Here is a 125,339-nt window from a genome sequence, read left to right as displayed (position 1 = left end):
TGCTTTTTTACCTTATGACTTCCCTACTTCAAATTTCTACTAGGAGTTACAGTATAAAAGCTGAAACTGTTTGTTGTTCAGCAGAACGACTGTGTGTCCTTCTCCGTGCTGGCATGTAATGACTAAAGAGAAAGATTAATCAACTTCTAGTAAAACATTTCTACTACAATTTGGCACCACGAACAGGATGGATGCTCGCTGATTGACACCTAGGTCACCTAGGTTAAGGTTAACCACCGGTGGGGGTCTGCAGAAAAACTCAGCTCCAACAAACGGAGGACAGGATCCCGCCTGATGTCAGGCACGGGTGTCAGACAACAGGGCTCCATCTACTTTTATAAGTGTACGGGGTTATGAATCTTCTTCTAGTGCCATCATGGTACCCAAATACCTGCAAAACTAATGCCATCATAAAAATAGTAAATTATTCCTGCTAAACATCAACATTTTAACATTATAAATGTGAGCATGTTAGCATGCCAATTACCTTAAAACACAGCTGTGTAAAGTAAACTACAGCCTGAGTATGGCTGTAGCATTCAGTATTTTCAGTATTGATGCTTTATGTTTCATTTAAAGCTTCATTTTGACCCTACTTTTACCTTTGAAAGTACAAATTGTAAGTGTAGAATTAGCTACTTGGGAAAAAAAGGGTCATTTAATGTACTTAATAGGACAGTGCATCCTAGTCATAAGCTTTTCTCGTCTAAAAGGTAAAACCCTGCCGTGTTTCTCATGAGACTCCTTGTTCAGTTGAATCATAGCTTTGTTCAACTCAGGTAGTTCCACTGGCATTAAGCATCTATTTTTATAGCCCAGACTTAGCTGAGTAGGCAAACACAATTAATTATAAGTCAGTACTGCAATGCCTTGTCTGATTTACTGCCACAACTTTACCAATTAAAGCACACTAGTCCACAGGGGAGGAAAAGATGTGCTCCTGCTCAGGCTGCCTTGGAGCTTGATGAGGAGGTGCTGCTTGTCATGGCTTGCCTACTTTATCAAGCTGTACACAGCAAGATGTGACCATCTTCAATCAATTAGACTTTATTTGTATAGCACCTACCATACAGATTGGTGCAATTCAAAGTGTTTTACGCACGACTGACAAGTTGTTAATTAAACTAATGCACACAAACAAAGATAAAAATGTAATAAAACCAATAAAATGGATTAACATTAAATAAGAACTAGATACAACAGATGAACAAAGCAGTTAATTAGACTATTATTGAGTCCTAAAATGTTTAATTACATTTTTTAAATAAACGTTTTAAAACTCAAAATTGGACTAAAGAACATGTTAGGATAGAGTTTTTTGATGACTTTGGATTTACCCCATTGTATCAGTAACTTTCAAACCTTTATACTTTATTCCTCAATGGAAACTGGACCAGTGAGATGGTGTAAAAGCCATGAAGATTTTGCCCGACATGGATTTACAGTAGATTTCAATGTAGTACTGTGATCTAATGCAAGTATCATTCCAATACTCTACAATTGCCTAGAAATATGAGCACACAATGAAACAGTCTTATCCAATCCAGTGTACAGGTCAGTGCTCTAGTCTACAATATGCTTTCACCACACCAAAGACCATATTATTTTTGTATTTTTGAATTCAGCCTCTTGTGATTTTTTTTTTGCTTTTTTGGTCTATTTGCTTATTTTTAAAATTAAACGTCATCAACTCATACAACTTAATCGCAGATGTGAAACCTTAAAAATGCTGCCCACAACTCAGCCCACATTTTATATCACCACAAAGGACTCTATTTTTGAAAATGTTCCCAGAGCTAGAAGACCAAAGACTTTTAAAATAATCTGATACTAACAGACTGCTTACATACTAGCTTTTACACCAAGATGATGTTAGAAATACTATAAGAGAGTGATCAAGTTACAGGTTTATGTCAGTGTTGTATCACCTATTTTTTTCAAAAAACATTGAGACAGTATGTGGATATTTTCTTAAGGCAAAATGTTTCATGGTAACAGTACACTGTAGGTATTCTTTAATACACTTTAATTTCATTTCTACACTCTGTTACATACCTCCCTGCAATCTGTTATGTTTTATGTGTGTCTTGGCAGATACATGGTCATACTATAAACTCAGGTTCTGTAGGGCATACAGTGTGGTGATGGTAGAGAATGTGTAAATTAGATCTACTGTATTTACATGAAAATAAAGGAGGAAACATGACACCAGACAGTGTGGTCAGTCAGGATATCTGACATTTTCAGAGAATGACAGCATGGTGACTGGCTTTATCATCCAGGAAGGGATCAGTTCAGGGAGGGACTTTTGTTTAGTTTTTTTGGATGTTTGCACCCTCTGCAGGAAATGTGGAATATTTGGAGAGCCAGTAGCTCTGAGAGTACATCAGATGCTCTGCTTGTAATTTGGCAATTATGACTGAGGCAAAACAAGATGTGGGCTGGAGGATGATTACTTCCAGGATTTACTAAGTAGATCTAATCTCTATGCATGAGGTGCTTGTCAATTGTGTGTATTATATCTGTTTAAATGCCAAATAATTCCTGGCTTATAATAAACATGTTTATAATCATCATTCATTGTGCATTTCCGGCTTTTCTCAATTTTATGTCAGGTTAAGTGAATATCTTTGGGCTGGTGGTCAAACTACTGAAAAAAATGTATCAACAGTGGTTGCACACCTAAATGCATGTATTAGTCAATAAAATTACATGGTCATGAGTTATAAAAAAAAAAGCACATTGTTAATATCACATTATTTGGTAAGGAAAAGGTGTTACGGGATGAGTCTTAAATGTAAGATATCTATTGTAACCCATGATGGATGCTTCTTTTATTATGGCAGTTATTTTTGAAAGAGTGTCTCTTTGTCAAGTATGTGTCATTTTAGAATTACTGGTATTTTCAGGCTCCATTTTCAGACAAATCTCACCATCGGACATTCAAAGATAATTTCAAATGCTATTATGTCAAACTGTCACTGAAATACAGAGGTGGGACTTTTATTCAAGTAGTTTACTTGTGTTTTTCCATTTGATGCTACTTCATATTTCAACTCTGTTTCAGAGGTATTGTCCCTTTACCCCACTAAGTTTATTTGACAGCTGGTGTGTTTTGTTGTTGTTTTCTTTCGCAGGTTAACATTTTACACATAAAATATACAATAAACTTATAAATTTGGTGCATAACTTTATACACGACCCAACTGCATTTTTAAACTAGTAATATAAAATATGACAATAGCTTGGGCCAACCTGCCTCCAAAATCAGGATTTTTCTCTTTGGTACATTAGGTACAATTTGGTATTGTTATTTTTGCTTAAACTCAACTGAGGTTATTTTAAAATGAGTTTTAGAGACAACATAAGCAGTGTTGGGGACTAACTAGACCTTTAAGATTTTAAATAGAGTAACTAGTAATCTTTAACCTATTACATTTCCAAGTAACCTTCCCAACCCTGAATATAAGTTAAGTGGTAATTATCTCATTTAAACTCTGTAATCCTTCTTGTGACCACATGGGGTCAGTGTTTACACTAAAATGGTAAAACGGTAAACGTAGACTGTCATGTATCACTGCCAACTGTCTGTCGAGGCCTTGATATTTAACACATAACATATTAAAAACAGAAGCTAACTAAATACAAACTCATAAATTAGCTAGTTGAGATTTAAACTGTTGTTTTTCATTGTGCTCTGACCTGGTCACTAGTTGATCTTAACGCTAAATGGATGAGATCAACCTGGGCCCGCCTCCAACTCCTACGTGTACCCCTCAGTCGCGCACAGACCTCTGGGAAACGGAGTCCATGCACTAAATAATTCAAGCTCCCATTCCCCTTCTCTTCCACCGCTAACAAGATGCCGGCCGTACATCACAAACTGCTCCTGGAGGACGCCTTACAGGACAGTCCTCAGGTAGGCCTGTGCGGGTTTTTATCACATTTAAAGACACAATTGCCACATAAAAAGGCGTTAGGAGCTGTGAAGTTGGCGTCGAAGCCCAGACAGTATCCTGTTCCCGTTGTAGGCTGTTTCCACTGGTGGATGACAGCTCTCAATTGTCACATTGTTGTGGGAATTAAATGCTGTGTCTGGAGTGGCTACACCCTCTTGCTGTAAACGATGTTCAAGTGGAAATTACTGGTCCTAATTATCGGCGTTAGTGCGTATATGTTGTAGTTTAATTGCTATCGCTAGTCACAGGGATTTCCTCTCTTTCTCTCTCTGCTAGAAGTAATATTCTGGTGTAACCTAACATTCACAGTCATTTTGAGGATATTACGATCATATAGCTCAAACAGAGTCACTCTGCTGTCTGTGACTTGTTTATTTCCATCATGTCGCATGAAGTTAGACCCCTTTTCTGGAGCCATACTGGGCCTGATCCACAGGATGTAGGAGGGGTTTCCATTATCGGACTCCAGTGGAATTAGTCAATAGGCTGCAACAGGGCATCAGTGGTAGCTGTCAGTGGTTAATATACCATATTATTTGATGCTTACGTGTCTTAAAAACAGTATGGAAGTTGTTTACCCAGCCCTAGGCCTCATGCATGATGGTGATGTGAAATGCAAGACAGTGAGGAGTCTTTGTTATTATGCACATCTAATATAGTCTCTATAGTCGGTTGCATCACCCTTTCTCTAAACAGGGCTGACCTCTTTGATGGTTATGTGTAAGTGCAACCCATGCTGGAGGCTCTTTTTTCTATTTACATTTTTGGCTTTCCAAAAAAGCAGTTTTGTTTATTCAAGAAATAGGTCTGGTCTTACAGTAAAATGTTAACACAGCTTTATTCTAGGGAGGGCCGAGCATTTTATATCATCGTTTATTTTTCGTCTTAATCCCTCTGTGGCAAAAGTCAACTGGAGTGAATTGACAACAGACTTTATTAGATGGGTGTGTTCCTACAGTATTAGCTAGGTCTGTATCTGCCCTGCCTTGCTGCACCTGTTTAAGGGAGAAAAAAACTACACCCAAACAGGATTTCCATCCTGCAGTAAAATCATTATGTCTTTAGTTCCACTTTATAACAGCATGTCAATATGTCTCTGAATCCTGAAGCTACTCTAATTTCTTCCACTCACTCTCTCCACTTGCAGCAATGTTCCTATAGGTCTCAGGTTACAGGTGCCAACCAAATCTGATTCAGTTATGTTTCTTTTTAGCATAGGTACTATACTTGTGTAGTATATTGTTGTCCGTAAAACTGATAACAGGAACATTAAACACAATAATCACAACATGCCCATTGCCCAGCTCCACCTAAATTGTCCTAGTGACCCAATAAACACACCCACTTGCTTATCACTTATGATTACATTAAATGACAAAACTCTTTTGAAGAGCAGTATTTATGATTAGGGTTGCTAATGATTAACTATTAAATTTCATTAGTGATTTATCTGATAATTTTTCTTTGATTTGCTTGCTTTGTCTGATAAATGGTCCTACATCTCAAAGATATTCAGTTTACTAACATATAACAAATCCTCATATTGGTGAAAGTGGAACCAGAGAATGTTTGGCATTTTTGCTTGATAAATGATTGAAATGATTGATCAATTTAGAGCTGCAACTAACAGTTGTTTTCATCAATGTCAGAAAATGGTGAAACATGTCAACACAGGTTCTCAGTTCCCATGTGACATCCTCAAATGTCTTATTGTGTCCAGGCATACAATAATGAAGCAGACTAGTTTCTAAAAAAAATACTCAGAACAATTAACCATTTATCAAAAATGTTGCTGATTAATGTAATAGTTGACAGCAGCTTTAAATCGATTATTAATGTAGTTGCTGAATAATTTTATGTTGATTAATTGATAGACTAATTATTTCATCTCTATTAACAATGACCTAACTATTGTCTTTTTAATTGTATTCATAATAAGTATGTAAATGTTTTGTCCTACAGACTCGTTCCTTGCTCAGTGTGTTTGAGGAAGATGTTGGTATGCTCACAGACTACACCAACCAGCTGCTACAATCGATGCAGCGTGTGTTTGGAGCTCAGGTACCAAACTCCACACACACACACACACACACACACACACACACACACACACACACACACACACACACACACACACACACACACACACACACACACACACTGTTCCCAAAGTTGTGTGAAGCTATGTGAAACAGCCATGTCCGTTCAAGCCGAGAACACAATGAGAAATATTTTATGCATCATTTCATCACTGAATCATAATTTTATTTGCCTGACAAAGTTGATTTTGAAGTGAACATTAGCATTATTGAACTACAGCAGAATATTCTTCGATGTGCACAGAACAAAAGATGGTGCTAGAGTCTTATATATTAGGATACAAGAATATTACACACTCCTACTTGCAGCCTCCCTTGTAGAAACAGCTGGAAATTCAGTCTTGACCTTTGGAAGCGTGTGTGTGTGTATGCAGCAAAGTAATCTAAGCTCAAAGGTCCAATTAGTGAGCTGAGAATCTTTGTTAACAAGTTTTGCAACTTAAAAGGTGCCTTAATACCATGCTCTGTTATTTACTTATTGTGTGGGTAATGGGTATGGATTTTCTGTGTGGAGGATGACAGCTCAATGAGTGTCATGTTCAAATGTTGCAGTCATAGTGTACAGTATTTTTCTGATGTTCTCCTGAAGACTTAAAACCTTTTGCAATGAAACTTTTTCATTTTTGAAAGACCACAGTCTTTATTCAAGACCGTGGTCTTTCAATTTGAGAGCATGATTTATTGATTTTTTTAAGATTGTATAATCCGTTTCCTCAAACCCTTGGCCTCAAACTCAAGTATTCCCTACGTGCACTTTCTCCTTGCAAACAGGCTGCTTCTGTGCGCTTGTGGAACTTCACTTGCTTTCTTTACACTTTTTGGATAAAAGGACAATTAATAGTGTTTTACAAACTAGCTAACTGAGTGTGAGGAAAATGGCTGAAGCTGGAGGAAATCTATGCAAGCAACAACACATCTGAGTGTAAGCATACAATTTGAACAGAAGCCGAACAAATCTGAATGCAAGCAGGGGCTATTTAAGTGCAAGGGCATGGTTTAAAGGGAAATAATTACAAAATCCGAATGTGTAATTAATAGATCATACTCTCCAATTGAAAGACCACGATCTTGAACAAAGACAGGGGGGAAAAAAACATTTTCTGAATCAATTATAATCCACTTGTACAGTAGAGTTGGCATTTATATGACCTATCACCTTGTGCTTTTTGGAGGAATGTTAATTTGAAACCTGATTCACCTGATAGTCCTTCACCTACTTTCATTCTTTCTGATTCACCTCATATTCCTTCACTCCCTTTTTCTTCTTTCTGATTCACCTCATATTCCTTCACTCCCTTTTAATTTAGTAATCCAGTTTATTACTTTCTAACTTTTTCCCCTCTATCTTTTCCCTTACAGAGTGAGATGGGATTGGCAACAGAGCAGCTCTCACAGCAGCTTCTGGATTATGAGAAGAAAGTAAGTATGGGTGTCATGATGATGATTTAATGCCTCATGTATATACATAGTTAATTTGGGTGAAATATCTCAGGTCACTTTGCTAAATAGCTTGTGAGGCACAGCTAATTATTAGCCTACTTATCAGATTTTATGTGTGCATGCGTTTACCACACGTTATAATTGCAAGTGTGTTCTGTGAAATCTCTGCATTAAAAGAACCTTGTAGTAGAAGTGCCTCCCTGCTGGTAACCTATCATGCAGTAGTGGCTTGTTTTATGTAGCTAACAAGAAGTTTAAACAAAAAAAAGAAGATCCTAATGTCACCAAAGCAAGTCTATTAAATCATGATGTAGAATCTGTGGCTCAGCTGCCTTCGTTGGAACATGTTGATTACAGAGTAGATGTTGGATTGGAACAAAACTGTGTACTGTAATGGATGCGCTTGCCCTGTGTATAGTTTGAATGACAAACAAAACAAAGCCTAAAGCCTAACATCTTTGCATGTGGTGTATTAGCATCTTTGGCATCATTTCACAAAGAGGTGTGCCAGAATTGCTGGCAGAACAGGGTATTTTTAAATTCATGGCTCCAGTCTATGCTACATTATGCAGTTTTGTGGTTTAAACTTGTCTCCATTCCCTTTTTTTCTGTCTAGAATTTTGCCCTTGGAAAAGGTGATGAAGAGGTTATCACCACGCTGCAGAACTTCGCCAAAACTGTAGGGGAGGTGAGGCTTGTGTTTGCAATTTTCTTGTTTTAGGTGTGTGTGCACTCAGAGCAGAAGAGAAGGATGATAAACTACTGTTCAGTCAGTAGTTTGTTTTTTTCATGTTACAAAGCATATTACACCTGCACTCCCCTAGTACAATGGCAAAAATGACCTTGAATGAAAGACCTGAGTATTATCCACCCTGTAAGACTGGAACCGATTGTATACTGAGGCTAAGAGGGGACCAGTGATGTGGATATGATGCCTATCACACCGGATGAATGGATGGTGGAAGGCAGCAATGGGAGGAAGAATGGATGGATGAAGGAGGGCTGTGTAGGCTCAGGTATATAGACAAAACAGATGGGCCTGTCACTTTCAGCCATGGGGGTTCACAGGCCTGCCCAGTCAGCACTCAACAGGATTCAGAACACACATTTGCACACACACATATGCTCAGAGGACACAGGTTGATTGTTTGTTTGACCTTACCTTATCGTGTACATAACTCATTTCACAGCCAGAATTAGGTCTGCTACCGCACCTAATCCTGTGAACTTTAGCACTTGCTAAATCGCTCATATTAAACTGGTGTCAGCTTGTAAGATGATGGAGTGTAGCTCTCTTAATAAGCGTTAAGAAGTGTTGCAGGCTTTGCTTGTATGTACAATATATGTACTGCACCTAAGGAGACCTATCTGCTCAACTCCTGAAATTTGTAGACAACATTACAGTCATTGCACTTGTCCGAGATGGAGAGGAGTCTGCATACAGACAGACAGGAGGTTGAACAGCTGGTGCAGTCACAACAACCTGGAACTGAACATGCTCAAAACTGTGGCGATAACAGTGGACTCCAGGAGGAGACCCCATCACTGCCCCCCTTCACCATACTCACAGCACTCTGTTGGCCGTGGAATCCTTCAGATTTCTGGGATCTACAATCTCCAAGGACCTGAAGTGGGAGTCCAGCATCGACAGAGTCATCCAAAAGGCCCAGCTGAGGATCTATGTCCTGCGCCAGCTCAGGAAATACAACCTTTACTCAGGAGCTGCTGATCCAGTTCAAGTCTGTTCTCTGCACTTCCATCATCTTCTGGTTTGGATCAGCCATACAACAGGACACGAACGGACTACAACAGAAGGTCAGGTCTGCAGAAAAGATTATCAGTACCGACCTGCTCACCATCCAGGATTTTTAAACCTCCAGAGTCAGGAAACAGACAGGGAAATCACAGCAGATCCTTCATAAACTGTTCCAACTTCCTCCCTCTGATACAGAACACGGCACACCAAAACCACCAGGCACAGGAAGTTTCTTCCCCCTCCCTGTCACACTTAACTCACTGTGGCACTGTGTAATAACTCTGGACCACTTTGAAACCCACTGTACACACAAATTACACAATTTTTATCTTGGTCTAAAATACAAAATGTGCAATACTTTGCTAATAACTGTGAATAAGCTGTATGCTGTACATTACCACCTACTACACAGTATGAATATAAATTGACTACCATTTAATATTTATCTCATCACTCTTTGCACTCTTTACTGCTTTGCACTATTTGTATCTTGTATCCTGTAAGATTGTTATTCTGTGTATTCTGTTTACATTGAGACCTACTAAACCAGAATTCCTTGTATGTGTAAACATACTTAATAAAGCTAAAACTCAATAAAGATGACTCTGATATGCAGTCTTGTTTCCAATATCAGATTTAACAGCAGGGTTTATTATTGAAATGTATTGTTCTACAATATGAGCTTTATATGATGTTGGGGAGCCATAGTCTGCAGTTCTATGCACATTTCCCTGAAAATGTTACTTTCCAGCTTGCTGCAGGGAAAATCTGGCAGCAAATGTCACTGTACATATTAAAATGACCTGAAATCCCTCAAGATGTTTGGCTAGGATACATCTTCTGTTTGTGTCCTTCTGCAGTGCTTGATATTTTTGTGTAATCTGTTTTGTGTCTCTATGTCGTCCAGCTGAACTCTCTCCACTCTGAGCTAGCCAACCAGATGGCTGACAGCATGGTCTTCCCCTTGATCCAGTTCCGAGAGAAAGACCTCACAGGTAGGGATATACACATACACACACATGAACAAACTCACTCACACTACAAAAACTCAATATCATAGATAATTTTTTTTATTGTAATATTGCAGATAATTATCAGTCTGTTTGCTATAATTGTGTTAAGTATATTGATTTAAATAGCATATTTTTCCAAAATATACAAAAAGGATTTTGTGTTCATCAGCCAAATCTAAAATATAGTGGATTCAATCTGTACAACATTTTAAAAATCAATATTGTATTTTCTAAGATGTGGATCTATTGTGGGTATTGTAACAATTTACCATATGTTGAATTTTGCAGAGATAAGCACACTGAAAGAAATATTTGGCATCGCCACTGATGGTAAGTACAAATCTTAACAAAGTTCAGAATTTGATCACACAAATTAGGGTTTGTAGTTACTCTCTGGTCCTCATGTCCACCCTCTAATTGCCTGCAGAGCACGAGGCAGCTATGGTCAAGTACAGCAGATTGCCCAAGAAGAAAGAGAACGAGAAGGTAAAGCAGAGTGACTGTAAAGTGCTTTCTCACTTCCACTGATGGGGCTTTTTTCCCCATCGATCACAGGATGTAAAAGGCCTTATTGTGCAGTAGTGCTCTGGCAATGGGAGTGTTTTATAGGAATTTGAAATACAAATAAGTGGTATTAAATATTCATCTACTGGTAGCTGAATGCTGTTGTAGTAAGATTGTTGTAACAATATGCACTATAATGGCTGCAAAGATAAGATTCCTCTGTTATTTGCTTCTGTTGAATGTGTCTGCTTGGACGTACAAGATAATGCGACTGTTTTTCTTATTTGTATGTTGGTGAGAGTAGAACAAATGTCTGCATATTTATGAGTGTGTGTGCAGAACTTGATAGCGAGTTTATGCCGGACATGTTTAACCCTCTCCTGTCTTGACAGCTGAAGTCAGACTTGGTGAAGGAGGTGGCGTACACCAGAAGGAAGCAGCACCAGGCCTCACTGCAGTACTACTGCGCCCTCAACGCCCTGCAGTATCGCAAGAGAGTAGCTATGCTCGAACCCATGCTAGGCTACACACAGGCACAGGTACTTACTGCAGCTACTGCTGACCTAAAAACTGGTCAAACATCATTATCATATTCAAATTCAGTAGAGAAGTGATTCCTACTTGAAAAGGAACTGATTTAGTTAACAAAGTACACTGTACACGGGTGGGTCAATGACGTATAAGGATTTTCAACAGGTCAATTTTAAAATAACTAAAATGGGAATATCTATTGCAGTAGTTCAAACATTAAGAATGTAAAGTACACATAAATTCATATTAAAATAGTAAATTAGGTGTTTTATGTGTTTTTTCATCTCAATGAATTAGAACTGATCTTAAAAAAAGTCATGTGGTGCGACCATGATCTATCTTAAAATAAATGAATTTCCTTAACATGCTTAAATATTTTTTTACAAGTTTTGAGTAATATAAAGTGTTTAGAAACAAATTATTTGCATGTCTTTTGAGTTTTTGTAAATAATAATCTCATATTTATGTTCTATAATGTCACAGTTGACTTCTTAAATGTATGCAAGACTTATTTTTCCTGTAAATTGCTTAAAAATGATTTTAAGAATTAAAAAATACAATTCAGTTAAGCATACTGGATCAGTGATTAATATTACTGCCACAGAAAAGTGATATTTCACTCTGAATTTAATACAGTTATTGGTATTATTGGTCGCACCACATGATGAATGGTTGCACCAAATGACATAAAGACCTCATATCATTAAAAATCTATTGAAAGAAATAAAAAAACAATGACTTTAATACAAAATAGAATTAAACCAGTGGTTTTATTACAATTTCACAGAATTTTAATAAACTCAAACATTTCATGAACATTGTTTAAAACATAAGTGCAGCACGCATTCATGGCTTTGTCATGAACAAACTTTTCATTTAACTTGACAATGGAATATGTCAATTTTGATTATTGAATCATTCTCTTCTCTTCTCCTAGCAGGGTACACTGCTCTTGCTGCAGAGTCAGAATTAACACACTGCCAATGGCAAGCAGTTTTTACCTTGCATGGGAGTGCGATCTGGTAAAATAGATTAGAACAGATAGAAATAAATAATGCATTACAAATAAATGCATAATTGCCAAAGTGACATTGCATTTTTCTCACGATATTAAAAAAAAATTAAACAGAAACTGTTGCTTCTGAAATCTTAGAAAAAATGACTCAAATTGCATACAAATATATTCCAAATAATACTAAAATAAAGGAATTAATTAAATAAATCATTGACTGAAAATAAAAGTTTCTAATCTAGGACATATCTTTCATTGAAAACACTCTGCAATGGTGGCACCACATGATATTTGGTCGCACCAAATGATATTTTCAAGTTCAGTCAAAATTTACAGGCACATAATTGACCACCAAAATAAAACAAGCTAGCTTGCCACAAAAGGTCACTATGAAATTTATAATCAAAATATATATTTGTAGAAATAACGTAATATTTATTGTTTTCTTGAGGTCATACCACATGATATCCAAATATGGCAACTACATACCAGCCATTGAAAAGCTTAATTTTTTCCATATTTTAGAAAGAGTTACAAACCTGCTTGTTGTATCCATGGGTCCTTGGCAAACTAGTGTATGATGCAGCATCCTGCCTTTGAATGATTTTCATCATAAAAGTCCCAGAGTGGTTGTTTCTTGATGGTCGCACCACATGATATTTCATAAAATCATCATCGTCAGACAAAGTTTGTTTTTATGTTATGATGGAAAAATAAATACAAATGGTTTGCAATGTTGTACAGTACTGTAAAACAGTCTGGAAATCATGCCAAACAGGGCAGAAAATACATTTGAATAGATTTGGAGTAATTTCAAATAAGTTTTCATAACAGCAGTCAAGGCCAGACGGTCGCACCACATGATATTTTGTCACTTTAAATAACAGAAAAATTACTAATAACTTGTGGTTTTTGAAAACTTAAAGTGAGTACATATAAAGGAAAGCTACTACATATGTATGGTATTTTTTTTATCCATTTAAACCTTTTTCAAACTGAATAAAATGCAGTCGGACTGAAAATGTAGGTGTCACGTCATTGACCCGGGTACAAAACAAATTATTCTTGTATCCAAAGGCCTGAGCCAGTAAACACAAGAAAGGACTATTTTCAGTTTCTAGAAATGTTTATTACTTAAAAATGCCAACTGTAACAATGAAATAAGATACTATATGATTGACCCACTATAATCTTGTCTCTTAGATCAGCTTCTTCAAGAAAGGCATTGAGCTGGTGTCAAAGAAGATGGATAACTTTCTCTCCTCTGTGTCCAACATGACACAAAGGTAAAGACTATCTTATAATTATTCATATTCCTTTGTTACATAGATTTCATGAACGATAGCTTTATGAAAAATACGATGATCCTTAATGTGAATAACCTCATTCATTTTTTACGATTTCATATTTTTGATCAGCCTTTCTATGATGTTACAGATTACTTTTTCATTTTAAGCATCCAATGGCTGAGAATCCTTTATTTTCATGCTCAATATGTTTCAGTTTCTGAAAGTCAGTTTTGATGGACCATGCCTGTATTAAGTGTTCTGTCTAGTATCCAGACCCAGCTGGACGCAGAGGCAGAGGTCATGCGTGTGTCCCAGAGGGAGTTTCTGTCAGTGGAGGACACTGTCTATATGCCCGATAAGGACAGTGAGCCCGTCAATCGCACGCTTATCCAGAAGGCCGGCTACCTCAACATTAGGAAGTAAGATTAATTACACTCATTATGGCCCTATGTTGAATACAAGGACACTTCCTTTGTGTTCCTAGCTTGTTGATATGGTAAGACATGTCATTGAAGAAAATAGATTTAACAATTGAGGGGCAAGCTTTGAATCTGTCCTCATTTTACATATGCGACATTTCAGTGTTTGGTTTGTTTGGGAATCTAATGTGGTGCAGTTGATGGAGTAATCAATATATGGCAACAACGGTAGATTCTCAATGTCTAAAAATGACCAAATTAAGCAATTGAGAAAAGCATTTTGCTCCTCTTGCTTAAGTTGCTCAAAATATGCATGAGCACAGTAAACAATGAGTCTGTCACAGAAGACAAGGTGGGTCAGGTGACACATTGATAGTGTGCGCTGTCAGCTTATTGCAGATTGGATGTATGAGAAGTGAAACTTCCTTAATGGTTTCGGGGGGTAGAACTGCAGCGTAGCCAGCAATGTGATTTAGTGAAATGTCAGAGCTGCCAAACTCCTGTCTCTCCCTCATATATACATCCAAAGTCTTTGACAAATGTCTATGACACCAGAGAAAAGGTTTCCACAGAACGCCATTCTGTTTAATGACACACTGCCAGCAGCCTCAAACACTTGTCAAAGCCAGAGAACATTTGCTATTTCGAATACTCTCTCAACATAAGGGTCTGAATCACCCACAGCAGCATGAGATATACACTTCAATATTAATCAAAGTAAATTCATTTGGGAATCCTAATCCTTTTTTAAACAGAAAGCTGAAGGCTCACAGATAAGCAGTTCAAATGAGTCATGCACATGTAGCTTTGTTTTCTAATGAAGTGACTCAGTTAAATAGCATTTTAATTCATGTAGAGTTTACTTTCTTTTTTACACAGAAACCATTATAGCCAAGACAAAACAGCTGTGCAAGGAGAGGACTGAAAAAAAAGATCTTCCCCCAAAGAGTACTAAAAAAATCATCATCACAGACCGAAAAGGGATTGATGGCTACTTAATCACATACTTGTGAAAGAGATTTGTGTGAAAAATTTTTTGATAATAAGTAGAAAATAGGGGATGTTGGTTTGGAAAGATAATGACTGATATGGCTGATTTATCTGTATTTATTTAAAAAAAAAAATTCAGTATTTATTTTTTTCGGTAAATGAAAATGAACAGATGTGGGAAATGTGAATCTCCAAGCAATATTACTAATTTAAGTTGCAAGACTAATTTAAGTTACAAAAAAAAGGATTCTGAAACACTTACAATGTGACTTTTGAACAAATTGACTGAGTATGATATTTCCTGTCAAGCACTATCATCACTGGTAAAGAAGTCTGTAACAAAATGTATATGATAAATAGAATGACAATGGCCCTGTTTTCTCTTTATGGTATGTTTGTGTATTTTTGTTACAATATTCTCTATTACTAAACTTGTTAGAGGACAAGAACTTCAAATAAACTTCTTGCATATCCTGAGTTCATTTGTAAGCCAGATGGTAGGCATGCAGTCCTGACACATCCAGCCTTAAATGTTCGACATTCTTATTCTTCACGTTGCCCTCCTCGCCTATTAAAATGTTCCATTATTCCACTGGTGGCAGGAAAAGCTATCACTCTGGTTATTAAAATCTCACTGCAACACTTACCTTACTTACACTGTCTGCCCCTTCTTGCCTGTGCTGCAGTAAAACAGGCCTAGTGACCACAGCCTGGGACCGACTGTACTTCTTCACCCAGGGAGGAAACCTCATGTGTCAGCCGCGGGGGGCGGTGGCGGGGGGCATGGTGCTGGACTTGGACAACAGCTCTGTCATGGCCGTGGAGTGTGAGGACAGACGCTACTGTTTTCAGATAACCTCACCCTCAGGAAAAACGTATGTCCACTTCACTACATATGAGACTAATACACAAACATAAGTGAGACTTTACTCTTAACTTTCTCTGTTTTCACTGATTAATTCCAGGTCAATGATTCTACAAGCTGAGAGCAAAAAGGAATATGAAGAAGTAAGTGTAAAAGCAGCCGTTGAAGCCGATGTGTTTAATCTTCTTTATTGCTTTACATCTTCATACTCAAAGATATCTGCTGGTACTAGTATCAGTCATAGAACAAAGGAGGAGCTGTCAAGACTCATTTGTGTGGTTTTCATATCTGGTTTTGTGCTTGGACACATCTGACTGGCCTGTCACAGCTGGTATCAGTCAATTGATGTCAGCCGGTTCGTGTCTGAGCGAGAGGTAGTCCTAATGTGGATCTCTGTATTTCTTTCTCAGTGGATTTGCACGGTGAACAACATCTCCAGACAGATCTACCTGACTGACAACCCAGAGGTAACACACACACACACGCAACAAAGACAACAACTAACCCAGACATCTACAGTACAAATTAAATTTTAAGAAACCCAAACTCTAAATTGGAAACATATAGATCTTGGTTTTTAAACCTTCACTCGTGTTGCTGTGATTTGATAAGGCAGCAAGACATCCTTTTGTTTTTACATCACTTTAATCAACATTTAATAAGGAGCACTTCTCTGTTTGAAACATGGAACTCCTGCTTTCTCTGAAGTGTTTTTCAGTGAACTGTCTCACAGCTGTTGTTGCGTTTACCTTTTTACAATCCTAGAATCCTTGCAGGAGGGTTGGCTCTAAGAAAATGTTTATTCTCCAGAGCTAAGCCTGATTCCTCGCCAGCTTTGTGTAACAAACAGACTATTGCTGTGTCTGAAATCATTCATTCTTTCACTTATTTATTTTCCCTACATAATAACCACTCAGCAGTGTACTGTAGAGCAAATAATTACAGATTTCATCACCTATCATTATTTTGTGTCACTGCCACTGATGAGTGTAGTGTCACGCAACTGTAAATAATGCATCAATCATTTGAGGAGTGTGGGATGGTTAACAGAAAGGTGCATACTTGTACATGCAGTTGAAAACTATTATTTTCAGGCCATTTGAGAATTATTGAGAATGCTGCACAGGATTCCGACACTCATAAAAAAGGTTATTGCAAAGATAGTGGAGTAAATGGTAAGAACTAGGGATGTCCCGATCCGATATTTGGATCGGATCAGCCGCCGATATTAGCAAAAAAATGCATATCAATATCGGATCGGCCTGCAAGGGAAAATCCCGATCCGGACTCCCGATCCAGTTTGTTTTCAAAACTCCGGTCCGTGTTTTCCAGCGCACCGATGTAGGTAATCCATTCCAGTTTTGATCACACATGGAACCGGTGAGAGCCATGAGATGAAGTTAAAACTTGATGTTTTAAATGTTTTAGGCATGTTTACAGAGTCTGTAGTTTTATCATGAGTCATACACTGATACAGAGATTTTGCATGTTTTTGTTGTCAGGCTGTGGCCATTCGACTCAACCAAACCGCCATCCAGGCAGTCACCCCTATCACCAGCTTTGAGAAGAGACAAGAAGGGTCGCCTAACCCTGACAGGTCAGACATGTTGTGTTCATGACAGTTTAAGATGTAAAGTTAATCATTTACAAAGCCTGAGCCATTGAGTATAAGTACTTATCAGCTCATCTTTAATGTGATGAGAACGAAAAAAATGATCAACGTACCACTTTTCTTATGATTCATCTACTAAACTATTCTCTAATCCTCTAAACTAACGAACTATTGACTAATTAACATTAGTCAAAATAAGATCATGTAATCTGTTGATTTATGAATGCAAAATATGTTGAAATAGCCAGCTATATTCCTGCTACTATTTCAGGTGGTAGTGTCATATTATACAAGTTTGTCCAGTTCAAACTCACATTTGGCTGCAGATCATTTAAAATACTACAAAGTTAGTTCAAGCAGAGTGTGTTCATCATCATCTGTCTTATTCATGTTTAGTCATTAAACTGTACTCGGTAACCTTTATAAACTCTGTTACTCTGCTGATTCCTAATGCCAACAGCTTCTTCTAATCTTTCTTATTGTTGTCTCACTAATTTACTTGGTTAATTCCTTGAAACTCATCTTCATGTTGTTCGTCTCATCCCTGTAGAGCAAAGCCAGGAGGTATACATGCTGCCGGCAGCGGTTCCCAGAAGACGGGGGCTGCTCCGGAACCAGAGGACCTGATAGCCCCCGGCACGCCAATTCAGTTTGACATCATGCTGCCAGCCTCCGAGTTTCAGGACCAGAACAGGGGCGGGGGGAGGTGAGAGGACAAGTGGGGCAGGAAGTTTGTGTGGGTGCATGTTTCTAAGAAACAAGGATCAGGTCTTGATGGTTGATGATGCTAATTTCCTGAGTTGGCCTCATGTTGATTAATTATATCATTTATTATATCATTTCCAGGAAGCGGAATGCTTCTTAATGACTCAATGCAAGGGTTTAATTGTTTTTTTTCCTGGTATGTGTGCTCCCTTCCTGACAGACGCACAAATCCATTTGGAGAAACGGACGATGACTGTTCCACAGAAAGTGACGGTAATCATTTTCCTCATCCAAATGCAATTCAATGGCTCTCTCACGCACTATTTGATTTAAGCTTAACGTTTTGAGTAAGTTTGTGTACTCTCCTGCATGACTCTCTTTGTGTGTTAATGCTGCTGACGTGTGTCTATGTGGGTGATGTTTGTGTACTTCTGCAGACTCCCTCCTGCAGCAGGTATTTGCTGTGCGCTTCCTGGGTTCCATGGCGGTGCGCTGTGGCAACAATCAGGAAGTGATCTATGAGGCCATGAGGCAGGTGCTGGCTGCTCGAGCCATCCACAACATCTTCAAGACTACAGAGTCCCACCTCATGGTCACCAGCAGTAGCCTCAGGTAAACTTTATAACATATTTATGAAGTGTTACATATATCACCTTAAACGACAGGATGACATTTAGAAGCGACTGAGTTAGCACCAGTGTATAAAGATGGTGATGCAATTTGACATTTTATGGGCAATGTAGACAGAACATACTCAAACAAAGGCTTCAGTTAATGTTTATTGGTATTTGGTGATGCATCCGGCTACAAGTTTACCAGCCGCACAATAGAGTACTATAAAGAGCAAGGACCTTAGAGCAAAAACCTTCTGAGGTGTCATCATAGCAACTGTGACAAAGAACTCTTTTGTATTCCACTTCGGTCATCCAGCGAAAACAAGTGATGCCTGTATAACCCGTGATTGATTTTCACATTTGTAAATATGTATACGCTTTTGTAAAAAGCTTGCTAACAAAAGCAGAATTTAAAAAATACAAAGTCAAGGCTGAATTAGCTCTGTGGTCTTTTATTATTCCTGTAAAAGTCTTTGTTATATCTTTATAGGTTGATTGACCCTCAGACTCAAGTTACAAGAATAAGTGTAAGTATCACATACTTATTTGTTTCCATCAAGAGGTTTAGTCATATTTTCTGTAATTCAACCTTTTTTTAATCTTTAACCCCCCTCACACCTCTCACTACTCTTCGTGTTTCAGTTCCAGCTTGGAGAGGTGTGTCAGTTTGCGGCCCACCAAGAGAACGGGAGGCTGATGGGATTCGTGGTTGAGGGCAGTGATTGGAGTGAAGGAGATGAAGAGGGAGAGCCTTCGTTCAGCGCCTTCGTCTTTGAGAGCAACACAGAGGGCGAAAAGGTCTATACACAGAACACTGACGCTTTGTCAGAAACGGGCAACATATTAACATAACTGATTAAAAGTGTATACTGAATGATCTTTAAATTTGATTCTTTGTGTATTTATTCACAGATATGCTACACCATAAGCTTGGCAAAGGATATTACAGAAGCCAAGAAGGTAACATCATCATAGAAACATATTGAAAACTGTTGTTTTTAAAGTAAAACCCTCAAGGCTTTATGATACAGCAGTTGATTTTTTCATAAAAAAGTATAACACAAATAATAAGGACCTGTTTTTTGTAGCGTTAATGTGACATCAGGGAATGTTTATTCATCACACTGAGGATTACTCCGCCCTGAAAGGTTTTATAATGTGAGAGCCTTCCAATTTTTTGACAGACTTTGTTACAAACGGGGTCATAGAGTTTAAAAAATAAGTACATTGACCACAGAGAGGGAGGGGGAGACAAATGGCAGATGTCACTGAGATGCGAATTGTAAGATCCAGTGTGGAGCTTGACTCATACTAGAGATTGAAAATATGAAATATCTGCGCCTCTGCTGCTTGACCAGGCTTTTTAAAATCTTTGACAAGTTCCATGTAAGTACAATACTAAATCCCCTTTAAGTTACTGACACTACTTCATTTTAGGCTTTAATCTTTGTGTAGATACAATGTGTATTAAGTACTAAATCTTTTTGACTTTTTAGGTTTTACAACACTGAATTACAATTTTTCAGTGGCTCATGTCACAGCGAAAACCAAAATCTCGATAATTCGGAGATATTAATGAAGATTAGTAGGGACACAACTGCTAGAGGGATTTGGTCAACATTTTCCCTGCCGATTAGCAAGTCCACATATTAGGGACAGACTGTACATTCAAAATTAATTCACACAGTTTATCAATTTACACAAGTTTTTTTTCCTTCCTTTTTTCCTTTAACAAGGACCCTGAGGCTCTGGCTCAGCTGATGAAAAACATGCCTCTAACCAACGATGGTAAATTCCTTCTGCTGGAGCCTGAGACCAGCGACACGAGTGACGGAGGCGGACAAGAAGACCTGGAGTCTGAGGCCTAGCCCCTGTCAGGAAGAAAAAAATAACAAAAACCCCACAACCAAGACCAGGGCCACGTTCCGACTTTTGCCCAGGAGAGGAGGCTTTCCCTGGATAAACGTCTCATCATGACCCCTAGCTGTAACTCTGGTACTGTAACACCCATATTAGAAAGTGTAGTTAACTTTCACCGACCCTGATTTATTGCAGCTTCAGTTTTGCTGCTGTAGTGAAAGAAAGCAGAGAACTCTGGCAGGGGGTTGCCTCGACCAAAAAGCACATCTCCTGGGCACTCCCATTAGATCTGCTTTTCCAAGTTCACATTGTAGCATGGGTCTTTAGATTTGGTACTGAGTTTTGTCTTTTTCTTACACATCAAAAGGGACACCATATAGGTACTGATCGTGTTTCATTGTCTTCTAATTTCCCTGGCACTTTGGCAGAAGTTGATGAATCATTTGCTTCAGATTAGGTTTATATTAGTTTTTTGGTTTACATAGTTTGAAGTTTATTCCTTTACCTTGTTTTACATGTTAACTTGTATGTAAGGCTCTTACTTTATGCAACTACTTTGGCGTTATTTCTTAATTATTCATGTATGTTGCACTTTCCGAGGTTAATATCTGTTTAATAACATTTGATGGCTACAGAATGCACTAATTGAGAAACTTAAATGATTTAACACTCTAAAGGCTATGAAGGACATACAAAAATAAGTAAATAATGATGTCAGCTTATTTTTTATCAGAAGGATGGTGAGTGTTGCATAGCTTATTATCGTTACTCTGTGTGAGCCAATGTGTCTTGAAGCAGTGGATACAGTTGGCATGAGTGATTAGGCGAAACATTTTTCTTCTCTCTGCAGTGCTGTTGCACAGATTTAGCATTCTGACTATCTTACACATTGCCACGATACTGAATTAATGTCATATTTAACATAATTCTTTGCTACTTTGTTTCTTATGATCTGTATGTCAGGTCCTCTATGAGCAGCCCAAATATTCTGTAGTGAAATTAAAAACTACTCTGCACTCAGTATCTTAAAAGCCTATGTAAATAAGGTCTGTTCCAGTGTCTATATGATGTTTAATCAGTCAGCTGCATTAAAAGCTTTCAGAGTCAATATGCTAGGACTGATGCGGTGCATGATTAAATAACGGTGTTCTCTCTCATTCCATTTGCAGAAGATTAAAACCTCAACACTGAGCACTGAGCTGTAACACTAAAAGAAAATCCACTGCAATGGTACAGTAACACATGAAGCCAGGCCACAGTGAGGTATTATGTACTCGTTGAAAAGCAATTTGTCCTTTGCTCATGCATATGAACGCTATCAAAACAGAAGAACGAAAGGAAAAGCGATTGATCCGTGAAATTCTATCCCTCCCATGATATCATTGTGCAGATTTTTTTAGTTTCAGCCCATTTGAGCTTTAACACTAATTTCAAAAGGACAGTGAAGACCCGTGACGGACTGTGTGAATGTGACGTGTTTTGTACTGTGTTATACTGATGAGGTCAAAGCCGCTAACTTGATGTTGAAAGTTACTTTGTGTGGACTATTGCGTCTGCTTGCTTGTTATACACTACATCAAAGACAAAGTGTGGATATTTCTACTGGTGAAATAATTAGTAATGATCATGTTGGATTATTCACATTGTGATGGAAGGAATTAGATCATAACCGTTTCTCTTTTTATTGCTTGATGTAAATGCATATTGGCAGGTCTTCTGACGCTATAAAGAAAATAATGTCAATAGACTTGTATCCTCCTTCCTCTGGTGCTGGTTGAGACGTGTCAATCACACCATCAATCAAACTAAATAAAGTATACAAACATGCTCTATACACTAACCTAAAAAAGTCATGTTTGATGACCTACACAAGCCGATACCTGTGTTGCTTTGATTGATGGCTCAGTTGCTAAAAAGAAGCAAATCCTTTCACGTGGCCTGCTGCAGCCTGTTATACTTCTTACAGCTGTGCTGCATAGTCTTGATATACTTTTTAAGTAATGCACCGTCACATAAAACCTAAGAACTCAAGATGTTGAAAATATGTTTCAGTAATAAAGAAAGGACTGTTTTCTCCCTCTGTCTTTTTGTAAATGGCTCAACTTGACAGAATCCACTACCCATAAGCTTTGCACTTAATCCTAATTTTGTCCTTATTTTCTAAAATCCAAATGTTAACATGCAATGTTTAATAAATATCAGTCATTTCTTTCTTACTCATGTAAATGTTGTGTTTTCTTTACAGCAAAAAAACCCCAACAACTTTGAGGTCAAGCATTTAATTTAAACATTTATTAAGCAAAGCATCTTCCTCTCATATTTACAGATATTTAACACTTCATTTTTATGCAGCCCATGGGCTAGCGCTTAAAATCTACATGGTTGGAGGCACACCTGAGCATGGGAGACATAACTTGAGGCATTGGCTTCATCTCAATCACAAACTTTGGCAGCATACAATTTTAGAGGCAGAGAACTAAGAACACAGATGTAGTTTATATCCTGCACATTGATGCAAGATGATTGACATCCCCTAAAATAAAGCACAGGTGGAGTTTAAATGTATTTTGGACATTGACATGTAGACTGGTTTATTATTATGCATGTCTGACCATCTGCCTCCTGCCTTGTAAACACATAAAGGTGATATACTATGGTTCATGGGATCCGAAATCGTGACACTTAGCTCACGTACACTACAACACAGCAGCTCAGGAGTCTTTGTAGTAGTTGTTGAAGTTGATGCGAAGGAGGAAATCCTCTAAATGAGGCTGGTAGCCTCTGTTCACCAGCTTGGTCACCACTGAGAGAAGAAAAGGGAGACATTTGTTAATTCTTTGTTTCCCCCAACTCTTAAACCTCACTAAAGTAAAGAAAACATCACTGCAGCAAATGAAAAACAATACTGACATATAGAAACAAGTTCAACATTCTTCATTTAATAATGTATCTACAATCTTCAAACAGTAAACACTGATGAAAATCCTCAGAAACTCAGAACCAGACTTTTTCATGTTTTAAAATCCATCCTTTTTGGTTTAACATTCTTGACCATTTTCTTTTCAGTAGTAGTCTCAGAAGTATTTGTTTTTCTTTTCAAACAGAGCACAACAACACATCAGATGCATCATATGACAGTGTAAGAGCTGGAAGAGACAGGGCACATGGAATAGAAACAGGGTCACACAATTATATGTCTGAGCAGTGCGATGACACTGAGACTGACAAAAACAAAATTCAAATGAATGATAAATAAGTAAGTTAGTAAACACGGCACGTAGAGAAAATACTTCAGTGGCAGTTGAGGGGGTTATTGAGTGTCACGTGTTCTCAGGGATTTGAGCTGATGTCTCATCATATATGCAGAGGTCTCAGGGTGCTTTAATGAAGACGATGTAATTTGCCCACCTAGCATAATATTTTTCTCCACCTGGATGGTAAGTCTAGCATTTTGGACTTTTTTCTGACGTCATTACCTCTTATTTATAACCAGATCCTTTGCTTATCAGTGAACTTCACATAAAGTTCAGCACAGAAATCCTTTCTTTTCTCTCTCTTAATTTATTTCTAAGAAAACTATCTGCCACAACCACTAAATTTGACTGGAGGAGTTAAAACCTTACAATTACAGATTTGATATGTTTAAACAGAAAGAAAAAAAAAACGGTCCCTACATTTTAAACCTTTGCAATATTTGGCAGTAGTTTCATAAAAATGAGTGAAAAATATACAAAGAACTTCAGTGAAAGTGTGGGATTATCTAGGCTCTTCATTGCCTTTTTCTTTTTAGTCCTACAATTTATTTTGTTATTACTGTTGCTTTGTTTTTCACTTAATGATTGAAAGTCAAGTGGATCCTCTTATCACACCTACTTTGGCTTTATAATTGTTAAACTTAGCGACAACTGAGTCATTTTTATCTGTGTGTGAAGCAGTAAAAAATCTGAGTATAATCACAATAACAAAGGATCTGAACTGCTTCACAGAATTTAAATGTAGATGAATGTGGCCAAACTGTGAATTCTCATTATATTGGACGTGAAACCCTATTTAAGTCCTCACCTTTGAAAAGGAAGTGAGAGTAATACTTGAAGGTGTTGTACGACTGCTGCATGGCAATGAAGCTGGGGTGCACTGCCTCCCCCTGATGGCTGTCCCAGGGCTGTGCGATCAGCTGGGCACGAAACTTCAGGATCAGGCTGAAGATGCTGTGGATGATGTTCATGACCGGAGCCGCTTTCTCTGTCAGCAAACCCCTGGGGAGGCAAGAGAGCAGGAGAGTGCAAAGTTAAAAAATAATGACAAGGAACCTTGAAATGACGAGCTGAGATTCTACACAGAAAAGTGTGATACTGACAACTTCTCCTAATGAGATTAAATCATTCATCGGGTTCAAAAGGTAGTCTCAGATTCAGCTGGAATTTTAATTAAGTTGTTACGAGGAGGTAGGATTCATTTTATATGAAATTATGGGTGCAGAATGGGCCACTTCAACTTGCTGTGACTGCGGAGTCTGAAGAAATGACTTTGCTCCCAAATATTTTTCCACATTTTGGTGGTGTTGCAGTCTGAAATCCTGATTGTTTAACTGAGATTTTGGCAATCTATATACACTGTATAAACTCTCAACACTTTGAAGGATCATCTTTGGCAACACTTGAGTTTCATCTGTTTGTGAGGGGTTTGAGAGTTTTAGTCCAACACAAACCTAAAAACTGTAACTGAGCCTGAATGAACCCAAAGGAAATGGGATTTGTTAACTTGACATTTTTTGTTCAGATGCTGTGGTTTCAGTTCAACCTAGACAAGAAAAAGTGGAGCATTAACCTCAAATCAGGGTCTTCTGCATGTGTCAGAACAGATTTCCTACTTGCAGATTTCTGTCTTCTAATATTCCAATAATTTTATTTTAAAAACTGATAATATGGATTATTATCCATTATGTTCATAGAGAACAATCACACAATTTTAATTTATTGCATTTTAATTCACCAACAAATTCAGTTAGGAAGGTGAATATTTAAATGCTGTAGTGTTTTTTTATATGTAGTTCCAGCCCTCACCTGAAGATGGCTCTGTTGAGGTAGTCTGCGTGTGTTCGGTGGATGGCGTCCAGGTCGCTGGCGGTAGCAAGCTTGGCTGTGAACTCACTCCAGGACACTTGCAGGATCTGATTGGCGATGTATCCCTGTATTACCTTGACAAAGTGTTGCATCTCGTGCCGGTAAAGCTGCAGCTGATGGAACTGCACCGAGCGACCTGCACCTTTCACCAGCGCTAAGAGGAACAAGCATGTGAACACTAATCAGTATGCAAACATCTGCCTCTGTCAAATCAGAGGATTTGCTTCTTTTCTGTATTATCAGACAGTAAAATCAATAACTTGGGCTTCATTTTTTATTATTGGTCTGACAAAAAAAAAAAAAAAAACTGGAGCTCAATTTTGAGGCCCTGGGAAATTCTGACAGGCTTTTTTAAATGTATTTTTAGACAAAACTCAATGCACATGAATCATTACTGAAAATGACAGGTAGTTGAACCTACAGTTATTCGGGCAGACCTAAGTTTTTAAATTTACTTTGAGTACAGTCGTGTTAGTCCTGCTTATGATCCAAAAAAAAGCATACTGACTCCTGTGTTAAGTAACCGTACACATTTCCATATTAATAATAGAATCACCACATTTTACATACCTCTAATACCTTAAAGAGACAGTGCATATTTTTCAAAACGTGGTTGTATGAGGTGCTTATCCATAGTCAGTGTATTATAGTGGATGGGGGTCGGCACACTTCCAATTTGGAGAAGCAGGCAGAGGTACTGGCACAGAAGCTAAGCAATGTACTGCTGTGGACAGGGCCAGCAGCAAAACATATTTTAGCAACCTAAATAAAAGCTTGCTTTAAAAAAATAAAAAAAAATCAATATCAGTTCATGGGTACTCTATATTTTGAATATTCTCACTGCTGTCAGACAGCCCTCTTCTTTAGCACTACATTTTCTGAACCATAGAACCTCCTACACCAACCGAACACTGTATTACTTTCTGACCCAAACAGTTGATCTGTGGCGTAATTCCAAAAAATCTGAACTATCCCTTTAATACTGTTTCTTTTCCCATCAGGATATCCATTTATGTAGTCTGCCCACATGCTTTCACAGATCAATACTATCTAACCCTCTGAAGCACAACACATCCCACTGGCACAAGATGTGCTTTGTATAAATAAAACATAAAGGAATCGCAACGTTCCCCTCTATGAATATTTTATAAACAGTGAGGGAAGGTGGAGTCAGAGTCTTTTCACCTGTTCTCTTGAGGTGGAACCAGACATCACGGAGGCTCCACACCATGTGTTTGAGCTGCAACAGGAACGAGAACAGACGGTTGTACTTGTTCATGCAGCTGTCTGTGATGATGATGTTCAACGGCCAGTCCACCTGGGAGATGACACAACACGGAAGGAGACACCAAAGCAAAGAAGAAAAAAAAGAAAGGAAAGAAAAGTAAAAGAAACACAAGTGTGTAAGGGTGTGAGAGTGAGTGTGAAAAGAGGGCGAAGGGAAGTGGAACAAGAGTTGGGGAAAAACAGGTAAAAGGAGAGTGACGGATGAGGCAATGGGAGGGGAAGGGAGTAAGGTGTGAGTGCAGAGGCGTTTATAAAGGAGGTGAGAGGATTGCGAAGGGAAGACAGAGTGGTGAGAGGTGGGGGGGTAGAAACGGAAGAGGAACAGGGAAAAGATAGATGGGGCAGAAGGAGAGGGGAGATTGAAGAAGGGTACAAGATGGAGATTCAGCAGGAAAGGAAAGAGTCACGAAGAACACAGGAGGGAACAAGAGGAGAGGACAATGTGTGCAGCATTAGTCACCATGCATGTCATCCGAAAGGCTCAACTCCAATCAATCTATGATGTTCAACCTTTTAAGTGTGTGATAAGCTCATTTTGAAAAGCCAGAGCAGTTTGTCAAAACATGACAGGTTGTCACATTCAAGCTGCCACTCACAGTTTGACAAGCACACCTGTGCAAGCACATACACTCTGTTACTCACTCCAATAAAACACACTGATTCACCTTGTAGCGTAGCTCCAGACAGTTGAGAGAATCGGGCGCGTGAGGGTGGAAAGTCTCTGGCAGGAAGCGCAGGGCGAAGGTGAAGTTGCCAGCCAAGGGGGTGTCCCCATGTAAACTGTACTGCAGGGCTTTACTGAGGATGGAGTTCAGGACCAGAGGGGTCAGCAGCTCACCGGGAGTCTGGCCACTGCCCAGCTGCGTGGATGAGACATGGGTTAAAAATGGATAACACAGCCTTCCTGTACCTCCACACCTGTAGTTGCCTTTTCAGTTTTTCATTCCAAATAAACACTACAGGTTGCTGATTACTTCCCTTTCCTGTTGAAGGTGTGCTAATAAGTGAAATCAGCAGGTGCAGAGTTTTGTTGGAGCAAAAACCTTCTGTCTCATGGGCCTCTCAGAGACAAAAATGCATGAATGTTTTGGCAGAAAAGCACCAAGGTGTTAGGTTTCCCATGTTATTTCACACTGGGAAGCTTGGCATGATAAACAGTCTAGGAACCTGAAAGTGACACATCAAAACAGCCACATGGAGAAATCAGATTTAAAATACTTTAAGTGTGTTGAATATGCTTAAATCTGCATTAGGTGGGTTTTTTTAATCATTTGGAGACAGCACATTAAGCTATAAAAACAACATATTATCATGTATAAAGCTGATATGGTGAATGTTATGATACAGCAATCTTTACACATCCAGCAGATACAGAGCAACATCAGCACTGATTTAGTTTCTGTTAGTGTCTACCTGACAAACTAAATCAAACATTCACTCTCCTTTTAGCTCTGTTTTTCTCTCCACCATCTCCCGAGGGAAATATCTGACCGACTATGTTCACCAGCTAGTCACTGACTTTGTCTGCGTGCCATTTGGTGCTGATAGCATACAGTATTTTTTCAGTGTTTTGACCGAAAAAACGCAGCACTAGTTGAGTATGAGCAATTAAAATGCAGGCCTTAAAACCAGTCAATAACTTAAAATGCACTTACATGCTTCACAGAGCTGAGAGGAACTGCAGAGTCAGAGTGATAGTCGAAAGCGGGTTTGTCAAAATGTCTAACACCTGTCGCATCAGATATATAACATATTGTTTATAGTAGATTTAAATACGCTCAGCTTTACTTGTACATGTCACAGCAGCAGTCCTTTTGTGAGAATCTATGAATGGTATAGCCAGAATACACACAGCCTCTGGAATACTAAATTACATTCTGCAGAAGAAAATGTGAACCCTCACAAAGGGCATGAGATTTGCGTGACTTTCTATTGAAATCTGCACTCCAAATGGTGCACATGCATTTTAAAACTACCTCTGTATACTCAGGACACTATCTACAATATTTATACACACATTCAGTGTATATGCATATAGCCAATGAGTTTATAAGGTTACGCGTACTTGATCTCAGATGGGCTGCACATGCTAAAAGCTCAACACCAAATAAATACACTGAATGCATCAGCAAAAAAAACATTGTTTAAAAAGTATTTAATTTAAGGGGAGACAAGGACGTTTGTTCCAAAATGTCCTCATTTAGCTTCCCTGAGAATGCTTAAACTGAAGAAAGAGCGTCACCTTTTCAAACAGTAGATCGCTGAGGGACTGTGCGAACTCGCCATCCTCCATCAGCAGGAAGTGGCGCAGCGCCTCAAAGTGTCTTTCCACCCTTAGCTCCACAAAGAAGTAGTCCACCACTGCCTTATTCACCAAGGATACACTGGGGATGGAAGGTGGAGGAGAGTGACCAAGATAAGGAGAGAAAAGTTTAGACGCAAGAATCAGGAATGAATATGATGCTGACTTGCAAGTTTCAAACAGGTTGCAGGGATGATAGACATTAGCTCTGGAGAAAGCTTGGGGAATATACTGGTGTTTTTTTCACTTTTTGGACGACTACCTCCATCCCATTACCTTAAATTATTCCTGAGCATAATATAACAGTGGGATTTAGGGAAGGTTCTCTTTAACTGAAAAGTCAGCAGCGAAGAGATAAAAATAGAGTTGAAACTCTTTGGCAAACTCCACTGCGCTATCTAAGCATGGGATACAAATGTGTTAATAAAAATTTGAGCTATGAATTCCAGCGCCACATATACTGCACCCCCTCTGTGTGCAGAAAGGGATGAGAAAGCCATTTCTTTACACACAAAGGCTAAACTGCATAGTGTGCAAAAATATTGTAGGTAAAGACTGACAAGTTTGTCTGGAGTTCTGATGGATGTTCAAACAAAAAAAAAGGTCCCACAAAGATGAAAGGTAATAAGAATTTAAATTATTCCACCAGAGTACAATATGAACTCAACTACAATTTAAGTGGCCTGAAGTAGAAGAAAATTTACTAGAGATCAGTGGAAAACCTCACACCTGCAATTTCTTCTAAATTTACTATTTGGCTTCATGTAGCAGATGACTTGCTTTTAAACAGTAGCAAGTAATATGCTTAAAAACGTGACAAAACAAACCTTCCCTCCCACAGCTTTCCTTTAGTCAGATACTCACTGTGTGATGAGCGGCGTAGTGACAGAGTTTTTTATCAGAACTGGCAGTGAAACCATCTCGCTGAGCTGGACAGCAGTGGTGTCTGTGGGTCTGCGCAGTGTGGGGTCCATAGGAAGGCCCCAGGGGCCACGAGTTACCTGCTTCAGAAGCTGACACTCTGGAGACGAAGCTGTGAGATGAAGATGACGGATGTGTCACTGAATAAATATCACACTTCTAGAAAATGTATAGTATAGATGGTGCAAAGAAACAATGGTAGGTGTGGTATATCAAGGTAATATTTTTGCCAGAATGGATAATGCAAAACAATGAGAAAGATTTATTTTAAGATTAATTATACATAGATGGGGATGAAGAATGTATGAAGAAAATGTTATGCTATATACAAATGAAGTATTATTAATCACAACCATAAATCAAGCTTTAAAATGAGTTTAGAGTTACAACAACACCTAAGATACAATCTGAACAAAAACAACAAAGGCCTCACAAAAGTAGTATTTACTCTAAAGTGATTTAATTAAGCAGCATCGTATTATAAGCTGTTACAGTTATTTTGTCCACCCTCTGTATTTATAGTAACGCTCCCTACATAGTCGGGGCTCCTGATTTTGAACAGTGGTGTGGTAGTTGTTCTCAGCTGAATAGATTCTGATTGATTTCATGGAGACCCTGGAAGAAGGTATGAATAATAGTAGCATGACTGAACTGCAAACACAAAGTGAGGAAGACAGGATATTATTTCAACGAGCCATGATGCATCCCCCCCAAACATAAACCAGACTTAATACCCTCATGAAATATCACTGCTTTTAATGCAACCTCCCAGCCTGCTGAGGAAGTACATTTTAACAGCCTCTGTACATGCATCATCCCAAACATGTGGTGTAGCATTTGCATTTCTTTACCATTGGATTTGGTGATTTGGTGTGTTTCAGGAGACATTTCCTTTCTAATGAAGTCATTTCAGAGTCATGAAGGATCAAGCAGGCTGCATATACTGTACAACCCTCACCCCTGACCACGTACTTATGCTCCTATTCGTCATTAACATTAAAATAAAACTGGAGTCTGCTGTCAGAGGATCAGGCCCATAAGCCAGTTTTATTACAGCTTGTTTCATTAATATGAATAAAGAGGTTAAGCTCTGCTTTTGGTTCCCTGCCAAAATCCAGAAAAAGCAGAAGAATTCTTATTTTTGTTTAATAATGACATACAGGGCGGGAACAACAGCATCAATTTTGAGAGATTACATTTTTCCACTTAATTCAATTTATGTTCAAATTATTTTTATTTATTTCATTTTTGATTCAAACACAATTTTGGTTTGGCTGTGCTGTGAAATGAGTCGTTGTCAATAATTAAAATACAGCTTCATATATATGTATTAGTCCTTTTAAATCAGAATTTAAATTTGGAGTTCCTCAAGGTTTTCTTTTGGGTCTCCTTTTTTTTCTTTTCTTTTCTTTTTTCACGTCTGTTATTATTGTTATGCTAGTGGAAACCCCTTATCTTTAAGTGTAGATGCCTGAGAGTTGTGTCCTTACTACACAAATCTATCTTAGTGTGTAAAAAATGCTTATATATATTTAACATTGCCAACATATATATGTGCTAAACAAAAAAAAAACCCAAAAAACACTACTTAGCACTCAACATGCTGTCAACTGACCCATAAGGTTGTAGCAGTCTTCATAGTGTTCCACCTGGTACTGGCAAGACAAAGCATATAGATACTCCTGCTCGGACTTTTCTCCAGGGGACAAACCAAAGCCAGCTGCCCAGGACCCTGTGGCCTCAACCAGCTGCTCACCAGGGCTCTCGGACTTGGGACCTGAAGAGAGATGTAGAACAATGACTTTTTAGGTGACACCTTCATTTGTTAGGCACTATTCTAACACTGATAGGTCAGATCAAAAAGCTACCATATCAATCTTTCAAAATCTGAAAAAAATCTCTTCAATTTGTTTAATGCAAAGGCACACAGTACAGTACTGCACAACAAAACAGTGGTAAGTGTACTGTACATGCAAATATCTAGTTAAGATTGTAATTTGGACTACATTTGCATCAAAGATGACGACATCTTACATGATTTTGAGCTTACTAAATGGTACTGCATAGTGCCTCACAACTGCTCTCTGTATTTGTGAGTCAATTAGTATTGTTCAATACCTTTACTTGCTTCACTGTCCTCTGTTTTATGTTGATCTCCTTTGCTTTTCCCCTTCACCACACATCCAACTCCAAGTGAAGAATCTGATGAGTGGCCGTAACCGCTGCCTGGCAGCGCAGTTTGTTGTGGCTCCATCCCCATCCCCAACACCACACATCCGCCCCCCAGTGTTGAATCAGAAGAGTGGCCGTAGATGCTGCCTGGTAGCGGTGATGGAAGTGGATCGGTTTTGGACACTACACATCCAACACCTAAACTTGAGTCCGAGGTATGGCCATGGGCACTGCCGGGAAGAGGAGGATGCTTTGTTTCCTGTCCTGAAACCACACATCCAACACCTAACTTAGAGTCTGAGGAATGACCGTAAGAGCTTCCAGGTAAAGAGGACAAAGCTGGTTCAGTTCCTGACACCACACACCCTGGTTGAAGGATGCAATCTGAGGTATGCCCATGCTTATTCCAACGAGGTCTTGCTTCAGGTACGTTGGACACAAACTCGCCCACTTTTATATTAGCATCAGAGGAGTGACCGTGGATACTTGGAGCAGGAAGTGGTACAACAACTTCTGAAACATTTTCCCCAACTTTGATGTGGGCATCTGATGTGTGACCATGAATGCTAGGGGAGGGTAGAAAGGCAACAATATCTGAAACATGTTCACCAATTTTAATGTGGGAATTAGACGAGTGACCGTGAACACTGGTGGAAGGTAGAGGAGCATCAACTTCCGAAACATATTCTCCAATCTTGATGTGTGAATCTGACGCGTGACCATGGATGTTAGAGGTTGGTAGTGGTGCAGATACCTCTGATATATACTGTCCAACATTAATGTGAGCATCAAAAGAATGTCCATGGACGCTGGATGAAGAAACGATCTCAACTTTATCTTGAGCATCCAAGTTGTGGTCTTGAGTGTTTACCATTAGTGTTTCAATCCCACCACCGTCAGAAAGATCTGTCATTACTTTGTGAGCACCATTACCCTTGTCGCCTTGCTCTGGTGTAGTAGAAGGAACAGTATCAACCACACCATGTTCTTTTGTATTATCATCCATATTTGCCTCTACTTTACTTTCCAAAATCCCTGTTTCAGTCTCCTGTTCTACAACAGGTACTTTTTCTTGCTTGTTGTCTGTCATCGAGCCACTCCTGTCTACTAGTTGAACTGAGGCTTGAGAGGGCTGTCCATTAACACTTGCTTTCAATGTATTTTGGGGTTCCTCTGGGGTGTACTGGCCTAGAGGAAAGCTGGATTTGGAGGCTTGACCAAAGAGGCTGGCTTTTGGGAAACTCTCCTGGATTTGAGACATATTCTCTCCAATGGGGATGTGAGAAAAAGACGGATGGTTTTGGATCAAGTCAGGCTGAACTGCAGGTCCCCAGCGTGGTCTGGGCTGAACTGAGGCTTGTCCAGTGATACCTTCAAGTGGACTAAAGGGGGCACTGAAGTCATATTCTACAAGCTGTGTTGACAGACAGGCCTCAGGTAGGTCAGAGCCAATCTCCTGTAGGGCTGCGTCCACCTGCTGACCGTCAGGATTCGGTGACTTGGCGAGGAAGTCATTGATGTCAATGTCTTCAGAAATGAATGCGGGGTCTACAGCAAGGGGGTTGAGGGTAGGGGAAGACGGGTCATGTTGTGGTGATGCAGCTTCACATTCTTGAGTCTCCGCTGGCTGCTGTTCAGACGACCCCTGAGTGAGAGTTTCCTGTTAAGAGAAGTTACTCATTTGAATATGTGTAGGCACACACTTTAGAAGAACATAATAAAATGGAAAAAAATAGGGATTTATGTTCAAGAACCAGTGTGCTGTCATACCAGTGTTGATTGTGGTGTAGCCTGTTGTGTTGGCAATATGTCAATGGGAGGTCTCTTCTGGCCAAAGGGATATTTCTCTAATATTGCCTGATAAGAAGTCACAACAGCTATGGTTAAAAAAACCTTACTTACAACCAACCAACCAAAATAATAAACATTCATATTTACCTTGTCCTCTGTGTGTATTCTTCTATCATTTATTACAAACCTGCATCTGCTGCATGTCATGTTTGAAGAACTGAGCACGAGCATCATCCAGTCTCATTCGCTGCACCCTCCACATGGCCCGTCTCTCTCTGCGAGCTGCTTCCTCTGACAGATGGCTGTACTGATCGATCAGCTCCTTCCTACAATTTGAGTGTAGTAACACATGGGTCAGTAATTTAGCGGTGGGTTTTTATCTAAAGAAACTTACAAGTAACAATGTGCAAGTAACAAAGAGTTAAGTGCCATGCATGTACAGACTGAACATATAGCCATTAAGAAGCCCCTGTGGTTTCTATAGGCACTGGCTGCCATCCAAACAGCTGACTACTCATTTGAGTCCAGCCAGCTACTTTATAATATTCATGACAGGCTACTTAAGGAAACACCGGTGCCAGCAACTTGATTGCACAGTAAATATTAAAAAGTAAACTGAAAGTGTTTTCCATATACACCACACAGACGTTTATAGGCTTAATGAATGAATTATCATCATTTACATTGCGCGTTTTACAGCAGAGCCTTCTCTCATATGCATTGAAAAAACACTAAAACATGCAATGGTGACAAAGTAACAGGCTATGTTAGGAAGATATAAGGAAAATATAGGCTATGCCTCAGCTTCACTCCGTAACTGTAATTTCACAGTTCAGAATGTCCAAGAACACTTTTTTATATTTTGCCACACCTACCATCAATTTTACAGAACTCTCTGCAGTAATATATAATTAAATATAATGAAGACGAAGGTGACCAGAAGTTGACTAGAGTGGATTCTGTACACTCACACACATTATTTGAGTCAAGTGACCATGTGGTTTGTTTGAGAGTTTGGCATAGGTTTATTTTATAAGTAATCTAATTTAAAACAAATACATTTACTAGATAAATCACAGGATTGCCCCTTAAAATAACCTTGTTTATTTTCATTGAATAAGACCAAAACAATACATTAACCATCATTGTGGCATCTCTTGATGAACTGTTCAGTGAAGGTGTCAACAAATAAAAATAATAAATATGGTCTTATGATTCTTAAGTACAGTAGATCAGTCAGGAATAGGCGTGGATTTAAAAATCGATAGCTATTTAAATTTGCGTGGGCTAGAACGCACAAGAAGCTTAATTCTGCTTTACAATAATTCACTACATGTTTACAATCAGGCAGGCAAATTCATTAAAATATGCAATAATTACTATCAGTTTATATGATGGAGTAGTGTCATTAGAATGTGTCAGAGGCTACCAAATTTGGGCTTTTACGGCCGAAATGGCTACTTTTTCCCATTGGCTGGCTACTCCATATCCTTCTGGAAAACCCTGCATCTCTTAATAATAAGATTGTCCCTTTGTCCACCAGGCCATTCAGCCACTGGGTAGCTTAACTCTAATTAGCTTCAAATTAATATTAGACAAAGATAAGGCTGGCAAAATATTCCAACATGCTGCTTATCTTCCTAAACGCATTGTATGACTGATACAATTTTTGAAGTCAAGTCTGATATTCGATGACATACTACAAATAGTATGGCTTATTTAAATACTGAATAATTTATATTTAAATGTGAGTGCAAATCATCCAGCAATCAATGTTCTTCATACTTGCGCTTTCAAGTGCATGTGCTTATGGAGGATTGATAAGCGTATTGGCCTGCCATATGCCTCTGTGTGTATATGTGCTTTCAGGCTTCTGAACAAATTTCTTAGCCAGTCTCCATCAATGTTTATCATGCATAACTGATTAATCAGTCGAGGGCTTTAAAATATGAAATCTTTGTTTTTCTCAATGAAAGCCTTATTTTCACGAATGACAGCACATTTTAAATAATTAGATATCTAAATCTTTGCAAAGGATAATACAGAAAGGGGGAATATTACAAGAAGCCAAGGTGAACTGGTTGGGTGCTTACTTCAGCTTTGCTGAACTTTGACCTGAACATATCATCAAGCTACAATAAGTTTTGGTCATCATATGGAGAACCCTTCACACCATGCTTGCATTAAATTTGTTCATGCTGCTATGCTACACATTTATCTCCACTGAACTGATGTCCCATAGTCAGTTAATATAAATAATGAATTATCAATAAAACATTAACATCTCTATTAGTGGCTATAACAGCAGCCAGACCTGGCTCTCTGCTCCAGTTGCTCTTCCAGGGCTTGTAGTCTCTTCTCTCTGTCCCTCAGCTCTCTGGCAAAGCTGAAGTCATCCTCCTGCTGCTCCTTCTTGGCTGCACTTCGCCACTGGAGCCACACACACACACACACACACACACACACACACACACACACACACACACACACACACACACACACACACACACACACACACACACACACACACACACACACACACACACACACACACACACACACACACACACACACACACACACACACACACACACACACACACACACACACACACACACACACACACACACACACACACACACACACACACACACACACACACACAGTATATCATTGCATAGCCTTCAAAAACTGGTCACACAGGCTATGAGTGAAGTATTTGCTTACATTATCTTCTTTCTATCATACATTTCTAAAATGATTACTATCAAAATATAAGAAACATTTTTTTATTCTCGTTTCCTCTAACACACCATCTTTTTATACTCTTTTATATTCATTTACTCATCATCTTACATTCTCACTCAAGTACAGTTTTAAATCTGTTACTTACACACAACTTTTTTTAACCACACACACACACACACACACACACACACACACACACACACTACCTCTTGCTCCTGCTCCAGGTGCTGTTTCAGCTCCTCAAAACGCTCCCTCTTCTTGGCCTCCTCAGCCAGACGTTGTGACACCTGGCGCCCTACAGGAGGCAAGGGAGATAACAGTGGGCTGCTTACCCCCCTACACCGAAAAGTACCTAACAGCTCTGTCTCTTTCACACAGGCACTCACACACAAAACACCATCACCATCTGCCTCGCACAAACACGCTTGAATATGAAAACACAGAGGCGCAGAGAAAGCATCGGGCCAGACACACCTCCTAGCCCCCAACCCCAAACTTTGTCACGGATCTTTTGAAGTAATAAATTATATGAGGAGTTTGCTAAACTGTGCGAGTGACGATTAGATTTCAGAGCCCGTAGTACTGGAAGTCGTTCAAAGCATTCCTCACTGTAATTGCCCCTGTGCATCTCTGCTGCTCTCCTGAGAGGAATCAATGGGGCTGAAGGAAACGCTTGTAGTCAAGAGTCAACAAGCGATTGTAGGTTATACATAAAGCTGAGCCATTTGTTAAAGGTATACTCAGTGGGATGGTGGATGTTCATGTATATCAAGCACATAAAATTATACTTGCAGTGTGTAAGTGTGTGTGTTTGAGTGCAACACTAACCGCGGATGCTCTCCAGGGTTTTGGCTGCTGACTCTCTGACCTGATTGATCAGCTCCTGGCGTGCCTGCTCTGTTCTCAGGGCCTAACAATAGACAGACAAGAAATCATCATTAACAAAGATCTATCCATCTGCCCTGTAGCTCACCTTTCCTCCCCCACCTGTACAGTTGCTATAGCCAGCAGTGCACACGATATGGGCCATACAAAGCAGAGTGTTACACTGAATCATGCAGCCTGCAAGCTTCAGACTTCACCTTCATCATTTTAATGACTTGCTGCTGAAATTCTCAGTACTTGAGGTGCAGCGTCACAATCATCGATCATGTTATGTAAAACATGATCTCTATATCTTAAGGGAAATACCTGTGAAATGACTCATCATACTGTAAAATTTCAGGTCTCCCTATAGTCCCTTGATTTCTAAAAATCCATTACGGTCAGCTAGCAGAAACATAACAGTGTCTTTATTAAGGTAATACACCATGTTGACTGCCACGTCTACACACATTAGCTGCATATTCAACACATTCTCATATTTTCATGTTCATTTGACCGATGCTCTTGTCAGAAATAAATTCATGAAAAAATAATGAAAGATACATCACAGAAATGTAAGATGCCATTACTTGGAACAGTATTAGTGTGTAAGTGTCTCCATACTTGCTCCTCCCTGCTGATGGCGCTGTGCTTAGCAATCCTCTCCATACGTCCACGGTACACTGCACAGTCCCTCTCAATCTCCTCCAACTCCTGCAGAGAGAAGGTGACAGCAATGCGAGGCATAGGCAGCTCCGACCAGCAGATGTAGTGCTGTGAAAACAGTTTATTACAAAATTATTACCAGAGCAGGGTTTCTGCAGAGTTAAATTTAAGACTTTTTAATACCGCATACAATGCAATTTAATTCCATAATCCCGATAATCCTAATTACTGTCTCTTTTGGGTGACATCAAGTGTTTTAACATAGACCCCGAAGTTCCTTTCATAGCAAAACATGCACAGTCACCCGTGGAGTGACCGGAGTCACCGCTTGCAGTGTCTAGTCTGCCAGAAATGTATTATTTATTTTATTTATTTGTTTATTTATAGGGGACATTGCACGTTAATCAACACTGACAGTTTAATAACATCATTGTAAATGTGCCGGGGTTACCTCAGCAGTTAATTTGCACCCGTAGTCCCAACTCAACTTCAAATTGACAAATGGATAAAACACTTCGTACACAGCAGAATTACAATCAAAAGAAGGGAAAAAAAGAAGGGAAAATGTATCACAAGTCTTTTTCCTAACAATCATAAACAGATAAATACTACAAACGAATACGAGTTCATCAATTAAAAAAAAACCCAACATATTTCAAAAGAACATATCTGAGTAGATTTTAACCATTATTTAGGTTTGATTTAAAATAGTTCCTGTTCATAGGTAGATTATTCCAGAGATTTGCTGCTCACACAGAAGAAAAATTATTAGCTGCAACTATATAGGACCATGAAGGTGTTGCCCATGAGTTTAACAAAGTGGCTGCTGATTCCACGTAGAATATTAAATATAAGTCCATTTACCAGATAAAGCTTTCCATACTCAATAAATTGTATTTCTGAATTATAAGAAAATTGGGTTAGTTGTAGGCTTCAACATGGTTCATTCAGTTTGGGACCATACACTTAAGAAGTGTAACTCATTTGTATAGCTACATCAAAAAATAAACCAGTATAGTAAAGCATTAGTGTATTTCACTTATTTTTTGGGCTGTCACACTAGCTATATCAAACTGACTTGAAAGCAGTTACTTATTAGTTATTATTAGCAGTCATCTCTTCAAATTTACATTTTTGCAACTCATAATTTCCCATGTGTTCACAGACACCTTGCAGTTTAAGAGACCACAAATGGAAATGAGTACAGACACACTGTAGTTACAGAATACCAATTAGTTAGGTGCATGAGCCCTGTGGTTTGGGTCAGTAAGGTCGAGTCATGAAAAACATGACAGGCGAACTACAGAGAAGTGAGAAAATTATAATTTCATTTTTAAAAACTTGCAACACTGAAGCTGAGCTTTCACCTGGCATGCAGAGTTAACTGCCATCATGCTGGTTCAGGGTCCATTCACAATCAAAAATTACTCTTATTCATAGCACTTTACACAGTTGCTGGGCGGGCACACTCACATGGTAAATCATGAGAATAATATGACATTATTCAGTGCAAAATACCAATGCCATCATTATACAGGCAATTCTGAGATATAAAATGTACTGCAAGATCTATAATATATCTTCATAAATATATTTGAAAATTGGAAAGTCTGAAGTGACAGAAAGCAGACATGCTCAGAGTTCAAATGTCTGCAATAAATGATGTATTGATAATGTTTTGCAGGAGACTGTGTCCCTATATGTCTGAATATTGATTATTTGTCCCATCCCTTGCGGGTAGTATGGATTTCCAAATGGATAGAATCATTGCTGTGAAGTAGTTGGCAGGTGGATAATTGTGGATTTTGCGGATGTCAGAGCTGATCTGTTCATCACTAAAGCGAATACACTTAATGGATCTTAACAGCAGGAAAAAGAAATCTAATATGGTAGGGTAATCTTAAGGATTAACATTTTATATGCTTAAACGTATTCACTGCAAACAACAGTCAAATGTTTCTTTGTACTGAATAAATTAAGAATACAATTTAGTTTATATGTAGCAATATTTTATTCAACATTCAGCTGCATAAATCCCCTATCTGCATCTATGGATTTGTTAAATGTGCAAAACAAACCTGTGGGTAGCAGATTTTGAGGAGGTTGATGGTCTTTCCGCAGACATACACGTCATTGGCGATGTGTCTCAGGAAGATGGGCACACAATCCTCCACATCTTTTGTGTGAAGAGTGTAGCCTTGAACCCAGAAGTGTTTGTCTGAAAAAAAAATCAAAGAGTCCCATTACATGCTGTCATACAATTTAGACCAAGCAGTTATACATGTCCATTATGCCTCTGATAACAGGACAACACTCTCATAACTACAGTACAGAAAGTAATAGTGGCAGAATAATACTCAGCCTGCACTGGGCATACATACTTTTCCTTATTAGTATGACTTACAGGGCATAGCAAAACTCTGGCTGCTTGAATTAACACTTGGAAATTGTTAGCGCTTAGCTCAGTGATCCTAAGCAAAAAGCAAAAGAGAACATGAATGCACTGAGCTTCCAGAGCTCTTTACAGAAAGCCTACGGCTTGCCAAGAAAGCAGAGCTACTGATTGCTTTCCTGGCCGACGGACTTCGAGGAGAACAATGACATTTGTGTGTCCTCCAGAAAGCCGGAGCGAGAAGTGCATAGGTTCAGCGCAGGAGTTGATGAGGTGTAGCCGATGAGCAAATGAACCTCTCAGCCAGACAAAGCCGAGGTGACGGTCTGACCTTGAATGGGGTGTTGCATGACATACAATATTTGGACAGGCTATAATGATTCATATAAAACCATATTTATGGAGTGCTGTCAAAATGAAGTGGTTATAGTGTATACTCGTTTGGGGGATAAGATGTCACCATGATGACTCTTTAGCAATTTAATCCTAAATAACTGATTTATAAGCAATTTCCTAATTCATGCACATCTTATTTTTTCATTTCTAAACAACAATCCAAACACAAAATCTAAAATGTAATTGATTTTATCTGTAAAAATTAAACTATTATCTTATTGTCATGTCATGCACCTGTGCACCTCTGATTCAGCCAGCTGTATTTTATTTTTCTTCACAGGACTCTGACCTCATTTTTATATTTCCTAACTGAATTTATATCAAACTGTAGTCATAAGTATTCATACAATCTTGTCTTGACAATAAAAAAAAACTATTATAGAGATGAAATAGGACATGGCATTGAAGAGCAGCATGAGCAAAGCAACATAAGCAACATACACAAAGTGAATCAGCGGTTCCTGCGGAGTCCCGTGTATTAATCTGCCGTGCTAGCCCCGTCTCCTCTGCCTTGACTCCACTCTTCTGCTCTCCTTTAGGAGCCAACTCATTAATTGGACTTAAACTAATATATTAAGCTAGTCTAGATTTGTCATGGGCAATTACAAGAAGGGAATTTGTAAGAAAAAACCCTGATACATCTAAAAAGAAAATGTTTTGTTTTAGCCAGCATGGTGTAGCAACTGCAAAGTATAAAGAAACATTATTCATTTGTGTTTGTCCCTGTGGCTCACTGAGCAGAGATGGCTCAGGTCCCCACAGCTGTGGTACAGTAGCTGATTCTGTTTCCTGCTGATTATCATCCAATAACTTCATGACATCCTTTATAGACACAAGGACAAATCCAACTAGGCAATAAAGGCTGTAATGAAATCTATTTTTTTCTGCTAGACAATTTGTCTGGCAGGGTTTTCATTTTCAGAACCTGCTGACTGAAACCAAAGTGTTTATGGAACAGCATGATATTTGTGTGCGTGTGTATCATCTCACCTCTGAAGCTGAGGTAATCTTCATTTACTTGTATCATGAATTCTCCATAAACATCCCGAAAAACACCGCTATACACCCAGTCAGACACAAACCTAAGTGAAGCGCAATAAAAACAGTCAGACACAATCCTGACATGACAGACCCTGGAGAAAAAAAATCAATAGAGAAAGCACTACATATCGGTGAACTAAAGTCATGTCCTTGGGTTATATCATCATGTATTGAAAACACGTCTGTATAAAGAGTGTAACTGACCGTGTATAGGGTTCACAGCTGCTCTTCAGCAGCGACAGCAGGACCGGATAGTTCTCGTTGCTGCAGTTATTCTGTGCTTCATTGTACAGGTAGGACAGCAATTTAACACCCTGAGGAGAGCCACATGGCACAGAGCTGACATCCCATCTGATAGGCTAAACACAGCCATGATTGATGACATATTGCAGTTTGCAGATAAAAGAGTACTCACCACAGGGAAGGTAGCCTGGCCGGCACCCAGAGGCCCATCTACACAGCAGAGTTCTGACAGGTACCTTAGATTAAAAGAAAGCAATGATTTTTGATCTGATGATATTTGCATTAAGGTCCTCTCTGATGAAACAAGACTGTTGTGTCAAAAAGGTAAGTGTGGGGTTTCAATAAGTAAAATTAATACTAGATGTCAGCCAACGCCCCCAGGAAATGAGTTCCACCTCACCTGAGCTGCCGGCCCACTTTGCGGAGGAGGAAGCCGATAGTCAGAAGGCTGAGGGTGTGTGGCGTGCTGAGAACACAAGCTCTGTAGTAATGCAGGTACTTCCTCAGACCACCTGTAAAAGCCTTAACGAGGCAAACAATATATTTAATCTCATTATGTATGTTGATATAAAGCCAATTAAATAGTCAATTTTTCTTGTTTATAGATTGCCAAATGCACTTTTTGAAATGATGTGCCTTCGATATTGTCAGCCACTGCCATTTAGCCATGTGTATTTCATCTTTTTTCTTACATTATATTTTAATTTTAGACTGTTTTTTATGTTTGAATTGATTATTTATGTCTTTTTGTCTTTGCAAACTCATTTGCTTCAAATTGGCCCTTGAGAAATTTAATTAAATTGAACTGACGGCAACAACATTGGTAAAAACACTAACTGTCCCACATAGAATACAAATGGCAAAGGGAGAGGCAAATTGTGCAGCCTAAATGGAATTAATGATGATTATAAAAACGTACCTGGAAGACCAGGCCCTTCTTGTCAGTATTCTGTAAAGAAAAGCGACTAAGCCTCAAGTAGTAGGTGCCATATTGGGCCAGCTCTCCCAAGAGACGAGACACACTCTCTGCAGAGGCTCCTGACACGCACACACCAGGTCTGACATCAAACTGAACACTCTGGGAAGGAGATTACATATTTACACATGGTGGGCAAAATACAACGGATAACAGTACAGCCTAATAACATCCAATTCCAATACAATAGCCCTGCAGCAAAGGCTGTCTTTGTAAAGCTTGTAATATAGAATTTTGTTGAGACTGTCATAGAGTCACCTCCATGGTGACTTATGAAAGTACGGTTTGTGGTGTTATTAGATTAGATTGCATTACATAGTCAGGTGTTTGTTATGTTGGCCTTCCTATGGCTGTTTTATGAGATACAGTGCTCCTGGACAGCACCCTTTGGGAGAGGCACAACAATAACATAAACAATATTTTTGCAATTTAGTGAAATACCACCACAAACCATATACTCAAAAAATACCTTCAAGAGAGTCTCACATTATAAGCTTCAGAGAAGTTGTATCTGATGCCGAACTAGAAAAGTACTAGTTTATATTAGACTGTACAGGTGTTCAAGGTAGTGTTAAACTCCTGTATCAGCTTACACGTCATGATAAAAGTCAGTTAGACCAAGAACATAAGGGGCTAAGAGAGTAAACAAGAGAATTAGGATTCAATTTACATTGTAAAAACTAACTCTAATCTTCTGCAGATATAAAAACTTATAGGAACCAATAAACCAACAGAAAAGCTCTCCTGTGGTTTTGTTTTTCAGCATTAGGAATAATTTAATTTATTTTCTAATGTTTGTATGTACAAGGTCAGGCAAATGATTTGAACGTTTCCTTGACACTGTCATTTTTTTGTAGGAATATACTTTCATCAGTCTACTGGATTGTTTATAATCACACAAATAATCCATTGATTCTTCTTTCTGTGTGCTTTTTAAATAATTGTATGCTGCAACAGTGCTTTAGTCTGACAGACCCCTAAAAAAACAAATTTAATTGCATAGCGCATCATTTACAGATGAAACGCACCTGGTTGAGAGGGAAGGTCGTGGATGCCACTCCGATCAACATGTTGAGGAGGTCAGATACTAGTTGTGACTGAGAGTCTAGGGGCAGTGGGAGGACAGGAGAGGGCGTACTCGTGCTGACCACCCTAATCTCCCCCTCCCATAGTTGATAAAGCTTGTCAAATGCCTCCCTGCCTCCTTCTGTTAGATAGAGAGACTCCCTTTTCCCTGGTGGGCTAATGGGAGAAGCAGAGTGGAATTTGGTGCTGTATTAACACAAAGATGGTGTAAACCTGAAAACATAAGTATAAGCAGGCTCCTCCAATATATTGTTACACTGTGGACAAGTTTTAAAACAAGAATGTCCAATTATATGTCAGTTCAAGGTAAAACATTCATTTCATGATTTCAAACTTTCTACAGAACAACCGACATGTGACCTACCAGCCAACAGATTCCCAGCAGCGCCGCTTTCCAGGCTCAAACGTCCGGAGGGCCTCCCATAAATCAAGCTCTGGACTGGGGCTGGGCTCTGACTGAGAGTCTGGGGTCAGATTGGACGATGACTGGAAGCCCTCATCCTCAGACTGATCTAAACAGTGAGGGACCTGCACAGAAACAACCAGCATGATGATGAAACAAGTCAAAATAAACAAAATGCTTGAAACTAGACTAAGCGATAGCCTCATACTCTGATAGCGAGCCCAGTTACATCAATATTACTAGGAACAGGAGGCAGGTCCAGTCTTATGTCTATGTCTGAGGTACGAGTGTGCTGCAGTGCTCCAAACAGTGTCAGCCTGGTCTCCTTCTCAAATCTTTCTTCCACATCCATTTTAGTCTTTAGAGTGAGCAGCCCTGTGCCCGGTGGGCCATCCATCAATCTCTGAGTTCCACACAAACTCTCCAAAGTCCCCCATTCCTCCCCGCACACTAGTCCCCATGCCCGCGCCTCTAGCCTCTGCAGCTCCTCGCTCTGGTAGCTCCAGGGCTGAGGCCGGCGCAGCACAGGCCTCTCTCGTCTCATGTAGTCCCTGCTGAAAGAGGTCGGGGGTGGAGGTGCAGAGCCAGCTAGATGCAACAGGAGCTCCAGGACTGAGTCTACCTCCTTCAGACCAGAAGATGCTCCCTCTGTCAACCTCTCCAGCTGCTCTTCCAGCCTCTCTGCTTCCTCTCGGCACCCTGCCACCCGCAAGTCAAAACATATCATCAGGACTTTGTTTCTGGGTGGTGTATTAGCCATGGCACTTGGCCCTGAGGCGGACGCTTTGGTGCCATCTTGAAATAGCTTGGACAGCAGGGCACCATAGGCACGCTTCTTTAGAGCTCTGCGGAAAGTCTCTCTGGAGACTCCTCCCAGGGCACGACGCTTCCATGACACCCCAGAGAGGCTACATTCACACAGGGCACCCAGAAGCTCAGTGATGCTGCTGCTGTTGCAGCTGGGCTTTATGTTGGGGCTTGAATACATGGTGACACTGTTGCCTCAGCCTGTATGAGGGACAAAACAAAATGGGTTGAAGCATGATGTCCTTCTTTATCACTTAAATAAACAACATATTTTAGGAACTGGGACGCACAGTGCAAGGCTAGTGTCATAGTAAATGTGCAGCTAGATGCCAGGCAATTACCAATAACGTTAGAGAAACCAGGCAAACTTACAGATTAACCAACATTTCTAAGACAGAGTTAACCTTTTGGAGCACATCATTAGTTCTTACACACTTACAAATAACTAACATAAGTCAGTAAGTAAATCTTGCAGCAGAGCCAGGTAATTACTAGCCAAGGCAACATTCAGCATTTAGCCAAAGTCGCGAACGTTTACTATATCATACATGCATGTCCGATTAGCCAACCAAATTACGTCCGCAACTGAAAAGATGTTTCTTGATATTAATTAACCTCACAATGTGGTGTGTTGTCAGTTCTCCTGCTGTCAGTTTCAGTGCAGCATCCACCTCCAGTGCATGCTAACGTTTGTTGTTAGCAAGCTACTCCCGGATCAACTCCAGCTTAGCTTATGTGCTCAGCAAACAGAACCCACCTGGCGGACTCGGCTCAAAATGGGTCTTTATTATTCTGTATTTTATTTTTCCTGCATCTTAATACTAGTTTATATGCTGTGATGGTTGTGCTAGCTAATAGCTAGCTAGACGCTTCATTCATCTTCCATCTTCCGCCAGGAGTCCACAACAAATTTGGAATCTGCCCCCTTGAACGTGATTGGACAATAGAATGACTCGCCTCCGATGATTCGCTAATATTGTTGCAGAGGCCACGCTGATTGGTCAATTATGTTAGTCAATCACAAAACAGTAAACCTTATGGTAGCCACCGCGCTTTGGTTTTGATGCATTCAGGTGATAAAGGGAAAAATGTATATCACAACTTCCTACAGTTTTCCCTTTTGCTGTAGTTCTGCATCAAATATATGAAACCGAAACAACATATTGTCCATGTAATTAAAGGTGAGGGATGAAAATATTATATTTTCAATTAAATGAATGATTTTTTTAAAAGTTAATTTGCAGTTTGCAAGTATTTATTTTACATGCAGGTAGCTCAGCTGTTTTGGAAACTTGAAAATAAAATGTATCACTCACAACGTTTTTGCGGTGGATCAGAAAACCAACCATCAAAACTAGACAGAATTTAAAGAACTTTCGATGCTTCTTTATTTTTACTTTATGTATCATTTTGGCTATATGGTATTTACCCCCATAGCCTGTGAACGCAGCAATACTTTCAAAAACACTGTGTCGTAAATGTGGGATTGACATGACTCTTCTGTTCATAATCCATCAAGCAGGAGCAAAAAGATGTGAACTCTATGCAGTCTATTGCGATTCGTTTAGCGTAATTACGCACTGGTTTAATAAATAATAAGTAATGGTATCCTTTGATACACGAGTCGGCATGCTGCTTTTTTCTATAGAATCGTTTGAGTTATGAGAGAGGTCCTTTGGATGCGTCCTCCTCAGCCACAAAATGGACATTTTTTAAAATCTAAATCTCAACCCATTATTTAATCTGGGGAATATGGTCACAGTGATAGTGCATACAAATACCCATTACAGTAACACATAAACATTTTTTTTCCTGCTGCATGTTCAAACTGAGCTTTGATAGACATTTTATAATATAGCTATTTACTCTCTTGAGACCTTCTGTTTGTCTGTTTGATGCATATACTGTTCATATTTCTTCCAGTGTAAATGAAAATAAAATATATAATATACGATTAAACAAATTAAAATATACAGAAGACTTCAAATGGAGACAATTTAAAATCACCACAAGTTAGCAGAAGTGCACAGATATGTCTTTGAAAATAACTTTGTGCAAATCACACACACAGTCACATCATACACAGACAGGATTTTCATCTTAATATTAGGTTTCTGTATTTGTGGCCTGTAACTCTGCACCACCCAGACAGCAGTTTTCTGAAGATTACTCAGCCTAGACTCCCCTTCTGGCCAATTAAACTGAACTATTTACAGAGAGGATATAGTTGATTTAACCATGGATTATATAGTGTGGGTTGCTCTGACATTAAGGACTTTAAATTCAAATATAGGTCTGCTCAAATGCAAACCTTTACTTACCTTACATGATAATATCATTTGCTCTCAGGTTATTCCTGAGCTTTAGACAGCCGTAGAATCAGTTGTCAGATTTTTTAAATTATTCATCAGAACAACTGTTTAAAATGACACCAAACAATGATTGTTTTTATTTGCACCAAGTTCTCCTCCTCCTTCTCTTCTTCTCCTAAGGCAGGGGAAATCAAATCCAAATCTCATTAGGAGGTTTGAAACATGTGGAGGTGAAACACAACCTGCTGGTAAACACAGCCATCTCCTGCTGAAGGAGACTGGCTGATATGTGTGAAGCATCCCAGGCAGAAGAACAGGAGCCAGCAACATGCAGATTTTAACCCAATTTCTTGTGAGAAATCCTGCAACAAGGCTGACTTCAATAATTATTCTTGGTGTGGAGTATTATTGATTTATAGACAGTGAAAGGAATAGTTATTTAAAATCTTATCAGAAGTGCTCAACACAGTCAGTCATGTTGACTCCCAAAATGATGTAAATTGCATCTTTTAATAGAAATAAAGTACAGTATTGCCTTCGATTTTCCACTAATGATCAGGGATAGTGTATAAGATGCAATGCTTGCAATAATGAAGTGTAATCACTCTTGCTTTGGCAGCAGCCCTTGAAGTTGCTCTATCTTTTGGTGCATCGATGATCTGTTAAGTTAGAAGATGGACTGCACAGGTCTCTTTTCTTTGATACCTCCACCCGTGTCAGTGTTTGTTAAGCAGTCAGATGAGGCAATTTGCCTTTCATCTTTCTTTTTTTCTCCCCCATTTCATTTTTAGCTGTCAGTACTTAATAAATGTTTTTGCAGCAATTTTTCAACCTTCACTGCAGATGACAGAGATGGTGTGCGGCTATTTACATTATCAACTTGTTTCATGAAGCCAGACGCTGCCTTCTCGTTTGTATTCTGAGCCTTGTGACAGGATCCTGATGTGGCATTTGGGGGGAATAGTGTCAGCCATCATAGGGTATGCTGCATATGAAGACTGATGCCATCACGGGATGTAATATGTGGTCATAATATGCAAGAATATATGTGGAAAAAACCTGTCAAGTTCAAGCACTGGGCCCTCTCATCCATAAAGTGATTGGTTGGTTAGAATAAGAGATCACTTTCATGAATCCACCCATTATTCCTGTCTGTGTGTAAGCTCTTCAGTGCAAGACCAAGGTAGGGGAAATGAGCTGTATAAATACTGGTACACTTCAAAAAGAAATTGGTGACCTGTGGCAAGTGTTACTCTATCACCCAAGGTTATTGCAACTCATACAATATGCATGTGAGGTGAGTGTTCAATTGGAGAAAATCAATATTCTAAAAGTGAAAGAAACACAGTAGATATGAAGGGTGTATATGTCTCTGAGTTTATTCATGGAGGAGTGTATGATGAAACCTGTGGGTAACTTCTCCGTCCACACACAGCCTTTGTAAAATTATGTTCATCCAGTACAACCAGATCAGGTACAAGATCGAGAATCTTCTGAGCTGCCTTGGATGGGGAGGAAAACATTGGCTTTCAATAATGGTCCTGTTCTGAAAATGCAGTGTCCTAGTTTCTTTTATCATTACAGCACATTCACAAGTTTCAAAATGGAAAAAGTCTCGACAACTGCACAAACAGTTTTTTTCTTTTTTTTCTCTTTTGTCCCAGGACTCAATGCATAGGATTATACAGTTAGAATACAGTATTTCAACATGTTTTACAAAGATTTATATGGTATAGGAAACAAGAAATAAAAATAACTGCACAGCAGTAAGAAAGGTAATTTGTCGAGTATAGATAGTCATTTATCGTACACACTGTCGAATAACTTTGAAACACAGGGCAAAAAATTAACACCATTGGAACAATTTTGCGCTATATTCAATCTACATAAGGATACCCTTTTGACTTCAGACTAATTTAGGAATGCCAGACATTTTTAATGGGAAACCCAAATCACATTGGCCACTGTTTTACATTTATTCATTTTGGCTTTTTGCCTTTAGCCACCAAAGTCCTACTAAGCACACGCCACAGACACCCAAAGGAAATGCACACATCAAAACTGCAACAGTAAAATAAATCATACTGAAATGTCTTCAGCCTATTGGCACGCAAATGGCTGCAGCAGGTCATCTAGCATTTTAGACAGCACACATAATATCACAAGTCCAAATACATTGCTGTGTCTATAGCACTATCATCATCATAATCACCTAGGTTACCAATAGAATAATTTAGAAACATATATGTATCATCCTATTCAATAAGGCACATTTTTGGTTAAAGAAAGGCTCTGAAAGAAGCTTCTTGCATCAACTCTGTCAGTGAGAAGAGTCAGCAGTAAACAACAACGGAGACAAGGATGGAGTCTGCAGTCTGCATGCAATTAAGATCAAAAGCCTCCCCTGCTGATTCCATTATACAGAGTGCCACTCTGCACTGCGCTGAGTGGGCAGTGCCAAGTGCTGTAGGTCGGGATGCCAGGGTGCCATGCTGAGACAGCAGGCAGATAGGCAGGCTTGAGGTCTGTGCAAACCTCTCTCTAGCCAAGGCAGGAATCGTTAACATTCTGGGGTCTCTGGAGCTTGTTATGCTCTGTCAACTTTACACATCCATGATCTGATACAGGGAGTACAATTAAATCATCTATCAACACCAAAACCTACAATTTAGAGATGAAATGTGGTGGTGTTTAATGGCCCAAGAAACATCAAACCCTCATTCCTACCCTGCCGACCCTTGGCTCTGACACTGACATATCAATATTCCAATTACTGTAACAATTATGTACACGATTGAACCCAAGCTTCCCAACATCATACAAAGGCTAAAACCACTGTAATTTGTTCAAAACAATTAAGTACCAACTGCATCTGTGGCAGATTATTAATATCAGCAATAGGCTATTTCATAGCTTTAGAGGCAGTATGCTCGATGATTATCTGAAATATTACAAAGGTAATACTAAAAAATGGCACTAAAAATCATAACACTAACAATGCAGTAATGAATTTGGAAACGTTTCTAACATATTGCTGAAATGCTACTGTATGTGAATACATTTTGTAAGCTAATGTGACTGTTGATTGTGGCTCATGGTATTCTGACATTATTGCAGGGCTAATATGAGTGACATAGCTCCATGACAGAATATAGTTGCTTCTTGCTGAGAGTTAAAAAAGAAAAACTTTTACAGCAAAGAAAAAATATCTGATAACAGTCTTAAACTGAAATGTCTTAAAAAACATCTTAAATGTCCTTCTGTGCTTTAATTCAAGTGGAATGTATCATGGCACTGTACAATAAAGGGAGACAGACTGTGCTATTATTGATTTCCACAAGCACAAATGGCAACCCAGCTTGAAGCAAATCTGAGTCAAAAGTAAAAGAAAATTGAACTCAAATATTCATGAAAGGACTGGTGAGCTGTCATTCATATGAGCCTGTACATTGATAGATTAACCAGTGTCCTTGTGAGGACCCTTTGGTCGCTGTCAAAAAGCTCAGTTAGAGCGCAGGCTCCAGTGTGTCACTGGGTATGGGGGATTAAAATGACAGAAAGCAGGCGTCCCTTCGCCCTCACGCCTGACATTAGGCATCCTGTGTGTGCACACACATTCCCACGCATTCAATCACACACTCACAAACTACACAAGCGAACACACACTCTAGTTTAGCAACACACACTCTTGTTCACATATTGTACTTCACACGGACATCTACGCACACACAGGCTAATAAAAACACTATCCGCACCACAAGGTGATCCATTTAAAAAGATAATTTTGTTTCCTTATAAAGCTTTCCGCATAAAGACTGCACGATAAAAAAAATATATAATACAATTCTTAAAACGTTTTCTACACAGAAACAAATTGAACATCTCATTGATTATCTCCTGTGCCAGTACTCCACAGAGGGGCTTAATTCTCAAAGAGAGGTCTCCTGCACAGCTTTGTGGGAGCAATATTCAGTGAAGTATAAGTGAGCATGCAGACCTTTAAGGTTTGGCAAGTGAGCTTTAAGGCGTACCTATGACAGTGTAACCCATCATTTTCTTCCCCCTTTTGCTCTCTATCTGCATCTCATTAGTCCCTGTACAGAAAATTGTCCCAGGGCCAAGTTGCACAATGCACACACCCAAATGAGTCCCCTCTCACCTTTTCCTATTTCCATATTTTATCCTCTAAAAAGAAGAAATAAGCCCCTGTAGTCACTGGCGGTATCCTATCATTCCCCCCACCAACCCTTCCCGCCATTCAGTGGGTTAGAGATCAGTCACTTTGTTTTCCAGGGCGGCTGCTATCTGTTGGAGCCGCATGGTCAGCTGTTTATTTTGTGCAGCTGGGTCCTCTTCTAGGGATGCGACAATCTGAAAGGGGCATGACAGGTGAGAGACAGAAATGGAGGGGGACGAGGAAGAGGTCAAAAATAATAGGGAAGAGAAGGAAAGAGGAAGAAGAGGGAAAAGGGGTAATGTCGGAAGAAGCAAAGAAAGGAGAAACAGGGAAGTGGACAGAGAGAACAAAGAGAAGAAAAAGGGTGGAGAGTGGGATAAGGAGGATGGTGTTATTTGACATCAACAGTCACGTCATATACACTGTTATTGTTTTTGAGCCCCACTTACGGAGACTGACAGCCCCATTTGTTTATCCAACTTGTTCATTAGGTTTTGTTTATCCCCTTTTCATGACCTCGAGTGGCAATGCACAATGGACGCTTAAAAATCAATTCCCAGAGCAATTTTCCAATTCACATCCCACAGAAATGCTTTCAATTAAAATTTCATACAATCACTTTTCTGGCATATCAAGAGTGAAGTGAAAAAAAGGAAAAGCAATAATATAGTGGGCAGTAGTGCATTGAGTGGAATAGCCTCATTTGGGTGTGATAGGAAAAAGAAGGTGCTCTTACCCCATCATAGTATTTGCTGGCATACTGGTAAAGCTGATGGAGAGACACTTGTGTGTTCAGTTTGTCTGTGTGAGACTGGAAGACACAAAGGACAATTTACAGATTACAGAGGAAATATAACTAAACCACAAAAAGAGTTGAATGAGCAAACTTCTTTTGTTACCAGGTTTGAAAAATAACTTTTAACTTTTTAATTAAATTGACATAAAAACAAACTAACCTTTGCAAAGAGACGTTCTATTATTATTTAACATCAGACATTAATGGCACAGAAAATGACAGCTGTGCTTCTTACCCGTGACACCTCTGCCAGGTGGGTGTTCATGTCCTGGTCACTGACGGATACCATCTGCCTGATGCCCTTGTAGTAACTACACACACACACACACACACACACACACACACACACACACACACACACACACACACACACACACACACACACACACACACACACACACACACACACACACACACACACACACACACACACAATTTAGAGGCATAAAAACAACTTCTCAAAAGTGAATTGTAAAGTTCTGACAGGACTTACTCATCCACCATCTTCTTATAGGTGGAGATCTCCTTTGCATAGAGTAGTTTGTTACTTGGAGAGTCCTAGAAACAAAAAGTGGACACAACAGTGAAAACAATAGCACTTTAGACAGATTAAATGCTGACATTCCTCTTCTCACTCCTCTTTACTTCTAATGTAAACCACTTTGTTCTCCTCATGTTCATCTATTTTCCCATCTTTCCTCTTGCTCTTTAACCTTATTCCCCTCCTCCTCCTCCTTCTCCTCTCTGTTTCCACTTACCCGGCTGAGTTTGTGCTCGCTCTTAGTGCAGGCATCCATGAAAGTCTGGGCGATGACAGAGAGCGAGGCATCCACCACTTCAGACACATGGACGTCGAAGATGAAGTGGGGATTCTTGAGGATGTTCACCCAGAAGCGCAGAGGCAGACTGCACGGGGGGAAAAGGGCAGGAAAGCAGTCTATCATCACGGTTGTTATCATTATTATTGCCTCAGAATGGGGGAAAATCTCATCAACCGCATTACATCGATGAATTTGTTTGAGTCAGTAAGGCATCTCATGTGTGAGAGCACTTGCCTGAGGTGCAATTGAGTCCAGTACAATATAATAACAGGGATGGAGAGAAGCCTTTCTTGTAGGTAGCAGTTTATTCAGAACAATACCCTCAACTGTCAGTTTATACTACTATTTCATATGATACTGACCTCTGAGAATTATTACTATTCAAAGAAAATGAAAAGACAAAATTCTTTTTTCCTTTTCAAAGACAAGAATAATAAAAAGGGATCTGCACTGAGGAACAGTCAAGGATGCTTGTTTTGCCTAACGAATAGTGATTAGAAGTTCTAAAAGCAACAAAACTTTGACCTTTCAAGTCTCGTGCAGCCTAATAACTTAAAACACTGACTACATAATGTAATGCTCAAGTATGCTTGCTGATTTCCCTCTTGAACATGAGAACACAAGCTCCATTCACTTCTTTCCAAACTCATGTCAGTTTGTGAATCTCCCAAAACGCCCCAAAATACAGTGGTTTCCAAAAAAAGTCTCCTCCCTGATCGGAGCACATACCCCGCCATCTGAGACATGAAATGCACACCGTGTAAAATTCATACTGGTTTGGTAATATCTCCGGGGAAGGCTGCAGTGAGAATACAATAGACGCATAAAAATAGCAGTGTTGCTATAATCACAGAATTAAATTAGCTTGGGACATAATTACCATGTTTGTTTGTTGTTATGCCTCATACACACATTCATATTTAATACATGGCCCTCAGTTGATTTGATAAACAGAACGGGTGGATGCAGAATGTGGTGTGGAGTGTAGTAAGTAATTAAATCGCTCATCTCCTGTCCTTGTGTGGGTGCTCTCTTGCCAGCCTTACGTCAATCACTGGCATCTACATGCAACACGTCGTCTTGTATGCTCGAGCCTTAGCCGACGTGACACTAATTTATGCACTTAAATGTCACATGGGAGCAGGAGGACTCCAAATGCAAACTAAGTGAGCTGAAATTGTGCATTTGTATTCAGGTCTTTCTTGGATAAACAAGTTTTATTTCTTGGAGAGTTACTGTATCTCAGGTGGTGCGATCTGCATGTTGGTCAGACTCAAGCTGTGTATTAGTGTATCTTCATGAGCGTGTTAGTGGGGATTTTCTCAATTACAGTTCACACAAACTTCAAGAGTGACTATCAGTGTAGGTTGGCATGCAGTACTTTTTTACCTATTAGTCTTCCAAATATGGATGGTCTCCTCATCCACATTGTTGTGTTTCAGCGCCTGCTCATCCAGGAAGTCAAAGAAATATTTGACAGCCGGTGGCACCACTGCCCCAGAGCACAGCACGCTGCGGAAGAAGTCATCCACAAACTGCTGCAGTGTTCCCTGAAAGGGGCCACAAATAATGTTAGACAGGGCAGAGACACAGAGCAGCACCGAAATCAATCAGGACAAAGCTATTTGCACGCAATGCAAAGGTAGATATTCTTCAAAAGAGTGCATTTTCTGATATTAAAGTAGGCTTTTCAACTGAAAACCTTCACCTGAAAAGCAAAAATGCTAGTTGCAAGAGTCAGAAAATTGGGTAACTACTTAAAGATCCCCTCAAGTTATGTTTAAGGACATAAAATAATCTCTTTTGGAAAATAACTAATGTGGTTTATCCACAAAAATAATGTTCATTTGCCTTTTTTTAAATCTTTAAAATTACATCTATTGCATCTCTCTCATTGAAAAATCAATGAATACTACAAATATTCCACTGGAAGCAACATCAAGCTTGTGTAAGTTGCATACTGGACAACCATTGGTCCAAACTAGTTGCAATGTCACAAATCACGCTTGTATGAGAATATGCCGTGAACTCAGATATCTGGTGAGTATGAAGAAATGTTCACCCTTCACCAGATGTAAAAAAAGCCTTATGGTATCAAACTCTGCATATAACATCATTAAGCACAGTGACACTTAAACATTCAGGTGAAGTAACAAGAGGCAAGACACATTTTAAAATGGAGGACGACTTCAATAAATATTGCAGTTGCATTAATGATTCTCTCTTTGTACCTTGACAGAAAGGAGTCGTGTCAGATAGATCTCTGTAATGGCTTTGGTCATCGACTTGTCCTTTATGCTGCCCCGTTTAGACTTGATCTCATCCAGTTCGTCTGCTGGCCTCACCAAGTGAAACACCTTGTCATCATCCAACAGAGCATTCCCTGGTGGAGAAAAACAAGACTTTAAACTTTCCTTGAACAGTTTTACTCCTAATTTATTCATCCACACTCTTACAGAACATATTCAGACAGTAAAAAGGGGAGGGTGTTTGTCAACTGAATTTGAATGCAGAGAGAATATTCAACTAGAAACAATCCTCTGTTCTGAACTGAACATAAAAGCCTGAAGATAAAAGTGCATATTATTTCAAAATAATCTCAGTGTGCTTTACATAAAACAACATTTATTAGCATGTTAAATGAGAGTGGAGGTGTTGACAAAAGCCCTGGGGAAAAGTAACAAAGACAAACATTATATTCTCAAGTATACGTCTGATATATGTTCATTGTGGTTCAACATGTGAGTTTAAAGAGACACTCACGCTCCTCATGGTTTTCCTGGTTCTGGTCATAGTTGTGCGGAGGGTGAGGCGCTCTGGACAAGACTAATGTGGCATTATCTCGCACCTGAAAAGCACAAAACATGCTTCTGTTGAACCAAAAACACACACAACAACAGCACACCCTTTCCTCACACACCTTGAATTTAATTGGTACTGTGACTGAGGTCAGCAGTCTCTTTTAGTGCACCAGAACTAATTCATAATCAATTCAATTGAGTGGACAGCAACAGTAGGTCTTTATTGGAGTATTTACCGGCCATTTTCTTAAGCGTCAACCCATTATTGACCCCACAAATACTGTGATTAGCACTACTCTGACACAGCCAATTAATCTATGGCAACAAGATGGACCGGTAAGAGCAACTGTGACACATCAGCAGGTAGGATGAAAGGAAGTGGAGCACATTAGAAAGAGGGGGATTTAAATGGGAGAAAAGCAGGACAAAAAGGGGATATTTGTGAGTGACCTTTATCATCCGAGGATCAATAAGGTACCAAGAAGATTGAGTAGCATTATGTTGCCATTGAGAGTTGACAAGATTGCAAGTGCCTGGTGGAGAGAAGTTAAAATTTTAGGCATGGCTGCTGAGCTGATGAAGACAAACCGTGATTGAAACCATTTAGATCCTTCTTTAGTACCTTCTTGAATATTGATTTGTGAAAACTAACAGGTTGTTCTTTGTATGAACATATTTTTGTTTGTTCCATAACTCACACAGGATGCATGTGCAATATGCATAAAAAGGTATATTCTAGGTATATTAGAAAATATAATATCTGACTAAAATCTTTTTCACAATATAGAAGCCACTTCCATTCATTCATTTTCATTCATTTTCCAAACCACTTATCCCACATAGGGTTGCAGGGGGGCTGGAGCCAATCCAAGCTGTCATTGGGTGAGAGGCAGGGTACGCCTGGACAGGTCGTCAGTCCATCACAGGGCTAACATATGGAGACCAAAACCATTCACACTCACATTCACACCTATGGGCAATTTAGATTCTCCAATTACGGTAGTCTAACCTGCATGTTTTTGGTCTGTGGGAAGAAGCCGGAGTACCCAGAGAGAACCCACACAGGCACGAGGAGAACATGCAAACTCCAAACAGAAGGTCACAGTTGTCTGATGCTGCAAATCCTTCCTAGTGTTTTAAATTACTTTTTCATCTATTCATTAATGTACTTTTAAGTTTTTGTCAAGCTCTTATGTCCAAGAGTTTTTCATTGAGAGATTGCGGGGTAAGACGGGTGAATAGACGATGTAGTAATATTTTTGTTGAAAATTATAATACAAGTTTGTATGGAAAAAAAGATATAATCAGCAAGCAGCACATTAAATGTTCTGGTTATTCAAGCCGGCACACAGAGAGCAGTCCATTCCTAAAAGGTGAGGAGTTTTGTTAAAAGGCCGTTTAATGGACTGCACATAAAGATGCTCAAAGATGTTTCAAAGGACCACTTCAAAAAATGTTCACTATTGTTTCTGTTGTACATGTTCTATTATACATAGACTTGTATTATCAATTATGTATGTATACTGTTATTGATTTATACATTAAATTATTATGTTCTGTATGGACTTACAATGCACATTATTAAACTGCACAACATTTTTGGACTTTTAATCACAGTTTCAGTTACACTAAAGATAGTTTCATTTTCCACTTTTTGGGGTTTAATTTCAGTTTTAAGGATCTGAGTGTGGGGTTGATGCCTTCCTACCATCTACAGTTAGTGCATTTTTAAAATGTATTTTTGCATATTTTATGTCTTTGGTGGGCAGTTAAGAGCTGACAGGAATCAAGGGAAGAGTTTGACATGGGTTGACATGAAACCTGATGGACTCAAAGCAGAGACATTGGGATTGCACAGTCAGCATGCTTTAGTTCACCCACGCTCTCCAAATATAGTGCCAGATTACTGGCATGTATTTTGCCAGATTTTGGCATGTTGTTGTCACCAACATGTATCTTCTCCTTGTGGTGAATAGTAAGGAAACAAACATTTAACAGTTTTGAGGTGATAAGCCTACAAGACAGTAAAAATCACATGTGCACTGGTGAAATTGAGTCTGAAAATGCACAACAGACATGGATTTCATACAGTACACACCATTAAGACACAAGATGTACAGCTCAGCCTGTGACTGAAATGGTGTGAAAATAGGCAACCCCATTCATATCCACACGCCCACACACTGCCTCTTCACATTCCCTGCTTTTTCAGACATGATTTTTTTTTCTTTGTTGTAATTATAAAGTATCAAGATATTTAGTTTTGTCAGTACTCACATTGTAGTGTGCCAGAGTGTTGATGCGTTTCCACCTCCCCTCTTTCTGGGAGGTCAAGTCCAGATCTGACAAAATCTGCCCTGTTGAGCCCGGGCGCCACTCTGTGGTGAAGGCAAGCACAGAAATTTAAATAATCTCTTATAGTACCGTGGTGAGAAGACGTGTACTGCAGTGTTAAGCAAATTATAACCGTACGCTTGTGGGGGTTTGTTTTTTTGTGGTTGTCCTTTTTCAATGCATATTTCATCACGTGTTATTGTTATTCATTATTAACCTGTAATAATGGGGTCTTAAGTAAATCCAATTATTCATTCACCTGTCTCCCTGGCTTTTTCTTTGGATTTAGTGACACACTTGAGCTTATTTGGGTGAGGAAGTGGCAGATCAAGATTTTCTGAATATGTTTAATCTAATTCTAAACCGCGATTTGCACCTAAGCATTTTCAATTTAGAAAAATCAGACACTACTGCAAACCTGAGCTCAACACCATCTGCTACATATGATTCATTTACAAGTAACACCAAATATAAGGGGGTTATCTTTCTGATTCACCATGAAAGAAGACGGATCTCTGCTTATCTAAAATGTATAAAGGAATGAGATCTACAGTATGCGTGGGAATAAAAAATGGCTTTGATGTTTGAGAATGTCTATAGAGCTTTAGCCTTTCAAGTGAGTCCCCAAGGTTTCTGACTATAGTTACAAGCAAAACTTTGTTTAGGGATGAAGGCTTTCTTCATGCTGCTGACAATGAATAACTTCTCGACCTTTTTTTACATTCTGCACACAAAGGCAAGAAGAAAATGATCTGTTAAATGAACTGAAAATTAAATAATCAATTAAATATTTAATAAATGCATTCTGGTTCAATTAAAAATGCATTTCAGTCAGGACTGAAATAACTTTTCCATTTTGACATCCTCACCATTCTCTGTAACATTTACATTATTCATCATTATTAGATGTTTTCTGCTTCATCTCATCCTCTACTGAGGTGGGCCTCATTTACTCACCCAGCGTGACACTGTCGACCTTGGGCCGCAGGGAGTACGGCAGGTTCCTATACACCTGCTCTATGATCTTCTCTTTCACCTGTGAGATGGTGTCACAGTTCAACACCTTGACGGGCGTCACATCTGGGCCCTCGCCATGCACCAGCACTTGCAGGGTCTGACAAACACAGACACACACAGAAACACATATTAAGGACACGTGGGGTAAGCTTGTGCAGTACAAATGACAAATATGCAGAAATATTCAAACATGGTCAGAGCACCCAGCCACCCACCCACAAACCCACACACCAAGTCCCCTCTGTCGGGATGTTGTCGTCATGGCAACCGGGCTCTGTAAGCACACATATACTCTGCGATGACACCTGACAGGACTCCTGTCACCTTGGCCAGCTAATGACCAGGGCACAGCAGGAGCAAACTCTGACCCACCTCACCTCCCACACTCAGTCACTCTGTCAGAAATAACGAACTGACCACTCAACAGATTCAAGCAGGAGGCAGGCAATCCAATTGCAATAGCAGCCTCATAAGCAGCTGTGCACTTGAAGAGAATGGGAAGAGCATGCTGTGAATTGAAGCGAATAGGACACACTCTGTCTGCCTGTGAAATCTAGCTTATCGCATTTTTTCTCCCACTATAATTCAATCACAGAAGGCGATCCATCATGGTGTGAGACATGTAATTCAGGCTAATTTGATAATTGTCCTCGACAACGACATTACTCATGGGTCTTTTTATTTGTGCTGACTTTAACAGAAAACAGCTGTGTTCACATTAACTTCCATTATTGAAACACGATACCAAGTGAAACGCAAGGGCCGATAATCATGTAGTGCCCAAATGGATACAGGGCAGGTGCAGGCTGGAAGGACAACAAGGGGCTGTGGAGGTGACTTGTACTCTATACTTGTACCGACTTGTAGTACTTTCACCTAAGCCATGCTTTTCACTGCTATATTGGAATGTGTTGCCTGTGTCGTTTTCGAGCTGAGAACATTGACACTGAAAATGGATGTCACACAAAAGCAGGCAGTCGCCTGGGGGTTTTTTGGTGGTTACCATGGCAACTGCACTGTGAGTGTGTGTGTGTGTTTGTGTGTTGTTAACCAGGCACAAAACACTGTGCAATCTCAGAGCAGTGTGTGCAGGTTTTCTGCCTGGAGTGTGTGTGTGTGCTTTCATGTCTATCCATCTCACCAGGACAGAGTACTCTACGTCGTCGCCTAACAGGCCTGTGTCGTTGAGGGTGTATTTGGCTTTCTTCACTCTGGCGTCCACGGGCCCTTTCTCGATCTGGTGCTTGATAGCTCGGAACAGTTTGTACAAGGGTTCGCCTGCAGAGTCCTGGTACACACACACACACACACACACACACACACACACACACACACACACACACACACACACACACACACACACACACACACACACACACACACACACACACACACACACACACACACACACACACACACACACACACACACACACACACACACACACACACACACACACACACACACACACACAAAGCCATTTAGAATTCGTCACAGATGTTGTCAAGAAGCTAATTGTTGTGATTAGCAGTTTAGAAGACAGATAAATGCACAGTATCAATACAGTACCAAGAACTAATGAAATAAATGAAAAAATCCATAAACTGAGCCTGTAGTTTTCTTTGAACACATTTTCTGTATTAGTGCAAAAATACATTAAGTATGAAAGACAAATTACTGCTTTAGTCAATTAGTGGATTTCAAGATAATATGAGACTGTGTTAGAGTTCTGAAAGTTATACTTAATAAGTCAATACCTTCAGAAACTGGTATAGGCAGATAGACATCCAGTTGCATAGCATCCTCTCCACAACCGTTTCTGACCTGGATAACACATTAGATGAGCAGCTTTTAACTTAACTTTCAAAACAACTTTTAATATGTTTGGTGAGGGAATACTGTATGTTAAGAAATAGAGAAAACATAATAATTTATGATAATGTTCAAGAAAAACAAGTACAAAATCTAAATGTGAATATGATCCTACTTACATAATGTAGAAACAATAGAAACAACAGTGAAAATAGTGCTAAAGATTCAATTCAATAAAAATATGAATAATATAAATAATGTATAGTGTGTGTAAAATGCTCTGTGTATGTGTAGGTCCTGCCTTAATATGAGTATGTGTATGTAGTTATTTGTATGTTTGTGTGTTTTTCTTAGGCTATTTTTGTTGAATCCCCTTAAAAATTGAAGCAGAACTTTCTTGAAGTTACAGAAAATTCATTTGCAATCACATTTCTTCAATATTAGGGAAGGTTGTAACAGCAAAATACACACACAACGTGGCATAAGCTATACACTCACCAAGCACTTGAACAACATCACTGGAACACTTGTGCAATCTAATGCAATCCAATGCAAACAGCTTTGCCATAAATTTAATTTTTATGAAGCTTATACATTTTCAGTGTTTGATGACCATTACCAGAGAGGTGATATTCTACTTGTACCGGGTGGTGGTGGCGTACTGCCAGTGGATTACATAAAAAAGTGTTCCTAATATTTGATCCACACCCCATTAACATTCATGAGGGGTGCAAAATATTAGGACAATACCTTTCTGACAATGTCAACAAAAACTGAAGATTCATAGCCTTCGTAAAAGTAGAATTTATGGCAGAGCTGTTGTACTGGATTGCATTAGATTGCACAGGTGTTCCTAATTAAGTGCTTAGTGAGTGCATGTTTTATTGAGATGAGCCCCTAATGAACAAAGCTCTATATACTTGTCTTGTCATTTTTTGGGTTGTTGAGTTGATTTGTGTATTGATACTCTGCGAGTGCTCAGCACAAATACTAAAAAAAAAAGAATTTGTTAGTAGTTGGATTGGATGTGGTGAAGCTGGTCTGCTGTACATTTAAGACAGTGTTTCTATAAAATGTCAACAAGGGAAATCTCTGCACAGCTTGTCAGTGTCAGGAAATTTTAATTCAAACTCGTGTCAGTGGTCACTTGACGGATCACCCGCCCTAATGTCAGATATCCACTGGTGGCGCCCATTGTTAGCTGTTAGCCTGCCTAATTAAATGTCTTGTATATAAGGGCGCCTGTGTTGGCAAAATGGCCTAATCAGCATAATGAGCCTCTCCATTGGGGGATAATTAAGATGTGTACTTGCATAACAGCCAGTCACAGCGTGCCTAGGCACAGCAGACAGTTCAGATCACATAACCCCCCCCCCCAGCAGTGATGAGTGACTGTACTGTCAGACATGTGGGTCCTGCTGAGGGAGGGGAGGCGGCTGTCGGTACGTGATATGACCTTGACATGATCATTACAGGGAGAAAAAGGGTAAAGAACAAAGAACACTAAAGTTAGAATTTTTTTTCTGAAGGCTATTTACTTCAATCAAATTAGTCAGCTGAATGTTTACAGACACCGGTACTACAAAGACATTATGAGATACCACCAAGGGAGAAAACACTGAGCAATTAATATTAGGCAGTATCAGAGAAAAACATCCAGAGGATTTGGCAAGTTCCTAAAATAACAAATTAATTGAACAATAAACAATTTTGAGCTCTAATTTCATTTCAGTCACACATATTTTTTAATACGTGTCATATTTTGTAATGATGCACAGATAATTTTTGTAAGATGACAGTTTAGTTCTGCTCTCGAAAAGGATAATTATTAAGATAAAAAATTGGTCTAAGTAGTGTAGGTGATTTAGAGCTCAATTGATGAGCATTGTTCTGATCAAGGTTGAAAGCAGGGGTTTATTTATACTGTAAAAAACATCCAACAGTAGCATAAATTACAAATTGTCCTACATTTGCTCAATGACAAGCCTAAAGCTTCCATTTCAGTATGGATGCGTAAAACGTGGCTTGCAGGTTTGACTGCAGCCAAGAAGATTATAGTTCAGCACTAAAAATCTCTACATGATTTACTACCAAAAAAGTGGTTATGAGGTCTACTGGATATTTTATATCTGGAGCTGCCTTCCTCAACCAAGGACTACACAAATATGGACAGATTCAATCAAAACTGTGAGAGAACTTTTACTTCAATGATTGGAACCCTAGGATTCCTGATTTGCACTTTTACACTTTGAATAGTATATTATACAGTCTCCCTGAGCAAGGTGGTGGGGAAAGGTGGGTTGGGGAAAGTGGAAGGAGGGAAGATAAAGGGGATAAGGAAATCGTATATTAACAAAGTAAAAATAAAAACAGTGTGATAAAAAAAGGGAAAAATCACCCTGACAGAGGACTAAACTGAACCAACTTGCAGGAAGCAAGTTGTACAAAGGAAGTTTGACGCATGTATTCAGAGCAACCGTAAACTTTTTTTCATCTTAGCTTTTGGCAATAATACGATGAGGTAGTAGAAAATGAAGAGGAACAGCAAAAGAAGATTCATCAAACACTTTGTGCTTGGACTCAGAGGGAAAAAAACAGAAGGAGAAGCAGAAGGAGGAGGACTGGAATAGATCAAGCAGCAGTCTGTTCTTCATAGTGGACTACAGTAGTCAGTGCAAAATTCAACAGAAAACATGGCAACAGAATGAAACAGTCCACTACATCTTGAACTGAATCCCAGTTCTCCTAAACTGGTTGATAATACTGCTGCCAGGGTTTAGATATGGAGTGATTCTGGTTATAGAGTTGAGAAAGAAAAGACATTTCACAGTCTCAGAGCAAAAATTGTTAGACAAGACTTATAATCTACAGCCACGCTAGCTCTCTGTGAGGTTGTACTGTACCATGGCACAACAGTGCTCTGAGCTGAATGCTAATGTCAGCATAATAATGCTCACAATGGCAATGTTAACATGCTGATGATTTGCAGGTGTCACTGTCTTAATTAACACTAAACAAAATGTACAAGGCTCTGGGAATGTCATTATTTCTCAGATATTTGATCAGGCACAGGTGTATAAAAAAAAAAAAGTAAGTATGGCTCTATTCCATTAATTGTTCCAGTAAACCATGACAGTGGGTGAGCATGCATAATGCCAGAGTCCCGGAGCTGGCTCACCTAAATACAATGCAGCCATGATTAATTAATGGTATGAATTCCACTTGTACTTTACCTGCTTTGACAAGTCAAACTGTCTAAGGGTCTATATATCCTGAAGGGGGCACAAATGCCTCTGCCTAATTTTAATGGTATTTCAACCAATGATTGTTTAATTCAAAACCACAAATGTCAACCTGCTGGCAGCACAAGTGGAAAAGTTGGAGGATGTGTATGTTGTGACAAAACATCTTGATTTATTTAACTGGATAAACTCCAAATTCAGTGAGCTTCATCCTATGGAGACCCTGTATAAAAATTCATGGCATCCATCAAATAGTTGTGATATTTCAGTCTGGATCGACTAACTGACTAGACTGCTGGAGTGGCTCTAAAATGCCTCCAAGTTGCCGAAATATCTTTGCAGGACTCAATTTATTGATGTTAAACCTGATACTTAAGACATTTTGGCATTGTCATTGCATCAGTATTTACAGAACAGCACCACTGGGTTGCTTCTCACTCACCTGCGCAGCATGAGTTTGGGGTTCTTGCTGTTGACGTATTCCTCCATCAGCTCCAGCAACAGTGTTCTCATGATATCAGTGTAGTATTCCAGTTTCCCGTGCAGAGCCACTGTCAGCAGGGAGGCAAAATACACCTTGGCCCTGGCATTGAAGTCATGACTGCGCTCCAGGGTACGGATAAACTGCAAATACATTACCACACACACAGAAAAGCTATATTAATCATCCTGATGATACCCACACACACACAAACACAGAGCCACACACAAGCTAATCAAACATAATATGCATTTAAATAATCAAAAGACTAATGCTGGTGAAAACAATAATTATCAAGGTAAATTTAGTTCTGCCCTGTAAAATATTGTGGCTTAGAAAAGATACCAATTAGCGGTAGAGGAATCACCCACACATATGTGGTTAACACCTCAGAGGCTGTTTCTGTGCCAGCAGAATTGGATTATTAGGAATCTTCACAAGTCATCCTCTGCTATATCTTCTGTTTCACACCTCAAATACTGTACTCCACTAACTAAAACGTTACTCAGTTCAAGGGATGAGAGACTGAATTTAAAATAGATTCTGATAACGGATTGTGGTAATGGCATATTTTGAAAGCTCACGGAGATGTAGGAGAGTGTGTTGTCTTAAATAAGTTACTAAACTAATTTACAATCAACAAATCTTCTGAAGAGACAAAAAACAACCATACTGACACATTTTTGGAGGACACATAGCCATCACCTGATGCAGTCTATGGCTCCATGCCATAGAAATCCACTGTCATCCAAACAATAATGAATCACATGAAAGAGTCATATTTTGAACTAGGTGACCTTTTCCATCATTGTAATTAACAAGAAACAACTCCTCAACTGTATTTTCAATTTCTTGGTCATTCCTAATCAGGGAGATGTTTTATGACCTCAGGAGACTCAAGACTCTACAGTCATGATAAAAGTTAAGACAGTAAGTATCTGGAGGGATACGAATATATTTGTTCTTCAGTCTTTGTCAGTCTCAATTTGAAATAAAGGAATGGAAATTAAATTAAAGAGCCACATCTCACCTTTAAATTTGAGTAAGTTTACATCAATATTTAAAGAACTGTGTGGGAAATATAGCCCTTTTACTACATAGTGCTCGAAAGTTTTGGGGTTCAAAGGTAATTGGACACTACTAAATGTTTCTCAGGAAGCTGTGTGTCATTTAAATGTCAGTTCATGCACAAAAGAGCTCACATATGGTTTAGAGTTGAGAGTTGCCATTTAGACTGACGTAAAATTGTCTCTCAATATGAGGCGTAAAGAGGTGAAGTGAAGAAGATAAAAATGAGGCTTAAAAAAAGCAGAAATAAGAGCGAGAAGTAGTTGGTTTGCCAAAATCAATAGTTGGGTTCTAAAATATTTTAAAAAAGCAGGAAAGAAGAAAGAAAATGGAAAATGACCTGATGGACAGAGAAGCACAAGTCTTATGGATGACCTGGCAGTTATTTGCATGATGAAGAAAAAGCTCTTTGTGACTGCACAGCAAGTCAAGAATGTTCTCTAGGATGTTGGTGGACATGTTTCTTTGTCAATAATCAAGAGAAGACTTCATTACCACAACCTCAGGAGGATTCACCTCAAGATGCAACCCCAGGTAAGCTTCAAAAACAGAAAGGCCGGGTTCTAATTTTATAATAGCGTATACAAAGAAACCGGTAGAGTTCAGGCACAAAGTTCTATGAACTCATTAAAAACAAAAATGAACCTCTATCAAAAGTCAGGGGATCAGCAAAGTCTTTAGGATCATTAGGATGTCTGAGAACCACAAATGAATTGTGTGGCAATCATTGCTGAGCCATCTCAGTCCGAACCAAAGTGGTGGACTGAATAATACTGACATCCCTAACGACCAGCAACTTCTGTGAAAAATTAAGAAATCTAAATGTGTTTTAAAAGTATCACGTATCATTTGCCTTGTAAAGCTCCCAGATCATACATTGCTGTAAACTGTGTGTGTGCAGACATCTGTATCAGTCTGTGACCACAGCTGACATATAGTGATATACAACCATGTTCAGTATAATTACATTAATAAGGAAGGTCTTGGAGTTCAGGAGGTTGGAGAACTGGTTGAGTGCCTGGGTCACTGTGGCCCGTCGAGCCTCTGGGATGTCCAGCTTCCCTGTGATCATCACATCATTGGCACCATCCTTAGAGGGCAGGAAGAAGACGCGGTCTGTGTAGGTCTTGTAGTCTAGGAAGGGGATTCTTCCCTCGCTCAGGTCATTGGTGTGGTCCTCCATCTCGATCATCAAGTCTGCATGACAGAAACAAAACAAAAATTCCAGTTCATTCCTCTTTAATAAGTAGCTTTTGTCATTTGTGCATTGCTCATCTGTCTCAATCTTTAAATTGTGAGAGGCAGAGGAGGGAAAAGGGAGCATTGCAGGGAAAATAATTTCAGCAGTGAAAGATTGTTTTCTATTACTGTTACTGCAAAACTGCTCCTCATAATGATTATAACATGATGTTAAGCGAGGGAATTTATTTAATTCACTGCAGCACAATACATCAAAGAAATGTAATCAGAGCTATGAAGCACTTCATTACTTTATAGCTTCTGAGAAACATGGATCCTTTGAGGGGCATTAGCAATATTGCAGAGCGTCTGCACAGCAGCACGGATAATACCTGTGAATTCTTTCTTGCAGCGGTCTCGAACGCTCTCCTCCAGGTTCTCTAGTTGGTGTTTCACCTTCTCATATTCCCTCTCTGCCTGCTGACTCTTTCTCCTGCACAGATGATAGAACGAAACACAGGTATCATGAAAGCAAATATTTGCAGAAGGAAAGGATTTTAACTTGTTATTTTATTTAAAATATGTTTGAATGAATGTGTTTTGAAATAATTTCAATCTAATTGTTGATGACAGACTCCATGCAATGGTTTGAGGGGGGGATAGTTGAGAACTTAGCCACAGTGTTTTCTAATGAGTTTCACAATACATCTTATTCGAGCTGGTTATCGTTCCCTCAAAGTGGGTGTGTTGTCCAGCTGAAATGTTAGTTTAGCTAATGCATTATCGCCTGTGACAGACACATTAACTGACATACAAAGCCCTGTTTTTGGAGAATATCTGGAAATCGCAATCGCAACAAAAGCAAAGAGGATGAACTAAAATATATGTAAAACAATCCCATATTAATATTAAACCATTTGAGAAAAACATCATGAACTCAATTTAAGTACAAAAGAAAGTATGTTATTAAAAGTATAACATAAGATTTATATGATAAAGAAAACATTTCGATAATATTTGATAAAGAGAAAGTATAATGTAATATCAAGTTACAGAGAAACATCATGTGTATGTTTTACCATGCAATAGCTTATTGGGGGAATTTTATACTGGCTTGAAATTCAGTGTAAAGAAATTTATGGTAGGATGGTAATATCTATCCATTAATAATATTTGTAAATGTATTGTTTGTTTGCAATCGGAAGGGCTTAATATCATGTTTGTTTATATTTGAAGAACTCATTGACCTTTATTTGTATGCATACCAGGAAGTGTTGCTGGCGTCCTCCGATTGGCCACTTTTTCCCAGGAGAGAGCCTATAGCCGTCATATGCATGGTATTTAGTGTTTGTGTATATTGTATGAACTTTGCCCGATGAAGGTCTGAGGACTGAAATGTGGTGAAAAAAGTGGTGTGGGATTATTTGCTTTCTTTCCTTGTCAAAAGTAGAAGGGTGTAAATTGTTTTCTTTTAAATCTTACAAAGCTTGTTAATACCATTTTCCTCTTAGCATAATACTCGTCGTGGACACACACCACTGACCCAGCAGGCTACAATGTTTATTTACCAAGAGTAGCCTATTCATTTAGGCTCTCCTCTAATGACCTCTTCCTTTAATCACCGGATAGATAATGCAACCCAAATAATAGAGAATCTGCTATTAAGCTGTCCCTCTGGTGATTCAAATCAACGAAGCTTTGGTGGACTAAAAACTTAACTGATCTGAAAAAAACATTACATAATAAAGGTTCATCAGTAGGTTATAGCCCATAGATAACACACAGACATCCGACCACAGCTCTTCTTTTTTCATGTGGGCTGTTGCTGGCTGTTATGAAAAATTGTGAGCTGATCTTTTGTGATCTTTTGAATACTCAAACATTTTAAACCGCTCTCAAAGAGATTGCGAGGTTGAGATTCATGGATATATTATAACACAAAACAGAAAATGACATCAAAAACTCCCAGTGCTTTACTACTCATAAAGTGAACTAGGGCTGCAACTAATTCATATTTTTTTCATTTTGGGTTAATCTGTCAATTATTTTCTTTATTAATCGATTAACGGTTTGGTCTACAAAATATCAGAAAATGTTGATTTCTGTTTTCCACAGCTCAAGATGTAACCAAATGACTTGTGTTCGTCCCAACCAACAGACCACAACCCAATAATATTCATTTTACTATCACAGAGGACTAAAGAAACCAGAAAATATTTACATTTAGGAAGCTGGAACCAGAGAATTGGGGCATTTTTTCTTTGAAAAAAATATTCAAATAGTTGCCAATTCATTTTCTAATTTCTCATTGCAGCTCTAAGATAAATAACATAAAATGCTGCTCCCTTCTATTGATTAAGGAGGACCATCCCACCTTTTCATAAAAGATGCAAAGTTGATTGGAGAATTGATCACCTGTGATGAAACGCGGTACACTGTGAAGCACAGACTCAAGAGACTTCAATTTGGAAGGACAAAGATGCTACTATACCCCCTCCATCAATTGTACATAGTTGTAAATTATACAATGCTCTTCAGACTAACTGAAGAGAACCATGACTTGTTTCTATACAAAATCCAAGTTTGTCCTTCAGTTTGCTTGAAAGGTTTTCCTCAGAGGTCTTAAAAGAGGGTTTGGAATCTCTTCAGGCCTCTAAAAATCCTTGAAATAAAATAATCTGAGAAGTAAACATAACTCCTGCTGAACTGATCACAACACATCCACACTTCAGCCATAACCTGTCATGAGGGATCATTCACAAGAGAACTTTTCTTCATTTTTAGAGGTCACAAGCCAAGCAGACAGAGAGCCCTTGGCATTAAAAAATTGCAGGCTTGTAAGTCATCTGTTAAGCTGCCAAAAAGCCTCTATTGTGAGAAAAAGGTAAGTCTCTAAGAAAGCAGTGTAAAAGAATAATAGTAAAAAAAGAAAAGGCTTGAATAGTACCAACAGTGACTATAGAGTATTATGAGGCTATTTAACTGTCTGTCGATATGTCTGGAATTAACAAGTTTAAATAAAAAGGTTTCTTACAGCACATTTACTGTAAAAAAAGCAAGGAGAAAAAAAGCAATTGCAGGTAGTTGGCTTACTATTATTACGTATGTTAATGTGAAGTTACCTAAAACAGCTTTATTTACCTGTAGCAGTAGACAGAGATAGCAATGATGAGCAGCATGGGCACAATGACAGCAGGGATGATGATGTAGAGTGACAAATCATTGTTCTGCTTGTACCGCACTGAGCCGACCACCCACTCCCCTTTCCCAAACTTGATCTGTGGATAAACAAGGAGAGTGAATCTTATTATCTGCATAAGCTCTCCACATTTTTTGCCAGAGATTTATTCAGTTATGGGTCAACGGTAAAGATTCAACAGTGTTTGAGAAGAAATGGAGATAGAAAAATCTACATAGTAATCGTTCAGTTCTGCTAAGCAGCTACAGGACCACTTATTTAAGTGCTGGAGCTACCTGCAAGTTGCTGTGCTCATTAACTGAACAAATGCATGTATGTATTGTCTCTGACACTTTATAATCAAGTACTTTTTCTATGCTGCTATCTTGTACTATTGACTTCTTTATGAAGCACACAGCCACAGAAATGAAGCAATAGCTCACTTAGAAGAATTACCCAGAGGAGAGGTTACAGTATTCATCACAATTGCGGCTAAACCATAATTAAATGTAATTAAGGGCCTGTAGCTACATGAAAATTGTTCAACCAGAGAAAGAATGGGGTCTCAAGATGTACAGAGGACATGCCTAGAGAAGTACTGTATCACGCTTTATGATGCATGAATGCTCTCATCTGCAAGTCTGCATGTCGGCCTTTGTCTGATCTGACCGTTAAATCGAGCAGCTCAGGCCGAGTGTCCCGACGGTGCCGTCTGGAGCGAGCGCGGGGCGGGGTGGAAGGTGGGTCCAGGAACAGCTTGTCATCCTGAAGAGTGTTAACCAGACAGGGAACATCGCCCACAAACGCTTGTGCCTCTTTGGCTGTCATCGCTTTGGAGAATCCTCGACCCTGCAAAGGAAGACAGACAGTAAAGTTAAAAGTTTCGTCCATATGAGAGAAAAATTAATTACTACCTCTATACACCATCAAGCAGATGCATCATATTTAGAGTATTAACAACATTATTGTAAGCATTGTCCTTTGGACTAGATTGAAAGTTTTAATCAGCTCTTCTGTGTATTTTGTAGATTGTTCAACCGAGTGAGTGCCAAAAGTAATTAGAAAGATTAAGATTATATTAATTGTACGCACATTTCTTACTTAAGACACTTTAGGCACAGCTCCAGTCAATCCTACAGTCCTGGCAGCGCATTACACACTTGAGATTCTGCAATACACTTCTATATCTACAGGCATGCTTTCAATTATCCTAATGTAGTCTGGAATCTAAGCAAGGTGAAATTAGCTTAAGTAAACCAGGGGTCTGAGTAATTGAAAAGGCCTCAGACCTTTTTTGCAAATGCCTTTCCTGTCTAATTTCCCTTAAGTGTGTTTACCCAAAGAACGTTTAAGAGGGAATACAATGGAGCTATGGATCTGACATACTGCAGTAATAACCTAGAAGAATTGAAATTATTTGTCAATTAATCAATTAGTACACTGACAGAGAATTAATATACAATTACTGAGTTCAAGCTTCTAATTTGTGGTGAATGGCTGCATTTCACTGTGTTATCTGATGGTAAAATAAATACATTTTGGATTTGTGTTGGGAAGACAAAATAAGCAACTTGGGCATGGGCATTTTCCACTATTTTCTGACAGTTTATAGTCCAAACAATTAATACAAAAAGAATCTGCATCCATAAATCATACAGCTAGTTAATTGATTCAAACTAAGCATGAAAAGAAAAATAAACCTATATAATTACCCATTAACTCCAATAATTTGGTGAATAAAGACAAAAGCTTTTTAATTTATATTTTCCTTTACCAATCACTTGAGAAATGAAATTTGTGTCTAAAAAATGTGTGTTTTTCTCCGCTAACATATTCTATTAATCATGTTACGACCCCTCAGATGCATCTTATGACTCCTGTTTTGGAGCAATGGATAAACACAGCTTTATTTTTTAATCAGTTTATAAAGGTTAAAATAAATAAATGTTTGCTAATTGTAACTAATAATGTGCATTTGCATCAGTTCATTTGACTTCCAAAACAATCAGTCCCTTGTGCTAAAATATTGTTGCTATTATGCAATGAAACCCACACAGAATATAAGTAGCTAAAGAGTGAAAATGTGCCACACAGTAACAGCAATTCAGCATCTTTTCCATATTTATCCTCAAGTCACATAATAGCACCATTTGTCTTAATTCCTTCGCACAAAGAATCTGACTTCTCAGAAGCACTACAACTGCAGCATTAAAAAGGAACCTGAGCAGCCTGTACTCACAGTGACAATGATGATGCCGGCCTCGGTGATGGTCTTCTTAGCCAGCTCGTTGAAGGTAGGGTCAGGGTGGTAGTCGAAGGGCTTCAGTTCCTTCTCCCAGTTGTCCAGCTTGATGTACGTTTTAAAGTGCTGGTACAGGGAATTGTTAACTGTTGGGGATCTAAACTGGATGACTGTGTCGTTCTTTTCCTGGGCATCCTGAATGTGTTGGACGGAGAGTAAAATGTAGTAAGAGCAGTTATAGTTAGTTATGGGGTGATACATTCTATAACACCCATATAAAAAGCAAAACCAGACAGGAAGAAGTACATAAAAACGGTATTAAAACACTGAAAATATGGGGCAGGATTAAAATTAAAAGACAAACAGTGGGCGTTGAGGGCTTTTTTTGAAGTGAATTAATGTTTTTGTTGTATGAGGGAAGACAGTTTCAGGAGTGGGGTGCTGGAGGAAAAAGGCCTAGTTTGGCACAATAAGCAAGGTAAAATTACAGTATGTGTCTCTTTTCACTCATTCTACTAAAATCCCAATCTGCCGTCGTAGAATTGCTGCCTCTGATGAATCACAACTCGCGTTGAGTTATTCTTCCTCTGGCTTTGTTTGTTTGTTTTTGGTTAACTGGACAGATGGTGATATATCTGTCAATCTCTGACTGTTACGATGCATGGCTGATAATACTGTGCATGACAAATAAACCCCACAGTCCTACATGCAGTCAAGTTTTGTTTTGTTTTTTTTGGGGGGGGTTTTAAGGACAAAGGACAAAGGACAAAGGCGAAAGGCGTAGGATACAGTCATTATCTTTTGAAAAAAGAAGACCTACTATAAATTTTGAGTCTTGTGATATTTAGTGAAAAAGTTATTTTCCCCCACCACACTGCTTTAAACCGTGAACCTATACTCTAAACACTTCTGACCATAAATTGTTCAGTGTTGATGGAATATTTTGATAATTTGGGAATCTTTTCCTGGCAGAGAAGACTGGCACCACTCTCATATCTATCTGTTCACTATAGGCAGCAGCTTGTTAGCCTTACTCAGCACAAAGACTGGAAACAGCTAGCTTTGCCCTGTCTAAAGGTAAAAAAAAGTTCAGCTACCAACACCTCAAAGCTCCCTAATTAACACATTACATCTCACTTTCACTCTCAAGTGCAAAAACAACAATTTGCTGTTCTACAATTTACAGATTCTGAATCTGTGACGTAACCTCTTAAAATAACAATTTTAAGCCGCCATGCAATATGTTTAACTTAACTAGCACATATACATATAACTAGCAATATGTTTAACTTAACTGTGTTATTTTGTAATTAACTTTTCATAGCATTTTGGGGTTAATTTGGGGTATAATGTTTTATTTCTGTGAAATGCATTTTGAAATCTTCCCAGTTTAAACAGCATTTTACTATAGTGTCATATCACATGTGTCTAACATAGTCCATTTTGCCTCCAATGCTCATATATGTAGTTATCTGTTTTTCCATTACAGTGTATGCCACCAGCTTGGTTAAACAAAAACTGGGACTGAAAGAGAGAAGATTTACCAACATGTTGGACAAGTGTATCGCATCCCAAAGAGAGTACTATGCAGGCGATAAGAAAGGTACACCTGTTCAGTCAGCTATGCAACAGTTACACCTGGCAAGTAGCATGTTTTACTATTTAGTAACAACTACTCTGTATGTAAGATGTAGATTGTGTGGTGATACACAAATCTCTCACTTAGTAAAGACTTGTTACAATTAGGCTAATTTTAAAATTATGAACAGGTGGTGCAGCCAACTCCAGAAGCCTTTTGTTTATAATCACAACAAAGTGCTGGAGGGTCTTTACAGCAAAAATACATCAGTGCTTTGAGACGCTAACCTGACCAACAATGTAATCATCATGTTTTTACCACAGGCCAGCTGCCATAATGAGTGAAAATATTTGGGTCTAGTTCAGTGGATAGACTTAAACCAAGAGAAGCTTATGAAGTTGACCAGCCAAGGCCTTTGAGATAATATTTTACATCCACTGCTAGTTTGTGGCAGCCAGAAGTCTTTTCAAATCTCTCCCTGGTCCCTGGGTAGCAGCTACCAGGGACTTGGCCAGGAGTAAAGTGGTGGAGAGCGGCATAGTCACATAATCTTCTGCAACCTTAATGCCGGTATTAAATTTATCCCTTTAAATGAAATGTACAAAATTTTCACTGCTTAACACTGCCCAGTACACTGTAGGGCAGGCACCGACAAGCTGTGTGCAACTCCTTTAAGTTCCCTGGCAGAGTCAATCCTACTTGATTAAGCTGGACAAGGAACATAGTTATTTTTTGGTGAGGGTGAAACAGTGATGCTGCTATCTGCAATTCTACAGGTTTAAGGATTCATGGTCTAAGAAGTGAGATGAAGTAATACTGGCTTATGAAATCTCACTGATCAGTGGCAGCAAGGAGGAGTGGAGATATGTATGTGTTTGTTAGTGTGTGTGTGTGCGTATGCTCGAACAGTGAAAATGCCTCACAGACTTTGAATGAATCACTGCTGTAGTCGTGGGCTCATGAAATGTGGGGTGATCGATGGACAGTGCTGCTACCATGAGGAGGGAACAGATAAAGAAGTAGAAATTCTCTGAGGCAAAGAGTAGTTGGAAAGACACAGTTAAGAGACGGAGTGAAGAAGAGATCGAAAAATGATATCTGGGTGAGAGATGGGTAATCAACAGACTGAAGGAACAATGGACAGGAGGGTGCAGATAATTAAAAGGAACAGGAAAAGATATGGAAGACACACACACACACCTCAAAAGCTGCCGCGTTGTCTCCCTGGACCTTCATGACGGCTGTCTGGATTAAGTCAAAGCCTGAACCAGTCACCACAATGTTCCTTCCTCCACTAAAACACACATGTACATCGACAAAAACACAAAATCAGCATAGATACACACATCCACACAAAGACAAGCTCATGGGGAGAGTTACGGGAAGACAGACACAGTTCTTAAATTGCACCTAGAGTAATTTTCACTAGAGATGAAAACAAATTAGTTTAGCCTGCGAGCACCCTGTTTGTTGTTCCAGCCTGTATGCCTAATCACCCCTGCCATAGTGCTTTGAATTGCACAAAAAAAGAGCAAGGTAACCGTCTAATCCATAAATTTTCAGCAATCATCAAGCAGTTTGTTACAACATCAAAGACTAGCATTTGTAGCCCCTTCAGCCAATCAGAAAATATTCTACACACACACACACACACACACACACACACACACACACACACACACACACACACACACACACACACACACACACACACACACACACACACACACACACACACACACACACACACACACACACACACACACACACACACACACACACACACACACACACACACACACACACACACACACACACACACACACACACACACACACACACACACACACACACACACACACACACACACTCAGCAACTCTTGAGGGACAAATCACACTTTCAAAAAACAAAAAGGTGTTTGGCAGTAACAATCTTTTCAGAGGTTTCAGACAAATAGAAGCTTGCAAGGCAGAGTACAAGACAGGTGCCTTTCTAAGAATTCAATTTTCCATATGCAGAACTCTACTATTCAATGTCCTTGTCGTCAATGTCAACTTTTCCTTTTCCTTTCTTTTCTTTTGCTTTTCTTTTTTTACAAAACATCAGTGCAAGGTATTTAAAGGGAAATTGCAATTTGTCGATTTGTCAGCCTGGGTCTTATTATTCTTTTCATGAGACTCTTGCAGCTTACCGAATACAATATACAGCCACGCTATCAGCTCTGTGGGGCGGCACTTAGACACAACAGTGCTTTGAGCTAAATGCCAACATCAACATACTAACATGCCTACAATGATAATGCTAACATACAATGTTCAGGAACATATATGTTTACCATGTTCACCATCTTAGTTTAGTATGTCAGCATGCAAACATTTGCTAATTAGCATTTCACTACAAAAGAAAAATATCAACCTTATGCCATCGGTACAGGACAAGTCAGGGGATCACCAAAATCAGTATTGATCTTCTGAGGACTATGAATGTTTGTAGAAAATGTTATGACAAAAACCATCCAACATTTCAGTCACTGCGCCGCAAGTGGGGCTAAAAATGTGTAACCCTTTGAATCCAACTGAAAATAAGAAAAACAGTAGCCGCCTGGAAATCCCTGTAGATGATGTAGCAAACTTTCCAATCCTTGAAGTGATGCATAAAATGTTATCATGCTTTACACACTGATTACATCTTTCTTGTCTGGGTGGTAAAAAATGTACTGTTATTTCTGCTTCCCAAGGACACACAACACTATAGAAAGCTCCCTTTAAATGTTTTACTATTTTACAAGTGTTTCCTTTTTAAAATGTAATAAGTAAAACATTTCAAAAGGGATCATTGTAGAATGATATAACAACCACAGAATGGCACCCGGTCTGACAAATATCACCATTTCCTTTAAACTTTAATCCAGTAAGTATGTGTTTCCAGGTGGGGTGGTAAATGAAAGCAATACATTAAAAACATTAAACAAGACCAATTAATATTCCAAACTCGCTGCTACTTAAAACTGACCAGACAAAGCTTCCTTTGGGCTGGTGGTCCAGCACAATGGGGTTTTCCAAGAACTGGAAGGCACTTGGGATGGTTGTTGTGGTACTCTTTCCGTACTTCACTGTGACTGTGTGAGGGTCGGAGGGCACCTTATCTGCTCGGTATTCTCCTGTCCTGCAGGTGATTTTTGGTCCAAACTGCTCCCTGTTGAGACAAGGACATAACTCAGTACTGGCTGGAAGGGAGGGGTCACACAAGGTCACTATGCAGTGGAGGCCAACATGGCAGCAGCCTGACAGCTTGTTAAGTCCTGGCTTTGCTGATTCTCTAGCTCGTTATTTTTCCGTTACCTCTGCCTAAAATGTCACCATGGACTGGTGTCGACAGAACACTCGCAGGTCACAACAGTGAAGGCAAATGGTAAAGGGGAAAAAACCTTGCTTGTGACACCACAGTTAAGGTCAATTCCATTTTTGCCTCAGGAATGTAGAAAGAAAAAATCAATTTAACGGCTTCAAAGTGTGCATACTGTAGAATTTGCATAGAATACAATGTCTGAATAACAAGTAGCACTTATCAACTGAAGAGACTGAAGTGAAACAGAATTGGTCTTTGGCGTGAATGACAATTATTAAGAAAAGAAATCCTTACACAGTGCAGTCCACCGCTCCAATAGTAACCTGGACATCATCCTTACTGCCTGTGTCCAGAAATTGTCCAGAAATTGTAATGAGGGTGCCGCCGGCTATGGGACCTCTAGCTGGTTTCACCTCCTCGGGAATCGGGTCCTGGTGAGAGGAGGGTGGGAGTCGGAAAATAAAGCATGAATATATAGCCATTTTTCCCCTGCAAGGATTTTAAAGCATGCACAAACGCACACACACACACACACAGGCAAACACATACACACACACACACAGGCAAACATAGACATAAGAACAACACACACAGATACCAAACAATGTCATAGACCCACACATTTCCTGCTCTCACCCTCCTTGATCTCCCCCCTTCACACACGCACACACACACACTGACACACACACACACACACACACGCACACACACACACACACACACAATCATACAAGCACCACATCTGCCTCAATTTGCTGAGCAAACAGTTAGGCGGAGCACTCCCCTGTGGGAAGCTTTAGCGGACCCAGAGATATGAAAAGCCAGTTAAATAGCTACACTGTAGCCTGTTAAAGTATTAGAGAGAAAAGCGGCCTACTGCACAGCATCTGGTTAAAGAGGAATGCATATACATTCTGGCTTATCATACAGTGTATTACAATTGTAATGTGACAGCATCTAGGCACTAAATTTACCAATACATTAGGGAGGCTGTATATGTATGTACATTCCACTTAAATGACATGGCCTTCGTATGTTCTGATAAGGGGACTCTCTGCAGTTAGGAAGTGGAAAACATAATAGAGACCATAAAACATCAAGATCAGTTGAAAGCTTTTGGATGTGTTTATTTTCTGGGTCAAATGTTCTATGCCTCGATACTCGAACTGCAGCTGAGGATAAAGTGTGTGGGTGTGGGTAAGGGTATTTACCCTGTAGGTGAAGTACATGGAGGAGGTTCCTCTCTTTCCTCCCTTCACCTCCACTTCTACGTGGCCCCAGAGGGATTTCATACGATCAAGAGGGCCAATCTCACACACCACGCTGGACAGGACAAGAGAAAAACAAAAAAGAACATTTTAAATAGGATTTAACAACAGATATGTAAAATGTGTGATTTGTGTTCCCAACTTCACCTAATTTGTGAAAGCAGTTATTCCAGGAAAAGTCTGGGAAGCATTTCTGAATTTAAACCACTCAAATCAAATCAAATTGATGTCAGCACTACTTTGACTTCAAGCCTGGAGCTGATCCACTGAAAACAACAATGATGGCTTCATACAATCTTTGTTTAAATTCACACATTCAAATGAGCTAGTTTTGCAAGACACATACTGTGAATTGGCAGTCAAAAGTAGTGAAAATAACTTTTTTTTTTAAGAATTTTGTTCACTTTTTATTAAGTGGGCAGACATGTTAAACAGGTTCAGCTGGGGATTGATTCATGTTGGTGACTAAGCAGCTATGAACGTAGTATGATTTCTAAAGCCAGATTGGCTTGCTCAAGTGTCTCACAAAATTGAACCTTCTGGGATTTTTTGCACACTGCAATGTCTGGAGTTTTCTGGCAATTCTGTGATAAACCAAACACATCCAAGTCGCCTGCAGTCCTGAGGGAAAATGTGTTGCTGATGAAAGAGGTCAGCATAAAGTGGCAAGCCTTATATCGTCTAACAGGTGGACCACAAGTATACAATTAACAGCTACAACAGTGATGTGAAGAAATAAAATAACGCAATGGAAAACCTGTAAAAATCTCAAGAGTTAAAATGAGATGAAGATGAGAGAAGGAATGTAAGCACCAAAACTGTATGATTTAGGAGTGAAAAACATTCCATCTGGTCTTATAAATCCTGGTTTAAACCTTATCATGCAGATGGTGGGGCAATAATTTTGTCATAAATGTGGATCCATCCTGCGTGGTGTCAACAGTTCTGGCTAGTGGCTGTGGAGCAATCATGGCTGTTCTCTTTTTCATGGGACATTCGTGGAAACCGAACATTTTTTAAACATCACTGTGACTGAAGTGCATTTCCAAGAATTCAGTTTTTTCCAGCAGCTTTTTCACCACTCAGGTCATTAAAGGCCTTTTTGAGATGAGGTGGAACAGAATGTCTGCAGCATGAAAAGATTGTGGCAAATGATGTATGTGATGCTATCAAATCAGTGTGGTGTATTTCAAGAGTGAATCCATATTTGAAGGAATTTCAGGCTGCTCTGGAGGGTCATATCCATCACCAGTCATAAAAGAATGAGTTGCCACAGACGGTTTTATAAAGACTGACATTCAACCAAGCATTATGCTTTCAATTTTGAGGTACTTTACTTGAGTATTTCCATTTTCTGAGACTTCATACTTCTACTTCACAACAACATTTCGGAGGGTTAAAATGTACTTTGCTGCTTTACAGTTGTCTGAGTTGTTTGCAGCTCCACCCCAGAGTGATTTCCTCTCTAAACTTCAGACAGTCTCATTTAAATAACTCTTTGAAGCCCAGATATGTAAAATGTCCAATAATTCACAAAAAAGCAAAAACTAGAGGAAAAGTCCAACAAATTAATATAAATAGCTGTAGCCTATACAACTATATTGATAATCTCTTAACCTCAAACTGTATCTAAAGTAGTTAAAAGTAGCTGCTGCTAAACCAGCTACGACAGAAAAATGCTACTTACACATTACTGCATCCGTGTTACTCTAATAATGTTATGTATAATAATATATCAGTTACTGGGGCCATTTTTCCAAGTATATTTTGCTGATAATACTTATGTACTCGCTGTACTTACTTGAGTAGGATTTGAATGCAGCACATGAACTTATAATGGAGTATCTTCACAGTGCTCTATTGGTAGTTTTACACAAATAAGGATAGGAATACTAACATTTCCGTTTCAGAAGAGTGATACTGTTTCTGAAGACTTCAGATCAATAGTCACATAATGAGCTAATTCAAATATCCACCCAGGTTACCTAAACCAAAGCCAAAGCATTCCTTAGCTGATAATATTTTCAAAGTTTACAAAAAAGAGACTGTGAATAAAACCTGCTCATACAAAGTTTGACCAGCAGCATTCAACAGAGGACAGCATGTGCTTGTGCATTTGCATGAATACACCAGGGTGTGTAGTTATTACCTAGTGGAGACAGAGTACTTCTCTTGCTGATGAACACAGGGCTCCCCAACCACAGTGATGCTTTTAATGTCTTCCTTGTGGATGCCTAGGTTCGAGCCACGGATGGTGATGGAGATGCCTCCCCGCATGGGACCGAATAGAGGGATGATCTGGATGAGGAGATACAGTGAGGGGGTGGGGTGGGTGTTTGTTGGAAGAAGGGATTTGAAATGGATTTAACCAGATTAGTTGTGCAATAAGAACATACAAGAGATTTATACAATCTGTTTAACTCTGCTGAATAGTTGCAGTTAAAGTGTTTAATATTCAGTGCCACAGTGGAGAATTATATCCATACTGTATGAGTGATGTTTGCATGTATGTGTGTATGTACAAGAGCCTGACAAGGCTGATACTGATAAGACACTGACAGATACTCAAGAATATTAAACACCTGATTAAATAGATAGAATGGTGTTTCTAAAATACCATAACATAATGTTACTGCACCGTGAAACTGAAGGATAACCAATGAATGTTTTTTTATGAGTTGAGGAAATTCTCTACTTCTTAAAAATCCTCCTCACACAAGCCCATTCTCAGTTTATTTGCACTGGAGGCTTCAAGTTTCCACATCACACTTGTGTCAGTTGCATACTGCACCACTGTTGGCTCAAAACTAGTTGTGATGTCACAAATCGTATTTGTAGGTACACACCTTATACTCAGATCTAAGATGAGCACAGAGAAACGTTCCACGTTCAGCAAATGAATGTGAAAACGACCTTCTAATATCAAACTCTGCACGTACATCACACTGCAGAGTGAAACATCCAAATGAAGTAACAATAAACCAAACACATTTTTAGTGGAGGGGGCTTTAAGATAAATAAACCATTTCAAACCCCACTGGATTATCTAAAAATGTGTTGTCACGATGATGAAAACAGAGCTGTTTTTCTTAGCTCATGAAAAATGTACATTATGGAGGTACATGGTTTTCACAGGACAGAAACTGTACGCCTCAGGATAGATATTTTGCAGCTGAAGAATAAAGATGACAGTTACTATAAATTAAAATAAAACCATTTTGAACAGTAAAACATCCCTGAAATTTGAATTATTTCTCATAATAAATTGATATAACAACAAAAACACATAAAACAATATTAGACTTTGTGTCAAGAACACATAAATGTAGATAATGTACATAGAAATACTACCAATAAAACATTTATTATTGTAGTTTACTGCTCTGCAATTTCTTTTTGCATATATGCCAACATCTAGTTTATTCGTGATGTATGTACAGTATCTGCTGATGATATCGGCTTCTCAGTCTATCAGTCAGGCTCTGGTAAGCATGGTCATAACCTCTGTCACATTGGCATCAACACAATTACTGATGGATTTTTGTCAATGACAATAAGGCACCAACAATTAAGTGAGCAAATAAAGAATTGATCCAGTCTAGATGTGCTGCAGGTCAGCACAATACACCCTCAAGGAGAAACAGACTTTCGACTTCTCAATCTTCGGAATGATGAAAACACAGTCGATAAACTGCTCCAATCAATAATCTAATCATCAAAGTCGATGCCTTTTTTTACTGCCAATCACAAGTCTTTAAAGCTTGTACTGTTTTTAGTTCAAGGGTCAAACATAATGTGGTGACAACATTGTAACGACTCACATCAGTGATCTGGGGGTCGGGGCACTCTGTGTTGTTGGGATCCTCGGACCCGTGTTGGTCAGGACTGCACAGTTTCTCGTACACGCACGCCTTCTGCTTGGCACACCACACACACTTGTACTTTTGGTCGGCATTTTTACAGAGACTACAGTCCTCTCTTCCCATGGAGCAGTTGTACAGGGTGACTGGATGGGAAGTAGTGAGGGGGAAAAACATATGTTACATTAGACCCATTTTTTTTACATTGAAATCATTTATACCACAGTGTGAGAATGTGTGTGTGTATTCTGAATGAACAAGGATGTCAGTGTGTAAATCTGATAACCGTTTTAATTTGCATGATAAGGAAAATGTATAACAGGCCTCACTATCACTTGTTAAAGAGACATCTCAATCCTTCATATTCTGTCAAAATGTGTCTGATGATACAGTCGTTACCAATTAATTTTCAGTTCAAGATTAAAAGGTAGCCTCCTCAAATCTAATGAAGGCCCCACAGTGGGACTGGCAGTGTACACACAGGGCATTACAAATAAGATCTCCACTTTACAATGTGAGCGCATACCGTTAAGTGTGCTGTCCATCTTCTTGCCTGACTCCTTGTCCTTCACGTAGAAAAGAACATTGGTCTCCGGTGACTTATTGTAGGAAAACTAAGAAATTGGAAGAAAATGAATTATTAATACAGAACCCAATGATTAATGGCACTTAAGCTCTTCTCAGCAAACATGTGGGCTGCCGCTCCCCCATGCCAGGGGGAAAAAAAGAAAGAAAAAAAAAATCACACCAAGTCTGGCAGATTTTCAGCTGAAGAAATCAATGTTGGAAGAGAACATAGCTTGGGGCTAGGCACTGTTTGAGCTTCACAATCACAGAATTCACAATGTGAAGACAGAGCTAAAATAACTACTGAGAAGAGTCTGTCCATTAGAGGGAGCTAGAGAATATCAAAGGGGCTGTGAAAGACAGCTAAAAGGGTGATTTGAATGATAAAGTAAGCTGTCAATATACAGAAAGTTTGCATATAATTTTTTTCAGTACAGAAAAAGTGCGACCAAGTTTTACTCTAATGTATATTCACTCTGTGTCAGAGCTGTTTCAAATTGTATTTTGATCAACTGGTCCACAAATCAGCAAAAGTTAAGGAACCTGGTTTGAGAGGGGAGCAAATTGGCCAGAAGCCATCTGAGCATCTTAGTAAAGGAATGAAATCAGCGCTTCAGTGTTAAGTTTCAAATCAAGACCAGTGTCAAGCAACTAGCAAACAGACACACTCACATTGAAGCCACTGAAAGTGTAGAAAGGCCCGTCCTCAAAATTGACCTCTTCTTCCACATTTCTCATCAGTTCAGTTCCAATGGTGAAAATACGGCCCTGGAGAACCGGACAAATAAAAACAAGGATAAAGGTAAACTGGTTCACTGTGTGCTACTCAAGAAGGGTGTAAATGAGCTGACAAGTTTTACAGAAATGCTTCAAATTCTGTATCTGTGCCACTTTACCTGGTAAAGGTCCAAATTTATCCCCTCAAAGCTGATCCGTGTCTTGTAGCCCACAGGGATGAGCACAGGATCTGGGTTCTCAAACTGAGGACACTTTGCTCCCTGAGAAAGCATCAAAACAAACCAGATACTTCCACTTTCATTCATTTACATTTTAAATGTGCCAACCACTTAACGGACACCCTCATCTGCGGCGACAGATAAGTGTATCGCTGAAACATCTGCTGACTTGTAAATTGATATCCTCTACCCTTCACTATTTGTCACGCAAGATGGTGGCAGCTGATACCGGGATTTGAGTTTTTTATTAATTTTCAGAAGGCATTTGGATCACTCAGGCGCTGAATCACATGTTGTGATTAGACGTGCCTTTAGAAACTTCTGTTACACTTTTGGCAGCATCTCTCTCCCTTATCTCTTATCAGAGATAGGAGTCCTGATGTGTGAACACTTGACATGACTTACCTGACGGTGCTTAATGATGTTAGGACCATTCACGTCATCCATGTCGCTGCAGGTGTGGTCACGTGTGTTCCACTGGCAACCCCATGAACTGGCCACACATGACATACACCTGAAAACAAACAGAAATATAGACACATAAATATAATAAGATAAGAAAGTGCATTCACACACACACATAAAAGCTCACACAAACAAAATGTATTAAAATATTTTTATTAGATTTTAGCAGTATTACAAACAAACACACATGGAACAGCACAGTCAGGAGCAGATGACATTAAGCTTTGTAACCACAGGCATACCCACAATGCACACACAAACAAAATTTAAACATGCAAGCTCATCAAGGGCGTCCGGCGCAAAAATCCATGTTGCTGACAGCGAAATGGATCTTTGCAACTTCACATAAGCAAAGCTCGTTCATCACACATTCCTCAGCATGAAAGAAATGAAGAAAAAAAATGAGGGGAAAAAATGGGGTAGATCGACTTTCATTTTTTGATTAATGAAAAGGAAACTGAGGCAATTTCCTCAGCTTGGTAATAAAAGGGGGAGAGAAAATGCAAGAGGTGCATTCAAAACTACCATGCATCACAATTTACAAACAGAGCCTTGATCTCTCATCTGTTCATGCATGGTGATACATTTACATCAAGGTTGTCAGTTGATGCTGTGTTCAGTGTCACTGTGTATTTTCAGTGAGTGACAGAGCAGAACTGATACATTAAGAGTCTGACTCACGGTGTGTTTTCAGATTTCCTCACTGTGGCGGCACAGTTGTAGAACTTGAACTCCCGTGTGGCCAGCTGCACCGTCTCGTTGACGAAGATCTTGACTGCCACAGCCACAAAGTCTGAGGGCGCAGCACAGGAGGAGATATGAGTTTTACACATTTATTTACAATTGAAGATGATCTTTGTGAAAGACCGTGAAAACTAAAGAAATGAAAGATCCAGTTGAAGGTTAGATCTCATTTGTGCATTTGAAGACCAAACAATACACATTTTGATACAAAGAGTATGATTTCATATTCCTTTATATTCATTTTGTCTTAATGTGTTAATTTAAAGGGGCCATGTCAGGTCCAAGACTTGAGGTGAAAGTATGTAAAAATGCTTCCTGCAAGTCAGAAGGCAGGGAGTCAGCCTTTCCTGAATGTTTTGTTAGCAAAATTACCTTTACTTCCTCCACTTAATGATATCAGATTAATTGTGCACACCCGCAATCAAGTGAGTATTGTCCACTTGAATATCTTGAATCAGATTCAGTACCAAATATGTACAGATGTAACCAAGAAGTTTCCATTTCGAGTAATGAATGAGAAAAATAAATGTAATCTGATTACCACCATTTGCTTTCTTAGCCTGCCTTAGGTCAGAGGCAGGCCACGAAGGGCAGGGAGCTGACCAATCAGAGCAGAGTGGGCCTATTTCAGGGACCTTGGGGCAAAAGGTTGCTGTTGTGCCCCTGCTACACCTACTGTGCAATGTATTCATATTCTGTCAGCTACAGGTACTCATTAAGTCCAGGACAACCATTGCTCCCAGGGTTTCCCTAAGGAAATTGTTTAAGCCACACTGATCCTGATAAATCTCTTCTTATGATCAATTGAGTTATTATTTGACAGCCTTAACCATAGCCTCTCTCAGTGAATGTGCAGCATTTGTTATAGAAAAGAACACCTACGCTTTTTTCCCTAAGCGTCATGTTTTATTTAAAGGTGCAGTGTGTAGGATTTAGTCGAATCTAGCAGTGAGGTTGTAGATTGTAACAAACTGAATACCCCAATAATGGCCCACTCACTGTGTAGCTATAAAGCCCATTCTGAGGTAACAAAAACATGATTCTTATTTTCAGGTGATTATATATTAATTTGAAAATACCTATGAATATTCAATTTCTGCCAAGTCTGTTCTGTTAGATCTTACACACTGCACCTTCAAGAAAAGTGTATTCATTTTTATTCTATAAGACATTCTTATTCCTATTCTACACTGAAACAGTCTTTTAATAATGCATGATTCGTCTCAGTCGATGTTATACTTGAATGGTGTAAATTCCTTAACAAATTTACAGTTAATTAAATTACCAAAAGCATCTAACATGCAGTGGACCTAGGGCTTTTTAGGCTTCTCTGTGTTCTAGGCTCCGGGCGTTTGCCGTGTAAGGCCTTGATAATAACAGAGGACAACAAACTTCTGCCTTGATAAGAAATGCGTAAAGAGAGAGCAGGTTAATTATAAAGGACCCACCTTGGTCCTCAGGTGTTTGTGGTATAAGTGAGGGGCGAGGAAGGTCACAGGAGACCTGACCAGAGTCAGACATGGTGCCTTCACACTGCAAAGAGTCAATGGTGCAGTGCAGACGGTCAGCGGGCCAGATGCTAGGAAGGGAGGGGATGTTGATCTTAACCTGGATAGAATAAAATATGCAGAGGATTCACAACAGTGTAAGCAGCTCAAAAACTTTTTTTTCTAAATGCAACAAGTTTGTGTATTTATGTTAATTAATTTCTTTTCTTGGTGTATTCAAACACCTTAATGTAATGCCAAACAAAATAAATAAACTTTCTTTTTAAAAATGGAGAAGGAGAAAGACAGGGTTAGTGTTGACGGACATACAAGAATGAGTCAGAGAAGGAGGAAAAGAAAAGTAGTCAGAAAGCAGAAAATGAAAAAACAACTTGAGAAAGAATGCACACTGGAGAGCCTCTCCATCTTCAGCTTGTGAGCACAATCAACCAGGGCGGTTATTATAAGCCAGTTTGGAGTTTTTTGGATGGATCAATACCAAGCAGGAATACCTAGAGCCCAGGTTCTCTGATTCACAATGGAAACAGTTTATTACTCAGAATGTGCGTGTTTGTGTGACGTGCATGTAAGGGGGATTTGTGTACTGCAGAGCGACAGAGACAAAAAGAAGTGCACAGAACAAAGAAAGAGTGAAAAAATAAATGCACCGCTGTACCTTCTGCGTCTTTTTACAGGAAAGGTTCGGGGGAAAGAAGGAGACAATCTTGACACACTGCTGCCTTGGGCTCCACAGCCAGCCATTTTTCTCCTCTGCCCGTCGGCACTCAGACCTTCTGGTACACCTTCAGACGGAGGAAGAACAACTCCCATCAGCCTCTGCTCCACATCCCCTAAAACACTTTCATAAGGCTTTAAAAACAGGTTTCTTATGTGCTTTGATGAATAACAACCAATGCCCAAGTGACATCAAGCAGGATCTGTGCAGATTTTTAAAACAAAGTTTTGGATAAATGGTCTCATTGGCAACTGTTTTGATATTTTTGAGCAGAAATGTCAAATGTTTTTTTGCTAATTTTCTTCCTCTTATGTGACCATAAAGATTTTTACATTCTAGATATTAATGATACATTTATTGATTGAAAACATAATCAAAAATAATCATTGCAGCCCTACAATTCAACATTTGACAATCTGTAATGTGCTCTGATATATTGTCATCATGCAATATGCTTTCACAATTACACTATATTGCTGAGGAAAGGGAGAAAAATAGAAAATATAATGAAAACACAATCAAACACAATTGTCAATCAGGTGAAACACAAAAACTAAAATACACACTAGAAGAGGAATAAAATGTAACACCAGACATGTCTTAATAACATGCCTACGAACAGAAACACACAACATAATGCAGCATTAGATATCAGTGAAATATAACATGGGCTCAATTGTTTTCAAGACATAAAAATGAAGAGAGAAAGGATATAGATATAGATATCGCAGATATATCATATTTAAAAAGCTGACAGTATTAAATATTTGGCATATTTATTTAGGAAACTATTTTATCATCAAAATAGTTATGTTGATCTAATTTATTGACTAATTAAAAGCAGCTCCAAAGCTATGTAAAGTGCAAGTAGTGTTTTGAGCTTCTTCCAGAGTGACAAAATATTTTTTTTTCTGATTTGGTCTTGTTCTTGGTCTCATTCTTGTAAAAGACATGATACATGCCACCCTTTCTACACCTCCAGACCCTGATAATATAGGCTGATGAGAGTAAATTGCACAGACTGCCTTCACTGCATGTGGCTGACAAACAGCTTTAATTCCTTACGGCTCTACGGATACCAGGAGATGGAGTATAAACACAGAGGGATACTAAAAGTGTCTGCCATGAAACACAGAACAAATACCCCGCTGTGTTTTACAGATGGAATTGCGTGTGTGGGTGTTTCTGTTACTGTGTGTGTGCATTTATAAGTGCATACACGAGTGTGTGTGTGTGTGTGTGTGTGACATTCTCACCTGCCCTCCAGGACACACCAACCACAGTAAGGGTCCATCATTTCCACACATGATTGGCAGTCTTTCTTTTGGAGGCACGTCTGCACCGGCACCTTGGTGATCTGCAGCATTATAACATGAAATACGATCAAACAAAAGTACCTTCGGGGAGACACTGCAAATAATGTAAAGCATTTATTGGTTTGTTGCAGGTGCGCAAACTAGGAGTAAAAAAAGTCTTGTCACAACACATGGTCTGTCATGTCTGCTTCCTATGTTCAATTACTGAACCAATACCTTCAGTCCAAATGCTGAATGTTTATTGGACCCAGTGTAGGAAAGTACATTTACTTTACATGTATTTGGGCACTTCCATTTGGGGAAGGTATCGCTACACATCAAACGAGTGCTTGTTGGATCATTGAACAGTGATGTAGTGATTATCTTTTTATTCATTCTTTACAACTATTTTTTATCACTTTTCATGAGTACAACTAGGGATGTCCCGATCCGATATTTGGATCGGATCGGCCGCCGATATTAGCAAAAAAAGGCATATCAATATGGGATCGGCCTGCAGGGGAAAATCCTGATCCGGACTCCCGATCAAGTTTGTTTTCAAAACTCCGCTCCGTGTTTTCCAGCGCACCAATGTAGGTGTAATCCATTCCAGTTTTTTTCAGGTTTTCCCCCCAAATCCGGTCCGCGTTTTTCAGCACACCTAGCGCACACCTAGCGCACACCTAGCGACCTGTCCAGCATCCCACTATTTATTTTCTACTCAGCTTTTTTGTGTGTTTTGCTTTTTTAATACAGTTTACAATATTGTTTGCACTGATGGCTTTTTAAGCCTTGGTTTACACTCTTGTTGTTCAATAGCAGAGCACTGATGCCAATTCAGTTTGTGTGGTTAATTGACTATTTTGACTAATTTGTCTATTTTGTGTTTATTTAACCCTGTTAAGAATAAACAGGTCAGCTTCTCATTACCAACCATTGTGGATTATTCAAACTAACCTAATTAAGTTGGCTAGTTGTTCTTAAGAGTAAAACCCTTTTCAACATGAGTATAACAACAAAATAAGTAAATATCTTTAATCTTTAATACATGCTTGGATCGGCCGGTATCGGTATCGGCCGATGCTAAAAGCTACAATATCGGTATCGGATCGGAAGTGCAAAAAGCTGGATCGGGACATCCCTAAGTACAACTGAGTGTAACACATTGAATATTTATGGAAGACTGTACCAAAGTGTTTGCTCCCTATAATCAATTAGGGAGCAACACTTATGTAACTCATGCTTTTATCCCTTTTTGTACAATTTTTAACCTGTAAAGCAACACTGTCACCATGGTGGCATCATTTTCAGGATCACTTATATGCATTCATTCTGACTGTTTGGTTGTAAAATATCTTATAAATGAGAGCAGGGTTATAGTTGTAATCAAAAGGGTTGATGAACAGTAACCTTCTAAATTTGGGTACATTATTGCCACTCCTGTGCACAAAAAAGGGTGCCTGGTAAGAGGTTAAGATTTTACCAACAAGATGTATGATCTAACTTGTCTGCAGACCTCTGAAACACCACTCGCCTCTTTGATTTGTTCATAGATTAAAATACACTAACTAAAGTGAAACAAAATTAATTAACTGTCTTCTGTAAAAAAAGAAACAAAATCTGTAAACATAGCTCCACATCAACCAGCTACAATATAAGACTGCTTAAAGGTACATTTTAATGTATCAGTAAGAACAATGCAATATATACAGTGGGGTCCACAAGTCTGAGACTGAAGGGCTGCACCCTGTATAATGTACAGTACAGTACACTTTCTTTATTGTCAAGACTAGTCAGACACTATGTGACTAATTCTCTCTTCTTGTGTCATAGAGAAACAACACTCAGTAACAGAGAGAAACTGTAAAGGAGCAAACTCTTAAAACAGTTTATTTTAAGACAAACAACGAGTATAGGTTGTTTTAGACAAGAGCTCTGACATACAAACCTTTTTCTCAGTCGTAATGTAGAGGTGGCTTTGGCTGAGGTCAAAGAAAAGGTTTTTGTTGACCTTCTCTCCTATCATGTCACCAGGAGTTTTGCTGTACACATATGGGTCTGTGGTCAGGTGTACCTGGACAGAAAACAAAAGGCAACACTGTCAGCCATGAGGTCTTCAGTTCCTCCATTTTGCCTCCCTCGGGTAAAACAAAAAGTTCCACTGGGAAAAAGTAAAGAGCAACACAACAGTAGTGAACTTAAGACAACTCTACCTTGAAGACCTCTCCCTGGCTGTTTCCCAGGAAGACGATGGTGTGATCATTCTCCATAGCTACAGCCACAGCAGTCAGTAGGCCTGGCCTGGTCAATACTGCATCTGCCTTTAAGGCGAATCTTGGCTTGCTGGCCAGTGGTGAAGGCAGAAAGTCCGCACCACACTTGAAGTTTTCCAAGGTGTCCTTCTGTAAAGGGAAAATGAAAAGCAGAAGAATGAAGACACATTCCCGTGCCCTTTTATTTAAAGCGATATAAGGGATAAATGTGGGAATCAAACTTCCAAGCAGTGGTGGTCTACTAATATATGGGATATTTTTGGATGAGTTTAGGGAATTGGGAAAAAGAAATATGAAGGAAATGAAAATTTGAGAGAGAGAATCTGCAATACAAAGAATATGCAGAACAAAGTAAACACTGAAACATTAAAGTAATGAGTGACACATCTGTGCATGATTGATTAGGCAAAAGGAAATTCTTAAAAAAAAAATCTCACTCTTGTTTTTCTCAGACAGGCTTTTAAATCTTCAATCAGCAGACACAAAAAAAGCACTTACTGAAATTTTTGACGTGCAGAATTCATCAGTTTTAGATGAGTAGGGGATATCCACAGCAGGAAACCCGGAAATTTTCCCAGAGTCACTATAGCAGGCGCTGATGATATCCACTAGCCGCTCATTGATGGCGTTGAGTGGATACATGCAGAGAGCCGAGTCGTTGTCATCATCATCTGGAGTTGCCACCATGAACAGAACTTTATTCCAGGAGAAGACCTTCCCGTACGTACCTAATTCAGTCATGACCCGAGCCAGCTCTTTTCCTGGAGAAGCCACATACGCAGCTTGCACTTTGTTGTATCGGTTATTTGGACCGCAGTTTAACTGAAGCTCCGTGTGGGAATAGTAGTGGTGGTCTTCTTCACAAAGACGAGATACAAAGGTCAGGTTTTTGTTATCCGTACCGTCAAGTGTCCGTGAAAAGAGGAAATATACAAAACCATCTTCTTTGAAGGCATGACGGAAGTCATGCAGGTACTTGGGAACAAATGGTGTAGTCTGTACCGTAGATGCTTCAATGATGCTCTCAAACACAACCCAATCACGAAAGTCCTGAAGGATTCGTGTGCTGATGAGTTTTGTACTGTCCAGGCTTCCGTAGCCCTTCCCAACAAGAAACACACTGAAGGTATGTTCATCTCTCAAGAAGGTGGACATGACGCCCACCACGTTCACGTTGTCCTCTATGCTAGCCACATAAGTCCTCTCTCCTTTACTGTCACTGTAATATAGCTGCTGTCCCACGTTGGTCAGGTTCAGGAGGGAGCAGATGCCTCGGTAGCGGCTGCCGCAGACAATGAGGGACCCGTTGGACGGATGCACTAGCAGAAGCTTGTTGAGGTTGGGCATGAGTTTTGTGTCCTGGCAGGCTGAAGCAGGAGGCGTACATGTCCGAGCATCCTGTTTGGGGCCAGTTTCAGCTTGGGCCTCCTTGTGGAGTGACGGCCCCAGCTGAAAGATGGTGTTGACTGCACCCAGGTAGATGCGACCTGTATTGGGGTCCTGCACCACATTGTTGATGGGGGTCTCTGAAGTGAACTCCAGAATGGGGATGTTGTTGCTGCTCTCCTCTTGAGCTTTTGAGGTCGACTGCCAGATGAGGAAGAGGAGGAGGGAGACCCAGCTTGCCATCTCTGGAGAGAAAATAAAGGTAAGTCATTATTAATGTTGTCAAATGAACATGTTAATGCACATAACTATTAAAAACACAAGACTGCAACATAGAGTAGATATGTGGGTAACATGCATCACTGTACACACACACACACACACATTAACAAATGCAATTTAATGGTCATGTGTGCGCAGTCTCTGAAGTCAGACACAATGTTTCAAGCAATAGTCTGACATTTAGAGAATTCCATTCAAAATCAAATTAATTCTTTCTTGCCCAGAGTTAGATGAGAAGATCGATACCGCTCTCATGTCCGTACACTAAATGTGGTTAGTTTAGCTTAGCCTAGCTTTTTATTAATTCGTTTTTTGATGCAGGTTAAACAAATTAGAGTAAAGGTATTTAATAGTCACCTTGCTGGTAGGCAAATTTCTTTTACATTTGACAGAGCCAAGCTAACTAGCTGTTTCCAGTATTTATATATTCCTGTGCTAACCAGCTCCTGGTCTCTTCTCCATATGTGCTATAAATATCAGAGTGGTTTCTAAAAATGTCAAGGGTTGGTTCACCAGTTTTACAACAAAAAATGTTTTCTTAGGATGTGTCTAGACACGCAGATAATTTCGGTTTCATTTGGCCAGGGTTTGAAATATCTGTTGAGTTTTGGGTGTTCTGCTGCCACACTAATACAATGGAGAAGAACTGACTTTTATTTTATGATGCTTAAAGCAGTGAAGCATTGTTTTTAGAGATAGAAAGAGCAACATCTCTATCCAGAACCAGTGTTCCCATTACACTTCTTTTCTTTGTTACTCACTGTGCATTGTTTTTTTTCTCTCTTTTGTGAAAACTGTTCAAAGTAGGGTATGTGGATTATCCAAAGAATTTTTTTCTGAAAAAAAGTGCTTTTGAATTTTTAAAATGTAAATTCTTAAATGCAAACTATTCACACACTGTACTGTGTGAGAGCCAGAAACTGCACAGATCAAAAACATGATTCAATAAAACCAAAAATATTAGCATGTATACAAACTAATGTGAGCAAAGAGATGGTTTTTTTTTATTATTTGGGTGAAATTACCCTTTAAAAGTACAACATGAAGAAAATCAGGATATAGATTTAGGTTATTGGGATACAAATACTAAAAGACTGCCTCAAGCTAACAGTGCGTACCATAGCTGTTTGTGTATGACTCAACTCCCTGCTCCAGTTCTACAAAGGCCGTGTTATTTTGGATTTAATTGACTTAATATCAGAAATGATCACTGCTGAAAAAATAAAACTGCGATTTGTGGGGGTAAAGAAAGATTAAGGCCGAGAGCTAGATCTCAAACCAAAACACAATAAAGCCTATTTAAAAACCTTGGATTTGTTCCAACTTCATTTGCACTTTGCTTTTTTCCCCCCCGCAACACCTCCAAGCTCAGGAAGTACACCGTTTTGTCTCAGGAAACATGATCACACAATATCCCTGTAAAATACAGACAGCATCATGTACAGGGCTAACAGCAGGTGCCTGTGGAGTCCTTGCTTACTGCTGTTTGTCCGGGCTGTGGTAAATATGGAACTGCAGGTGGCTTTGAAGCAGCTATTGCCCACACAGCAAATGTGCATCCTTGTTTGCATGTGGTTTTCAAGCCTGCACTCTCTCAATAGTGTCCTATTTCTCGTGTCACCCTGTCAGTCAAGTCCTGAGGCTCAATTGTCAAATTAAAAAACCCTGATGAAACTTCTGGGTCGTCGTCAGCCAATGCTGTGTTTTATTATGTTAACCCGCCTTACCTCAATGAACTAAGTAGGACCACTGATTAGACTATTTGCCCAGGGGGGACCAGTTAATTTCAATGGCAACTTCCCATTTGCATTTAAGTGGCCACTACTTGATTTGAAGATTTTATTTTTCTTGCCATTTACTACCTTCTGTCTCTTCTGTCCCTTCTCCCAGCCCCACCAGCCCATTTTAGTGTGTAAATGTATCATGCCCTTTTCAATTCATAGCCATAAATATTTCCATTAACACTGAAATGGTGCAATAAAAACCTCATCTGTGTAGTTAGTTTCTACTGCTGTAACCAAGAGAAAGGGTAGTCACTGTATTCTCAATATTTACCCATGACAGAAAAACATTAGTTTACTTCAGCAAACTAAGATCGAAATTCAGCTCTAAAATAACAAAAACTTCAATTACAAAGGACAGATCATCTAGCAATGTTGAATGACAATTACCAATATGTGTCAGCTTTAAAAGGCAGCACAGCCACTTTTATGTTCGAGGAAGCATCACAAAAACTGCATAAGCTGCAAAACGCTCTTGCTGCCTCAAAAATGTTGACAACATAGGCAAAACACAGTCAAGCTGCCCTGACAAAGAGTGGTGGAAAATTGCACGATATTCACAGAGAGACGCAGAAAAATGGCTTTTAAAATGATCACAGGATTAAATGAAAACTCTCTGTGATGCAGTCCCGGTGTAATAAAGTTTGCTCTGTAAAAGTGAGCCACACAAACCTGTACTTAGGGTGTGTTTAGGGCAAGGCTCCCATTTGGCAACAACTTGTAAGACGTTAGATCCAGAACACAGTTGGTCTTCTGGTGAAGCCACTAACGACAAAATCCCAGAAAAATCAATCCAAGTCACAATTAAGTGAACACTTGGGATAAATCATGTGTGTCATTTAATGCTCCCAATACGATGTTTCGAAAGTGAGGATTTGAACTTTAAGGTGTCAGGAGCATTGACTTTCACTGCAACCTTATATTTCCTACATTCATTAATGTGTCAAATTCTTGATCTCCTATACTTAATTGTACTCTTTCATTTTTCTATATTTCAATGTTTTCAAATTCTTTACTTATTTTGTTAAGTATTGAAAAGATACAACAGTATTTAAATGCAAATATTATATATATGACATTTCTAAGCCCCTGACCTGAACAGCAAGATTTAGTTTCCTCACAACAAACTGCTATGTTTTTTAGTCTGTTGATGGTTAAACAGTTTTGAGTAGACAGAGTCAGGTAGTCTGACATGCCCATGACCTTTAATGTGCTTTTTTTTTGTGGCAACCCTTGGCAGGAAAATTCAGTGTTTTGTTCTTTCACAAGTAGAAAATAATTAAATGTAAACTATGTATGTGTATTGTAATGTCTGAAATGAAACAATAGCCGTTTGCAGAATGCAACTCTGCTTTTTCTGTTTTTATACACAACAGAGAAGACCATACTGTGTAAATATTGGGTGTAATTGTAAATATGAACAGTAGTTGAAGCATGACTGCCTCTCTGAATATATTTTCATTGTGTGCCGTCCACTAAAGACTGCAATATCCATATTTCCATCAATTCACTCAGTCATGAAACAGACCGCATAGGGGGACTCCACAAAAGGTGGATTATGTCGATGGTTTCTGTGACAGAAAATTACTTGATTTCTTGGCTTCTAAATCAAACATGCTGTGACAAAGCAACTTTCCTCACCTTGTAATGTACAATGCGAGGACAACTGTCTCAAGGCGCTCATTTAGGTTACAGAAAACTCCAGCTTCACTTACATCCATGACTTCAAAGAATCCTTTTCCTATTCATGCAAATCCTATAGCCAGCCCACGATCAGAAAAAAAACGTGTCACACAAATTTCCCTCAGATGCTGCATTGTGGGTCAGTGCAAACGAAATTCTTGACATATTTCAAAGGAGCCTGTTCTCTCCTAGGATGTCTCCTTCTGTCACTCCATCACTTTTCATCCTTTTTTCATGGGCTTAATCCTGAACGCTGAAATTAAAGAGGCTTCAAAGAGCTGAAGAGAGGCAGACGTCTGGTGGGGGTGACACAGGTGGAATGAGGCCCACTTCTCCTCAGACCATCCCAACTCTCTTTTCTCGACATGTCCCTTAGCTGCTGTGAAAGAACATAGCAAGTGGGCATACCATCCAACACGTGGCTCTTCTGAATAAATAAAAAGCTGCTAAATTTAGAGGCCGTGTGCTGCATCAGCATGCAACTAATGAAGCCTCCAATGGCCTGAGATAAATAATAATGAAACACATCATGTGCTAATGAAGCTGGCACATCTGAAAAATGTGATCCTTTGAAAAACACAATTGTTGAATTGAGACTGGTTGATAGCAGACAATGAATTGACCTCAAATCAGAAATGTCTGCCTATTTAGCTGCACACTTTTCAGTTTATTTATACACTTTAAAAATGTTTTTTCTGGAAGGGTTTTCTATTACTGGCTTTTACATAAAAAATAAAATGATTTATCTGGCTGATGTTTTTGTCCAAAACAACATACAAATGAGGTACAATCCAATAAGAATAAGTGTTACTCAGTTCCATGTTCCACATGACACAAATGCCACAAGGTTGCAGATACATAAAGTCACAATTAAAGGCATAGCAATTTTGTTTAGTTTTTTGACAGAGCGAGATAAATGATCGAGAGACAGTAAAATATTGTTTTTTTTAGATGAGTAATGCCTTGATTCAACCAGAATGGCTGCGTTGTGTTCCAGCTGCGACGCAGTTTTGGTCCATCCCCAGCAGCGCAAGTATAGAGCCACCTGGAGAGGTATCCAGGGACCAGGGCAGTCATGACAGCAGTGGTGTCATAAAATCTTGTGATTTTCCACTTCCAAGATAAACCTCTGATTGCCAGTGGTGACAAATATCCTCTGACCGGTTGACGTCTGGCTTGGTACCACCAGTTATGATGTAATGTTGATGAAGTGATGTGATATATGATCGTGAGTCTGCACCGGGTGTTTTATCTTGAACACTGATTGAATGCTCTATTGCTATTCCTGTGTCTGACATCAGGCCCAGCTTGATCTGCTCTGTCCAGCTTGATGCGGCTTCAAAAATTGGCTAGGTGCATATTTTTAGTGGAGCAGAGGGGAGAGCCGTTTCTGGGACACTAGTGGATTCACAAGCATTGACTACAGTGACCGCAATAAGCTCCAGCGGCCATGATGTAGCCAGAATGTGACACAGCCGTGCCTAGTGGAATCAGACTAAGCACTCTGGGTAGAGATTTACCAAATTCAGTTTGGTAAGGAGTTAGGATTGAGATTTCCTGACTCGCAGTGACAGTAGTACTAGCTGTAGTATATTTAAAGGTCATAGAGAACAAGAGGGAGCATAAACCTGAGACAGAGAGTTCAGGTAGTTTGTGCCATGCCAGTGGCCTCTCTGTAAGGGAGGGGTAAGTAAGGGAGGGATTAGTGCCTTCAACTAAATGCAAGCAGTGACAGGGAGCCAGTGAAGAGTGCACACACTCAAATAACACCTGCTCTTTCTGATGTTACAGTGCACAAAGCGACATCACCGAGTAACACATACAACATGCTCAGGTATCAATGATGATGCCCACATTTATTGCAGATTTGTGGGAGAGAGTGGCTCTCTGTAGCTGAGCTGGATATTAATGTTGTGCTGAGTGAGGTCAGTGTGAGTTCAGTCTTACTATAGAGAGACAGAGCTGAAGGTGGCCTTCCATCCTCCATTATCAGTGAGGCAAGCATAGATCTACATCGACCAAGCTAGGTCATCTCACGGGAGGATAGACTAAACTAAAAACAAAAGCTGTAATTTAAAATTCAATGTTGTCCTGTCAGTACAATGTACCAGCAACAGATAAATGTATATGAATGAATGAATGAATTAATTAATGTTTGTGATATCAAATCCACCTCTCTGTTTGTGTGTGTGTGTGTGTGTGTGTGTGTGTGTGTGTGTGTGTGTGTGTTTGGTTTTGCCTTTTCTATAACTATTTCAAGTCTTAAAGTATGTCAGAATTCAACAAGTATTAATAATGTTTGTTCAATGTGTTCAGTTTTCTAGTTGTTTTTTTCTTTTTTTCGTCTGTGTTGGTGAAGCTTGGAATAAGTCTGGGACTTTATTGTTTGCAGACAAAGTGTGATGTTGTATTATAAATTTATTTATTTATAATTATGAGAAGGTTGTCAACAAACCAACCAAAAGATCTTAAAAATAGTACTTATACAGGTCTAGTTTTGTAAGCTACTGAATTGAATGAAACACCGTGAACCAGAATCAATGCTGGTGGTATGAACGGTGACGTGTTCACTTGTTGAAGTGCATCTGAGCAGTGATGCGATCATTTATCTTACAAAAAATTATAACTCACTCACATTGACGATTCACTTAAGTGATGTGTAACTGATACCTCTAGTTTATTTCTATGGTTGGAGGGAAAAAATAGACAGCTACTACATGCACAGACTTGAATAGTACATGCAGGTGTGTCTATTTGCCAGCTTGCTAGTCATCACACACATGCACACAGTCCCTATTGTTGACAACTAAAGGTAATCTCTTTCACCCTCCCTCCACAAGTTTAGGACATGTCTGGACAGGAAAAGCAGCTCTCAGCAGAGGAAAATGAAAGATAATTGAAAAATGGCAGGTGTGCACACAGCCACACACACACAGATTCATAGGCTTAGAGATACACGCACCAATATGTGCACCGGCGCAGTTTGAAGTGCTGACAAGGTAATCCCATTCCGACCACACAGAGACACTCTTCTCTTCAAACTACCGAACTGTGTTCCTTTGACATGGGGGCACTAAAACCCAGCATGGTAGTTCGCGCACCTCTCGGCCAATCCTCTCGCCGCACATCTCCCTTTCTAGGACAACACCCACCAGGAGGAAGCGTGCATGCCTGATCAGGAAGGAGAGAGGGTGAAACAAGAGGAGGAATGTGTGTGTAATGACACACGCAAACACTTCCGCAACTGCTGACCTGGCAAGTTTTGAAACAGCGTGAGTACTCCTTTCACTCATTAAAACTGATACGGAAAGGAAACTGATAATAAATAAAAAACAGACACCCTACCCCGAAACATAATAGAATATCACCCCATACTGGGATCATTCATATTCAGCACTTTCTTTATCGGAGTGCAGGCTTTGACAGATGCCAGGGTCTGACATTGATGTGGGGGGTGTCTTCACATTGAAGCTGCTTTCTGTGTTATACACTGATAAAAGTGAACTGCCATTAAATTAGACGCCTGTCACCAGAGGCCTCTGGGATGGGCGGAGAAGAGGTGAGCGAGGGGTTAAATTTGGGGTTAAATTTGCTCTAAAGCAAATCTCGCCATGTCTGTCGCAGTGTGTAGGGTGGTGAAAAGGCCTGATAAAGTGTGTACAAGGCAACATGACAACGTGGGTTAGGAGCCATACAAGGAGCCGCTGCCGGAAACGAGAGGCGGATCCTTGTCCTTTATTTTCCCTCTGCCATCCAGGGAAGGATTGGAAGAACAAGTGGCATTGTTAAAGATGAAACATCAAGTGGGAGAGTGGGGAGAACTCTCTTTCTCTGCATGTCTCCCTTCGTGCATTTTTTTTTTTTTTTTTGACATGCAAATGCTCTTGTCCCATCCTTACAGTGAAATTGTTTCACGAGCAGCAATGGGAGGCTGGTGTGACGACGGCAATCCAATTTCCATATGAACAATTACCCTGCCGTCAGGGTTGGCAGTTCATTTATTTCAATTTGACTGACTGGGAGAACCACGCTCACCAAAGCAGCCATCCCAGCCATTGTATTCAGGACACCAGGCATGGGTGGGGGATTGATGGGCCTGGTCCATTTCAGTTGGATCCAGCTGCTCTGGCCTAAATATGCTAACACCTTTAAAGTTGGCCCGTGACCTGAGAAGTATATGAATCACACTTTGCGCTCCTATTATACCGTGTCTGTGTGTCTGTGTCCCAATTCTCACGCCTGTGTGCTTGTTTCTCTTGTGTGTCTACATGTGTCTTCCCTCCAGTGTATGTTTGTCTGTTCTGATGTATGACCATGAGTCAGGGTTGCTAGCATAATGCGCACACACTCACCATCCTTTTAGGCACAGCACTTTTCTTCATTAAGACTGATAGGCTGTGTGTGTGTCTGTTTACCACTCCGTCACCATTTTCAAGGCTCCTGCTATCTCCCCTCTGCCAGCTGGACACTTGAGCAGAGCGCAAAACCACAGGCACACATACACACAAACTACTCAAGCAGAGCACACATTTAAATGTGCGTGCAGAGAAACACACTCAATACTAGACTTCTCTGCCTCATACCTTTCTCAGCAGCCGACCTCAATGTCTTTCGTAATCTCTCAATCTCTGTTTGTCTCTCAAACAAACACACAAATGCAACCTCTCTCTGTCTGGGCAGCAGCAGCTTGGGCTAATCTCCCAATGCTAACTGGCCTCCCCACCCCCAGCTGGATGTTGCAGCTCTCCAGCGGGACAGAGTGGCTGTTTGCTGTGTGGACACAGCTGGCGGATGTGGGGAACCTGATTAAATGGCCTGGCCTGGCGGAGAAGAGCTACTTTCAGGAGCCAATGGCTCCTCCGACATCGTTGCCACATCCAGACGGCTGCTAATACACACAAACAGTTGTAGGGGCAGGCATGCATACACAAGCTCACCAATCAATCCGACTCACTCACAGTTACGCATCTGAGATCCAACACAATAACTGCACGTGTAAAATGGCTGCAAATGAAGATGAGTGTCATCTGCTGATCATTTTTTGAACTCATTAATATTAATATTAATTTTTTTGTCTGACCAAAAGCCTAAAAGCCATAGATATTCAGTTTACTAACACAGAGAAGCAGCAAATATTTCATTTTCTGTCAATCAATTGATTAGTTGACTACTGTTTTTCTACTCTACTACTCTATTTTTTGTGGAGCATTGACTGATGGCTGCAGGGAATATCTGCTTTTACTTGCTTCTATCAGAGGTCAATCTCTTTTTTTAAGAACAGGTAATGATTCTGTGCCTTACTCAGGGACACTTCAGCAGGTTGACTGCTTGCTCACACACAGAGACTTGAAATCATTGCTTCCTCTGGTTGGAGGGGCAGCTTCTCTGATCGCCACACCACCCTGAGGTGATCCATTTCTCCCGATCCACACTCAGCCACCACTTACATACAGCACGCACTCATGTTCCAACACACATGCAGCCACAATTAAGAAGTCAGGCAGGCAGACTGACTGACTGCTGGGAAGGAATCCATTACACACCTTATTGGTTATAATGATTTCACTTCACCAGCATAAACGCCAATGAGCCATGAAGGTATCTTGTAATGTGGTTTAGTCTCAGAGCCCAGCTTTCATTTGGTTTCAAGGGGAATACTGATCTTATGGTGACTGATTGCTTGCCCTCTTATAGGAGTTCACAAGAAAACTCTGTAAAAAGGGGACATGGAGATGTAAATATGTTTATGGTGGCTCTGGCATTAATGGAAAAGATCAACAAGGTGGGATATAGGCATTTCTTTCGAGACGAGCGAGATGGAGATGAGATGATTGATATTTATGTCCTGTTGGCCCATTAAATATGCAGCTGAATCAGGATGTGTTTAGCACAAAACAGACCTACTACCATCACTAACACCCTGTTCGCACACTCAAAGTGGTGACATTTTTTGCATTTAGCACATAATTTACATATTCAGCTCTGACTGAGAAGTTATTTCCAGGGTTATGTATTTCCACTTATCGTTTTTCTTGTTCAAATACCGGAAGCTCCTTTAAGTTATTTCAAATAGCATCAGGAAGCCATTGACCGTGATGATCAGCTTTTCCTTCATGTTGTTTGAAGCACATAATTGAGTGGAGTAGAGAACAGCTGTGCAACTGTGTCTCGAGGGAATCAAACAAGTGTAACTGGTTGTCTCCAGGAAGCGATCCTGTGCGTCAGAGGACGTTTGCATAAAGTTCAACCTTTCAGCTCCAAGTTGCAACGCTGTCCAACTTCAGACTCCCCTTGAATCACAGTGGGCATTGCCAGGATATTATTTCCAGATTTATTCACAATAAATGGCAGCCTGTCATGCCTTCAGTGTTTAAAGATTCCCTGCAGACTTGTTATCAAAATACTCTGCTCTGATTCATAATATACTGTATTTCTGATATTGTCTTTCCATAAATAATCTTAATTTACCAGTTTAAAAAAAACTGACACCAACTTCTTCTCAAAATCAGTCTCTATGTAGATGCAAATATTTTTAAGTTTAACTGAAAAATGAAAACTCTACAGCTACATCATTATGCACAATGAAGTTATTACATATTTTTGAGAGGAGGGTAATTGTGAGTACATATTAACACTAATTAACACATTGTATATTGGTAATTTAGTCAATATAAACAAGTGTAATAACAATAATTTGTCATTTTAATGGGAGTTAGGCTACATGTTGGATTGCCAAATTTGGTTGATGAGCACTGGGGTTGGATTTGATCTCTCTAGAGACATGACGGCACTGAATCTGGCAACCTCACTGCCTCACTGGGAAGAAAAGACTTTGGTTAATCACTGTGCTGCTGTTGCTCACAAAGAAATAGTAAAAACACTTCTACACTTCTGTTTACGTACAGGTTAAACAAATGAGGGGGAAAACAGTGAATTAGTGAGCTATAGATGTGTTTACAGTTTTATTTTTTCAGTTTGGAGAGAGCCAGGCTCTTACTTCACACTACAGACATGAAACTATTTAATGTTCTCATCTCACTCACAGAAAGAAAGCAAATATGTATTGTTGAGTTTCAATTATTTAAAAGTCACATATAGAGAGGGGCATTGTAATCTTGTTTATGGTATAAATAGAATTAGTTCATGCTTTATTGTCCCATAAAAAATAAAAAGCATATTTCCAAAAGGTTAAACTATTCCTTTAAAACACAAGTACCCTAGAGCAGTGTATGGACATGTACTATGGCTCAGTATGTCCAGCTGTGAGAGATGGGATATCTTTTCGTTCTATCCAGAGCTGAATCAGCGATTGAAGTAACCTTAGGAAAGAAGGCAGGAGGGATGAGAGACGTTAGAGTCACAGAGGGGGGGCAATCACACACACACATTACTGACTGAGTCTCAATAGCTCCTTTGTGCGAGCTGGCAGGTGCCTGTCACTTGTCAAGATGAGTCAGAGTGCGGATGGTGACTGAGGATTGTGATGCTGGGGATATAAGCGTCGACTGAAGCCCAGAAAGATTTCAGCTTTCTGTAATGACTAACAGCTACTGTATCAGGTAATGGCCCAAAGATTAGCCAGCTCTCCTCAGCATATGGAGAAAACGTCACATTTGAAGCTTAAAAGGTAATGGCTAAATTAGCTGCAAAAAATACCTCATAAAACTAAATTGCTTTCAAAGAGGAGTAATTACGCTGGTCGTGCAAAAGGAAATAGACTACTAGGGCTACTTTTGAATTAGTCGGACAATGAGAACTAATCATAACAAAGCTAAACCAATAAAAATATGTGTATGCCTCAAAACACAACCTCGACTCATAACCTCCTCCTTCTCTCACACATTTTAATGAATAAATACATTTGCTTAGACAACCTCCACACTTCTACCAAATGTTCTTGATACTATCAAAAACCACTCCGCTTCACTCATCCCTCCATTCGTCGATCCTCACAATCTTCATCCATCATCTATCTGTGTTGCTGCAGCCGGAGGGGAGAGAGCTACTAAGCAGGGCCTGACTAATGGCTAAACAAACACCATTATCAGGCCTCGGTGGCCGAACGCTGAGCTACAGGAGCCCCAGAGCAGCTGAGGCTCTTTAATACTTAATCCCTGCTGCCGTGCTCTGTTAGTGACTGCTCCAAACTAAGCTAGGATGGGCAGCACTGAAGGTCCACTAATGAGGGAATAAGTGCGGAAACATGACGGACGAGGAGGTTTGAGGTAAAAAGGATCGTCACGCATACACACACACACGTGCACAATCACCACAAAAAATGAGTTGAGAATAGACTGTATTGAAAAGGGGGAAGAAAGAAGTGTGGCCCACTCGTCTTGGCCAATTCCCTCTCTAAAAAAGGCTCAGGGAGAAGTTAATGAGCCTGTTACAGCCCTACAGTTCCCCTGATAAGGCCACTGATTACACCACATGTTCGAGCAAGAGGATTGGGTATGTGTGTGTTTGCATGCACATTTGTATGTGTTACCTGACCCAAAGCGGTCATCTGCTAATCGTACGTTCACAAGTAAGCAATGCATATTTTCTGATAAACACATTTTTACACACCAATCACCACTCTCAAGGAGCAATCTATCCCTCTAACGCTCGCTCACTTATATGCACCAACTAAGTCACACCTGTGATCAGATTTTTCAAGCGCACACACACACACACACACACACACACACACACACACACACACACACACACACACACACACACACACACACACACACACACACACACACACACACACACACACACACACACACACACACACACACACACACACACACACACACACACACACACACACACACACACAATCAAGTGTGACTGAGTGAGCAAGTCACTCAATGAGAGTGGGTGATTAGGCCCTTTGAGAGTAGACCTGACCTTTCTCTCCACATCAAGTCCTCCATGCGCATGTGTGTTTTTATGAGTCAGTGGCTGTGAGCTCTCAGGCCCACGCCACTTCACATCAAATGTCACTGACTTAATTGAGATGGCCAGACAGACAGGAGGACATAGGAAGGGAGAACAGTGGAAGGAGGAGAATGAAGAAGGTATAGAAGATGAGAGACGACAACGTGTGAGAAGGAGAGGGGATTTTTACAGTAGGCTGCAGGAAAACGCCAAACGAGGAAATAACTTCGAAATGGATAGATGGATAGAGACTGAAAGAGAGAAAGGAAGAAAGAAAACTGTCACCAATCAATCCTCCAGTCTCCTCCTTTGCATGAGAAACAGCAAAGCAGAGATATTTTTAAATTCCGTGTTGGTTGTGGAAATTCAGCACAAGCCCTTGTGGGTACACAAACCTTCCCCTCCCACTAGCGAGATGGTTGAGTCTGCACTTCCGCGTTCTCAGAGCTCAGACAGACAGAAAGGCAGACAGTCTGAGTCAGGCCTCTGGGGATTGAACAGGGGGCAACTGAGCTTTGTTTGCGGGTTTGTTGCGCTGCTAACTGCTGAGAGCACGGTTAGTTAGCAGCCAAATTATATTCATAGTTTCTTTTTGAATTAGATTCAAAGAGCTTGAGTCCATGTAAACACTGGAAAGATGCACACAGGCAGTTTAGATTCTAGTTCAACTTTTGAACATTTTCAGTTTATTACAGCTTGAGTCCTATTCCTGTAAGTAACACATTTGTACTCACCAGTCTAATTGTTGGAAACTAGTACAGCTGAAGAAATAATCATCAACTTTTTTGATAATAAATTAAAGTGTCTTTTTTTTAAACAAAAATTAAAAACTAATTAATTTTTTTATGCATTTAGTAGTTTTATGTGCCCTCTATGATAGCAAACCAGAGTATCTGTGGATTTTGGTATGTTGGCTGCACAAAACTAGACATTTGTGATGGACCTTTTTCACTGTTTTGCACATTTCATGGACCAAACAATCTCTTAATCCAGAAAATAATTGGACGAATAATTGGCTGAAAATACAAATTTCTTGCAACATCACTAAAAAGTAGAGTAAGGCAAGTAGCACCAACAGTCGTACAATAAAACAAGTTTTAAACAAACCACAGGTTGACAACAAAGGGAAAAGGTAAGCTCATGATACAGGGACTCTGTCCCTTGTAAGCATTAATAACACTTCACAGACAAAGTTACTGGTTCAGTAACCAGTAAGACTATAGTTGTGCACACAGTTTTGCTGTGCATTGAGAGACTATTGACACCTCTGGTTTGCGCACTTTTGGTTTTACAATCAGCAGTTTTGATAAATGTTTACAACCTTTCTGTTTGTCTGACTGCTAGAACTCCTTGTTGTTGATGCTTCCAGATATCAGCAGCTATTTGTTATAAAAACTGAGTGAACAACACTTGGAATTATCCTTTAATAGCAGGTCAAGTTATGCAATATATGCGCTATACTCTCAGAACAGAGGGGGCGAAGCATTCTTGAGGGGCCCATCTGATAAAATGTTTTTAAAATTCACAACTGTAAAATAACACATATATCCTATTCGACCCTATCCTATCCATCAACACAAGTTGTCACTTATTGAGCCAAGCAAGCCTATTGTGTGTCTAAGAAGAATACAGTGAAGCCACTTTGTCAGACAAGCTTGGGCTGAAGAACCAAAAGAGAAAAGAGGTTGCCAGTTGCGTTTAAATGATTCTGCGTAGAGGGCAGCAAGTGGCACTTTACGTGCATCGATTGACAAATGGTTCAGCATCACGACCGATTGACAGTGACAGGCCAGGTGCACTGTCTCCATACCAAGTCTTTCTTATAAGGGAATAACATAAACATAAAATAGACACAGTGGTTTAGAACACTACGAAGCCTATTCAAACGTAAAACAGACACAGCGGTTTACAAGACTACAAAGCCTATTCAAACATAAAAAAGACAGTGGTATACAACGCTACAGGGCCTATTGAAATACAAAGTACTCAGTCTACAACACCACAGGCAGTGACACAGACAGGTGCCAAGATGCAGTAAACATAGAGTTAAGCAACATTAATCAGACCGATTTCTTCATAACCAAAATTGAAGTTAATAAAGGCTAATTATGCATGTTTGCAACTTTATTGAGGCCTGAAAAGGTGAAGACACAAAGTATTTCCCAAGAAGTGCAATTAGAGAAACATCTGAAAAAGTTAACAGAAATTGCTCACTTTTTTCTGCTTCATACTTTGAGTGTGTGACCCCACACATTTAACAAGGTTAGCTAAATTAAGTCTGAAACAGAGCAATTATAATAGGAGGAGTTGGTAAGAAGCCAAGTCAGACAAGACATTACAAAGAAATAAGGTAAAGTAGAATTATATGTCATTTTATCAAAAGTTAACAAATTCCGAGTGTTTCATAGTGGCGTTATACAATAAACCACATTACATTTAATTTGAAAATTCTAGGATGGCATTTACACAGCATATTTATGTTCTCAACCAAAAGAAAATAACGCTCAGAAACTTAGTTTATGTAATGAGTTGTTGTTTATGTTAAATAGTATCACTGCAAGTATCAAGTACACAACATACTCACTCTTGTTGAACGCATGTTCACAAGCAACAAGAGCTTCTGCCCAGGCTCATTCTCAAACCACACACACTCATAAATGCAAAACGGGGCAAATTCACCTTATTCAAAGCCTCAGTAGGTTTGCCAGTCCAACTACAAGACCCAGTGAATCATTTAACATTATTAACTCACCAACTGTTGTACCTGCTCAGTCTGTAGTTCAGTGAGGTTGGATACTGTGGCTGTTAGCTACTGTCAGGCTAGAAGTGCTAAAACTAACATTAGCTTGAACATCCCTTCCATCATCATCATGGTTGTGTTGAAATGACGAGCAAGACAATAAGTAAGATTTAAGAGAAGCACAGGATGCAATTTAACTTTTTGTACTCTCTCACGCTTTGCGTTTTAATGCACCCGATTTGTACATACTTTCTATTTTACCTCCTAGCCAGATTAAAAAACACACATCACCTTGATCATTAACTTGACAATGTGCAACAGCATGACATGTTCACGGATACGCAGGCTGCTAGCTTTTAAAACTCCCAGCAGCCAAATCGACTCAGAGTGTGATTAAGGGGGTACTAAGGTGGTGGAATCAACGACAATACAAACAGGCCACAGTGCCCCCGCAGGTGCTGTTTGTTGCATAAGACGAGTACCCCTTGACAGTGGTTGGGGCTCGTCTCTGCTCTGGTCGGAGTCTGACATTTTATTTTTTGCCACAAGACAAACAAACTCTGAAAATATTAAACTTAACAACAAAAACCCATATTCAGTCAGGCAGATTGAACCCAAGGTGGGTCCCTTTGCAACAGGAGAGAGTGCTATGGGCCTGGGGCAGTCTCCCCCTCTGCCCCACCCCTGCTCACGCCGCTACTGGGTGGAACAAGTTCCCATCTGTCTCCTCTACCCTCTTTCTTCTTTGTCCTCCTCCCGTCACCACCGTAGATCTCAGAGGAGATAGTGAACCGGCACACCACTGACGGGCCGGAGGATGTGTTGCGTGACGCCCCGGTTAATTAAGTTTGAAATCAGGGAGATGATCAGCGGTGCTGCCACTCAGCCTGCCAGCCTCCCTCCACCGCTGCGTCCCAGCTACTACCAAAGCGTGCAGTCTGTCTGACAGGTAGAGAGGTGTTTGTGAGCATAAGCGGGACAGAAAGAATGTGTTATTTTGTATGTGATTCTAAAAGGGACCAGAGACAAAAAGAGGATGTGTCACGCAGGTATGGGTTGGCACTCAGGCTACAGTATTAGATGATGAATTGATTTGACAGGAAATGAACAAACATTTTCTAAGGAATTAGTTGTTAAAGAAATATTTCAGGATTCATTGATATTAAAAATGGTTAGTTGAAGCCCAAGTGTGGGTATGCACAAACACACATGCATATTGCTCTTCATACACTCTAATCTACACACTTTATGGACGCATGCATTCACACTTCATTCCCTCAATCTCATCAAGACACACAAACATACAGACACCCAAATGAGCAGTGTGGGGGGAAAAAAATTAGATTCCCTAAATCCCGTCCAGACTACAGCCCTTTCTTAGCCATGATTGCTCTGTTCCCCAGGAGGCTGATGTAAGGAGCTGGTGCTGCAGTGATTGTTGATGGATGCCTATTGGCATGAGCAGCACGTAGAGCACCCCCACCCCCGTCTCACCACCTGTAATCCTGGAAAAATGGACTCTATGTATTAGTGAGACGCTTAAAAGGCAGGAGCCATTTCACACAGTCATACACACAAACACATAAACACATTAAATCTATCTGTACTACACTCAGAGGGTAAGGGATATTATTCCCTAGGCCCAGTATCAAAACCTTTAATACTGACAGGCTGCGCGTGAGATACAAGTAGGATATGATGCATACCTACACTTGCATGCCTCACCTGATGAATGGCTAAGATTACATTTTATTTATGATTCCCTTTTGATTAATAGCTCAGTCCTCGTGATTACCGTTTCTAATCAAATCCAGACACACAAAGGTCAGAGGGAATTAGCCCCCCATCGCCTAAAAATAAGCTGCTTTAATCAGGTTGCAGATGGCTTGATAAGCAGCAGGGTGGTATTAGGGGCTGGTCGTGTGGCGTAGCTGAGGCGTGTCAGCGATAGCATCTGCATCTTGTCTCTAAAGGTGCCACTGTGTCTTTCATGTCAGGTGAGTGCGTTGACATTCTGTCACATCCAGACTTCAGATGTGATGGGGTGGAGGGGGCCAAACATCAAAGTCAAGGTTTATGTAGGCAGGGGGCTAACACAGACGCACACAGCACGCTCCTGTAAAAAGACGCGGACACACTCGTGCACGCACGCACATGCAGCATCCCTGAACAGTGACTAGCTTTAAGTTTGAGTGTGAGATAGTGCTGATGTCTGCCAGTGAAGCCTACATTTCAGTCTCTTTATCTCCTGAGCCTTCTGCTGATAATTACAGCCGTCCCCTCTCTCGGACGGAGTCACACCAAAGCTGCCAGTCCACGCAGCTCGAGCCAGAGGAATTATCGCCAGGGCCATCGCAAAACGGAGCATGCCAAGGTCAGGCCCTGTGTTCAATTTCACTTTTGATTCCAGTCCACCTTTCTTTCTCCTCTACCACTTATCCACTCCTCCCTCCTAGCCCACCCACATGGTCGCCGCTGAATTTCACTCCAGGGCTAACCTCTATTTCCAGGACAACCAGCGCCTTGACACTCATTCATTTCCAATCCTGCAGAGTGGTCTGCTGAATGGAAATTGACGATTCAATTTTTGGAATGAAACTCAAGAGTCCTTTTGGAATTGACTCCCCCCCCTACTACCCTCCCCTCTCCTGCTGCTTGGGTGCCCGTTCTGCCACCACCTCTGCCCCACGCCACTCGCTATCTCCGTCCTGGTCTGCTGAGTACAGCCAATTTCTCCGCTTGTATAGAGACGTGGGCGAGATGGCTACGGCAAAGCACAGCTTAAAACTGCCCTGCAGCTCCCACTGTCTTCCCTCACACACCTTTCCTTCATGCCGGCTCGCTCTCATCACTAAACTGCCGTCAAACAAGCAAACACTTAAAACCAAAGGGTTTATTCTCCGCATTGCTCCCAGCTGGATGTTGGGTAGCAATTTAAAAATGATCTATGCAAATGTAATTTCGCTGTGTGTCATCCAACACAGCCAATTAATGAGTGAGCTTCTCCAACCCAACTATAAATTAACAAGGCTAGATATATTAGCTAGATTAATGTGTTTTTCTGGCACTTGCCTAATTGCTAGAAGACTCCGGTGGGGCTAGTGTGAGCTGCCTCATTTCTACATGTGATAGAGTGAGAGGGATAAACTGCATCAACTCTATCAATTATATGAACTTTGTTGTCTCTCCTATTGGTTTTATTGAGGGGGATCCACAAGGAAAGTGACGGAGAAGGATACTTGGTCCTCAGGGAACTTGTATTTACTTCAGCAGAAATTACTGGTATCAGTTGTTAGCTAGAGTTTGGTCTGAAGGACGGTATTAGCTTCAGTCAGGAAAACAAATCCATAAGTGGTCAGAAGGGCATATGTGCATGGATGCCATATCTGTAAATGAGAAATGAGATCTCAGGGCTGAGGGAGAGAACGTGCAAGACAGTGAGGTAAAGCAGCATAAGAGGTAAGGTAGACAGAGAGAATGAGTTACCGTCTGGCTCAGCCAGAGGAGAGAAGAAAAGAGTGAGAGTGAGAAAGACAGAAAACAAGCTCCAGGATTCAAAACAGCACATCACCAACAAGGGGGCCTTTTGTTTTGCCCCTCTCAACCGATTGTTCTCTTCACCGAGGGTGAGAACGCTAATCCGCTATGGAAAGAGGAGTTGGGAGGATTTACTCTAAGTATCCTTATTAGAGGGAATTCACTGATATGGGGGGAGTGGTAATGGGTGAGAGGAGAAGGTAGAGGGCAGAATGAACAAGAAGGAAGAGTAGAGCAGCAGGAGGGGCGTAGTGTATTCTGAATACACTGTAGGTGCCATATCAATCTTTAATACAGGGCTTAATAGTGAGGGAGGGAAGAAGGGAGGAGTAGAGAATATAAAGAGAGTGAGGGAAAGGGAGAGGAATCTCCGAGGAGGTTACTGAGCCCCTCGTATCACAACACTCCTGATAAGTGCCAGCCTCCCAGGATCAAACCTAATTCTCCACACCTTCAACGCCACCATAGAGTCCCTTTCAGACGGAGAAGACAGTGACAAAGGAGAGACTTGCCTTTGTGTTCAAAAAACAAACAAAGACTGGCCTGATGTTCCGATAAAAATGGATAAAGGATCTTTCCAGGTGATAAATTCCTTAATTGCTTTTGTTAAACACATACCCTGCTGGAAGCTTGGCCATGGTACATTGTTTTAATTACATGCACAAGAGCCTAATTAGTTATATCTGTTGTACCAGAGGCTAACATGCACCCAATTACACCCAAATCAAAAGGATGGTACAGTCAGACGGGGGGGGGAGGGTGTGTGGCTCTTTGTTCTTCCACAGTATTCATCAAATAACAGAATAAAGTAAAGACTTAAAGTAAAAAACTTCTCAACTTGCTGACGTCATGATCACCACCGCTATCTTTAAACTAATTAAACACATTCCTTCATGTGAGTGCTAAAATCAGGTGGCTTGTCTAACTTGTCAGTGTTTCCATCTCTTTGTCTCAATTGGTGATGATGAACACTTGAGTGGAAGAATTATTTGTGTGATGATCCAGGGTAAACAACACTGTTTGGTATTGTGGCACTCATGCAACAGTGTGTGGATTAACACTGGAAAAACTACGGCCTTGAGAGCCAGATCCATTAACTGGTTCTCATAAAGAACACTACAAGAAAAGACTGGCTGTCTGAAGCAAATACTGCTTTTCCTGTAAAGAGCAGATGATATTCAACAATATTTAAATATAGGAGTCTTGTGGGTGCTGCTCTTGATAACTAATGGTTACTAATTGTTAAGCAGGCCCTCAGGGGAGATAAGATATTGCCTTGCAGGAAGCATCTGACATGGGAGCTGGGAGCTAAAATTATTCGAGAACATCTACAAACGATTTCCCTAATGACGTGCTGAACAATGAGTGAAACAGAAACAGCAGATCTTTGAAAATACAACCACATCAAAGCCTTTTCTGCAACCCCAAAAGAACAGCTGCTTCCTCCGCATTGGGGCGAGCAATCCCGAAAAACTTCCACATCTCTTGTAGGTTCTCGCAAAAACTTGAACATTCGATACCGGCAAGCTTTTCTCTCCTCTTTTGTGCGAATTTACTGCATTTCAGAGAGCACATAATGGTCTCCTGGGGCAGCACTACGGCAAAGTCGGAGGGAGATATATTTCAGAGCATGTAGCGTTTCATCTCTGCATGTTCCCCTGTTAGTTGTTAACGACTGTGTAGGTCTACTGTACTGTACAATCACTGCCATCAGTCAATTGGAAGCAGCTAGAGTGCATCACAGAATTAGCTGTGCGATTAAATGGACTCCTGTAGTGTTTTTCTCCAGCCATGATTACAGCCTGAAAGTATACCTAGCTAGCAATGTTTTCACATATTTATCAGACACAGGGTGAGACAACTTGTCTGACTTCTTGTGCCTTGAAGCAAGGGTGAAGTATGCTCTGTTATCAAGTGGTACAAATAAATAAGTAGCTGTATAGATGCACATACTGCAGTGCAAAGGAGGTAACGCATGTAATAAGTGGCATCTGGTGGAGCTGGTCCATTTCCTTGATTGGTTCTATTCTACCTCTCCAGGAGACATGCTGGGCTTATGGCCTGGCAATCCACATCCCGAATAGTCCCTGACAAGTCGTATCTGAGTGGAAGGAGGGATGAAGTGGGGGTAGGTGGGTGGGTGGGGGGCAACTTCTGATTGTTACCATGGCAATAGTAGGCAAAGAATCAGGAGGTTAGATGGCGTGGCGTGTAACTCTTGATAGCTGCGTGAGGCCACACGTGGGAGATATTCCCAAGGTTTATAATCGCTGTCAGCCGGCAGCTCAAGTGGTCTGTGCACACATGTGTATTTATGTGTTTTGTGTGTACATGTGTGTGTGTGTGTGCATGTGTGTTCCAATCTTCCTGGGAAACTCATCTGGCCTAAGCTTCCAACTGGCAGCGAAATCCTAAAATCCTACCTACCAGCTTTCTCATGAGTGACAATCTTCTCTCACTGGTCCCTTGTGGGTTCTTACTTTTAGAAGAAAGAAAAAAAAAACATTGTAAGAATGCAGGATGTGCGATTCTAACAAGAGATCATCTATGTTGAATGAACAAAACCAGGTTGGGCTGGTAGCACAATAACCCAACAGTGCCCATGTTTTCTTATTTTCCAATCAATAACTTGTGTGTGCACCAACAGCGGCTCTCAATTATGCAACCATGCATCCTGGATCAAATCAATGCCAGCCTGCTTTAAAAAACCTCATCATTTCACTGTGGTATGCCCATTGGGTCGCTCCACTCATCAACTAACACACTGAATTTTCATTAGGAGGCACTTAATAGAGACAGGCACGTTTAGAGTTTCTGTCTGGGTGGGTGGGTTGTGTCGATTAGGCTGAGTTAATCTGTATCACAATAAATAACATTGATTACAAATGCTAAACGCTGAGGGAGGGGTGTTAAAATTAAAGTGCGCAGGAGGATGGGGTTGATGTATGATGAGAAGAGTGCAAATAAATATAAAAGAGATTGATAGGGAGTTGTATGTAAAAGAGGGCGTAAGAGAGAGAGAGTATGAGAGATTGAGTGTATGTGTGTGGCAGGAATCTAGACAGGGTAACCACAGTCATTTCTTTAGGGGTATCACATTCTCACTGAGTCAGAGTGTCAGACCACTAACAGACACACTGGGCTTCTCTGGTGGGACACATACACTGTCCGTCTTTAACACGCAGAGACAAATGGGGGCTGGCTCACGTTTCCTTGGCCGAGGTGAACATTAACAAAACAAATCAAACCAAACCCCTAACGACACCCAGCTGCGGAAAATAATCTGCACTGTGCACTTTGGGTGAAGATGCGTTTTTCTCTGCAGACACAGTTCGCCCAAGGGTCACGGTAGCAGAGATGAATTGTTTTCAGTTAAATCCAATCCAGAGCTGCGACGATAACTTCTTGACAGCAGGGAAAGTGCCAGAATAATACTTGCGCTCTGGCCAAAAGAAACGTTTAGTTTTACTTTGTCTATAAAACGAGGGAAGAAAAAAAAAATCACCCGTGTTATACTTATCAAATTTACCTTCTCAAACTAAACAGAAATTACTCCTCTATTCATTTCATTTGCTTTTAAATGGACAGTCAGTCTGTGTGAGTAGGGAAAAAACCTCTGTGTTCTCAAGGGCAATGACCTTGTACAGCTTAATAGATCTTTTCAATGTTTGCTGCCTTGGTGCTGTCTGGATTTGTTTACAATGCAGCATGCTCAACATCACAAATCGGGGATTGCGTGGCTGTTGATAGGGATTACTGGTTTGGTCTTTGAGTTTTTCATTAAACTGCTGTATCGGAAAACAAAGCAAAACAAAATAAAAAAACAAAACAGCAGAGAAGCCCGTCTCACTCATATATTTGCAGGACACACATTCATCCATGTGAAGGTTTTTTTAAAATTCTATCTATAATGCTGCACTTCTGCATGAATGAATAAATGATCTGACAGGCTCCATGGTGATGTGTTTTCGAGATGAGAGTCACATTGACACTATGGAGGAAAGCACACTGTAAATCAAGAAAAAGCTTACAACCACATGGGTGGACATCACATACAGTAATTTCTTTTTTTGAAGCCGTAATATGTTTAATATCTAAGCTCTTTATCCTATATAGGGCTGCAGCATGATTTTGTTTGACACCGTAGAGAGTGGAATCCTCTTACTTTCGTCTTTATGAGGTCACCAGTGGAAATGGACAGAGTTCAGACAGATGGGGCCCGGGGGAATGAGGCAGGGAAAAGAGATAAAAATGGGGAGGAGCACCAAAGCAAGCAGGGGATGAAGACAGGACAGGAATGGGCGGCAAGACAGAAATATGTTAAATTAAGAGGCAAGACGAGAGACTGCTTTTCGAGACAATTAGAGAAAACCGGGGATAGAGGCTAAGAAAGATTAAAGATGTCAGTATGTTTAAACTGAAGTGCTTTTCAAATGGTTGAATGGTTTCAGTTTCTGAAAATCTTAACTTTAAGAAACCAAGAATTAGAAAATTGTGCCCTGTCCACAAAGAGATTGGCAAGGTGTGTGGTGGTGAAACAGCAGGGTTTGAACTTATCCTTCTTCTCTTTCTTTTTCCATTCTTTACACGGTTATTTCTGTCACTTTTTTCTACAACACCATGCAACCATGCCATTTTCCTACTTGGATAATGGCCAGGTTAGATGACACATCATACAAAATAGTTAGTTTCTAGCATATCTTACAGTGCTTAAAAGTCATTTAAATTTTATTTTAGCTTGGGCAGACTCAAGAAAATCATTTCAAATCCAATTTCTGTATTTATGTGTCAGGGGCAGCAGGGTAGCTCAGGGGTGTAGTGTACTAGGAAGCTTTTGAGGGTATTGAGGACAGACTGATTGACTGGATATTTCCTTGTAAAAGGAAAATAAGTTTTGTTGTAATGAACACTATCAAATGTATCAACTGATTGTACATATAATTTACTAACTCAAAAAGTGGATTTAGTGTTTAGTTACTCTTTAAGAGCAAGATAAAGAGTGATGGGTGTGAAGTATCTACATTCTGGTCTATTATTTACCTTTTGCATTAGGTGATTATGTTACATGTTTCCCATCAGACAAAAAAGTCCCACTTAGTTGCACCTGTTAACAAAGACATCTCCTCAGGTATTGATGGACTGCAATACCCCCCTTTTCCCGTCTGGCCCGTTAACTCTTCTGCCCCCTGAACATTGATGTGGCCACTTTTCCCTGGCCAGGCCACGGGGTCCTCTGTAAAAATGACTAGTCACCAAGTGCTGTCTGAGGTGAAGCTTTGATAAAAAGAGCCTTTTTTCCACTTCACCGCTCGGATCTGCAGTAACCAGTCTGCTTGAGAAACTACTCTACCCCCTCCCCACCCCCCACGCCTTCCTGCATCTTTTAGAAATTAGGCTGGCAGGCAGAAAGGCTCCTGCTAGTCTCCATCCTCAGGGCAGGAACACAGCCCTGACAACTATCTCCTCCCTGCGACAGCAATCCCTCTCCGCAGGGCTGCCCAAAGAAAAGTGTTGATGCTAACAAAATGCATGACAGGCACTCACTTATGTTAACAGCCTGAGCGCACAGAAGAGCAGCATCCCTCTGTTTGAGTTTGGTTTTATTTTCAATCACCCCTTCTAACATCTGAACTCTGAAGTCTCCGTGGGGGAGGACAGTTGACAGTGAGCCAGACAGCTCCTCTCCGCCAGGGGTTTCAAGTCATTGTCCTGCAGAGTGGGATGGGTGTGAAGGCTGGGATAGGGGTGAAGTGGGTTGAGGGGGAGTGATAACAGAAGACAGACAAGTTTACTTCCTGCTGGACAACAACTGAGGAAAAGTTTATTTGACTTCAATTTAGAGACAAGCAAAAGCTGAGGAATAATCAATGTCAGTGGACCGTTGTGGATAAAATAAGGAACATATCACCACTTCAAAAGGCTGACTTTGTTTGCTTACTGAATGTTGGGTTTTTTGGGAGCTCCACAGGGCTTAGTACAGGGCCTCCTCATGTTATTCAATGACTGAGAGCAAAGGCAGCAAATGGTCCTCAGAGGAGCAAAACACAAACAAATTTAAGGTCAGAAATTTGAAGGTTACAGGCAAAACTGAAGTGGAATTAATCGTCTCCCTTTTGGTAAAGACAGCTCAAGAAGGAGTAAATTGTTCAAAGTCTACAGGGTTTTACAGATGAGCGGATACTCATCACCCTGATTTCTCTTTCAAACTAATCACTCCAGACAGACGATGCTTAAAAAGAAGCCTTGCATCAATATTCAGCAGTGGTCTACTTCACTATCGTTTAATATGTTGACCAGCTGACCCGCTAGAGCAGACAGCGAAGAGGAAATTCTCTTATAGGGCAAATAAATTGTCCACCAGACCTAAACGCACTGTCATCACTGTGAAAAAAGCAATGACAGCTTCCATAGACCATTCCACTTCAGCACTTTTAATGCATGTTAAGAGGATGGCGCTGGCAAATTAAAATCCATATCAATCACTTCTCGTCTCCTGTGACTTGTAAAGGAAGGCCGTGTTTTAAGGTAAAATATTAGCCATTAGGTTAATATCATCAAATATGTATTTAGAGTTGTTCTAGGGAAACTAAAGATGGTTTTGGTGGAAGAGAGATATTTACATAATGTTATGTTTACAATATTTCTGTAAAGGCAGTCATCAAAACAAAGGAGCCAGGCAGTGACACAAATCCAACAATTTCTCTCAAAAGAATCTCTTATTACTTTTCAGGTGTCAACAGCTGATTCACCTCACACTTATTTGCTTTCAAAATCCTCTGTGGCATCCTTATTTAAAATAAAACGACGAAAAGCATCTTCATTTGTCAGAGATTACTTTTTTTATCTCTCTCTTCCAGCCTTTCTAACCAAATACTGCATAGACTCGTGTCTTGTTTTTCTGGAGAGCTTCCACACAGACTCAATAAAGCGTCATATCACATCTAAGATAGCATATCACAATGAGTGGGCTGTGGGGCCTCCCTCATCCACAACAGATACTACTGTTGTTGTTTTCCTTCTCGCTGGCAGTGACAAAGTAGAGCATTCCAAGTTTGCATCAAGCAAGTCTGAGCTTTTTGAGAACGTTGATTGCAGCACAGCGCCTTCTGCTTACGCAATCCGCCGAGACTGAGGGCCTCTAACTAAAACATCACAGTAAAAATGCATATGTCAATTGTTTTTTGATCAGCTCAAACAGATGGTAGGCCAGCTAGAAACATATCACCACTTCAAAAGGCTGGATTTGTTTTATTTTCCTTGGGACTGTTTATTGTTTGGCTTTGTTCGTGGTTCCAGAAAATGAAAACAAACATGGACTTTTTAATTAAACCTTATCATCAGTGATAGAGGAAGTACTCAGATCCTTTAGTAGCAAAAGCACCAACACTGCATTACAAGTTAGTTCTGCATTTGAAATTCTAATTAAGTATTATCTGCAAAATACACTTATAGTATGAAAAGTAAAAGTACCCACTCTGCAGAAATAATGGCCATGTGAGAAATATACAGTTTAATCTTATATACTATATTATTAGATAGCTGATTGAGGTAGAGCTAGTTTTAACAACTTTGTATAGAGTTAGTTTAGTCCAGAGGTTCCCAACCTGGGAGTCGGGTCCCCTCCTGGGTCATAAGATAAATCTGAAAATTTGTAAGATGATTACTGGTGTTTAGAAATGCGGAGGTAAAACTCTTTTTATTGACTCAAGTTTTTATAAGTCATTCACTGGAATCACGTTTTCAAATCGAGTCCCAGAGTCAGTCACCCAGAGACTGGGGCCCCATTGTTGAACCAACACTTGTCCACTGATTACAGCCTATAATTCTGGGGCCTGACAAGTACAAATAAATAAATCTCATAAAATATTTCTCTTGGAAAATGTTGGTGATTAGGGGTGTTTGATGGTTCAATACTTGAATTAATAGGCTGATTTGAGCTGCTAAAAAAAGGACAAATTAATATTCATGGACGGTTACTGACTGTGCTATGGAACTTGTGGCTGAGTGAGTGATTCATGCAGCCCGAGTTAGACCTTGAGTTCAGGGCAGGGAGAGCGAGTACTGAGTTGAAACAAGTACCAAAGTGGTTGCTTTTCTCACAGAGCTAAGTTAATACAGAAATTAACTTGATACATTCTCCACAAATACAGTTAATATAAGAGTTGCACAATAGTGACATGTTGTTTTCTTACATTGTAAAATTTTAACCTGAACAGTAACTTGTAGCTATATGTCAAATAAATATAGAGAAGTAGAGGAGTATAATATTTCCCTCTAACTATTAAGTAAAAAAACAAAAGGACACAAATTTGTACTTGTACTACAGTAATTGTACTAAGTCACTTTCCACCACTGCTTTTCAAATACCTTGTTAATTAAATCTGGTTCACATAAAGTTTGACCTTTGGACAAAATCCCAGATTCTAATAAACACATCTGTAGAGGCTCAAACGGCAACCACAAATTACCAGTCGTGAAAGCAAGATTAGCTGGAATAATTGGTAATTATTTGTAAATTATAGCAAATTGGGTATCTGTGCTTAATGAGTAGAGAAAAAACTATAGTTCTGGGCAATTTAGGAGACATCATCACAGTGAGGGAACAGATATAGAAAGTCTTGAAGTCAATTGACCTGCACATTTCTAACCCACACACGACCGACCATGGGCTCTTTCAATTCACCATTCCAACCAATTACACTCACAGGCAAAGCGCCCCACCACACAAAAGATATTCCCAGTCCAATTTCTCTCTCCCTATCTTAGACTCGTCTTTCTCAGAACGATATATTTAAGCCATCAGACAAGGCCGGGGCAAAGTGCATATTTGAAAGAATCTAAAGTGATGGAAAAAGAAACAGTGTGGAAGAAAAGTAAGTTCAACTCCGAGCTATCTGGCTCCCTTTGATCAGGAGGAACGGTGGATTATAAAGGATTCTCCAGAAGTTCCTACTTAATCCCCATAACAGTCTACAGTATAAAACCACCAGTAAACTCACTCCCAAGGTCAGATTAGACTACATGCTGCACACTCAGGTTCCCCACTACAACAGACAGCAGTTCCTTTGCCTTGGACTAAATTACTCCACAGTATTGGGTCCACAGCGTTGGTCAGTATGGCTTTCACTTCACAAAAAATAGAAAAAAGAAACAATTTATCTTTGGCTTTGGTCTCATTGCTTTTCATTTGATTGATGCTGCTGCACTGAACCAATCAGGTCAACTCTTCCACTGTTAGGGTTTTTGAACAAATCCATGACAAAGAGTGACAAGACAAACATTTCTCCAGGGGTGTTAACTATTGAAAACTGTGATGTTTTCTGCCTACAACAGCCCTCAAGCCTCTTTTGAACTTTAAGCGTTACCTCTCCAGAAACAATTTGAGATTGTGTTGGGAATGTGTTTGTGTGTGTATACGTTTGTCCTCTGAGGCAGAGTATTATGTCTGTGGGGGTGGACTGATGAGACAGGCACGCAGACTCCGTTTTTGTGTCGTCAATCACCTTCATGTACAGTAAATGATTTTTCAACAAGCTGCGGGGTGATGGATAATCAGAACGAAAGGGTGGGCTGAGTACTCCTCTCTTAGTTTTTGAATGGATGGCGGGGGGGAAGAGAAGGTCCCTACATCACTGTGCTCTTGATGTTCTGTGCACGTTTTTCCATTTGGGCGCTAACGTTAAACGTAGTGCCCTGGGCCAAAGCGATGATGGATTCCCCCTCCTGGCAGCTTCCCTTGTTTCAAAGGAGCACTCAGGATGAGAGAGGGAGTAGGAGGGGGTCGGAGATGTCTAGGGACAGAAGCCCCATGTCGAATAAGAAGCTGCCAAATGGAGCCTCTACAGCTCTTCATCAGGGCCGGTGGTGAAGAGCTGGAGGGGTGGCTGCTTCAGGCAAATGCTAAAAACTTCAAGCCAGGCAACACATCTGTGCAGCTGGGTTCCCTCTATGGTGTGAAGCATACAAACCCTCCAGCAAATACAGACATGTGAGTCAGGGACTAAGAGAGTAATGCAAAGGAAAATAGAGAGGGAGCCAGTCAGATTAAGACAGAAACAGAGTAAAATCGGGGTTATGTGAGGCTTCTCACTCAAGATACTGAAACCAAAACTTTCTCTCCTCCTCGGTGTTGACCACGTTGGACAGCAACCAAAAACAGCCCACCAATGGTGAAGTTGCCAGAGGAATGCAAGGCGAATCTCCATGGTAATTCTCCCCCTGCAATCATTATTCTTGTCTTTCTCCAACTGTATAGCTCACACAGTTTGTCTCCATCTATTTTCATTCAGGCATAATTAAGGCCGACTGTTTATATTGTTGATCGTCAATTAAGATGATTCACCGTCTGGCGGGAAGACTTTTTCACTTGATGGTAGTGTTGTTGCAGCATCTCTGTCTCACTGTTGATCGTTCAGTGAAATTTATTGTCAACTGATGCAGCAGTTTGTGCTGACATTTACTTACAATGTTGTTTGTCTCCTCTCTCCAGTCATGTTCATCTCTGCTCTGCAAACGACACTTTTATTCTGCTGTCATCAAACCTCTTCAAAAATTTAGCAGTAGCAGAGCTGCTCAGTCAAACAATGCAACAAACATAAAAGTGAAACTGAAAGAAAGGTTTCCCACACATGCTTTTGATGTAGGAAGAATTTTCATGTAAGAATTACCGGCAGACAAAGATTTTTAGAAACAAAACAGACAACAAAAATTATTTGCTTAATCTTTTCTTTTCCTTTTTTTTGGTGGGAGTAGAAAATCTTACATGGTGCCAAAACTAGCAAAGACCCAAGCCAAATGTCCAGGACTTATGGCAATAATGCTTTTAATCTCCAGGCAGCTGCAGTAAACTCCCAAGTCTGGTGAGACTTTCCATAAGGTTGTTTCTGCACGTCCAGTGTTGTGCACAGTGTACAAGCACAGCTTGCTTTCTATGTTTACTTGATTTCTGAATTACTTGAAGCACATATTTCAAGAGCTAGAACCTAGGCAGTGCCAGAAATTGAGCTGACCTAATTTGTATGACCAATTTTAATAAATTAGACTCATTTTACAGCAACAACATGCACCACCTTCTGCATATTTTACTTGTTTGCGCTTTTGGAGCTGATCCGGGCCTCAATGTCCTCTACCTACTCATAATGCACTGATTTATGGGCAATTACTAAGTGACAGGCTTTGTGTCATTGCACCACAATTGCGCAAAAGTCAGCATCAACAATTTCAGCTTGTTTAATAAGCAAAGAAATATGATGAGACATATGATTACGGTGTGTTCTCCATAGCAATAATAACCGTGCTTATTACGCATGTATGCGAGCCAGCCTTGTATAATGTGAAGTGTGACCTTAAGTTTTATCATGGCAATCATGACCCTGTCCAGGATTTCCATTAAAGAATATCTGTCTCATTAGATTATGGAATGCAATCTGTGCAGGGCGAGATAAAGTGGTACCAGGTCGCACACTCAATATCTCATCATTATGTAACAACGGTGAGTGCGCCCATTGCTTTCTACATACACATACTTACACGTGCACATACACACTCGTCTTCCCTCCAAATAACAGTCGAACTGGCAGCCTTCTCATCAATTTACAACACAAATAGAAAACACAAACTGAAGCTGTGGAAGATAGGAATTGGGATTTGGAGAGAGTTGCTAAAAATCAAAAGGGCCAAATCCAACGGAGAGTTTCACGCCGCCTTAAATTCCTAGTTTTTCCTTCTCATTACAACGCACTTTGAATACTAATGGAAATGGTTCACACAGCCATGCAGTACTAATGATTTACAGCTAGGCAAAGTAAATACGCTAAGATACAAGCAGGGCCAACGGGCCTTGGAAGTATTATTCAGGGACATTTCTGTGTACACCGTAACTGTGGTTTCATTTGAAAACATTATTTATGAGAACAATTTCCCTGACAGTGTCTAGAGGAAAACCGTAACGGCACTTAACATCTCTCTCCATCTTGAGAAGGAAAATGTCATGCAAATGGTTGATTTCTCATGTGCTCCTCCTGAACAATCGTACTCAAATGCTGCCCTGCAAATCACTTAATGCAGCGGGGAAATGGGAATTTCTGCCTCGTCTTACAGTGCCTCAGAGATGGAGTAGGAGATTGTCACTGTGTAATTTCACTTCTTGCTCCCTGCCTTCCAAACCCTCCCTCAAATGTTTCAGCCATGATTTAGGGATAAGAAAAAAAAGAAAAACAAGCGCTCTTCCTCTCAGCTTTTTACCCATTTGTGATGAAATTATTTTTAGCTTTAGAAATCCATGAGAATGAGAGGCAGAGAGACAGCAAGAGGGAGGGAGAGAGATGCTCCTTGCAATGCCAGTGGATTATTGGCAGCTTGTAAAATCCCATCGGAAAGGATGGGGGAGAAACAGATCACTCTGTGTTACATGGAAGAATAAGAGCTGCAGCACATTGTATAGATGTGGCCTGCTGTATTGCCCTCCTCGGCACACTTCTTCTCATCTCTTCCCTCTGAGCGCCAGGCCACTCCCGGGGAATTAACCCCACAGTCATTATGCTGGTGAGGGTCACTGGATCTGTGGCATGTGTGGAAACACCAGTAGTGCTCTGGCTTCAGTGCTCTGCCTCAGGCATCCTGCCTGCCTGCCTCCACACACACAGATACACATACACCTCCCAAACTGAGCAGTGTCACGTACAGACAGAATACCCACACACCCAGGCTTGTTGCCCAGTCACCAGTCAGCCTGCTTAATAAGGATGGCAAATAGTCCCTGCAGCACTAAAGGCACAATAACAGAAGCTGTGATATTCTCTCTGTAGCTTTAGCTGGAGTCTAACTGTCTCTGTGTCCAAGCAGAGGGCTGGAGGTTCAGAGGGCTAAACGCACATGCTCCATTTGAATTAGAGCTGGATTTACTGAGGTGACAGGGCTCGTTTTCAGCTGCAGCCACCGGGGAGAAGGCGAGCAGGCTATCTCCTAAACCAGGACCACATTGATGTGCCACAGGTAAAACGTTGGTCCAAATAATGAGCGCGATGAGAGTAGGCAGGGCAAACAATGGCTTCAGGCAGCCGCCGTAAACACTGGCAT

At 40.0% G+C, this 125,339-nt stretch overlaps 3 protein-coding genes across 8 annotated transcripts; 1 reads left to right on the top strand and 2 right to left on the bottom strand.

Moving 5' to 3' along the window:
* Positions 1–3,801: 3,801 nt before the first annotated feature.
* appl2 (adaptor protein, phosphotyrosine interaction, PH domain and leucine zipper containing 2) lies at positions 3,802–22,884 on the top strand. Of its 2 annotated transcripts, none has more exons than XM_062420055.1 (21): positions 3,802–3,919; positions 5,922–6,020; positions 7,418–7,477; positions 8,115–8,186; positions 10,162–10,249; positions 10,556–10,597; positions 10,695–10,753; positions 11,164–11,310; positions 13,518–13,600; positions 13,870–14,022; positions 15,699–15,887; positions 15,978–16,020; positions 16,288–16,344; positions 17,380–17,474; positions 18,040–18,195; positions 18,415–18,467; positions 18,632–18,806; positions 19,299–19,335; positions 19,451–19,606; positions 19,721–19,768; positions 20,545–22,884. In XM_062420055.1, exons 1-21 carry the CDS (start codon positions 3,863–3,865, stop codon positions 20,674–20,676), a joined length of 2,001 nt encoding a protein of 666 aa, XP_062276039.1. In that variant the 5' UTR covers positions 3,802–3,862; the 3' UTR covers positions 20,677–22,884. The 2 variants fall into 2 exon arrangements, with proteins under 2 accessions (XP_062276039.1, XP_062276038.1); XM_062420054.1 differs by having other exon boundaries at positions 13,858–14,022.
* Positions 22,885–22,962: 78 nt separating this feature from the next.
* Positions 22,963–46,757, bottom strand: tubgcp6 (tubulin gamma complex component 6). Of its 4 annotated transcripts, none has more exons than XM_062421288.1 (25): positions 46,502–46,757; positions 45,288–46,087; positions 45,041–45,204; positions 44,619–44,832; positions 43,534–43,692; positions 43,015–43,136; positions 42,787–42,850; positions 42,576–42,685; positions 42,321–42,412; positions 40,621–40,760; positions 38,501–38,650; positions 37,841–37,922; positions 37,219–37,307; positions 36,579–36,694; positions 34,452–34,590; positions 34,244–34,330; positions 32,420–34,133; positions 31,917–32,078; positions 30,245–30,413; positions 29,321–29,462; positions 27,744–27,938; positions 26,977–27,109; positions 25,732–25,945; positions 24,731–24,924; positions 22,963–23,471 (listed from the first exon to the last, which is right to left on the bottom strand). In XM_062421288.1, exons 2-25 carry the CDS (start codon positions 46,065–46,067, stop codon positions 23,380–23,382), a joined length of 5,523 nt encoding a protein of 1,840 aa, XP_062277272.1. In that variant the 5' UTR covers positions 46,068–46,087; positions 46,502–46,757; the 3' UTR covers positions 22,963–23,379. The 4 variants fall into 4 exon arrangements, with proteins under 4 accessions (XP_062277272.1, XP_062277275.1, XP_062277273.1 ...); XM_062421291.1 differs by having other exon boundaries at positions 45,309–46,087; XM_062421289.1 differs by having other exon boundaries at positions 46,507–46,757.
* A 4,861-nt stretch (positions 46,758–51,618) lies between these two features.
* plxnb2b (plexin b2b) lies at positions 51,619–93,554 on the bottom strand. Of its 2 annotated transcripts, none has more exons than XM_062421658.1 (35): positions 92,424–93,554; positions 91,866–92,054; positions 91,601–91,726; positions 89,614–89,714; positions 88,298–88,424; positions 87,583–87,742; positions 86,072–86,183; positions 85,331–85,439; positions 84,866–84,967; positions 84,642–84,737; positions 83,929–84,016; positions 83,364–83,548; positions 81,692–81,840; positions 79,486–79,597; positions 78,569–78,705; positions 77,939–78,121; positions 76,126–76,219; positions 73,344–73,541; positions 71,774–71,953; positions 71,068–71,204; positions 68,319–68,419; positions 67,715–67,944; positions 65,641–65,822; positions 61,902–61,968; positions 61,286–61,432; positions 60,085–60,241; positions 59,071–59,171; positions 56,756–56,840; positions 56,224–56,375; positions 55,382–55,542; positions 53,930–54,077; positions 53,665–53,729; positions 53,407–53,482; positions 53,112–53,186; positions 51,619–52,569 (listed from the first exon to the last, which is right to left on the bottom strand). In XM_062421658.1, exons 1-35 carry the CDS (start codon positions 93,552–93,554, stop codon positions 52,465–52,467), a joined length of 5,568 nt encoding a protein of 1,855 aa, XP_062277642.1. In that variant the 3' UTR covers positions 51,619–52,464. The 2 variants fall into 2 exon arrangements, with proteins under 2 accessions (XP_062277642.1, XP_062277643.1); XM_062421659.1 differs by having other exon boundaries at positions 73,344–73,561; positions 76,137–76,219.
* Between the last annotated feature and the right edge of the window lie 31,785 nt (positions 93,555–125,339).

The sequence above is a fragment of the Scomber scombrus genome, chromosome 6 (genome assembly GCF_963691925.1).
Source record: "Scomber scombrus chromosome 6, fScoSco1.1, whole genome shotgun sequence".
NCBI lineage: Eukaryota > Metazoa > Chordata > Actinopteri > Scombriformes > Scombridae > Scomber > Scomber scombrus.
Note: the sequence above shows the minus strand (reverse complement) of the source record. Positions and strands in the feature narration are given on the sequence as shown.

What these genes read in the sequence shown, in the direction of transcription:
- appl2 (XM_062420054.1), top strand. Translation starts at nt 3,863, where the DNA reads ATGCCGGCCGTACATCACAAACTGCTCCTGGAGGACGCCTTACAGGAC. An exon ending in AGAAGAAAGAGAACGAGAAG is followed by an intron (nt 10,754 to 11,163) that starts GTAAAGCAGAGT and finishes CTGTCTTGACAG; the next exon opens with CTGAAGTCAGACTTGGTGAA. An exon ending in ATATTACAGAAGCCAAGAAG is followed by an intron (nt 19,769 to 20,544) that starts GTAACATCATCA and finishes TCCTTTAACAAG; the next exon opens with GACCCTGAGGCTCTGGCTCA.
- plxnb2b (XM_062421659.1), bottom strand. Translation starts at nt 93,554, where the DNA reads ATGGCAAGCTGGGTCTCCCTCCTCCTCTTCCTCATCTGGCAGTCGACC. An exon ending in CCATGTACTTCACCTACAGG is followed by an intron (nt 78,706 to 79,485) that starts GTAAATACCCTT and finishes TCCTCTCACCAG; the next exon opens with GACCCGATTCCCGAGGAGGT. An exon ending in ATCTCTGTCTACTGCTACAG is followed by an intron (nt 68,420 to 71,067) that starts GTAAATAAAGCT and finishes TCATCTGTGCAG; the next exon opens with GAGAAAGAGTCAGCAGGCAG.
- tubgcp6 (XM_062421288.1), bottom strand. Translation starts at nt 46,067, where the DNA reads ATGTATTCAAGCCCCAACATAAAGCCCAGCTGCAACAGCAGCAGCATC. An exon ending in AGCTGTGAACCCTATACACG is followed by an intron (nt 42,413 to 42,575) that starts GTCAGTTACACT and finishes CGCTTCACTTAG; the next exon opens with GTTTGTGTCTGACTGGGTGT. An exon ending in AGATTACCTCAGCTTCAGAG is followed by an intron (nt 40,761 to 42,320) that starts GTGAGATGATAC and finishes TTTTTTTTTCAG; the next exon opens with ACAAACACTTCTGGGTTCAA.